This window comes from Aegilops tauschii, chromosome 5, assembly GCF_002575655.3.
Source record: "Aegilops tauschii subsp. strangulata cultivar AL8/78 chromosome 5, Aet v6.0, whole genome shotgun sequence".
NCBI lineage: Eukaryota > Viridiplantae > Streptophyta > Magnoliopsida > Poales > Poaceae > Aegilops > Aegilops tauschii.
The window spans coordinates 353,419,730-353,563,908 of NC_053039.3; the positions used below are offsets into that span (position 1 = coordinate 353,419,730).

The following is a 144,179-nucleotide window of genomic DNA, read 5'->3' on the forward strand; positions in this document are numbered from 1 at the left end:
GTTGACACGTGGACCGGCCCACAAGTTTAAATGGGCCGGCCCAACTGAAGGCCCACAAGATTTTGCGGACCATACTGGGCCGGCCCAGCTAAAGGCCCACGAGATTTTGCGGACCATAATGGGCTGGCCCAGCTAAAGGCCCACAAGATTTTGCGGGCCATATTGGGTCGGCCCAGGTAAAGGCCCACAAGATTTTTGTGTGCCATAATGGGCCGGTCCAGGTAGAGGCCCACAAGATTCTTGCGGATCATAATGGGCCGGCCCAGCTAAAGGCCCATGAGATTTCGCCCACATTAATGGGCCGGCCCAGCTGTAGGCCCACAAGATTTTGAGGACCCTAGTAGGCTAGCCCATTAATTGGCTGCCATGTTTTGGGCCAAATGGCGGCTCATATTTGATCCGGTCCATTAATGGCATGCCACGCTTCGGGCCTAATAGTGGCCCATATGAGATCCGGCCCGTTAAAAGCCTGCCACGTTCTGGGCCAAATTACGGCCCAGATCAGGTCCGGCCCTTTAAGAGGCTTTGGGCTCAATTATGGCCCATATCAGATTCGGCCCGTCAACTAGACACTATGCTTTTGGGACCACTTGCTAAAGGCCCACTTAGAAATTCGGCCTGATATTAGTTTTGGCCTGTTAAGGGCCCGTTTAACATTTCGGCCCTATATTAATTTCGGCCTGTTAAAAGCCCGTCATATAGTTGGGCCAAACTACGGCCCGGTTTGCATCCGGCCTGCTCGCAGCCGATATCTGATTGGGCCAAACAAGGACCGGGACAATTTTGGCCTGTTAAAAGCCCGTGATTTGATTCGCACAATCATGGGCCGGGGTTCATTTCGGGCTGCTGCCGGCCCGTGAGCTGTTCGGCACGTTTCAGGCCCAACCTACATCGTGATTGCATGATGGCCCGATTATGTACTGTAATTTTACGGTTTGGCCGGTTTACTGCGAAGACAGGATATATATATAGTAAAATAACTGCAGCATTGTGAATAAGAAAAAACCTAGACTATACAATAAAGAAATTACGGCATATTACATCCACTGGGCATCAAAGTTCGCCACTATGATAATAAAGCACAAGCAGACAGCAGATTACATACACTGGGCATCAAAGATCGCCACCAGTGCAAATAAACACGCCGACAAAATAATATACAAAACCGACAGCATTTCAATAGAGTTCATGAAAGGTTAGCCCTGCTGGGGAGCTGCAGCGCAAGCAGCTGAGCAAGATGATGAGACTGCGCTTGTTCAACACTTATATCTTCCTCACTTTGAAAGATAAAAAAGCAGACAGATGACAGGTTTTGCACATAAAAGTATCAGTGCTGACAATTCATCACATTTCTTACTGACGAATAAAGTGACACAGTTTAAAATTGCATTAACACAATATGGTATTGTTCAGGTGAAGACATGGTAGGAAATGACATTGTGAAGGAGTTGGCAGCTTCCCGACACCACTGGATTACAGATCAAGAACTCATAAGTATCAATGGTTAGTGTGCTGTCAATTTATACCATTTCAGAATGGCAAATAAAGAGACGGTTTAAATAATAGTAGAATGATATGACATTGTTCATAATTAAGACATTGCAGAATATGACATTGTGCTGTAGTGGGTAGGTTCACCACACCACTGGATTACGGATGAAGAACAGAAGCATACATGCAGTGCGAAAGAAGATCACTTGCTCTGTATAGTTTAATTTACATGGTGTGAAGAAGGAACTTGGTTGTACAACTGAAAAACTTAAATTGAGAAAGGACAAACTTTTGTTTATGAACTACATAATAAACTTTAAACAAGCAATTTGATGCATACACCAAAAATAAACAGCTGTTGCAGTCATGCCTAACCAAATATATACAACAAAGTTTGAAGGCTTGAGATGGACAAACTTACATTATTGGTGAAGACAGGCTCTATAAAGGCCTTGTCCATGCTGATGGGGGGGCAATTCAAGAAGTTTACTACAGAATCTTCTTCAAAAGCATTGCCTTTATTCTACATTTTGTTAAGAGTAAATATAGATGTGATAATATACGAAAAAATGGAGAGTATTTAAGATAAGATGAAGAGTGATGCTACATAACCAAGTAGCTATAAATGTAAGTGCAGTGATACAGGCAAAAGGTACAGCCAAGAGCAATGCACAGCTAAACTTCTTCAGTACCAACCTTATGGTAAGAGTAAATATAGATCTGATGTGTAGAAAATGGAGGGCAAAGGAAAATAAGCTGCAGAGTGATGGTACATGAACAACTACCTGTCATTATAAGTACACTGATAAAGGACAACATGTACTTACAAGAACAATGCAGAGCTAAAAAAACATTGGCTTTGGATATATTATACACTAATTTAACCATTCATACAGATCAGATAATTTGGAGCAAACAATTGATAAGCAAGCTATCATGCATACTGCTGTCACATAATGAACCAGGTATGTATGCAAGTACAGTGATACAGGACATCAGGTACTAATAAGAGCAAAGCAGCGGGCAGCATATTTGCGATATCCTGTCGTTCTTGTCAAACCGGAATTCTTCTTCGAGCAGATTTCCTGCAAAAAAGATCCGTAAGGCACATGCGGAAAAGTAGAAGTTCAAATTGTCATGTGATTTCATAGACAGTACCTCATCCTGGGAACGAGACCAGTGCATAACAAGGTTTTTCCATTCAATGTCTTCTAAATTTAGCACATGAGACTTCACCAGAAATTCGTTTATAGACTTGCCATCAAAGTGTGATTTCCTCAGGTAACACCGATACTGCTGCAATGCTTCCTTGAAAAGCACAAGCAAGCTTTACTCGTCATGACTATCCAGATTGACCCTCGCCTAGTGACAAAAATATAATGTAAATCATTGATGTGTTCAATCAGTAGAAAAGAGGAAAATAATAACCATGAATAATAGCACTTACACGTAAGTTGGACAGGAAGATGTGAAAATGGTGTTTGTCTTCACAATAATCTTCCCATGATGGGAATATATGCATGTAGTCCCTAACAACATTGAAAGCATTGTCTTTTAAACTGGGAATAAATGGAATGGGTTTCCAATCTGCAGGAATTGGCCGTCTCTGCAGTTGGGATAGGTCTTCGGCCGGTGGACTTGCTGTACTTTTTGCTGGAGTGGCATTTTTTTGTGGTACAGCTAGTGCTATGGCAAATGAAATCGGTATACCTTTTGCTGGAGTGCAGGTACTGTGTGGTGGGGCTAGTGGTGTGGCCAGTGAAGTATGGGTACAGTCTGCTGGAGTCGGTCCTACGTTTTGTGTCACTGGTTGTACAGCCAATATAAGTGGGGTGCTGTCTGATTTCTTCTGCACCACCATGTTTTTCAAGGACTTTTCTGGTGCTCCTTCAGGTTCGGCAATCACCCTGTTCCTTTTTGATGTCTGATGCACAAGAACAGCATTTGAGTGGAAAAACATGGTATGATGACAGATGGAATATGTATTGATAATGGATGGGCATGGCATCTCGACATATATGATGAGTAAACTAAGCAGGTGGCGGTGCAACAAAGTAGAAGAAATGCAAGACAACATATGCAAGATACCCGCAATCAATAAAACATTGCCAAATTAGAATAGGCACCTTGATGGGTGAACAGGACAGGCCATCTGCCTTTGACTCCTCGAGGTTAGAATAGTCATTAGGATCATATTCTAAACAAGAATCAACAGGTGGGGAGCGTATGAGTTTCATTGCATCCAGAATGGCACTCAATGCCTTGGTGCCAATTTTGTAAGTCATTGCAGAGTTTACCTTCAAGAGTGGACTGCTGCTAGTGCGACACAAAGCAGCTACACAGATCATAGTGTAGATATAACAAGGAAAACCGTAAGCATTAGAGTAAAATCAGCAAAGTGGAACTTGCTGGAATATATGTGCTAGTATTGCCGGTACGGCTAGAAAGGCTTCGGATACCAGCTCTCTTCAAGTGAAGGTGCGGTACTGTTAATATCAGTGTTACTCTCAAAGGTGACACAGCTCCCCGCATTTCCTTGCTATTCTTATAGGATTCAAGTGGGCAGGCCACTACAAATCCTATTTGTATGTTTACAAGATCCTACGAATCAAAGAGGCTCAAAGTGTCCATCACAACCGACCGTATAGACTTCTACACTGCAAAAGTCCCTGCTCATCTTCAGTACAAGGAACATACTGTACCACTATCATACTCCCTCCATTCCAAAATATAAGTCTTGGTAGAGATTTCCACTATGGATCACATACAGATGTATCCAGATACATTTTAGAGTGTAGATTCACTCATTTTTCTCCATATGTAGTCCATGGTGGAATCCATACAAAGACTTGTATTTAGGAACGGAGAGAGTACATATTAAAGAAGAACGGAAGAGGAACATGGTAAAGAAGAGCAAGCAGATTTTGGATAATAAAATGTTGGTTGCGCAGTGCCCACACAAGATGAACCAGAGCGCATTAAGAATGCAACTCCCAGCTGTCTCTCGACCATTTCAGGCGGTTGGATGAAGATCCTACGTCTCCTAACCCTTCTTCTTCCTCGTCTCTGATTCTTCCCATACAGAACACCGCATGGGCCGCCGGCCGGACCACCGGCCCCCACCGCCTGTGTTCCTCCGCCACCCCCACCCCCCACCCCCGCCCTAACCCCCACCCACGTCGAGTTTTCTTCGTTCGGCGAGGCCCCACAACCACCCGAGCCCCTTCGATCGCACCGGCGAACTCCGGCGAGCTCTGAAAAATCGACTGACCCAATTTTGAAATTTAGTCTACTGTGATTTAACTAGCGTGGAATATAAAAGGGGAAAACCATAAGCATTGGGAGTATAGTGTTGAGCGTGCCATGGCGGATCTGAAGGTGCAAACCGGACAAAGGCAACTTTGCAACCAAGACAAGAAATCAGAGTAAAGCAGTGGCGATCTATTTTCTTGCTGCGATAAATAAGTTGAGCAGATACGAAAGAGTACCGCCTCTGGTGCGGCGCCGTGTACGCATCTGCTGAGAATTTGACGGTGCTGCGGTAGCGATGGCTGTCGGCGGCGTGGAAGAAAATATAGGAGGGTAGACGGTGGCGGTGGGGCGCGGTGGACGAGACGGTCCTAGGAGCAGCGCCGGCAAGGTGGACGACGGCAGGGATGAAGCGAGAGGACGGGATGCATGGATCCCGGTCCGAAGCCGTGGATGAGAGAGGTCGATCTCTTGTAATGGACGGCGGCGTCGGGGTATCAGCTCCGGCATGGTGGAGGAGGACGGCGGTGGATGGGGTGGCGGAGGACGGCGGACGGAGGAGGGAGGGGTGGAGAGGGTGTTTTGGCGCCCACGGAGTACGAATGGGGAAAAGGGAGGTAGAGAGGAAGGGGGAACCATGTATTCAGTGCGCGATTGTCTCAAATGCGAGGAAATTTACAAACTTAGCCCCCGTTTTAAATTTCTACTACATCACATCAACATTAGTCGGTTGGGGATAGGACGGTAATCTCGCATACACCGAATATTTGCCGACGAGAGTTTGTTTTTGGCGCCCACCGTGTATGAATATGAATCGGGGAGGAGTCAATTTCGGCCGAGGACACACTGTGTTTTGGCGCCCACCGTGTATGAATCCGGGTGAGAGGCGGTTACGTCACGTTTGGATGAAATTACAAACCTACCCCTATCGAAACCTATAGAAATCCAGCAGATAGGCTTTGCATGGCAGGGATAGGCAGTAGTGATTTCCATCTCACAGATTTTGGTTTCGGGCGGTTACTGCGACTTTCCCCGCTTCGTTCAAATTTTGCAGAGTGCACGTTTACCATGCCAACTCAATCCGAATCCTGTTTGTATTATATTTTTTTGGGCGGGATCCATTTTCAATTGGAATTACATTCTATATACATCATTTTTTATATATACTTTCAAAAGCACAACAAAGAATTCTGCTCCTTTATATGTATAATATGATTTACAAATAAAACGATCTCGAAATCTTAAGGTTGAATTCGAAAAAAATTAACCAAAAATGTATGGATGAGTAATATCTACATGTTAAATAACATGGATGTGCGTGAATTCATATGAGTATGCATGTTTGATAGATCAATTTTGGTTCGAGTATGGATTACATGTATCATCATCTCGAATTCAAATATTTGAATCCCTTTTTTGTTCACTCCTTTCACGCCCATCTCTCACTACTAGGAAAAGGCCTACTAGTGGCGCACCAGTTTTGCCTACTAATGGCGCACTACTGGTGCGCCACTAGCATCACACCACTAGTATTTTTTACTAATGGCGCACCAGTGGTGCGCCATTAGTATCTGGTATACTAATGGCGCACCACTGGTGCGCCATTAGTATAGGCCACGGTGCGCCATTAGTATAGGCCACTGGTGCGCCATTAGTATAGGCCACGGTGCGCCATTAGTATTTTTGAATTTTGAAGGCGGGAAAATAGTAGTGGCGCACCGTCTAACCCCCACCGTGCGCCATTGCTATTTTTGAATTTTGAATTTGGATCTGGATCGCGATTTTTTTTGCCCATTTTTCCTCTTTTTTTGCTCTTTTTTTGCACGATATTATTTCAAATTTTGTTCCTGTTTTTGGATCTTGTACGTTCTTTTGCCGTGTTCTTTTGCCGGAGAGGAGTTCGCCGGAGAGGAGGAGGAGGAGGTCACCGGAGAGGCGCTCGCCTACATCGCCGGAGAGGAGGAGGAGGTCGCCGGAGAGGAGTTCACCGGAGCATCGGAGAGGAGGAAGGAGAAACCATGAGGGGATGGGAGGAGAGGAGGGAGGAGGAGCTCACCGGAGAGGAGGGAGGAGGAGCTCACCGGAGATGAGGGAGGAGAAGCTCACCAGAGAGGAGGGAGGAGAAACCGTGAGGGGAGGGGAGAGGAGGAGAGGAGGGAGGAGGAGGTCGCCGGAGAGGAGGAGGGTAGTATGGTGGAGGAGAGAAGGGAAGATGGAGTGGAGGAGAGGAGGAGATGGAGTGGAGGAGAGGTGGAGTGGAGGAGAAGAATGAAGAGGTAAGGAGGAGAGGACACGCCCAGCCATATATACGGCATAGTAATGGCGCACCGTGGGCAGGTGCGCCATTACTATTTTTTTTAATTTTTTTGATTTATTTTGAATTTTGAAGGCGGGAAGATACTAATGGCGCACCATGGGAAGGTGCGCCATTAGTAACTTTTTTTATTTATTTTATTTATTTTGAATTTTGAAGGCGGGAAGATAGTAATGGCGCACCATGGGCAGGTGCGCCATTAGTAAGTTTGATTTTTTTTGAATTTTTTTGCCTCTCCAGATCTTAAAAGCGCCGTATATTTTTTTCTGTTAGGTTTTTGAGGATTTTGAAAATGTTTAACGGGGTTCCCCCAATTAAATTGGGATGTAACTTTTCGAGTAGATGATTTTTCATATAAAAAACTTTTTCATCCGAGTTCGTATGCAAAAGTTATGCCCATTTTTACAAATTCTCGAGAGATTTTGCAAAAAAGTCGAAAATTCATGTTTGTAAATTTTGCTAACAACTAGACCACATATCACATGGGAATCTTATTTTTTTTTGACATTTCTATCATTTTCTTTTTTTTGAAACTGAAAAGGCGGTCAGGGCGGGGGGGGGGGGGGGGGGTGGTGGTGCATTCGGGGGAATGTTTGGGCCAAATTACTAATGGCGCACAGTGGGATGGTGCGCCATTAGTAGTTTAAAAATAAAAATAAAAAAAATTGAATTTTTTTGAAACATAATTACTAATGGCGCACCGTGGGAGTGGTGCGTCATTACTAGTTGAAATAGTAATGGCGCACCATCCCACGGTGCGCCATTAGTAGTTTTGAAAAAAATAAAAGATTTTTTTTTACTAATGGTGCACCGTGGATGTGGTGCGCCATTAGTATTTGCACACTAATGGCGCACCAACACATGGTGCGCCATTAGTGTTTAGTAATGGCGCACCACATGTACAGTGCGCCATTAGTGTCCATATTGGCTATAGCTGTTTTTGTAGTAGTGTCTCTCGCATGCATGCTCCTTCAGGTAGCTATCACTCTCTTTTCTCCAGCTCACCCGCACGCTCACTTCATGTTTCTCCTATCCTCGCAAACATGGTCTCTCGACGTCTCCCTTGAGAAGTGTCACACTCTCCCTATCATTATACATTACACGGTTTTCATTATCTCTCACGTCTCTACTGTTCTCTGGTATCACTCGGTACCTAAGCTTTCTTTTTCACCGCCACACACACAGTCTCCACTCGTCTTTCACTTTGTCTTTCTCTCTATGGGATTCTCTCACACACCCTATATGTCTCTACATATGACTCATACCACTAAAATTACTCTCTCTCTCTCCTGTAGACACAACATTTGTTGCGGTCTCCTTTTCGTCTCCATCCCAGACTGACATTATTCATTTGTTTACCGATCAGACAACCCCAACTACCGTCTCCTCTCTCTCTCACAGACACACACACACAACTCATGCTTCCACTCCCCTTCCCGACTACCGTCTCTCTCTCACACACACACAAAACTCTCGCTTTCGCACCCCGACTCGTATTTCTCTCACAAACATTTATCGACTAGCTAGCCTCTAGATAGGTTTATACACCCGCACACTCGTGCTTCCACCATCGCATACATGTCTCTCTCCCGCTCCTTGTATCTATGTAGATTTTTCTTCCCTTCTTGAGACACGCCCTCTCAATCGTGCACACACACACTATCGCCTCATTTTAAGCTGATACCTATCGCACACACACTCCTTGTGTCTTTGTCACACATGCACTCCGTCCTCCTCCACTCTCCCTCTCTCTCACACACACATGGGCTTTTTGCAACAACTAGCAAGATGCCCATGCGTTGCACGGAACATCAAGATGCATTTGTATGAGTAGTTTATCTTGTGGGGGAAAAGGATGAATGAGGGAAGGCCTTATTTGCAAATGTGGAGAGGGGTGTGGGTATCTTTTTGCAAAATTGCCATAGTTTCCTTCCTATCCGTCAGATATAGATCGGAGAGCCTATATTGCAGGATGGCAGGCACACGATCATCACCGACAATGCTTTTTATAAGAGTAGGGATAAAAAATAGAGTTGGTGATGATGGTGGGCCTGCCATCCTGCAATGTAGGTCGTTCGATTTATATCTGACACATAGGAAGGAAAATATGGCAATTTACCCGCACTCTTCACCACATTTGCAGATAAGGCCTTCCCTCGTTCATCCTTTTCTCCCACAAGATCTTGATGTTCCGTGCAACGCACGGGCATCTTGCTAGTAAGAGTAGAAATTAGACATATACCACTTCTCGAATCTTGAAACCAACAACATTCCTCCCTTATCTCATCAAAACCGCCAAAGGAATATATTTTGAGTGAAACATAACATATTTTTAGTGATATACGTATTTCAAAACTAGACTTTTTTCTATCAAGTCGGTGAATATGTATTAATCTACTTTGATCGTGTGGCAACGCATTCGCACATTGCTAGTAGTTATTATAATTTTTTGGACACCAGACAAACGGTGGAGTACATATACGAAGAGAAGAGGCGCACGCGCGCAGTCGGCCTCTCGCTGTCTCGCACACATGAGTGTTACGTAAAGGTGACGTTAACAAATAAACCCTAAAACCCTAGGTGCACGATTGCTGCATTCGCGGGTACCGGGTACGTGGTGGAGCACCTTTGTAGGAATAGTCAGCTCGCGTGATAATTTGATCCGTAGGAGTTGATGGTCGGGGCCACAGGTGAACGACTTGGAGCGCGGTGGCTCGCCAGTTGCCACAGATCGAGTAGCCACGTTTAAAATATCGTTTTTAGCGGGGTTAAGAGTTCCAATTTTCAATGGCGCGTTATAAGTAGTAAGTAGTTTTTAGAACGATTGGTATGGAGCGAAAATGGAATTCATAGTACTACGTACCTCCTTGGCGTATGGTTGTATGGTTTTTTTTTGCGATGGAGGTTGTATGGGTTTATGTTGCGAGATGTTGAACCTGGTAGTTCTAGGGCAAATACTATGGTTTAGATTTAGATGCTGGTTTTCAGTAATAAAAATCGGAAGGGGAAACCCTTCTTTGATTAAAAAAACTACTACCTCCATTCTGGTTTAGTAGTCCCCATCGTACTTTGGGTCAAAGTTTGTCCACGAATTTTACTTGTAAAATGTGAATGGAAAACGAGATTTTGTTATACCCAAACAAAAAAGGACTGGAGGGAGTGATTGCTCTAACACGGACGCGACCTCTCATAGCGCAGGCATTGAACCGGCACGCCGGCCAAGAGGGCCGCACTCGCTGTTGGCCCAGCTGAGCACGCCTCCTCGCCGCGTGCAACCAGCTTAAGACTGCCCCGCCTGCCTTCATTGAATCCGCGCGTGTGCCGGCAACACGTCCTTCCGCGAGCCGGCGGGCATTTAGAACACAAAAAATGACTAAAATATAATTAATTTACGCATGGTCTTGACTTGTTGTGCTCGCACTGGTAGCAAGAACTAGTAGAGGATTTTCTTTATTTATAACTCTCCTCACATTTTTTGGCTTTGAAGTGAATCATGGTTGTGGACATTATGTATGAATGTGCAGATATCTGTGAACATGAGTTTGATGTGGAAGTTGAACTTGAAATGTCGGGCTTGCGCGTGAACTATACCATGTCCAATGCTTCGTCTGCTATTGTTTGGAAAGTAATTGCTGTTATTACATGACCCGAAAAAAATCATTTTGTGCCACATCAGTAGATGCACGGACATCACAACAGGCATGCTGACTGGATAAACATTTGAACCTAGCTATTATGAAGGAAGTTTTGTATTGAAAACAGTTTTAGATAGCAGGAGACGCCTAGCCTGCTCTGCCTCTGCTAGCTTATTTCTGGCTTCTTCCATCTCTTCTTTGGCTTGGGTGAAGAGAGCATCTGATTGCTCTTTTCGCTTCTTCAGGAACTCAGCTACATTCTCAAGGGCTGTTGCACGCTTTCTTTTAGCCTTTACTAATGCCACGAGGACACGAACAGCTGACAACTCCACTTAGCTTGTGTGTAATCCACCATCATCTGGGAATTTGCACCTTGTGTCTAATCCAGCATCATTAGGGAACTGGCACCTTGTGTGTAATCCAGCCTCATTTTGGAAACATGATCTCGAGGTTGACCATACTTCCCTCCTCGCAGGAACTGCATCCTGACATGAAGTTACTTCTTTTTTAGATCAATACTCAGAGCAACCTAGATCCATTTAGTAGAAGCCAGATAAACAGAACTCGGAGAAGTGAATTCAAAAGGAAAATAAAATAAAAACATACTACAAGGTGAGAACACCCACTTCCTACATATGGCTAAAAATGAAAGCATTAGGACGATTAAGACTCTTCTTATTACACATCGAAGAACACCACGCTTAAGAGAAACAGAAACTACAACATATACACATTGAAGAACATGAGGCTACACGAAAGTAATTGAAAGGGTGTTACTTACCAAAGCTCATTTTACAGGTTTGGTGCAGCTCCTCTTTAACTTGCCACGCTCATTGAAGATGTCCCGAATATCCCGTGCTTGGTCTTCATTGCTCCTCTACATGTTCACACTCGTGGTTTTAAAATCTCAACATGGCAAGAAAAATATACTACTAGTAATACTCGCGCATCTTGTGGGCAACATTAAAGCACTCGTCTGCCATCTTAGAGCATCTCCAACAAAATCGCAACGTGCAGCGCTTTAAAAAAGCGTTTACAGTGCTGAGATCGAGAAGTAGATACTAGAGAGTAGAAGATAGTTCTCAGCATAGATAGATAAAAAAAAGATAATTCAACTACTCCTCGTCGTCCGACTCCTCCTTGGTGATGTCCTCCTCCGACGTCTAACTGTAGGCGTGAAGATACCGATCGTCGTCGGATTCCCAGGGCGACACTGCTCCTAGCCTCATGTTGAATTGAGCGTCCGCTTTTCGCCTACGCTTGTCCTCGCGATAGGCGGCTCGCTCCGCCCTCCTCTTATCCCTCTCCGCCCTCCTTTGCGCGTAGAACTCGCGCTCTTTGATGATGTCCTGCGGGAAGTGTTGGCGCCACAGTGCCATGGCTTCCTTGTCCATCTCGGCGATGCCGAGACGGTGCTCCCGCCTCCGGTTGTCGCGACGATCCTCGTCGGTGCTAAGTCGCGGCAGAGGCGCGAGCTCCTGCGCCCGCTCCCGCGTCGGCACGTTGGGGAAGTTCAATGTTCTATTAGGCCACCGAAGGCGCCACACCGCCGCGTCGTATGCGCGGGCGGCCTCGTTGGCGGTGTCGAAATTGCTGAGGCCGAGGCGCATCCCGCGGAACTGGATCTCGGTGGAGAAGCCGCCGGAGGGGCGCGCGCGGACGCCGCGGTATCCCCAAGTTTCCCGGCGGCATGGTGGCGCGGAGGCGGCAAGGCGAAAAAGAGCGGGGAGAGAGCGGTGGCGAGGCACAGAGTGGGGAGAGAGCGGTGGCAGGGCACAGAGCGGTGGGAGGGCGTTGGATTTTATAAAGCGCGCCGCACGCCGCGCGCCAAAACTAGCGCACGCCCGGCCGCTTTTTCCCGCGCGCGCGCGGTCCTTTCCCGACGTCTCTGCTATCTCTACTCTGTTCTCTACTATTATATTTATTTAATATTTAATATTTAATATTTATCTCTACTTCCTTTACTGTCTACTTTTTTCTCTATACTTTTTTTTCTTGCAATATAGGTCGTCCGATTTATATCTGACAGATAGGAAGGAAACAAATGGGAATTTTGCAAAAAGATACCCATACCCCTCTCCAGATTTGCAAATAAGGCCTTCCCTCGTTCATGCTTTTCTCCCACAAGATAAACTACTCATACAAATGCATCTTGATGCGTGCAACGCATGGGCATCTTGCTAGTTCTAAAAACCTTTCCATCATTTGCCACACTACTGGTTGCAGATGAAAAACCTACCCAAGCACAGCACGATACAGGAGCGACGCACAATTACAAGTTGATATTCTATTGGACAATGGAGGCTATAACCAATTACTTTTACAAGAACAATAGCACCCAGGAAATTTGAAGGGTTGGTCTGAAAAAAATTGGAACTGCACATGTACTGCTAAGTGATTCAATACACACATTACCAATCGAGGAGGAGAACGATGGTCGCGGCGGCCTCTGTGAGTCATGGTCGGCAACGGGAGTCAGTTCATTGTCCACGACGGTGGTACTTCTGTGCTTGGCGTCGGCTTCCGGGAAGCAGATCCGAGACCGTGGAAGACGATGCCGGGGAAGAGGCTCCGTGTACGACGACGACGGTGGACCGGCTCCAGTGCGGCATACGAGGTCGTCGATGAGGCAGATGCGCTGCGGTGGACGAGTGCGCCGATGTAAAGGGGAGGAGCACGAAGGCTGCGGTGCCGTGGAGAAGTCTATTTTGCGGTGGGTATAGAAAATGGGGAGTATTCAGGTGTACTACTCTGGGTGTCGGGGTGGGGTTGGCTCGGTAGGGTGAACCTGACGTTACGAAAACAGCCCCCTACCAAGCGTCATCCGTAGGCCTGTTCCGAAGGCTATGATGGTAACTTCCCACTACTCGAATCAGGGTCGCGGGAGATTTTCCCGCCGACCTCAAAATTTTGTGACACTGGACTCCCCGTGTGGCGTGTTGAGTGATTCGGCTAAGCAACTAGCAAGTAGTAATAGTAAACTCTGCATATTAGGTTTGACCGAAGTCAAACTTCCTAAAGTTTGACCAAGTTTATAGAAAAATATAAACATTTACCATAACAAATATGTATGATGTGAAAGTACATTCAATATGAATCTAATGGTATTTATTTGTTATTGTATATGTTAATATTTTTTGTTATAAGCTTTCTGAGAGTTTACAAAACTTGACTTTGACCAATGCTAATACGCGGACTTAAATAAAAACGGAGGGAGTACACATTTGTTTTCTTAGTTTGTAGTGAACTAATCATTTGTTGAAATTGTAAAATAAATATATTAGGCTATTGACTTCGAATGTAATGGTCTATACAATTCAATAGTTACAATCATTGTCAAATCCCAAGATGTATACAAGGTCTATAGTACTTCACGACATGCTCAAACTCACATACACACACACACAAAGTAAACTAGAAGACCGTTTTCTCATGTATACACAACGTATCGGCATCTGTCTATGTCTCACTCATGCATGATCATTTGCACATTCACACCTCTCTATGTCTGTATCACACGCACACCGTCTCCACATTGCCCTTCCGCCACAACACACATATGGACACATACACACGTTCTCTCTCAGTCACACACACAAAATCAGTATTAAAAAAAACTAGGGCGCACGTAAAACGTCCAAATCCAAATAAACACGAACTGGAGCTAAATTCAAATATATGGAAATATTGCAGCGTCAAGAACTTTCACAGGAAAAAAAAGTTGAGTAATATTCGAGGATTGTTTTCACACACACAAAAAGGTTCGGTGGATGTCCTTCGAGCGCGACACGGTGACGCACCGTTCGATCGACTGCGCGGCCGCGGTTCACGCGCTTACACAGGATTCTGTATCGTGGCTGTGATACTAACTAATAAAAGCGCTGCCTAAGTCTAATATTTGCGTGTACTAGTACTGTTTTCTTTTAAGTTTGACCAACCTTATATATAAAACTAAAGTAAGCTCCCACACGCGCACTCATCAATATGCCGCCGCCGCCGTTGCGCATGCCGGCGCCCGCCTGCTCCGGCCAACAATTTCTCGCCCATCACCGCCGTGTTGCCGCCATCCCTGTGCCATGAAGCCGAAGGCTCGCCCGCTCACGTCGTCTGCAGTCCCTCCTCGTGATTCCGCCGCGCTGCCAAGCACGCGAGCAGCTGGTGGAGCCGTGTCTATGCACGCAGCGTACAAAGAGGAGGACGAGCGCGTGCTCCAGCACGTCGACGAGGAGGAACTAGCATGTCATTGTCGTCTCCGCCCGCGCGGAGGAGGCGCACATGGTGGCTGTCGCGGTGGAAGCCGGTCGAGCCCGCAAACCGGGTGCGGACGCGGAATCTACCTTCGAGACCTTGAATGCCACGTGGATCCTGCAATCTGAAGGAGCAATTTGGGTCAGTCGACTCATGTGAGCCATTTGATGCAACATGGATGGCTAGAAGGGCTTCTTCCACCTCTTCTGCCATCTTCTTCCTTCGCTCCGTCGAACTTCTTTCACAAATCGACTGACCCAAATTATACTACTAGTACGAACGTATTAAGTATAGTAGGAACACGAAGATATGAGCAGTAGTACCAACGGCAAGAAGAACAGTAGTAAGACATAGTACTAGTACTACTTTACGTAGTAAAGAGTTCAAATAACGAGAAAGAACATAAACATAGTTCTGCTGGGGCCTCAGCACAACACACCCTTGAAAATAAACTAAGCAACTAGTCCGCTTGACACTGCAGTAGAACCAGCATGAGCGACGGCACTGCCACCTACTCGGAGTCCGAGTCCACGTCCTCGACTTCGTCCTCGTCCCTCTTCTTCTTCCTCTTCGCCGACGCTTCTTTGCTTGAACCGAACACTGGGCTCTGCTTCTTTATCCAACCCTTGTAGATATTTTTAAACAAAGGTAGGCATCCATTGCTACGTACAGGATGTGATCTTCATCTAATGTCTTCGACTCCCATGCATGATGAAACTCCTGATGAGGTTTCTTCAGTTTAGCGTACGAAGGATCAATCATGGCTGCTGCCAGGGTCAGCATTGAAGGTTGAGAGGTGGACAGCAGGCTTGCCTTCTGGTGATCGAAGAGCTGGCCTACAACGAGACCTATCCGGCGCAGGACATCCCTGTCGTTCTTAAAGCCCACGGTAACGAATTTCACTCTTTTATCCTTGAGGAAGTTCTTAAAATCCTGGCACTCAACGTCGGCATGGCATATGTGGTAGACCAAGCAAACGTTATGTACGCAAACCTGGATCACGGCGGGCTTCTTCCTCTCTTCGTCCTTTAGATCCTTCTCTCGTCCCAGGACTGTGGTGTACTCAACATCTAGCCCAGCGACCCACTCATCCGTTGAACTGTTGAACATGCATAGGAAGCGAGCAAGCCATGATTTCACCGTCTCGGATCCATGTGTGTAGATGACGATGAACTTATCGCCGGTGATGGCTCTAACCTGGTACTCAACGGCGACCATGGAGATTTGGGAGGCCATGGATTTTGGAGGAGGGTTAGGAGAAGTTGAACTGTTGTACCCCGCAAAAAAAACTGGGAGCGAACTAATGTGGAAGGACGAGACGACTGGGAGCGAACTGTTGTAAGGTAGAAGACGGGGACGAGTAGGGCGTGCGAACGACGTGGGGTTGCTGGCTTGCCCGGTAGATAAACGGCTGCAAGCCCCCAAAGAGTTCTCGAGAACTATGCGGGACCCACTAGATGTCATGTCTACTAGACCCATATCGTAGGCCTGACGGTATAGCTTCTGCCTGTTCGCACGCCATGTCGGCGCGTGGATGTAACTTCACTCAATTCCGTCAAACGTCGCGCCTCCCACGACCTTTGCCTCCCTCGCGAGGTCGCGCCCTTTGAGACTTCGACCGGCTATAAATGAGCAATTTTTTTGCCTTTTTTTTAGACAAGCAGTTTTTTTGCCTACTACGCATGCATGATACTCCCTCTGGTCCTTTTTACTCCCGTCAACCGTTTGCAAAGTATTTGACCAAATTTATACTTTTTTTGAACACCACCTTATATTAATTAACCAGCCACACCAGTACACTCATTCGATACAATATTCACCACACAGGGCGGTACGTTATTTACAAGAATACCATCTAATCTATTGTCAAAGCTATACTTAGCGATTAAGTGTGCCACCTTATTGGCCGAATGGCTAATCTTTGACAATTGAAGATTGTTGATCAACTTCGAGATGTTCAACGCTTTCATCTTCAGGTCACGCATAGCAGACCTGTCATAGTCCCCCGATACAATAGACGCTACCACAAAAGCGCAATCAGTCTCTAAAATTACAGGATTATGAAGAGAAATACCTATGTAGAGACCAGCAATGCAAGCCCTAAGCTCCGCTTCCTCCACGCTTTGACAGGCATTAATGAAATCCCACGACCAAATTTATACTAAAAATATCAATATCTACAATACTGATTATAATGAGTATAAGAGAGAGATGATTATAGTAACATAGGTAGATACCGTAACATAATAAGTGTGATGCTACTATGTGTCATGCATGGCAATAAATGAGACCACCTATGATACTAATCTATGATACTATGCGCTATAGAGGTAGTAACATAGACTAGTAACATATGCATGTTACTAGTCTAAGTTACTCCCCACTATGACCAGCCTTAGAGTAACACTACCTCCCATCTAGTTTAAAGGGCTCGATTCAAAAATTTCACCTACTCTTAGCAAGATAGTAGAGGCGGTGGAATAGTTTTTGAAGTCTGCAAAAGTACTCAACTAGTGTTGTCGTTCTTCACAAAAAAATGTGTTTACCAATCCATGCATGAACACTAGTTACTCTAACCCCCCTCTCTTCTTTAATTCTTTGCCACATCAGCATGTTTGCTATTCCCGTGTGCATGATACCAGCTAAGATACCACCATTATGGCCAGCCTTAATCATCGCATGCAATAATTTAGTGCACCTTGAAATATGAACATGTGTGGGGCGTGTATGTTTTTAATGACTTGAGACTATACCTAGCCCGGCATGCAAGATGACTTATTATGCACCATTCCCCATACCTGCAGGAAACCCGTTCGTCTCCAAATCTTTTCCTCTCCATGTGTGGAAACAATATGCCTGCCAAACTCTCCTTCTCCCTCCGGCGGTCCCACCACTCCACCCCGTGTGAAAAAATCTGCATGCATGACTCTCCTCCCCCCACGCTCGTCCAAACCGTTGTGACCAGCAATATTTCCACCCCTTCGCTCCCCCGTAATTTACTCCAACAAATATGCCCATGTAGATGTTACTTAACTGCAGGTGCATTGGGTCACTGACATATGGGCCCAACAGGGGTCTGGCCCACATGTCAGTGACGCAACTGGACCTGCAGTTAAGTCAGTGCAGCTCAGTCCATATCTTATGTAGGTGTGCCATTGCTCGCTATAAATATTGCGCCTCCCACGACATCACTATCTCCTCCCCCTCACGTTCACGTTCATCGCTATATCCTCCCCTTCCTCTCACGTCGACCACCATGGCATCGCCCCTCCCAAGCCCTAGGAGCCCCTCGCTGCACCGCGCGGACGAACACGCGTCGCCATTCCGTTCCTCGCCGCCACTAGTCGAGGAGGATACGTCGGTGTTCCGCTCCTCACCGCTACGCGACGCGTCGCCATTCCGTTCCTCGCCGCCAATAGTCGAGGAGGACGCGTCGGCGTTCCGCTCCTCTCCGCGATGCGACGCGTCGCCGTTCCATTCCTCGCCGCCACTAGTCGAGGAGGACGCGTCGGAGTTCCCCATCTCGCCAGCACGCGCGCCGGAGGACGCGTCGGCTCCCCGCTACGAGGAGAACACCGCGCCGCCCGCCGAGCCCCCCAGCCTTGAGGAGCTTTTGAAAGAAATGGATGTCGCCTTGTGGGAGGCTTTGCCTCCAGCAGAGCGCGCCAAAATAGAGCCGAGAAGAAGGCCGAGGAAGAGAAGCGCACCGCAGAACAAGCTGCCTGGAGGCCTATGTCGCGTCCGAGAGAGTCAGTCAATTGGCTCTTTGGCAGAAGGCTCGTGCGAGGGCCGTGATGGTGGCAGAGGATGCCCGTGCCGACGCCCTGAGTGCAGTCGGGCCCAAGCGCCTCATCTACGCTTGGCGGTACATGGACCGGGTGCACGCTTCCAGTGAGGAGGAGTACCTGTTGGCGTCGGATCACCACACCGGTGAGATCGCGCTCACCCGCCGGCAAGCCGCCAATCAGCACCTCGCGAGTTGCGAGGCCGAGGAAGAGACGTTGTGTCGGCGCGCTGGGAAACGGCCGCGCACCAGGGGCACTCGTGGCGCGCCGCAAACGCTCCTGCGAGCGCTGTGGCTTTTAGGAGGAGTATAATTTTTGTTTCGTAAGGCGATCTCATTAGTTTTGGGACGCAAATGATAAATCCCGAACGTTCAGGAATTTTTAGCGTCCTTAATTAAGTATGTAAAAGGGAAAGTTTGGAAACCTTGTGTATTCGTACGCATTTTGCAAGTACGTGCATATAGCACAAACTTTACTATATACTACCGCACTAAACGTCTCTCTCGATATATGCTTGCAGACTGTGCTACTCCCTCCGTCCAGGTCAATAAGTCATCTTTGGTTGTGCACCGTGACCAAGAAGGAGGGAAGACTTATACACCTAGACGGAGGGAGTACTACTATTACTTATGTACGTGCAAATGCACGTTTTAACATTACGATGCGGTTTTTGTAAAAGTAGAAAAAAAGCACTAGTCAAGCTTGTGAAACGATTCAATGCAAAACAAATGCAAAAATGTTCGTTTGATTGTTTACTTTTAGCTTCCTTCTCTGTGGTTATTTCTTTGTCGTACTTTGTACAGAGCATCTCACTGGTTGGAAAGGCAAGCAAATTCCCAAACCACTTCCTACACCCTGTATCGAATTATTTGCCTAACAAGTTGTGCCGTGCAATTGGAATTCCAACTTGAGTACTACTACTAGTAGGAGTACCAGGGGCCAGTTCTTTTAGGCTTCTAGATTAGTAATCCCATAAGAGCAAGTACAATAGAGCTGAGTCAGCGGGCTATAAGAAATAAACTAGTATATTTCTGCTTAGTTGGAGGAAAGAGAAGAGGAGAGAGAAGGTAAGCGGGCTCTTCGTGAAGAGCCAACTCTAGCACGTGCTCCTAGGCACTTTGTGAGAATGAGAAGTGGGCCACATAATAAAAAAGTAGTACACTCTTTTGATCTATTATTGTACATGTTGGCTATAAGATGGGCTGTAGATGACATGGCACTGGCTTATAGCCAGCAGCTGGCTATACTATTAACCATGCTCTAACTACTACCTCCGTCCTGGTTTATTGGTCCCCATTGTAATCTGTGTCAAATTTTGGTCATAAATTTAACTAATGAAATGTTAGAGCATGTCACATGCACTACTCCATCCGTGTAGGTGAGTAAGTCATCTTAGGCTGTGCACCGTGACCAAGGAGGAGGAGAAAACGAGAAACGTTAATGTTCATTTGCTAATTAATAGTATTGCATGCAATGAACTAACCACTGCATGTCGTGTTTGATATCTCAAGTCATTAAAAGCATGCACACTCTTTATCTCTTATTGGTTGATATGTCAAGAAACAAGAAACGAGGTAGAAGTTAATGCACCGCGCCTAAGTGTTTTGGTATTATTTGGGTTTCGTAAGATGACTTACACACCTAGACGGAGGGATTACAATGGTGAGGAATAAACCAGTTAAATCTTTGGTCAAAATTTACCACAAATTACAATGGTGAGGAATAAACCAGGAGGGAGTAGTAGTTTAGAAGCCCAAATAAATGAGTGAGGCGCCTTATTGTTACTCTCCACTATGACTAGTCTTGTGGGAAAAGCCGGGGAAGCCGCCAAAATAACTGGCCCTAGGAGTAGTAGCTAGGGATCGAGTGTGCGAGATGAACCGGAGAAAGCAAATGCAGAGAGATGAAATGCAAAAAAGACGGAGGGATGTGATGGTTGCTTGTCCGTTTATTTTACCAGGCCACTTATTACTGGGAGTGGTTGGGTTTTGTGATATGACGGCTTTACTGCCGCGCCACGAGCGGGGTGAGAGGTGAGACTCCCGTGCAGCGCCGCCCTCTACACTTGTACTACATCGGTCGTGGTTTATTAGTCCCCCATTGAATTTGACTGAAGATTTAACTGACAAAATGTTAGTGCATGTCAACAAAAACTATATCATTGGATTCGTATTTGAACATAGTTTTGAATGATATAATTTTAGGTGACATGCATCAGCATTTATCGTACTATATATAATGTTAGTTCAATTTTTGGTCGTACTAATCTATAGTAGTAAGGTGCCCGTGCGCTGCACCGAAGAGTGAAAATGCATTGATCGGGGAGTTGTTTATTTTGACAAAGGATGTGGGGGTCATCTCATGTGTAAAGGGTATCGATAGGTTTCTTTGGATATAATTTCATCTCTAGAGCTCACAAACATCCGGGTGAAATAGATAAAAAGGTATCTTTTGCAAACAAAAGCGTTCAACTGTTCAACCTGCATCCAAAACTTGTGAAGAAATAACACTTATTGTGCTTTGCAAGAAATGATCTTTAAGAATTAGTTTTTGAGTATCGATTGTTATACATGTTGGCTACAAATGACATGGCACTTTCTTATAGTCAACAGTTGGCTATACTATTAAGTAATATTAACCATGCCCTTATACACCTAGACGGAGGGATTAAATCAGGATGACTTGCAAGCGGGCAGAGGAGATGTAAGAAATGGTTCATCGTAAGTCTTTCACCAGTACTGTAGTAAAAATTCATACATGTAAGATTCTAGACTAAACCATAAACGGATACACTTTTATTCATGCGCGATACTCCAATAGAGCAAGATCCTGCATGGAAGTCTCCACATGCTTAGACAGCGGATTACATTGAGCGAAGACTAATGATCAACATTTAACTTGATAATGCGTACTTCCAGGTGAACCTCCTTGGAGTCCCCGTGCACCGCGTCAGCTGGTAAAGGAGGCCATGGGTTTTCCAAGTCCACATTGGCGGGATAGTCCCAGCTCCACAGAGTCCAAGTCCGTTCGATGAGGCCGGTGTCGCCGCCCACGCGACCCGGAGGGGTAGTAACACTGACCACGCACTCGTACATCGGCCTCGTGTCAGCGTCAGCGTCAGCGGCGTCGCCCCTGACGCACATTACAGAGACGGGGCAGCGGCCTGCGCGGGCCTCGCCGGTGCCCACGATCAAGAGGAAGATGCTGCCGTCCTCCTCCGAGACTAGCAGGCGGCGGTGATGCTCCAGCGACTTCGGCACGGTGAACGGGTAGCACGGCTCGTACTTGATGTTCTCCGCCAAGGGCCAGCAGTGACCACTGCACGCATCCGTGAGGTGATGCACCATGTCCGCCGGCGAGCCACAAAATGGCATCAGGCACTCATAGCAGTGGACGAAGGGCTCCTTGGAGGCATCGACCAGGCCGTCCATGAAATGGGAGTGGCTGTAGGGGACGTTGCGCTAGTTGAATATATGAGCAAGTTACTACGAGATTTAATCCGAATAAGCACAAAATAAATCATGACGGCTATAACAGAGATGAGACTAATCATGTGGACTAGCATAGTAGTAGGATATAGAGTAGAAACATGAATTCTACCACGATTTCGAACAGGAAGGACAGAAACGCATACGGTGCAACGGGAGCAGCACCGTTGGCGTTGAGGTTGTCGCCCATGTCCAAACACCACGTAGACACGGTCTTTGAGCACGGTTCGTAGTCGTTCCACGCTCGGGCATTGAAGTTTGTAACTATTTTAGATTGGAATATACTACTCCTCCGGTGCTAGTAGTAGAGCAGAGTCCTACTCTACTACTCTACTCAAGCAAGTTAGGGCATAGCACTGTAGGGAGTACCGGTACTGTGATCACTCAAGCAAGTTGTCTGGCATCGACATGACCCTACGCTGCTGGTATGTGTCTCGTAAGTCAAGCGGCGTGCTATAGTCATCATCACCTGTCCACTTCCCGCAGCACATATTCGCTTCTCCATCTTTGTCCGCACATAATCTCATCCAATCTTCCATCCCCGCTAACAATGGCAGAACCGAGCAGCGTCCGCCACAAGAGTGGCTGGAATTCGCTCCCCACAGAGGTAATCAAGCTTATTGTTTCGCGTGTGGACAATCTCAGTACCATGCCGCTCGCCGTGTGCTCGTCGGGGCTGTACCGTTTACTCAAAGCCCTTAGGCCAGAGCTTTTTAAGCCAGCTCCTTGCTTGCTGATGCCGCCTGATCTTCCGAAATGGCGTGTCACGCAGCATACCGATCGTAGGGTGGCGAGCATCAACCCCCTTGACTGCGATCCGATCCCCGTCAGCCTCAACTACATTAACGGTATGTACTGGGTCGGCATGAACACGTCTTGGATGGTGCTCGTCGACGGTCGCGGCAGCTGGATGCTCGTGGAGGTCTACACCCGGCGATTGATCCCCCTTCCTTCAATTAACACTGCACTCTTTTGGCACCGCGGCCCAAAATACTCGGAATCTTACAGTAGCCAACATGATACCAAGTTTGATTTGCTCAAGGTTGTAATTTGCCAAGTGCCCACAAGATCTGCGAATTATAAAGACTTCAGGCTAATTGCGTTCTTCAACCGCGGTCTCGCCTATCTGACAGGTCACTGCGGTAAGTGGATAAATATGCACGTCCATCGCAGGATCATACATCCTCCATGGTTCTCCGATGCCATTGAACACAAGGGCTTCATTTACGCTGTCGACTCCTTCTATGGCTGGACGTATTGCTGGCCTACTCCAGTCATCGCTACAAACGGCTGTTACAGCAGTATGTTACTTTCCTATGATATCATGATGACTTGCTTATATTACTGTCAACATTTGCTGAAAAAATATTCATGCGCATAACATGCTGTTCTTAAGATTGACTAAATCAAGAGCCCTTTTTTATTTGACTCCAACTTGATATGATGTTGTAGGCCGCCTGGTGTCCCTACCCTTCCTAATCCCAGAACCTTTCAAAGAAAAGCGGCATGGCAGTTGTAGGTGGTTCCTGGCTCGATCAGACGACGGCGAAAGATTGATGATCGTTCGCGCGTACCGGACGTGTTGTTTCGCGGAATACAATCACAGTCACTGCAAGGTCTTTGAGCAGGATCCCAGCTTCTCTGGGCCTTCAGGAATTTTTATTTGGAGGCTGGTAAGTAGCCTTGGTACACACTCTCTGTTTGTCGGACTGAATTATCCGATTAACCAGGAGATAACCGACGGCAAGGATCATGATGGCAGCGCGGTTTCGTTCATCAGGCAAAACTGTGTGTACACAACATACCATGCGTCTCTGCATGCACCATACCCTGATATGTGACGCCACGCTCTGCAGCCCAAAGTAGGAGAGAGGGTCGCAAGTATCAGACTTCGACCTGCTGGCTAGAGTTTCCCCCGTCAGGCACCCATCTGGTTCAAGCCGTCAGCCAATCTCCACAGCTTAATAAATAGTAACGTCTAACTGAGCCAGTTAGTTAGATGCGTACACTTGGTGTAGTAGGATCTTTATTTAGTTTGATGCATACACTTATTCTTTTTTGGTAGCCCTTTTGTAATGATGGCTGATGTTTGGTTTGGATGAGAGAGCTGCGTCTTCACTCTTCTGGCATGCTTACTGCTTCTGTTGCACCCCCAGCCCTGGTTGCTGCTGTTGCTGTTTTCAATGTACAATCAGTAGTATATTTCATCTGTTTGTTGCATAAATGTGTTGTTAGAACGACAAACACAATGTTTTGGAAGTTGTTGCACGGCTCGATCCTTTAGTGCCCCGTACCGTACGTAGCGCATACTATTTTTCGTACGGAACACATTTTCCACTTGTTGATAACATGCAGCCCACTGATGAAGGCCCAATAGAGAAGCCCATAATTAACTAGAAGGGAGGCTCTCACATGAATCCGGCCCAGGTACATGCTCATGGTCCCCTAAACATAAATAAGTAAATAAATAAAGCTAAATGCTCATGCACCAGTTCTTTGGGAAAATAGGTAGCCCAGTATTTCTTTTTGAAGAATACCCAAGCTAGGCCTATTTTTTTCTCTGAATTACTGGGCTGCAAATCTTTCAAGATGAGGAGGGATGCATTCCGGCCTGGCTTAAGAGTATGGTCAATGTATGTTAAAAGTAATATCAAAAGGGGTTGAATATTCCAAAAAATTTATAGCAAATGGGATATAAGTTTCTTTTTTTGTTTTTGTTCTTCACTGATATCTTATACGTATTTCATTGGATTTAACATGACATAGTACTCATTTATTTTTAAATTTGTTTTAGTATGGCTAGTAATTTTTGGATTAAGAATATTTCGTTCCCCAGCAAAAATTTGTGAAATTTCAAAATTTCCCACATATTTAGTTAATTTTTTGACCCTGGTACTGACCAGAAAATGGCCAGCAATTCTAAAAATGGAAAACGGGCTCCAATAAATTCCATATGAATTAGAAAGTTTCCCACATATTTAGTTAATTTTTCGTCCCCTTCCTAGGCCTCGTCGTCGTCCACCGCCTTGGTGCTCTCGGCGCGGCGTGGTCAACGTGGTCAACGACATTCCATCGGAAGAGTACTGTACGTGGAGAGGCTGACAGCTGGGTCCACGGCCACAGCCTAGTTTTTTTGTAATTTTCCAAGTAAGTCGCTTTGTCAGGCCTGTTGGGCTGCAAATCTTTCAAGACGAGGAGAGCTTTCATTCGGCTGGCCGAGAAAATGGCCCATCAGTAATGAGAATTGGTTTGTACATTTTTAAAACACATCAAACCGGCAATTAGTTTCAAATATCTTTTTTTATTTCGAGATTTTAAATTACATTAATTTTTATGCATGGAGAATTTGTTGGATTTTATATTGATATACATTTATTTTTAAATCAGTTTGAATGTGAGTTGAAATTTCGGGATTAAAAACAGTTCGGACCGCACCGAAATATGCAAAATTTTGTATAATTTTTTAACCGTGGCCACAATATGGTCTGTAATGCTAACAAAAAGAATATGGGCTCCAAAAAAACCTTAATAATTAGCAAATGGGCTGTAAATTATTAGAAATAATGGCAGATGGGTTGTATGCTATTTTCCACAGATTTGAGGCTTTCCTAAAAAAAGGTTGACGCACAAGCACTGACTGTTGGATGTCCATTCAACGGCCGTCGTACTTCTTCAATCTCTGCTCTTCCTGCTCCAGCCGCTCAAACAAGCGCCGCCGGGACTGCCTGCTCCCTCCTCCCCGCGGCCGGCTCTGCTGCCGCGCAGGCCTCACCGCCCCACCGTACTCCCATCGCTGGCCTAGCCATCCCTCTACTCACCCACACCTGCTGTTATTCTCCGGCGACGGCAGACGAACCAGTAAACCCTCGTACAGTCGTACTCCCCTCCGCGTGGGAAACAACTGCCGAGTCTTCCCTGCCTCCGTGTCGTTCCCTCCCTAGGCCTCGCCGTCGTCCACCGCCCTGGTGCTCTCGGCGCGCCTGGTCAACGTGGTCAACGACCGACATGCATCTGAACTGGACTGTACGTGGAGAGGCCGACAGCTGGGTCCACGGCCGCACGCAAGGAAATGCCTCCTTATTACGCGCAAAATAATGATTCCTCCACCTGACATCAGGGACCCACTGAAAGGGCCTCTGTATTTCACGAAAAAAACGTTACCGCCGCTGACAGCTCGGACCCACCAGCTATATCTTCGCACGCAAGGAAGTGCCTCCTTATTACGCACAAAAAAATGAATACTTCCCCTGTTAGCTGGGACCCAGTATAGTTGCAGGCTGACTTGTGGGCCTACTAAGTTGACGGGGACGGAGAGCTTTGTCAACTTAGTCAATATGCACGATTCTAGCTCGAGTGACCGTACGATGTCCATCCAACGGCCGTAGTGCTTCTTCAACCTCTGGTCTTCTTGCTCCAGCCGCCCAAAGCAGCGCCGGTCGTGTCGCATGCTCCTTCCTCCCGTGGCCAGCTGTGCTGCCGCGGAGGCCTCACCGCACCCTACTATTCCCACCGCTGGCCAGGCCCTGCGGCGACGGCAGTCTCACACCGCAGCCAAACCAGTGAAACCTCGTACTCCTCTCCGCGCGGGCTTCCACTGCCGCATCTTCCCCGGCTCCCCGTCGTCCCCTTCCTAGGCCTCGCCGTCGTCCACCGCCCTAGTGCTCTCGGCGCGGCGTGGTCAACGTGGTCAAGGAACGACTTCCATCGGATGTGGACTGTACGTGGAGAGGCTGACAGCTGGGTCCACGGCCGCAGCAAGGAAGTGCCTCCTTATTACGCGGAAATTATTATTCCTCCACCTGACAACTGGGACCCACCGGACGGGCCACTGTATTTCACGAAAAAACGTTTCCCCCTGACTGCTGGGACCCACCAGCTACATCTTCGCACGCAAGGAAGTGCGTCTGGGAAAAAAACGATTCGCCCCCCTAACTGCTGGGACCCACCAGCTACATCTTCGCAGGCAAGGAAGTGCCTGACAGTCGGGACCCACCTGGTCGAAGCGTACGTAGCGTTGTCATTCTAGTCGCGAACGTGTACGTACATATATACTGGTGGATGTAGAGGCGCGCACGTGTCGTAGTAGAGGCGCGTACGTGTCGTAGTAGGGGCGCGCACGTAGCATGTACATGTACGTACAGCGGCCAGGGTGCAAGAAAGCAAATACGGCCACGTATGTGTACATACGGGCGGGGTCTCGAACGCCTACTCACGCATACGTAAGGCCAGGGCTCGTGTACATGGCTGGGTCAGAACAGAGGAACAGCATGGTCGTCGTTTTCATTGGGAGCCAACCGGCTGGGTCGGAACAGAATGCGTCGTCGTTTTCATCGGGAGGGCTTGGACGGAACAGCCGATGGAAACAAGGCCTGGCGTACCGCAGAACGGAGGAAACGGCCTTGTGTTTGACCGGCCACGTTTGAAACGGGATCCTGTTCATCGGGAGGGGTCTGGCGTACCACAAAACGGAGGAAACGGACCTCCTACGGTCGAAACGGGGGTCATGTTGATCGGGAGGGGTATGGCGTACTGCAAAACGGAGGAAACGGACTTGTGTTGGAGCACTACGGTCGAAACGGGGGTCATGTTCATCGGGAGGGGTGTGGCGTATCGCAAAATGGGACTCCACGGGATACTGTTCATCTCCACCGTCGACCCCCTCCAGCCTCCACGGGTTACTGTTCATCCACCGTCGACCTCCTCCAGCCTCCACCTGCGACTGTTCATCCACGGGCTCCTGTTCATCCAGCCTCCACCACGCGCTACTCCACCGGCTACTGTTCAACCAGCCCTCTCCACAGGCTCCTGTTCAACCACCCCTCCACGGGCTACTGTTCATCCAGCCCTCCACCGTCTACTATTCATTCTGCCCTCCACGGGTGGTCCTGTTCATCCTGCCCTCCACGGGGTCCTGTTCATCCAGCCCCAACCGGCTTGATCGATCGGGGTCCTGTTCATCCAGAGGCAACACCACGGGGTCCTGTTCATCCACCCCCACCGGGAACTGTTCACCAAACCCCCCACCAGCGCTCACTGTTCATCCAGAGGCAGCATCGATCGGCTTCAGTTAGCATTAGTAGCGAAGGAATCGCTCGATCGGGTTCAGTTAACAGCCATCGATCGATCGCTCGGGTTCAGTAACGCGTAGCCTGCAGTGCAATCGCTCGGGTTCAGTTAGAGCCCAACGCTTCGCTCGGGTTCAGTTAGAGCCAACGCCTCGCACACACGCGCGTACGTGTACGAGAGAAATGCGCATCGCTCGGCCCCCGACCTCCCACCGTAACCGGGAACTCCCCGAAATTTTTGTCGCCCTCGCTTCTACCACGGTTTTTTCCGTCATGGACGGCCCAAAGAATGTCATGCAGCTACGTCTCCGGCCCGCCCAGGACGAAAAGCCCATTTTCTGTCATGATTTTTTGTCATAGAAGTAGGAGCCCACCACATCTATGATGATACCGGGTTTTTTCACAATTATCGTCATAGAAGTGTCATATGTATGACAGAATTTTTTTTCGTTCGGCCCAAAATGTCACAGATGTGTCTTTTTTTGTAGTGGTAGACTAGTCGTGCACAAATTTATCACATGAATTGGAGATGAACTTGTGTGGCATACTGGCATTTGTCCTTTAGAACTTATTACCAGTGAATGTGTTATGTGTATGTGCAACTTGTGTGATTGTTGCACGGGCTCCAACACGCTCTTTGAGAAAAAAAGGTGGCACAGCTTTGGATATACGTGACGTGGCGGCATCATACAGTAGCATCGTTCGCTATAGTTGTAGTACGCTCCTACTAGGACGACAACTCCTATAAAACCTTGCGCTTGGCTCTTTGCCTCTTCGGGAGGTTCAACAGTTCGTACTCGTGTGAACCTTGCACTTGGCTCTTCGCCTCTTCGGAAGGTCCAACAATGATGATACTATAGTACACATTATGCTTCTGGCAATCTGACATCGAGTGAACTGCTGCACGTCCACCGCGAGGGCGAGGGAGAGGGAGAGGGAGAGGGAGAGGGAGAGGGCGTTGTAGTCAAAACCCTCTCCTCGTCCTGCGAACCACCGCGCGCGTGGGCGAGGGAGAGGCGTAGTAAGCAAGCTTCTCCTCGTTCGGCGAGTTGACGGGACACATCAAAGCAGTACTAGTACTAGGCCATACTTTGTCCTTTCTGGTTAATATGGCTTAATTTGAAACGAGAAAAATACACTGGCGGTCAACGTATGTAACAATACGCTCTTTACGGTCACTATATATAGTTTTGCGGTGATTATACGATAACTAGCTCATCGTAGAGCACCGTATTGCACCCTACTGACCGACCACATAGTCGACGAGGCACTTTGTTAACTGGTTAAATTATCACCTGGTTTCTGGGTCCCACCTGTCAGTTGGCAGAGCAAAGAAATAAGCTAAAAAACAAAGGGTGTAGTACATCTACACTTCCAATGCATTTAGCCTTTAATCTAAATCGATATTGATTGATTAATGCACCAACTTGTGCTCTAGATATAGGCTACATGTCTATCCTTAATTACAGCATGCAACGACCTTCATTTAATCTTCTTCTCTCAATGGTCGCATGCACACATAAGTCTGCTACTTTTGGGCGTTAATTATGCCCTGGTCAATGTGTAAATCTCTAAATGTACAGTCTTTCACGGACGTAGGGATTAGGTTGAGCACTTGAGCGTGAGCGTGTGTGTTGCGTCGTGTGTTGTGTGCCACATGGGTGCGTGAGTGTTGCGTGCGTCCATGTGTACGTGTGAGTGTTGCATGTTGCATGCATGCATGCATGGGGCTTACTCCCTCCCATTGACATGTTCATATTTCAAGCTTCCTCTGTTCCCTCCATATGGTGATACTCCCTCTATTCCCAAATATGGAGTAAAATCCTCCCTCTGTTCCCAAATACGGAGTATTTGTCTTTCTAGAGATTTCAACAAGTGACTACGTACGGAGCAAAATGAGTGAAGTGAGCGTAGAGGCATAGGGATAATGTAGAAAGGATGTCTTCGCGATCCATTATTCCCCATCTCGGTCAGAGAGAACTATTCAACTAGTCTTCACAATGAAGTAACAATACACGCTGCAGCAGATGGGACACTTAATTAATAAGCTGAACCAGCGTGTTGGTGTTACTAAATCAGCCTTACCCAGTACTGCCATCATGTTTGCCAGTAGAGCACACTTCTGTCCTCCATTAACTGACATATTGGCCCTCTTGTGGTAGACCCACATGTCATCGGTGTAACTATTTACACTCCGAAGGACGGTATATCCTGGTAGTAGTAGTAGAATTGATATTTAATGCACTTTCTTCCCCGTCTTCCACTCTTCTTCCTCCTCTCTTCTTCTTCCTCCTCTCTTCCCCATCGTCGGCCGCACATCATTTCCCCCCGCTCACTGCTCGCCCGCCCGCGCTATCTTCCTTGGTAGCTCGCGCGTACCATATCCCCCGCGCTCACTGCTCGGCCACGCGAGGAGAAGCTTCTTCACTTGCCCGCCCGAATCCACTTCACCGCTGGCTCGCAGGAACCAAAAAAATCAATGGCAGAACCGACTGACATGCAGAGCCGCGATTGGAATTCCCTCCCCGATGTTCTCTTGGAGCAGATCTGTAATCGTATGGACCTACTCAGCACCGTCTGTCTGGCCGCATGCTCGGTGTCTTTGTACCGTCTACTCGTCTACAACCGGCCGGCTCTTTTCAAGACACCCTGCTTGCTGATGCCCAATCCTCGCAGGTGGCCCACACACCGACTTGATGATCCTACGGAGGTTGCCGTGGTGCCCCTCGACATGCTACCACTACCCGTCCACCTGTCCTTCATGCGCGGCCACTACTGGGCGGGAATGAAGGCCAACTGGATCGTCCTCATCCACCAATCCGGTAGTCCGTGGCGTCTCGTGGATATCTACACCCAGTGAGAGATCACCCTTCCATCTTTGGATACCACTGCAATCGAGCCTCACGGCCCGCCGGACACTCCTGCCTACTACGCACGAGACACGTCGAGCTTTTGGCTCGACCTCTGTTTGCTGAAGGTTGTAATCTGCGAAGTGCCCACACCATCAGAAGACTACATGGATTACAAGCTCATTGTCGTGTTCAACATGGGATTAGTCTATCTGGAATCCGGTCGCCATACATGGTTATGGCTCATCGTCGATCCTCTTTACCCAACACTTCTGTCTGATGCTATAGTGCACGATGGCATCGTTTATGCGGTCGACGCACAGATTGGCTGCCTATACTAGTGGAATCTATCGTCGTGTAATTGTTCTATCTCATCTCATCTTTACCTTAAGAATACGACTGCCTGTTCATTGTTACAAATTTAGAATATATAGTATGTCTATAACCACACCATTGCTATATGTTCCTCTCATTTCCGAGATTTTTATGACCACACATGTTATTATTAGAGTTGATATGAGAACAATTGGTATCTAACGATTGTTAGAATAGATATTATGAGTATAACCTCATGATTGCTATATCTTACTCTCATTTCCAGGATTTTCATAACAACGCATGTTATTGCTTAGAGTTGATATGATAACTGTAGTAAGTGCTATGGTAGAATATGAGTAGGCCCTGTCATATCTATTTTCCTCTCATTGTTACATGACGTTTGAACCATGATATATTGCTAGAATATGAAAGCCATTGGCTTCTTTTTTTAACTTGGGGTATGATTATGACCACGGCATTGCAATTCTCTGTCTATGATATGTGTCACTGTTATAATAATCTTAATTCCACACATACTCTGAACATGATTGTTTATTTTTGTCCTTTTGGTCTCCAGTTTGAATTGTTGCAGCAGATGCAAATGCGCTGGCCTTCATGATTCCAGGACCTAGAATCATACCAGTCGATGGGTGGTGGTTTATCTCTCGTTCAGCTGACGGTGGTCATTTGATGATCATTTGCACGTACCAAATTGACCAAACCATTTCATCAAACCACATGCAGTACAATGCCTGGGGCGTTCGTGACATTGATGGCTATGGCTGCTTCGTGTTCGAGAAAGATCCCAGCTCTGTTGGGCCAGGCGTATTCAACTGGAGGCGGGTTTACAGCCTCGGCAACCACTCCATGTTCCTCGGGCTCAATTATCCGATCATCCAACCAATCATCGATCATATCACCGGCGATGATTACCGTGTTATGCAACTTCCATTCGCTAGGGGGGACTGTGTTTACACATCATACCATGGGTTTCATGAATCACCATATCCAGAGATTCGTCGACACAGCTTGTTGCCAGATAATCTTCAGTGTGTGAAACGCATCAAGCTTCCATGCGATGGATGGCTTTTGCAAACCCGACATGCGGCGATGTGGTTCATGCCAACAGCAAATATGCACAACTTGATTCATACTGATATGTAGACTGAGCCATGTATTCTGCTATTGTAGCACGACCCTCTTTTGTTGGATATTATGTATTGTTGTTAGTTTGAAGCACTCCTCTGGTTTGAAGGATAGATACCTTTCTGGGATCAAGTGCATCCTAACTCACCTGCGCAGGATGTACTGATAATGATGATGGAGATGTTGTGCAGTATATATATATCACTTAGGCTTCAAGTGCGTACTTGTTAGTTAAACCTATGGTTAAAATGTGACACTAAATACGACTAGTAAGTAGTACAGTAGCAGTACTAGTATACGTCGGTCAAATTATTCATCATGTCCACACATTGAATTGACGTGACAACATGCTGCGCGTGAGGTGACACAAGAATCCCGGCGGCGTGTTCGGGTATTCTGGACTTCAGATTTGGAGTACCACTTATCTGTCAAAGTCTTTCATCATTCACTTAAAACAGTCGATTGAACATACTTTGAGTACCATATAACTGGAATTAACCCATGCAAGTCGAAGAAGGATTGGCCGGTGCTGCCGGCTGGCGTCAAGTTCGATCGTACGGATCAGGAGCTGATCGAGCACCTTGAGGCCTAAGCAAGCATTTCTTCCAGTGCAATTCCAGGGCATTCAAAAGGGGCACGTGGATGCGTCGCAAGATATAGTCGGAGTGTGGCATGCACGCGATATGGCACAACACCGGCAATACCTTGCCGGTGATGGTCAACGGCCGGCAGACGGGCAGCAAAAAGGTTCTGGTGCTGCACACCAACAAGAACTTCGACCAGCAGAGGACCAACTGGGTGATGCACTAGTACCACCTCGGGGACCTGGAGCAAGAGAAGGAGCAGGAGCTGGTCCTCTGCAATATTTTCTACCAGACGAACACTAGGGCCAGGACTAAAAAGATTATAAGTTAGTTTGGTATTGGTACTTGTACTACCTTGTCGTCCGCAAGTTGGTATTGTTGTTAACGATCTTTTGGTATGAACTTGGCATTTGCTTCCAACCATCATGCCGAGGGTCGACGTGGATATAAAGCTGAACCATTTGTTTCGAAACTAATTTTCACGCACCTGATTTTTATTTGATGGGTAGCATAAGCACCTGCCGTTCGAATTCCCAGTTCTCCAAATTTTTCGAAAGAAGTTCATGCTCTTATTATCACGATGAAAAAACAATATCCCTGCTGCATCCCAGTTATCAGTCTGTACTTGCAGAATCCTCTCGTTTATTGAGCACGTATATTCTTTTTTCAGGTCGAGCAAGTTTCAACTGGGCTGTAGACTGCCTAGGCTTGGTTTTGTTTTTAACAAGCCCATCCCATGACGACAACGGGGCACAAAGATCCAGCAGGTATCTACTGGCCTCTGGCCCGCCATCGTTAGTTATATTTTGTCTTACAACATCCGCAAGCACTTTTTTACTGAATCAAACACACAGCCCAGTTCTATTTTCCTCTTGAAATGCATGTCCTACATCCGTTTTCTAATCTCTACCTATAGTTTTACTAGTTCATATACACGTATCATTATATTGAAAATACATAAAATTCACTTTTCATATTTACATCCTTATTTTTGTAGTTGTTTTCCCTCCCAGCGCTGTTTTTTTTACCACTGGTTTTCCCTTAAACCAACTCTCAATTGTCCCACGTCTTATTTGCTTACAAAACCAAAACTATTTTTTGGCAAATCAATAAGTTCTTAAAAAAATGTTTATCATTTCGGGATTACAAAAGTTCGGACTCCACCAAAATATGCAAAATAAGGTTGAACTTTTTGACTGTGGTCTTGGGCAGAAAATGGGCTGTAATAAATTACTTAAGAATTAGCAAATGGCTGCAAATTATTAAAAAATAGCAAATGGGCTCTATGTTGTCTGCCACATATTTCGAGGCTGACTTGTGGGCCTACTAAGTTCATGCGTACACAAGGTTTATCAAAAAAGAAACTTAGTCAACAATCGACTCTACCAGCGTCACACCGTTAGATGTCAATCTAACGGCAATCGTGCTTCTTCAGTCTCTGATCTTCCTGCCCCAGCCGCCCAAACCAGCGCCGTCGGAACCGCCTACTCCTGCCTCCCGTGGCCGGCTGTGCTGCCAAGCAGGCCTCACGGCCCCATCATATACTCGCATCCCTGGCCTGTCTATCCCTCTACTCACCCACACCTCCTGTTATTTTCTGGCGACGGCAGCCGAACCAGTCAACCCTCGTACTCTCCACCGCGTGGGTAGCCACTGATGTGTCTTCCCTGGCTCTGTGTCGTTCCCTTCCTAGGCCTCGCCGTCGTCCACCGCCCTGGTGCTCTCGGCGCGGCGTGGTCAACGAACAACATCCATCGGAAGTGGACTGTACGTGGAGAGGCTGACAGCTGGGTCCACGGCCGCACACAAGGAAATGCCTCCTTATTACGCGCAAAATAATGATTCCTGCACCTGACATCTGGGACCCGCCGGAAGGGCCTCTGTATTTCATGAAAAAAACGTTCCCTCCGCTGACAGGTCGAACTCACCAACTATATCTTCGCACACAAGGAAGTGCCTCCTTATTGCGCACAAAAAAATGAATAACCCCCTGCCAGCTGGGACCCACCATAGTGGGAGGCTGACTTGTGGGCCTACTAAGTTGACGGGGATGGAGGGCTTTGTCAACTTAGTCAATATGAACGATTCTAGCTCCAGTGACACTACGATGTCCATCCAACGACCTTAATGCTTCTTCAACCTCTGGTCTTCTTGCTCCAGCCGCCCAAAGCAGCGCCGGTCGTGACGCCTGCTCCTCCCTCCCGTGGCCGGCTGTGCTGCCGCGGAGGCCTCACCGCCCCCATACTACTCCCACCACTGGCCAGGCCATCCCTCCACTCACCCACACCCCCAGTAATTCTGTGGCGACGACAGCCTCACACCGCAGCCGAACCAGTGAACCCTCGTACTCCTCTCCGCATGGGCATCCACTGCCGCGTCTTCCCCGGCTCCGCATCGTCCCCTTCCTAGGCTTCGCCATCGTCCGCCGCCTTGGTGCTCTCGGCGCGACGTGGTCAATGTGGTCAACGACCGACTCCCATCGGAAGAGTACTGTACGTGGAGAGGCTGACAGCTGGGTCCACGCCACAGCCCAGTTTTTTCTGATTTGCCAAGTAAGTCGCTTTGTCAGGCCTGCTGGGCTGCAAATCTTTCAAGACGAGGAGAGCTTCATTCGGCTGGCCGAGAAAATGACCTATCAGTAATGAGAAATGGGTTGTACATTTTTAAAACACATCAAACCGGCAATTAGTTTCAAATTTCTTTTTTTAATTTCGAGATTTTAAATTGCATTGATTTTTATGCATGGACAATTTGTTGTATTTTATATTGATATACATTTATTTTTAAAATCAGTTTGAATGTGACTCGAAATTTCGGGATTAAAAACAGTTCGGACCGCACCGAAATATGCAAAATTTCGTATAATTTTTTAACCGTGGCCACAATATGGGCTGTAATGCTAACAAAAAGAATATGGGCTCCAAAAAAACCTTAAGAATTAGCAAATGGCCTATAAATTATTAGAAATAATGGCAGATGGGTTGTATGATGTTTTCCACAGATTTGAGGCTTTCCTAAAAAAAGGTTGACGCACAAGCAGTGACTGTTGGATGTCCATCCAACGGCCGTCGTGCTTCTTCAATCTCTGCTCTTCCTGCTCCAGCCACTCAAACAAGTGCCGGCGGGACTGCCTGCTCCCTCCTCCCCACGGCCGGTTGTGCTCCCGCGCAGGCCTCACGGCCCCACCATACTCCCATCGCTGGCCTAGCCATCCCTCTACTCACCCACACCTGCTGTTATTCTCTGGCGACGGCAAACGAACCAGTAAACCCTCGTACAGTCGTACTCCCCTCCGCGTGGGAAACAACTGCCGAGTCTTCCCTGCCTCCGTGTCGTTCCCTTCCTAGGCCTCGCCGTCGTCCACCGCCATGGTGCTCTCAGCGCGGCCTGGTCAACATGGTCAACGACCGACATGCATCTGAAGTGGACTGTACGTGGAGAGGCTGACAGCTGGGTCCACGGCCGCACGCAAGGAAATGCCTCCTTATTACGCGCAAAATAATGATTCCTCCACCTGACATCTGGGACCCACCGAAAGGGCCTCTGTATTTCGTGAAAAAACGTTACCGCCGCTGACAGCTTGGACCCACCAGCTATATCTTCGCACGCAAGGAAGTGCCTCCTTATTACGCACAAAAAAATGAATACTCCCCCTGCTAGCTAGGACCCAGTATAGTGGGATGCTGACTTCTGTGCCTACTAAGTTGACGGGGACGGAGGGCTTTGTCAACTTAGTCAATATGCACGATTCTAGCTCCACTGACCGTACGATGTCCATCCAACGGCCGTAGTGCTTCTTCAACCTCTGGTCTACTTGCTCCAGCCGCCCAAACCAGCGTCGGTCGTGCCTCGTGCTCCTGCCTCCCGTGGCCGGCTGCGATGCAGCGGAGGCCTCACCGCTGGCCAGGCCATCCCTCTACTCACCCACACCCCCGGTTATTCTGCGGCGACGACAGCTGTCGGTGTCAAAACCGGCGGATCTCGGGTAGGGGGTCCCGAACTGTGCGTCTAGCTAGGGTCGATGGTAACAGGAGACGGGGGACACGATGTTTACCCAGGTTCGGGCCCTCTCTATGGAGGTAATACCCTACTTCCTGCTTGATTGATCTTGATGAATATTAGTATTACAAGAGTTGATCTACCACGAGATCGTAACGGCTAAACCCTAGAAGTCTAGCCTATGTGAATGTGGTAATGAGTCTCCGCCTATCCGGACTACGCTCTCCGGTTTATATAGACACCGGAGAGATCTAGGGTTTACATAGAGTCGATTACATAAGAAGGAATCTTCATAATTGGTCTCCTAGCTTGCCTTCCATGCCAAGTAGAGTCCAATCCGGACATGGGTACAGTCTTCGGCCTTCATGTCTTCACAGCCCATCAGTCCGGCCCAATAGATAACAGGCCGGACGCCGGAGGACCCCTTAGTCTAGGACTCCCTCAGTAGCCCATGAACCTGGCTTCAATGACGAGGAGTCCGGCGCGCAGATTGTCTTCGGCATTGCAAGGCGGGTTCCCTTTTTCCGAACTCCAAGATAATCTTCCGACGAAACGATTATCCAGACCTGTGTGTACAATTGCAGAGAATACAGTATTCCACGAGTCCAATCTACTGACAACTGTTTGTGACATCGTATTACGCCTGCCCGGCTATTATTTCTAACCGTTGGCTAGCCCGTCGCCCCACGTCTCGGGACGCGGTTTTACTGGCACGTCTTGTCGAGGCAGAGAACGTGTCCATTTATTCACGGGATTTTCATTAATGCAGGCGTGGGTAACCCAACCATCCCCTGGGTACAACTCTTTAAGGATAGGTAAGTTTCGAGACCCAGGGGAGACGCCTAGTATTCGGGGTCTTTATATAGGGACCCAGACTCGTCTTTTTCTTTTGCGCCCGCTCCTTCCTCAACCCCAGCCACCTCGAGTTCCAGCCCTTGGGTTCCAATCACCACCAGCCCCAATCATGTCCGGATCCAGCCGTCCAGGCCGGTGGGTGACTTCTTCTGTTACGGAGGAGGATATTGCAAAGCTTCGCACGGCGAGGTATCTGGCCCCTGAAATCCTTCACGGGCTTCCCGCAAAGGGGCGGGTTATTCCTACCCCCAAATCCGGCGAGAGGGTGGTATTTGTGTCCCACTTCCTCCACGGGTTAGGGTTCATGCTTAACCCCTTCGTCCGGGGGCTCATGTTCTACTATGGGATAGATTTTCACGATCTAGCCCCGGACTCTATTCTTCTCATCTCGACATTTATCGTCACGTGTGAAGCCTTCCTCCGGACTCCTCCGCAGTTTGGTTTGTGGCTCAAGACCTTTGACGTGAGGCCGCAGGTGACAGAGGAGGAGCAGGCAGAATGTGGCAGCGTCACAATAGGCAAGCTTGCCAGCGCGGTTTGGTTTGGAGGATCTTTCGCCAAGTATTCCGACCTATGGCGGCAGGGGTGGTTTTATATCAACGAGCCGCGTGGCTCCAGGTGGGCGACTATGCCTGCGTTCCAACCCGGCCCTCCAATTCAGCTTGCTTCATGGATCAATAAGGGATTGGACTGGGGATTCGTCAATGAAGTGCAGACCCTGCAAGGTCGCATCTGAAGCCTTACCGAGAAGGGCATCGATCTTGTGAACGTCGTTCGAGCAATGCTAGTCCGCCGGACCCTGCCATGTCAGCGGCGGCCTCTCCGTATGTGGGAGTTTAATCCAGAAGGGCGGCGGACTCTTCAGCACTTCTTCGGCACCACGCACGAAGGAATGTGGAAATTATATTTCGGGGAACGAGAGCAATGGCCGGACACCACCGAAGATGTTGGCCTTTGCTACCTCTTGAGCACTGCGTTGGTTTTCCCTTGAAGAGGAAAGGGTGATGCAACAAAGTAGCGTTAGTATTTCCCTCAGTTTTTAAGAACCAAGGTATCAATCCAGTAGGAGGCCACGCACGAGTCCCTCGCACCTACACAAACAATTAAATCCTCGCAACCAACACAATAAAGGGGTTGTCAATCCCTTCACGGTCACTTACGAGAGTGAGATCTGATAGATATGATAAGATAATATTTTTGGTATTTTTGTGATAAAGATGCAAAGTAAAGAAAAGCAAAATAAAAGGCAACGGAAATAGCTAAGTGTTGGAAGATTAATATGATGGAAAATAGACCCGGGGGCCATAGGTTTCACTAGTGGCTTCTCTCAAGAGCATAAGTATTTACGGTGGGTGAACAAATTACTATTGAGCAATTGACATAATTGAGCATAGTTATGAGAATATCTAGGTATGATCATGTATATAGGCATCACGTCCGAGACAAGTAGACCGACTCCTGCCTGCATCTACTACTATTACTCCACACATCGACCGCTATCCAGCATGCATCTAGAGTATTAAGTTCATAAGAACAGAGTAACGCTTTAAGTAAGATGACATGATGTAGAGGGATAAACTCATGCAATATGATATAAACCCCATCTTGTTATCCTCGATGGCAACAATACAATACGTGCCTTGCTGCCCCTACTGTCACTGGGAAAGGACACCGCAAGATTGAAACCAAAGCTAAGCACTTCTCCCATTACAAGAAAGATCAATCTAGTAGGCCAAACCAAACTGATAATTCGAAGAGACTTGCAAAGATAACCAATCATACATAAAAGAATTCAAAAAATTCAAATATTGTTCATAGATAAACTTGATCATAAACCCACAATTCATCGGTCTCAACAAACACACCGCAAAAGAAGATTACATCGAATAGATCTCCACAAGAGAGGGGGAGAACATTGTATTGAGATCCAAAAAGAGAGAGGAAGCCATCTAGCTAATAACTATGGACCCGAAGGTCTGAGGTAAACTACTCACACATCATCGGAGAGGCTATGGTGTTGATGTAGAAGCCCTCCGTGATCGATGCCCCCTCCGGCGGAGCTCCGGAACAGGCCCCAAGATGGGATCTCACGGGTACAGAAGGTTGCGGGGGTGGAATTAGGTTTTTGGCTCCGTATCTGGTAGTTTGGGGGTACGTAGGTATATATAGGAGGAAGGAGTACGTCAGTGGAGCAACATTGGGCCCACGAGGGTGGAGGGCGCGCCCAGGGGGTAGGCGCGCCCCCTACCTCATGGCTTCCTGGTAGCTTTCTTGACGTAGGGTCCAAGTCCTCTGGATCATGTTCGTTCCGAAAATCACGTTCCCGAAGGTTTCATTCCGTTTGGACTCCGGATGATATTTTGTTTCTGCGAAACTCTGAAATAGGCAAAAAACAGCAATTCTGGGATGGGCCTCCGGTTAATAGGTTAGCCCCAAAAATAATATAAAAGTGTATAATAAAGCCCAATAATGTCGAAAACAGAAGATAATATAGCATGGAGCAATCAAAAATTATATATACGTTGGAGACGTATCAAGCATCCCCAAGCTTAATTCCTGCTCGTCCTCGAGTAGGTAAATGATAAAAACAGAATTTTTGATGTGGAATGCTACTTGGCATAATTTCAATGTAATTCTTCTTAATTGTGGTATGAATATTCAGATCCGAAAGATTCAAGATAAAAGTTCAATATTGACATAAAAATAATAATACTTCAAGCATACTAACTAAGCAATTATGTCCTCTCAAAATAACATGGCCAAAGAAAGTTCATCCCTACAAAATCATATAGTTTAGTCATGCTCCATTTTCGTCACACAAGAATGCTCTCATCGTGCACAACCCCGATGACAAGCCAAGCAATTGTTTCATACTTTAGTAATCTCAAACTTTTTCAACCTTCACACAATACATGAGCGTGAGCCATGGATATAGCACTATGGGTGACATAGAATATGATGATGGGGGTTATGTGGAGAAGACAAAAAAGGAGAAAGTCTCACATCAACGAGGCTAATCAATGAGCTATGGAGATGCCCTTCGATTGATGTTAATGCAAGGAGTAGGGATTGCCATGCAACGGATGCACTAGAGCTATAAATATATGAAAGCTCAACAAAAGAAACTAAGTGGGTGTGCATCCAACTTGCTTGCTCACGAAGACCTAGGGCACTTGAAGAGGCCCATTGTTGGAATATACAAGCCAAGTTCTATGAAAAATTCCCACTAGTATATGAAAGTGACAAAACAAGAGACTCTCTATCATGAAGATTATGGTGCTACTTTGAAGCACAAGTGTGGTAAAAGGATAGTAACATTGTCCCTTCTCTCTTTTTCTCTTATTTTTTTTGGGCCTTCTCTTTTTTTATGGCCTTTCTCTCTTTTTTTTATTCCTCACTTGGGACAATGCTCTAGAAAATGATGATCATCACACTTTTATTTATTTACAACTCAATGATTACAACTCGATACTAGAACAGAGTATGACTCTATATGAATGCCTCCGGAGGTGTACCGGGATATGCAATGAACCAAGAGTGACACGTATGAAAGAATTATGAACGGTGGCTTTGCCACAAATACTATGTCAACTACATGATCATGCAAAGCAATATGACAATGATGAACGTGTCATGATAAACGGAACGGTGGAAAGTTGCATGGCAATATATCTCGGAATGGCTATGGAAATGCCATAATAGGTAGGTATGGTAGCTGTTTTGAGGAAGATATAAGGAGGTTTATGTGTGAAAGAGCGTATCATATCACGGGGTTTGGATGCACCGGTGAAGTTTGCACCAACTCTCAATGTGAGAAAGGGCAATGCACGGTACCTAAGAGGCTAGCAATGATGGAAAGGTGAGAGTGCGTATAATCCATGGACTCAACATTAGTCATAAAGAACTCACATACTTATTGCAAAAATCTACAAGTCATCAAAAACCAAGCACTACGCGCATGCTCCTAGGGGGATAGATTGGTAGGAAAAGACCATCGCTCGTCCCCGACCGCCACTCATAAGGAGGACAATCAAAGAACACCTCATGTTTCAAATTTGTTACATAACCTTTACCATACGTGCATGCTACGGGACTTGCAAACTTCAACACAAGTATTTCTCAAATTCACAACTACTCAACTAGCACAACTTTGATATCACTACCTCCATATCTCAAAACAATCATCAAGCATCAAACTTCTCTTAGTATTCAACACACTCATAAGAAAGTTTTTACTAATCTTGAATACCTAGCATATTAGGATTATTTAAGAAAATTACCATGCTATTCAAGACTCACAAAATAATCTAAGTGAAACATGAGAGATCAACAGTTTCTATAAAACAAATCCACCACCGTGCTCTAAAAGATATAAGTGAAGTACTAGAGCAAAAACTATATAACTCAAAAGATATAAGTGAAGCACATAGAGTATTCTAATAATTTCCGAATCATGTGTGTCTCTCTCAAAAGGTGTGTACAAAAAAGATGATTGTGGTAAACAAAAAAAATAAAGACTCAAATAATACAAGACGCTCCAAGAAAAACACATATCATGTGGTGAATAAAAATATAGCTCCAAGTAAAGTTACCGATGGAAGTAGACGAAAGAGGGGATGCCTTCCGGGGCATCCCCAAGCTTTGGCTTTTAGGTGTCCTTATATTATCTTAGGGGTGCCATGGGCATCCCCAAGCTTAGGCTCTTGCCACTCCTTGTTCCATAATCCATCAAATCTTTCACCCAAAACTTGAAAACTTCACAACACAAAACTCAGCAGAAAATCTCGTGAGCTCTGTTAGCGAAAGACAAGAAAAGACCACTTCAAGGTACTGTAATGAACTCATTATTTATTTATATTGGTTTTAAACCTACTGTATTAAAACTTCTCTATGGTTTATAAACTATTTTACTAGCCATAGATTCATCAAAATAAGCAAACAACACACGAAAAACAGAATCTGTCAAAAACAGAACAGTCTGTAGTAATCTGTAACTAACGCAAACTTCTGGAACTCCAAAAAATTAGCCAAACTAGGAAGACCTAGAAAATTTGTTTATTGATCAGCAGCAATTGGAATAAATATTTTATCACGTTCTGGTGATTTTTAACAATTATTTTCGTGAACAGAAAGTTTCTGGAATTTTCTGCAAGATCAAATAACTATCATCCAAGAAGATCCTATAGGTTTAGCTTGGCACGAACACTAATTAAAACATAAAAACACATCTAACCAGAGGCTAGAACAAATATTTATTCCTAAGCAAAAGCAAAAAGCAAAAAACTAAAAATAAAATTGGGTTGCCTCCCAACAAGCGCTATCGTTTAACGCCCCTAGCTAGGCATAGAAGCAAGGATAGATCTAGGTATTGCCATCTTTGGTAGGCAATTCTTCAATGAGGCATCTATCATCCTTGGGAGTTTCTTTATTTTTATTAATTATCAAACTTTTAGGCACAAGATCGAAAAATTCATTTGTAGCAAATGGTTCCTTAATGATAGCAAAAATATCGGGATGAATACTTATAGATTTGAGATCCGCAGTTTCCTTACTAGAGGGTTCACCCTTATTTTTAGGAACATACATAAGCTTGGCAATTTTCGTTGGAGGACTAGGAGTATTTTTTACGGAATAAAAAGCGGTTCCCAAGTTGGTAATGATACCCTCAAGTTTATCGATTCTAGTAGAATCCTGATTTATTCTTTCATTAACTATGGGTTCCTTCTCCTTAATATTTTTCAAAGTGACTCCTACTTTAGATCCGTATTGGGTAATTTGGTTGTGGATCTTTTTATCCAAATTTTCAATTAGCTCTACAGTAGAAACTTTATTTTCAATAATTTCAAGTCTTTGCATTACATGCTCCAAAGTTAAAATAGTTCCATTAACCAAAAGAGGTGGTGAGCCAAACAAATCTATCATAGCATTATAAGAGTCAAAAGTATGGCTACCCAAGAAATTCCCTCCGCTAATGGTGTCAAGTATATATCTATACCAAGGATTAGCACCTACATAAAAATTGCGGAGAAGAACGGAAGTAGATTGCTTCCTGGTAGATCTATTTTGAGCATTGCAAATTCTATACCAAGCGTCTTTTAGATTTTCTCCCTCCCTTTGTTTAAAATTGAGAACTTCATTTTCGGAAGACAACGGAGAAGATAAAGGACTAGCCATGACGACAAGGCAAGCAAATGAAAAAGAGGCGAACGGAAAAGAGAGGGCGAATAAAACGGAAAGGGTGAAGTGGGGGAGAGGAAAACGAGAGGCAAATGGCAAATAATGTAATGCGGAAGATAAGGGTTTGTGATGGGTACTTGGTATGTTGACTTTCGCGTAGACCTCCCCGGCAACGGTGCCAGAAATCCTTCTTGCTACCTCTTGAGCACTGCGTTGGTTTTCCCTTGAAGAGGAAAGGGTGATGCAGCAAAGTAGCGTAAGTATTTCCCTCAATTTTTGAGAACCAAGGTATCAATCCAGTAGGAAGCCACGCACGAGTCCCTCGCACCTACACAAACAATTAAATCCTCGCAACCAACGCAATAAAGGGGTTGTCAATCCCTTCACGGTCACTTACGAAAGTGAGATCTGATAGATATGATAAGATAATATTTTTGGTATTTTTGTGATAAAGATGCAAAGTAAAGAAAAGCAAAATAAAAGGCAACGGAAATAGCTAAGTGTTGGAAGATTAATATGATGGAAAATAGACCCGGGGGCCATAGGTTTCACTAGTGGCTTCTCTCAAGAGCATAAGTATTTACGGTGGGTGAAAAAATTACTGTTGAGCAATTGACATAATTGAGCATAGTTATGAGAATATCTAGGTATGATCATGTATATAGGCATCACGTCCGAGACAAGTAGACCGACTCCTGCCTACATCTACTACTATTACTCCACACATCGACCGCTATCCAGCATGCATCTAGAGTATTAAGTTCATAAGAACAGAGTAACGCTTTAAGTAAGATGACATGATGTAGAGGGATAAACTCATGCAATATGATATAAACCCCATCTTGTTATCCTCGATGGCAACAATACAATACGTGCCTTGCTGCCCCTACTGTCACTGGGAAAGGACACCGCAAGATTGAACCCAAAGCTAAGCACTTCTCCCATTACAAGAAAGATCAATCTAGTAGGCCAAACCAAACTGATAATTCGAAGAGACTTGCAAAGATAACCAATCATACATAAAAGAATTCAGAAGATTCAAATATTGTTCATAGATAAACTTGATCATAAACCAACAATTCATCGGTCTCAACAAACACACCGCAAAAGAAGATTACATCGAATAGATCTCCACAAGAGAGGGGGAGAACATTGTATTGAGATACAAAAAGAGAGAGGAAGCCATCTAGCTAATAACTATGGACCCGAAGGTCTGAGGTAAACTACTCACACATCATCGGAGAGGCTATGGTGTTGATGTAGAAGCCCTCCGTCATCGATGCCCCCTCCGGCGGAGCTCCGGAACAGGCCCCAAGATGGGATCTCACGGGTACAGAAGGTTGCGGTGGTGGAATTAGGTTTTTGGCTCCGTATCTGGTAGTTTGGGGGTACGTAGGTATATATAGGAGGAAGGAGTACGTTGGTGGAGCAACGTGGGGCCCACGAGGGTGGAGGGCGCGCCCAGGGGGTAGCCGCGCCCCCCTACCTCGTGGCTTCCTGGTAGCTTTCTTGACGTAGGGTCCAAGTCCTCTGGATTATGTTCGTTACGAAAATCACGTTCCCGAAGGTTTCATTCCGTTTAGACCCCATTTGATATGCTTTTTCTGCCAAACTCTGAAATAGGCAAAAAACAACAATTCTGGGCTAGGCCTCCGGTTAATAGGTTAGTCCCAAAAATAATATAAAAGTGTATAATAAAGCCCAATAATGTCCAAAACAGAAGATAATATAGCATGGAGCAATCAAAAATTATAGATACGTTGGAGACGTATCAGCCTTGACTGCAATCATCCGGACACTTCGGTAAGTATTCGATCTCCGAACACCTTCTATTCAAGCATCTCTTGACAAGATACTGAACAATTCGTCCCTATACAGGACTGGATAAAGAAAGCGGTATTAATCTGGTGTCCGGCGCCCCTTCCCGAAGATTCTGCGACCACCCTGCGGACGAGAATGTTGACTCCGACACCGTACCAGGTGTCTGCAGAGGGGGGCGAGAACAGGGAGACCAAAGGTGATCCCCACCCTGAGGATAAACTAGACGATGTGTTCGGGGAAACTGAGACCCTTTTGCCCGAGGGCGAAGGTGCAGAGGAAGCGCTCCATGGCAAGAAGAGGGCCGCTTCCAGAGATCAGGAGGGGAAACCTTCCAAGAGAGGAAAAGCGCCATTGTCGGGTGGCTTGGGCCGGGCAAGCAATGTTGCCGCAGAGCTTTATGATGAGGACAAACCTCTGGCCAATCCGTAAGTGAAGCTGAGGCACTTCAAACTCGCCTCATTCTTTTCCTATTAATGAAGTAATCATCCGGCATATGTGCATCCTCGCAGGTTAACGCCTGGTGTTTCTCAATCGTCCTCCTCCTCGGGAGACCTTCTTCCAGAGATGATGGAGAGTGACACGCCTTCTCCAGCCTTCTCGCCAAACTGGGCGGATGATTCTGAGGTATCGTCTCAGAGGGCTCCTCTCGATCAACGAGTAGTGTCGGAAACGAAGAAGGCGTTTCCCGAAGGTGGTGCCTCTGTCACTCAGGGTTCGGGAATCAAGAAAGATGGCCCCAAACTGCCCGGTTTACAGCCAGAGACGATTCTGGAGGCGAGTAAGCAGATTCCTTCAAAGGAATGCCGTACTCCGGCGGCGGTTTCCGAGCACCCAGGAGCGCCGGAAATGCTGACGGACATGCTGCAACAAGCGTACATTTCGGAGGAGCACCGTGCCTTGATGGTTATGGTGGTCAAAAAGGTTCTATCCGCAAAGAGCGGATTGAACGAGGCCTTCACGAGCCTTCTAAGAGGTTTTGAGGTTTGTGATGTAATTTTGCCAATCGAACTTTATTGACAGAATGCCCCTGTTGTATATGCAGTAGCCCCTGAGACTCGGATTGCCTTCCAAATGAAGCGATCGGAGGATCAAAAAGATATGCTCAGGTACTAACCTTGGTTTAACTTGGAATTCAGGCTGCCTCCCCTCCTGCGGCTACCCGAAATACGGAAGTGGCCGAACTGCAGTGAAAGCTGGATATTGCTGAGGATGACATTGCATTGATCAACAGGCGTCTTGACGACTCGCAAGGTATATGTTTCGAGCATTCCTTATACCAATGTGCTTGTAATTTAAGCCAGACGCTGAAAAGATTTTTGTATGAAATGTGCATGAATGCAGAGCTGCCGCCGTCGAAGTTCTTCGGGCGGAACTAGCCCGGGCCAAGGAGCAGGCCCGGGGTAGTAATGCGGCTGCCGAAAAGGCATCGGCTGATCTAAGAGCCGAACGAACAGCTCGGCGCCAAAATGAGGAGAAAGTATCCGCACTGGCGCTTGAATTGAAGAATACTGCCAGCCGCTGTGAATATCTTGAGAAGGAGAATAAAGCCAAAAAGGCTGAACTTGATAAGGCCTTACGAGAGGCGAGTGAAGCTCGGTCTGAATCCATGGCAGCTCATGAAGAGATTCGGCAGGCTAAGGAGATAGCGGCCGGTAAGCCCTTTTTGCTTCAGACTAAGTTTGGCGATCCGGACTATGCCCAGCTGAACCAGGTCTGGAGTTCTCCGGCTAAATTTTTGGACTTGCCGAAGAGTTCTTCCGATGCGGCGCAATTTTACCAAGCGCAAGAGGGGTATGCAACGAAGAAGCTTTTCTGGTCACAATTTGGCGCATCAAAGCGCACTCTGTTGCTGAATGAACAGATGTCCCCATGGTACGAGCTTCATAGGATATCCGGTGACGCCATGAAGAACACCATAATCCGGTTGTGGCCAAGTGAGCCTATTCCGAGTAGTTATTTTTGCCTAGTGCAGCGGCTTGTTGACGCGGTGCCACATATCGACACTGTGAAGCGGTCGGCATGCATTGAGGGTGCACGGATGGCCTTTGCCCGAGTCAAAACATTCTGGGGAAAGATGAAGGCCATCGATATTGCAGCGAGGAGTCCACCCAAGGGCAAGGACCGTTATGAGCCGGAGCACTATTTTGAGGACGTCCTAGAGGCCGCCCGCTTGATAGAGGGTCAATGCTCGAAATACATAATGTTCGAGTGATGTGTGTAATGGTTGTACAACTTTATAGTTAATCTATTTTTATGTTTTGCTCGAGAGCTTGTGTTCCTCCTATGCGGCCGTTTTAATGTAATCTGAAAGTTTTCTAGTCGTCGGCTTCAGCCCCCTCGTAGGAAGTACGGGGGTGTTCGGAAAAGCATTTAATCACTCTTTATCCAACGTCTTGGTCCTTGAAGGAGGTGATAATGCGGCGAAGCAGGCAATTGGACTATAGGGCGTTAACACTTTCACTTAGCCATAGGAGTTTTATGGTGGGCCTACGACATAGCCCCTGGTATGTATATGGCGGATTATAATATGGTGCCTTACATATGTTGATCTGAAAAAGATCCCTCGTGTGACACGGAGAATCAAGAAAGATTCGAATAAGTCGTCAAGTGGTTGACCAGCTCTCGCCGCATCATGACAGTCACTTTTCGGCTTTCTCTACTGAGGTGCTCATCCGGTCTAGGCCAGGGCACAATCGCAGTAGTTCTCCCTTTACTACCCTAGCTGATAGAGCGGAACGTAGGGTAGCAATCACAGGAGCCGGGCAACCCAACTATTGACCCAAGACAATGATTCGGAGTTGATGCATATAAGGCCAAACTTGCGACGCCGAAGTGCGCTTTAGATTTGTTCGGACTTTTACTGGCAACTCATTTGTTCCCATACCGAGCCCCTGGCAGATGATGCCGAGGTGCATCTGTGAAGCAGCCGTTAAGGCCATACTCATTGTTGAAAGAGTATGGAAGATTAGTTCGGATAAAGTTTTACTAGGAGCGGAGTGATATGCCAAGGATAAATTCATAAATAACAAGAAAAACCACAAACCCGGCTATTTGACATGCTCGGGGTCAGGAACGGAGGAAAAAAAGAATAGTACAGGCTCAAAATAAAGAGTGCGGTCTACAAAAAGTTATTTTGGACCTCCTGTCGCACGTCTGCGTCGCCCGTCCTCGGGGAGGGGAATCCTTAACGGAAGTAGTCCCTCAGGTGAGTGTGCGGATCCGAACTCCGATAGAGTCCGTTGTAAATGTTGTCCTTGTCGTCACCTGTTTTTAAGAGATAATAAATAAAGAAAGGAAAAAAGAAAACAGATAAAAACGTTACGGGAATGTTTGCGGGGTTGTCCGTATTGTGCTTCCGCCGATGCCCATGGTATCTTGAGTGCGTAGTGATGTACACGCGGGGTAAATCTTGCCAGTATAGGAGGTGGGTGGCGGAAGCCGAACTGCTATTTCCGTTCCGGGAGTGGTCGAACTTCGGAGGGAAACTGTTTCTAGCTCCTGGTGTTCGGCTGGTGAGCCGCTCCGTCGTCTTTATCGCCTGGCGGCCTCCTCCCCTTGTGTTCGGCGTTGAGCTTGCCTGCCTGCTTGAAGACCCAACAGTTTCTATTGGTATGATAGCTGGCTTATCAGGGTGGCCGTGAATCTAGCAAGGTCGGTCCAATATCTTGTCAAGGGTGGATGGTCCGTCATGGTTTGCCTTTGGTGGCCTCTTCCGTTGACCGGGTTTCGGATTGTTAAATCTGGCGTTGACCGCTGTGTCGCGTGATATTTCATTATTATTGCGACTGTTGTGTTCGGCTCGTCGTGGCTTGCCGTTGCCGTCTCGGATTTCGAAAGTGCCCGGGCCGCTGGCGTTGTTGCTTTTACGAGCGAGCCAGTTATCTTCCCCCGCACAAAAGCGAGTCATTAGAGCAGTAAGGGCTGTCATGGATTTGGGTCCTTCCTGGCCGAGGTGACGTGCTAGCCATTCATCTCGGACACTATGTTTGAAGGCCGCGAGGGCTTCCGCGTCCGGACAGTCGACGATTTGGTTCTTTTTGACTAAGAACCTGGTCCGGAGCTCCCTGGCTGACTCGCCGGGCTGCTGGACAATATGACTTAAGTCGTCGGCATCTGGCGGTCGGACATATGTTCCTTGAAAATTGTCTCGAAAGGCATCTTCCAAATCTTCCCAGCTGCCAATAGAATTTTCTGGCAAACTGTTTAGCCAGTACCGTGCTGGCCTTTTGAGCTTGAGAGGCAGGTATTTGATGGCATGAAGGTCGTCTCCGCGAGCCAGGTGGATATGGAGGAGGAAATCCTCAATCCATACCGCGGGATCTGTTGTTCCATCATATGATTCGATGTTAATGGGTTTGAACCCATCTGGAAATTCGTGCTCCATTACCTCGTCCGTGAAGCAGAGAGGGTGTGCGGCTCCTCTATGTTGGGCCACACTGTGAAGCACCTCCGGTGGATTCCGTTTGCGGCTTTTGGATCGGGCGTGGTTGTTGTGTCCGAATAGGTAACCATTACCGCCGGTCGGGGCATGTCTCCGCGATCTGTACATCGATCTTGTGTGTCCTGCTCTGCCCTCCTAGTCTTGTTGGATGTCGCAAGTGTTCCTCTGAGATGTTTTGTTCTTGCTTTCACGACTGGATGGGGTGGTATGGTGCCCTGCTTGGGGTGCTGCATTATCCGGACCGAACTGTGATCGGCCTACCACATTATTCGACGGTGGTGCGGGCTCCAATGCCTTGCCATCATACTGAGGTAGCCACCTTCTTCTGTCTGGGCCGCTAAGGCCGTATTCTTCGGCGGCTAGGACCTCGGTCCATCTATCATTGAGCAAATCTTGGCTCGATTGAAGCTGCAACTGCTTCCTCCTTAGGCTCCTTGCAGTGGCTATTAGCTGGCATTTAAAGCGCTCCTGCTCGAGAGGTTCCTCAGGCACGATAAAATCCTTGTTGCCGAGGCTCTCCTCTTCCTCGGAGAGTGGAAGATAATTACTATCCTCTGAGTCTCCATATGTGGCCTATTCATCAGGGCTGTCTTGCCCGCTTTCCTGTTCGGATCCTACCTCAACAGGGTCTTCGTTGTCCGGAGTGTCATCTTCTCCGGTGCTAGTATTTTTTTCTCTTGAGCGACGTGACTTAGAGTGGTGCCGGGGGCGCCGGTGTTCGGACTGTGTACCGCGGGGGTTGTCCTCAACTGGATCCTCCTTGTCTTTGTCGCGAGCGTCATTGGGTGTGTCTACCATGCACACGTCATACCAGGAAGTGGCCATCCCGTGTCTAGCGGGTAGTGAGCTCTGGCCTTCCCCCTCATCGTCGTCCATACCGTCGATGAATTCGGAGCCGGGGTCAAGCGTGTTGGTTGGGTCTTCTACAGTGGCTATGAAGTGGGTGGCGGGTGGGAAGAAAAATTCCCCATCATCCGCCGCAAGTTCGAACCGAACGTAGTTCGGCGGCGAGCCATCCGCCAGGGATAGGTTTTTTAGTGAGTTTACTACGTCGCCCATGGGCGAGTGTTGGAAGACGTCTGCTGCGCTGAACTTGAAGATCGATAACCGATCGAGTTCGGTATCCGTGGGCTCGAAGGGTTCAAAACTTCTCACCGGAGATGAGTCCGGGGTTCCATTGACGCGGATATCGTATGAAGTAGAATCTGTGTGCGGCTCCAACGCCGCGGAATCGGTAGCCTCCGTGACGGGGTTGAGCTTCCCATCTTCGAATGACTTGATCTGCTCTGGATCTAAGGCCAAAGTTGTCATAGGAGCTATCTCCTGGATGCGGACAGATGGCAGGTTTAAGCCATGCTTATCGGGGCGAGGGGGAGCGGTCGCCGTAGTCTCAAATCCGTTGAAGATCAAGTCTCCATGGATGTCCTCGACATAGTTCAAGCTTCCAAATCTGACCTGATGGCCAGGGGCGTAGCTATCGATCTGCTCCAGATGGCCAAGCGAGTTGGCCTGCAGTGCGAAGCCGCCGAACATGAAGATCTGTCCGAGGAGGAAGGTTCCTCCTTGGACAGCGCCATTGTCGACGATTGAAGGGGCCATCGAACCTTTTGTCGATGGTACAGTGGAACTCTCAATGAAAGCACCAATGTCGGTGTCAAAACCGGCGGATCTCGGGTAGGGGGTCCCGAACTGTGCGTCTAGGATCGATGGTAATACGAGACGGGGGACACGATGTTTACCCAGGTTCGGGCCCTCTCTATGGAGGTAATACCCTACTTCCTGCTTGATTGATCTTGATGAATATGAGTAGTACAAGAGTTGATCTACCACGAGATCGTAATGGCTAAACCCTAGAAGTCTAGCCTATGTGAATGTGGTAATGAGTCTCCGCCTATCCGGACTACGCTCTCCGGTTTATATAGACACCAGAGAGATCTAGGGTTTACATAGAGTCGGTTACATAAGAAGGAATCTTCATAATTGGTCGCCTAGCTTGCCTTCCACGCCAAGTAGAGTCCAATCCGGACACGGGTACAGTCTTCGGCCTTCATGTCTTCACAGCCCGTCAGTCCGGCCCAATGGATAACAGGCCGGACGCCCGAGGACCCCTTAGTCCAGGACTCTCTCAGCAGCCTCACACCGCAGCGAACCAGTGAACCCTCATACTCCTCTACGCGTGGGCATCCACTGTCGCGTCTTCCCTGGCTCCGCGTCGTCCCCTTCCTAGGCCTCGCCGTCGTCCACCGCCCTGGTGCTCTCGGCGCGGCGTGGTCAAGGAACGCCTTCCATCGGACGTGGACTGTACGTGGAGAGGCTGACAGCTGGGTCCACGGCCGCATCAAGGAAGTGCCTCCTTATTACGTGCAAAATAAATATTCCTCTACCTGACAGCGGGGACCCACCGGACGGGCCACCGTATTTCGCAAAAAAACGTTTCCCCCTGACTGCTGGGACCCACCAGCTACATCTTCGCATGCAAGGAAGTGCGTCTGGGTAAAAAATGATTCGCCCCCTAACTGCTGGGACCCACCAGCTACATCTTCGCACACAAGGAAGTGCCTGACAGTCAGGACCCACCTGGTCGAAGCGTACGTAGCGTTTTCATTCTGGTCGCGAACGTCTACGTACATACTGGTCGATGTAGAGGCGCGCACGTGTCGTAGCAGAGACGCGCACATAGCATGTACACGTACATACAGCGGCCAGGGTGCAAGAAAGTAAACACGGCCACGTACGTACATACGGGCGGGGTCTCGAACGCCTACTCGTGCGTACGTATGGCCAGGGCTCGTGTACATGGCTGGGTCAGAACGGAGAAACAACGTCGTCGTCGTGTTCATGGGGAGCCAACCGGCTGGGTCAGAACGGAATGCGTCGTCGTGTTCATCGGGAGGGCTTGGACGGAACAGCCGATGGAAACGAGGCCTGGCGTACCGCAGAACGGAGGAAACGGCCTTGTGTTCGACCGGCCACGTTCGAAACAGGATCCGGTTCATCGGGAGGGGTCTGGCGTACTGCAAAACGGAGGAAACGGACCTCCTACGGTCGAAACGGGGGTCCTGTTGATCGGGAGGGGTGTGGCGTACCGCAAAACAAAGGAAACAGACTTGTGTTGGAGCGCTACGGTCGAAACGGGGGTCCTGTTCATTGGGAGGGGTGTGGCGTACCGCAAAACAGGACTCCACAGGATACTGTTCATCTCCACCGTTGACCCCCTCCAGCCTCCACGGGTACTGTTCATCCACCGTTGACCTCCTCCAGCCTCCACGTGCGACTGTTCATCCATGGGCTCCTGTTCATCCGGCCTCCACCGCACGCTACTCCACCGGCTACTGTTCAACCAGCCCTCTCCACGGGCTCCTGTTCAACCACCCCTCCACGGGCTACTGTTCATCCAGCCCTCTACCGTCTACTGTTCATCCTGCCCTCCACGGGGTGGTCCTGTTCATCCAGCCCTCCAAGGGGTCCTGTTCATCCAGCCCTAACCGGCTCGATCGATCGGGGTCCTGTTCATCCAGAGGCAACACCACGGGGTCCTTTTCATCCACCCCCACCGGGAACTGTTCATCCAAACCCCCCAGCAACGCTCACTATTCATTCAGAGGCAGCATCGATCTGCTTTAGTTAGCAGCAGTAGCGAAGGAATCGCTCGATCGGGTTCAGTTAACAGCCATCGATCGATCGCTCGGGTTCAGTAACGCGTAGCCTGCAGTGCAATCGCTCGGGTTCAGTTAGAGCCCAACGCCTCGCACCCACGCGTGTGCGTGTACGAGAGAAACGCGCATCGCTCGGCCCCGACCACCCACCGTAACCGGGAACACCCCGATATTTTCCTCGCCCTCGCTTCTAACACGGTTTTTTCCGTCATGGACGGCCCAAAGAATGTCATGCAGCTGCGTCTCCGGCCCGCCCAGGACGAAAATCCCATTTTCTGTCATGATTTTTTTCTTAGAACTAGGACCCCACCACATCTATGATGATACCGGGTTTTGTCACAATTATCGTCATAGAAGTGTCATAAGTATGACAGAAAAAAAATTCGTTCGGCCCAAAATGTCACGGATGTGTCTTTTTTTGTAGTGCATAAAGGTGCTCTACTAGTATTTCCAAAGGTGTGTGTTGGGTTGCATGGATCGCGACTGGGATTTGTCACTCCGTGTGACGGAGAGATATCTCTGGGCCCCTCGGTTATACAACATCACAAGAAGCTTCATGTGACTAATGAGTTTAGTCACGGGATCTTGTATTATGGAACGACTAAAGAGACTTGCCGGTAATGAGATTGAACTAGGTATGGAGATTATCTGAACAAGTAACATATCGCCGGACAAAGAGAATTGCATATGGGATTATCTGAATCCTCGACATCGTGGTTCAACCAATAAAGATCTTCGTGGAATATGTAAGAATCAATATGGGCATCCAGGTCCTGCTATTGGTTATTGACCGGAGAGGTGTCTTGGTCATGTCTACACGATTCCCGAACCCGTAAGGTCCCACACTTAACATTCGGTAGCGCTAGGGTAATGTTGAGATATCAATAGTGGAAAGGCCGAAAGTAGTTCAGAGTATCGGATGGGATCTAGGACATAATAAGGAGCTCCGGAATGGTCCTGAGGTAAAGATTTATATATGGGAAGTCATATTCAGGATTCCGGAAAGGTTCGGAAATTTTCGATAGAGTACGGGGAAGGTTCTAGATGGTTCCGAGGGTTCCACTGTGGGGCCCAATGACCCTGGAAAGGCCCACATGGACCAACGAGTGGGGATACAACCCACATGGACTGGCCGCACCATCCCCCAAGGCACATGTCGTTTAAATCTATAGATAAGGTCTTATCTCTATATTTAAAGGGTTGAATATGGAGATAAGTTGTTATCTCCAAGTTTAAAAGGATTTTCCCTATGTGTCTGGCCCTAGGAGGGTTTTGGATGCCCTCCCCTGCCCCTAGCCTATATATAGAGGGGTGAGGCGCATGGGGAAGCCACCCCTTCATCCTTTCCCATTGCCTCTCCCAACTCTTCCCACGTTTCTCCAATACGCGCTCGGCGAAGCCCTGCCGGAATTCTGCTACCACCACCATCATATCGCCGCGCTGGTTCCGATCTCATATACCTCCTCTCCCTCGCTTGCTGGATCAAGAAGGAGAGGACACAATCGAGCTGAACGTGTGCTAATCTCGGAGGTGTCCTCCGTTCGGCACTAGATTTGATTGGATCATGAAGAGTACGACTACATCAACCTTGTTACATACGCTAACGCTTTAGGTGTACAAGGGTATGTAAACACACTCCCCTCTCATTGCCTTGCATCTCCTAGATTAGATCTTGCGTGTTCATAGAAATTTTTGTTGATTTTCATGCTTCGTTCGCCATCATATGCAATGTACCATTTTACGCGAAAAACAATATATATGTAAAATGAAATACATGAACTCAAATTGAATTTTTAATATAACTCAATTTCGAGTATCCAGTAATTATTATTATTTTGCAAAAATGATTCAGATCCATTATCAAATTCATGAGAAGTACAAAGCATCTCAAACATAACAAAAATTACATTGAGATTCTGAGACCACCGAACGACCACTACCACCAGCAGAACGAGTCCCGGTCCCCTACCAGAACCGGTTTGACCTTGCCGATGATAGCCAGAAAGTCTTCGTGCACGTGCCCTGGAGCCGCAGTTGTCGCCATTGAACCCTCGGTAGATCTAAGCACCTGACACCAAATCTTGCAACATGACAAGAAATCCTAAACTCGCCGCCCAAGGAGACTATAGGAATCTATGCCGTAACTCCCCGACTACATCCTGATGGACGGGTATCCAATAATTATTAAGGAAATATATGAAAAATAATAAGGAGGCATGTATGCATTTAACATTTTTCAAAAGAATTGCTAACATAAATTTAAATGACGGAAACACATATATTGGGGAAAATAGAAAGTATTCATGTACTTAATAAAAAATCTGCATATATATGTGGAATAAAATATTCATCTCATATATATTATAAAAATATGTCCTTATATTTTTCTCAAAATAGTTTGCATATCTATATCTACTAATAAAGGAGTGTATGCCCGTCCGTCGTGCCATTTTAGAAATAACTCATGTATTTTTCTGTAAATTGAGCCCGCAGTACACGTTTAAGTCACAACCGAACTGTTTTTGTGCTTTTTCTCACCCCCACCCACCCGACTTTTCAGGTAATTAACACGCCGTCCATATTTAAGTCACACGAATCCTTTTTTTGCGTTTTAACAGATAACGGGCCAATGGATGGTTTGCCCCACCTTTTCCCTGCCTCTAAACAAAATACTCCACATTAGAAATAAGTACATATGTTTACTTAAGTAATGTAATTACTAAATGGAAAGTACAAAACTGCCCCTGACCAAATCAGTCAAACGCACGCACGCTGGGCGAACTCCTTCACGTTCGTTCGTACTGGTCAACCCGTACGAGACCACAGCACACACGAAGCGCACGCAGCAGCTAGGGTTCTTGCCGCCGCCGGCCAAGACCAGCCGCCGCCTCCACCTCCGGCCACCATGGGAAGCCTCCGCCTCCGGTCACCGCGGGCAACCGCCACCTCCGGCAGCATCCGACTCCGGCCGCCGCGGGTAGCCGCCGCCACCAGCAACTCCACCCGTCCGTTCCTCCTTGTATCCGGACCAGAGGCCTCCTCCCCCGGCCTTCTGCCCGTCCACCTCCTCGACAGACATGACCCCATCAGTGTCATCACCGCTCCTTGGCTCTGCCCCGTTCGTGAAGCAACTAGCATGAAGGATTTACTATCAAAGGAGATCGACGGTGCCATTTCTGCTAGCGAATGTGCTCTTAGTGGGCGAGTTTCTCCCAATATTTCAACTCATTTTAGTGAACTTGGATTGAATGACAATTAGGTGTGACTAGCTAAATTTAAATGTGTTACTTGTCTACATTCCGAGTAGGATTGAAGGAGAGCACATATCTAATGTGACATCTGATAATGTGAATGATTCAACTTCACATATTTCATGCCATGCTAGCCAGTCTTCTATAGGGATTGTGAATTCTTGTTAGGTTACTCCAATGGATGATGGGACCTCTAAAAGTATTGAAACAAGCATCCCAATAATTGATTAGAGTACTATACATATTTCTCCTTTAACTGATGATGACATTGTTCCAATGAGTGATGATATCATGTGCAAGGTACTTGGAACAAATCCAGATGACGATAAACGTAGACGGGTGCCTCTCAAACCTCCTATTTGTTGATCCGAGGTTCAGCTCATGATGGCTGATGCGGCCATACCAGTAAAGGATATTCCCCTTGAGGTCCATTGTTTATGATCGAGACAACCCTAAGATGAAAGTAGGTAGTCTATATCCATCGATGAAAGAGTTTAGGCTGGCCATTAGGCAGTATGCTATCAATGAGGAAATTGACCTACATAAACCAAAATTTGACCCTACAAGGTTTATGGGTAAGTGCAAAGAAGAAGGATGTAGTTGGAGCATAACAGCACGCATTACTGTAGATAAGAAAACCATCAGGGTACTAACCTAGTTTTATTTTGTAGCTTAGTGGTATTGTCATATATTTTGATCATATATATAACTTCTTTTTCTATAGGTTAACAAAGTAAGCCCTTCTCACCAATGTATATCCAGTAGCAGGTTTAGAAGTAGCATGGCAGGTCAATCTTGGGTGGAAGACATGTCAATTGACATATTGAAGACTGAGCCAACCATTACCGCTAAGAACTTGCAGAAAAGGCTAGCAGAGCAGTACGATGTGGATGTATGGTATGACACGGTGTTAGTTGTATGGTAGTTGGGAGATTGTTCCACTTCAAAGCAGAGACAAATTTGAGGTCTCCTGTCAGCATTGTAGAGGTTGATTCTCTGACAAAGGATGGTAAAGTTTATTTTAGCAGCTTTTTATGTGTCTTAAACCTTGCATTGACGGATTTCATGCTAGTTTTATACCATATCTTAGCATAGATTCGACTGCACTTAATGGGAAGTGGAATGGGCAGCTAGCTTCTTGTACATCCTTTGATGGCCACAATTGGATGTTTCCTATAGCAATTGCTTTTTTCCAATCTGAAACTGAAGAAAATTTGGCTTGGTTCATGTCTAATTTGCATAGAGCGATAGGTCATGTGCCAACCTTAGCTATTAGCACTGATGCTTGTAAAGGATTAGAGAATGCTGTGAAGAAAGTTTTCCCTCATGCAGAGAGAAGAGAGTGTTTTAGGCACTTGATGCAAAACTTTATCAAAAAGCTTTAGGGTGATGTGTTGGGTTGCATGTGGCCAGCGGCTAAGGCTTACAAGGAAACTTCTTTTCAGTACCACATGAATAAGGTCCTGGAAGCTGATCCAAGTGTTGATGATTATCTAAACACATATCACTCATTGTTGTGGATGAGGTGCAAATTTAATATTGACATCAAGTGTGATTACATTCATAACAACCTGTCCGGGTCATTCCATAACTGGGTTAAGGACTACAAGGACCTGCCTGTTGATGAGTTAGCTGACACACTAAGAGAGAAAATCATGATACTTATGAACAAGAGGAGAACAATTGGAGAGTTGCTTCAAGGGGAGATGCTACCTGCTGTCATTCAAAAAATAAACAATAGAAGTAGAGGCTTGGTCATTTGAAGACAGGTAAGTCCTCTAATAGAATGGCTGAGATGAGGGATACTAGTAAAAGGAATCTTAGACATGTTGTGAAACTTGAGGAACATAGTTGCACTTGTCTTGAGTGGCAACACACAGGACAACCTTGTGAGCATGCACTTGTTTTTCTCATGGAAAGGAGAACTTGAAGGTGACAAGTATGTGCATGAGTATTACTCTCTGGCCAGATTTAGGGCTGCTTACAAGCCTGCTATAGAGCCCATCACAAATCGGTCTCAATGGCCAAAAGTTGACCTTGACTTCAAATTGTTCGCACCTACATTCAAGAGAGGTTCAGGGAGGCATAGAGTTAATAGGATGATAAGTTGCTTGGAAGGTGGTACTAGATCAAAAAGCAAGAAAAAAGAGAAAGAAAAGAAACAACTAGGTAGCAAAAATAGATGCAAAAGGTGTAATGAGTTGGGACATAGGCAAGCAAAGTGCCCACTAAATGGCACCAAAAAAGGTAACATGTCTTCTTCTTTTTAAATTGAGTATCATATGAACTAACTTACATTTGACAATGTATGGATGTGATGCACGCCAAGAAAGAGTAGGAAGAAGGTGAAGGCTACCTTGATGGATGTATGTGATGATCAAACAAATGATGCTCCTGCTGCAACCATCACCCCGACAACTCCCAATAGAATGTTCATTACTATTCCACCAAGCTTGGAAAACAGCCCTAGACCAGTCACAAGAAGGTGAATTGACACCTCCCAATAATATATCACACTTTGCTCACTATTTGCATTCTCACGTAAAGAAGAACTGAAAAATTGCAGCTTGCTTGCTTTGGCAATGGTTGATGGAGGCGGTCAATCTATGATGAAAACAACCTCTCCAGGGCAAAGCGCTCCCAAGAGAACAACTACATCAGCTCTCAAAAAGATAACCCCAAGGAAGAACAAGAGGGAACCTTTGCATGTGAACTTGGGATTTGTTCTATTTTATGATATGTTTGTGATGTGTTGGGACTTGAAACCTTCATCTATATGTTGGAACTTGAGATTTGCTTTGTGATGTATTGCTCTATTTTGTGATGTAGAATGAAAAGTGGAACTCATGTAATGGGAAACTTCATCTACTTGTACGACTAATGTGCCAAACTTTTTTTTCTTGACTGGAAACTGTGGGGCAACACCCCACAACATATCAAAAGCTTTATTAATAAAAGGAAATACAATTACAAGGATTACAAGGTGTAACCAGGGGGCTAATCTAAAGAACTAAGAAGGAAAAACAACAAAGAACCTCAAGGGGGCAGAAAAGAGATCCATCCCAAGAGATCATCCTTAAAAGCAGACTTAATTATGTACTGCATAAGGGAGATATCATGAATGAAGGCACTTCTCTATTTGTTAATCATGGCACTTTCATGCCCAAACACTTTGCCATTTCTGATAATCCAAATATTCCAGCAAGCAATGAAGACCACTTCAGTGAAGAATGGCTTATCAAAATTCTTCCTAGCCTGAAGAACCACCTCATTCATTGAACCACCATTCGACCAATCTATCTGAAGATAGGTCGACACCCTCACACTGAAATTGCAATTGAAGAATAGGTGGTCCCTTGTCTCTCTTGTCTGCAGAGGGCATAGCACACAATGCACTCCATCCTTAATATGCCAATGCCTCCTTTCCACCATATCACTTGTGTTTAATCAATCCATAATGAGCATCCAAGCAAACACTTCTATTTTCATAGTACATGTAGATTTTCTCTTCCATATTTGCTTGGAATTGGCTCAAATTTGAACAACATGCTACTATGAATATACTTGATTTTCTGTAAAAAAAAATTAGATTTTTCTGGGCGATTTAAATTTTTGCCCAAAATTTGAACGGAAATTTGAATTCTTGTTTTCTCTATGATCCATGTCCAGAATTAGCTGAAATTTGAACAGTAAGCTACTGTGAATATACTTGATTTCCGGTAAAATTTTCAGATTTTCCTGGGCAGTTCAAATTTTCTCCCAAAATTTGAACAGAAATTTGATTTTTCTCTCTCTATGATCCATGTCTAGAATTGACTGAAATTTGAACAGTAGGCTACTGTGAATATACTTAATTTTCTGTAATTTTTTCAGATTTTTCTGGGCAGTTTAAAGTTTCACCCAATGTTTGAACAGAAATTTGAATTCTTGTTTTCTCTATGATCCATGCCCAGAATTGGCTGAAATTTGAATAGTAAGCTACTATGAATATACTTGATTTTCTGTTATTTTTCAGATTCTTCTGGAAAGATTATTTTTTGACAAAATTTGAATTTTTCAACATACGTACAAGATTTCATGGGCTGCTAACATTTTGTTTTTTGTTCAGGGGTAGTTTGGTTATTTCCACCGTCTAATTTCTGTAAATATACATCATCAAGTTAAGTGTGTGGCATTTTATCTAGAGGAGCAAAGATGGGGCATTTCATCAATTGCAACGTAAGATGGGGCTTTTTTGCCAGGCAGGGCAAAGATGGGGCAAATCATCCATTGGCCCAACAGAAAACCCCTAGATTTTTCGGCTAATCAATCCACAGTCCATCTAAAACAAGTGTTTTTCTAAACTATCCATATCTTTTAAACCATAACTCCGATTTTATCATGTTATATATGAAATTTGATTAGAAAAATATGTAGAAGCTGACTATGACATTACTTTACCTGTTAAATATTATTTTGGATATAAACTTAATCTATAGCGTACAGTTTGTTTTTTCCGGAGCGGTGGCGATCCGGATTGCAATACACACCCTCTAAAATCAGATTGAGACGAAAACATTGATAACCATGCATGCACACTCCTAAAAAACCTCGCATGAAAACAAAACAACATATTTCTCATCTTATTCCGAGCGAGAGCGCGCGCAAGAGAGAGAGGTCTTAGGATTAGCCACATTCAAACATGTTGTGGTTGTGTGAACACTGAAGCCCTTGCCGACGAGGGTGAGAAGGAGGATAAACGGCAACACAAATATGATGCCCGGTTATAATAAAGGACGTGGATCTATTGAGATCTTGAGTCATGGTTATTGGGTTAGAAGTGTGTGCTATTTTGTCTCATGTTGCAACGCACCGGCTCTTCTGTTACTATCTATAAAAAGGTTATGTATTTCAAAAGGTTGTCCGTTCAAGTCCAGTTACAAGTAACATAAACTTCCCCTAAAAAACAAGTAACATAAACTGAATTCAAAGATAAAAACCAAATAGTAAAAACTAAAATACGGGAAAATGTGAGAAAGAAAAGGCAACAGAAAGAAAAGGCAAACCCATCGATGCGTGCTTCTGGCGAAATGGGGTCTATTCTCAACGGTAGAATGGGAGGATTTACCATAGCATCTACTTTCCCTTTTCTTTTTGAAATCTCTAAGGTTCTCTGCACATGGGCTCTAGTTTTAGTTCCCAAATCTTCTCCACCGTCGTCAAGTCTTCGCTGCTCTAACGGTACCAGTCTTCTTTGTCCGCTTGATCAGCAAGCAATAATGCTCCACTTGCAAGAAAAGGAACAGCACCTCGTGTGGTGTCTACGGACATAATTATGTTGAGATGGACAGCGACTGCATCAGCAGTCAAATAAAAAACAAAATGATGAATTTGTCTGAATCTTCTCTCGCGTGCTGCACAACAGCAGTTCAGTAAGCAACCTACTCCATAAGAAACCTCGAGGTCAAGGGCGCGGCCAAACGGAATGACCACTTGACACAAGCTAGTAAATTGAATATGACGTGGTCACCCGCAGCATGCGTGTGTGTGCAGTTCTTACATATTGCTTTCGGTCATCCTCTTCCTGACGTAGAAGATATGCGTCACAGAGGACGTGAGGGGATGACACACTAGTGATGAGCAAATTGGTCGATGCGTCCGTCGGTCAAGTCAATGGGAAAGGCGAACACGAGGGCGAGCGATCACGGACCTGCATCAATCAATCTCCTTGCAGAGTCATCGGCATCCCCACACAAAATTCTCGGTTCCTCCCGTTTTGCGAGGTGCCTATACAAGGCCGTAGCGACGCCTGATGCAGTGTTGCTGAGGCCATGGACGACGGCTCGTCATGCCCGACCGACAGCGCCGGGCTTCTGCCGCCCTTCGCTGGCTCCCCGACGGTCCGGTCGATGATCCTCCCTCATTGATGATCTCCATGAATATTTTTGTAACTGCGCTTGCTGATCACTGCGTTCTTGAACGCTGAGCAGGCTGAGGGTCTCGAAGAGAAGCTGAGGCGAGTGCGCGAGGAGAACCGTCGGCTGGCCGGCACGCTCGGCGCCATACTCGCCGATCGCCCCGACCTGCGTGCTCTCGCGAGGGCGCCAGCGTCAGCCGTAGCCACCACTAGGGCGCCGAGCGGCTCTGCCTCCAATGCAGCGAGGGAGGAGGCCGCCGGCGTGACGGTGGAGCCGCAGCCCAAGGTCAGGACGGTCTGCGCGCGCGCGGAGCCGGCCGACACCGACGCCAACCTCGTGAGTCGAACATCCTGAGACAATGCATTGCCATCACGCTCACGCACGCCGTGTAGCTTACCTCGAGCCATGCGTGACATGAACGGTGCTTCCTTTGCTGCTTGCTACTCGCGCAGGGCGTCAAGGACGGGTACCAGTGGAGGAAGTACGGGAAGAAGGTGACGCGTGACAACCCGCACCCCAGGTCCTACTTCCGCTGCGCATTTGCACCATCTTGCCCCGTGAAGAAGAAGGTACCTATGTGTTCTAAATAGTCATCTCCAGTTCTACCCCATGCTACCTATGTTCGCACCCATGATCACGTACTCTGAGATTTTGCTGAATTTCGATCTGCATAGGTGCAGAGAGATGCGGAGGACAGGTCAAAGCTAGTGGCGACCTACGAGGGCGAGCACAACCACGCTAAATCCCCGGAGCGAGAATTCGTCGGCAACGAGTCCACAGGCCACGCGGGGTCGCGGCCGTGCTCGGTCTCCATTAACCCGTCCGGCTGCACGATCAGGCTAGAAGATATGACGAACCATGGGTCAGGATCGAGGCTGGACCTGGAGACTATCCGGAGGGAGGTTGTTACGCCTGAATTTCAGAAGCTTCTAGTGGAGAAGATGGTGAATTCGCTCAAGAATGATGCAGATTTCATGCATGCTCTAACATATGCGGTGGCTGAGAGAATACTGGAAAATATTCCAGCCCGGCTAAGTTAATGTGCCCAAGTATTTAGGTGTGGATAGAAATGTCGACACAATGGTGGTTTCTTATGGTATAATTTGCACGTTTGCTATTTCTAGTCAGCTGAAACTTTGTAAGCATCAGTCAATTTGAGCACAGTGGAGTCAGGAGCAGATCTGACGCCGAGCTGGCCACAGTGTCGCCGGTGCAGGCAAGGACTTGCCATAACCTCGCCGGAGGTAGAGACGACGCGGTTTTGCCGACGTAGGAGAGACGGGGAGGAAATCAAGTGTGCGCTTGACGAAGAAAGTGAACAGTGGTTGGCCGGCGAGGAAAGAGGAAAGATAGCCATATTGGATTGAAATCTAACGCACGCAAATCGACTGAAAGATGACTCAGCAACTGACTTATAGGTGCTCTCATAATTTTGAGCTGAGGACCGCTAGCCGCCATGTGCTTTTCTTGGTGAGAAGAGGTGTATCTCCGTTAATGCAGACAAGTTCCCATCAGCGAGACAAAATTTCATATATCAAAAATCTATCTTCTCGTATGCTAGGTGATTGAATTTGTGAGTACTGTTTGAGGTCTCAGAAGCATAAGATTTTCAGCCCTGAACCAACATATCCTATAATCTGGGGTCAAGGGCTCAAGGCCTTAAGCATGTTGCATGTTCTTAAGGAATAATTTGCGCCAAACCTTCTCACATGTGGTCTTCATGGAAAACCACTTGCAATACAAAAATATCTAGGTAGCTCTTATTATAAACTGACTGCAAAAACCATTTCGCATGCTTCATCTATTGCATGTTTCGTCCAGTTTACTCGTGCAAAAATTTGGAAGAGAGCATAACGTTTTAGCATATTTGGGAGACCCCCTATTATTATCAGAACTCATGCATTGAGACCACATAACTAATTCATATTTACTTTTATAAATTCATTTGTGTGTGTATTAGGTGTTGAAAACTGAATTAATGATTAGGTGGTAGTCCAAACTAGACCTCATTGTTCTTTGTTTTAGACACGTGAAAATGTAGAGTGTGTCTTGTTTAAGTTGTAAGATGATATCTGCTACCATGAAGATAATGAAAGTGCAAGCCTCAAAGCATGCATAAACCAACGGTAGATCTATGAGTGGTATTAGTCACATAATATATCTTTTTGAAAGTTGTCAAACTTGCACGTCCATATATAATAACTATATGATTCCCCGCACGATTGCTGCTAAAACACTAAGAGACATGTAGCAACGAAATATTATTACTGCACCCTAACATTTACTTTGTTAAGTTAGCAACTTAACGGTTTAAGAAATTTTTGAAATAAATAAATTATTTTTCTAATAAAAACATCTTAAGTCATACTGTCAGATTAATATCTGGATTTCTCCCTTTTTCATTTCAATAAATGTATCTCCAAAAGATCTTGTAGCATTGTAGAGTTTATCAAGAGATGATGTTTTAGCATTTACGAATAGAGCCAATACTTGTATGCATGTAATGCCTTCTTTCATATTTTCACTCTTTAATTCATCCTAACGATCAATGTGTGCAACAAATTATAGTTAAATTTTCATACCACATGAATGAGATGGCATGCTAAAGACATGAGTTTGTGTAAGATGTCGATGTGGATAATTACGTGACTAATTATGACATGGTAGACACGTATGACATGCATGACTTGGTGAGGTGGGAGAGTGCATGTTGTAATAACTAGATGATGCCCCGTGTGTTGCCGCGGGAACATGTTAAAACAAATACATCAATAAGTGCTTAAAAACAAACAAAACTAATGAAAATAAAAAACATAAGAGTGTTCTTAGTGTATGTTTTAAAAACAATAAACATATAAAGTATGTGAAAACATGATGCATAAAAGAGAAACCTTTTGGAGTCCACATAATGTGACACCATCTTTTAACAAATATGTTAAGCATATGCTATATATTTTTGCTCCAAGGGTCCAACACATATACTGTTCATGACTACACAAAAATTAGCGTAGAAGTATAAATTGTGACAAACATTCATGAACTAATTCCTCGAGAAAAAAAAGACACGCATGACTTAATGAAGTGGCAAGGATTTCATGAATAGATTAATGGAAGAAGTGTAACTTATGAGTACATGCATGACTTCTAAGTTCACACCATTTTGATCGAATAGCTACAAATAATTAAGGCGATGCGGAAGCACGCAGGTTTAGAGAAATCTAGTAGTGGGGGCTAACTTTTTAGTTATAGTAGATTAAAGGTAGTGGGTGTGGTGCATGACTGAAAAATAGTGCTAGTGGATGCTGACATGGCACGCTTGGTAAGGTGGAAAGCTATTGAGAGAATCACTTGTAGCGGGGGTGAACTATTTAAGAAGAGTAGATGTGAAAAAGATTTGAAAAGGAGATTGAAACCATTCTTATTACTTATTAAGCAGAGTACAAAACAAATCAGAACAGAGCAATATAATGTGCAAATGATTACAACAGACAAACAGTCATGTAGCCTACTTGTCCATATATAATTCTTTGCATCTTGCAATTTAATAGTGTCGTACATTTAGTTAAAAAAATGAAGTAGAGAGTTGCACTTTGAAACATAAATGTACGTGAGAGGATGAGCTTTCTCAAGACGCACTAGAGGTAGCACTAGTATTTAATCATGACAATCAAGCAAACCTACCTACTGGATTTTGCAAGCAGTTTGATAACTAAAATGAAAACCAGCGTCATCGAGGTGACGTCATCATTAGGGTTGTTTGGAGTAATTGTATACAGTCGTAATACATAGCACGTGGTGCTAATTTAAAGCAAAGCGAGACAACTAGTTGACGCTGAGCAGACAACGCCAGATCTCGTTGTTAATTTGGAGCTGCAAGACTTAGTGACCGACTTGTCCATGACTTCCTGTGACAGCGTATCGGGTACTAGTACTACACACACGGTGCGTCATCGTGGTGACGCGACCGGCGCGCGGACGACAAAAGATCGATTTGCTTTTGCCCGAGCGTCGCATTGATGTCTCAAGTGGACGCACATGTTCTCCTTCTCGTATTCTTCTGCGACTCGTCTCCTGCTTGACCGGCCGTCTACTTCACAGCCGGGCCGGGCATTGCCATCATTGCACACTTGCCAAGATCGGATCGGAGGCATATTTTTGTACGTGCCAAAGTTACACCTGAATTTCCTGTGGGAACGGTGAAAAGAACAAAACATGGGTCAGATCAGCTATCTGATCCGTTTCAACTCTAACAAATTCTCTTCAATCAGTCGCAAAAAAAAAACAAATTCTCTTCAATGATTTGGGTGCAGTCTCTTTAAATTGCTAAAGGTTTTTTTTTTGGGTATCTTTTTCCAGAGCTTCGGCGACGGCAAACACCAGGCACAAAGGTAGCTCATGGCGGGTGACAGAGCAACACAACAAGGAGCGGGTGGCGGCCACGAAGGACCTTGAGCCACCACTTCGGAGCTCTCGGCGGCGAGCACAGTCGACATGACGTCTGCCAGCTGCTGGGAAGGGAGGCATGGGGGGGAGAAGGGCGGTGATTGGGGGTGAGTTTCAGGAAGCACGATGGAGCTCAGGCATCAATGCACGAATAGCTGCTGGCTGGCGGCGAGCTACAAGCGACGACCATGTCCAAGGGCGGGAGGAAGGTGCGTGTAGGGCTGAGGCATCACGGAGTGACGGAGAGCGATGGAGGAGGCACACCGACGATGGCGACGCAAGTGGATGGCCTGTAGTGGTGGTACATTCCGAATGGTGTGGTGATAGATTCAGATTGGAACGTGAAACTTCCTTTCTGCCAAGGGATGAAATTTCCGAGGCATGTGGGTGTGATTTTAGAGTCGACTATAGAAATGTTATCGGGATGAGTTGTGCTATTAGAATCTCGTAGTGATGTTTTTCTCTATACTAGCAATTTCTAGGGGTTGCAACCCTTTTAAAGGATTAGTTAGAGCAGCTCTTATAATGTGATCCTTGTAGGAGATGAGAATAGTCTAGCTAAAGTGCATATTCGATAGTATTATTATTTGAGGTTGTGGTAAACATATATGTTTGGAAGTATATTTGTGATGTACTTCTCTGATCCATGTTAATTGTCACTGATTTAGTACAAAGTATATTAGTGTGTGGGTTATCGCCCACTAAGGGGAGTGTTGAAAATAAAGCAGTGCATACCTGCAAATATTCTAGAAGGTACTTGAGCTCTCAAGAAAACAAGATATATTTTTCATGGAAGATACTTGATAAAGTGTTCATGGCAAAGTGAGAAGCTTCAAGCGGATTATGAAGTATATCTTGAGAAAGGAGGATATTTGACAATAAGATTCAACAACCTCCATGAATAATCATGGTGAACATATTTAAAGAGAACTCTAGAATTATGAAAAGCTATAGAGTAAAATATTTAGGTGTAGTAAGAAAATATCTAGTACTAACATAATAGTGTAGAGAAATCTACAATGAAGATGTTTCTAGTGGGTGGGCATCGTGGACTACCCGTAACAAACTCGTCATCAAAGGAGCTATTCCGTCCCACCTGGCTAACTATATCTTCAAATGGTCTATTTATTTTCAGCTCTCGCGACCTCTAGGGAAGAGGAAGGAGAATGAAGCCTGGTCATCCATTCTCCAAAAGATCAAGCTTATTCACGCCGTCCACAGAGGCGCTTCTGATAGTTAGGATGCGTATTATAGCAGTTTTGCGCTCATCTTTGAGTTGGCCTTGTACCTTCTATTTATTTTGAACCTTGTTGTACCATGATGTAAGCTATTACTATTGCCGTTGTCGTCTTTATTGATTTAAAGTCGGGCGCTCCTTGTGCTTGTTATCTAAAAAGATGTTTCTAGTTGTAGGCTTGGATGGTTGCCACTTGGTAAAGGTCCAACGGTATTGTAATCCTATAATAATGGTGCCACCCCTCCCATGTATGTGACAAAGCAAGAAAGCTATGGAGTAAGAGCTACCAAGCGAGAGAGACAGAGATGTCATAGTAGTAACAGGTAGCCATAGATAAAGAGTTGTATCAAGTTTATAGTTGTGAATAATAAAGGGTTGAGTTACCCATTGTGAGAGTGTCATATCCCAAAGTGAAGGTCCTTAAGAGTGTGAGTATTGGAGTCACCATGCGGCGGGTTTCTACGGTTCATCTCGAAGCTTAGGGAGCCCTCGGATTTTCAACAAGGAGTATCTCCTTGCTACTATGAATCTTCGCATATGCTATGCGGAATAATTTGCTAACTATGAACTTAGCTGATTTCAGTGACTTCTCAATTTCGACATATATCTTGTCAATTTAGTCCATTCTTTAAAAGAATCAGAATGTTTGGGGTTGCTACCTAGCAATGGTAAGATGGTGATAGGCGGACTGTTTGTAGCACTAAAACATTTCTCATGATAATCGGCTTATTTTGTGAACCTAGAAGGCTCTCAGTCTTATATTTGCGAATAGTGTTGTCGGAGGATATGTGGAGGTGTGTCTTCGTCGAATCTCATGGGATTCGATCGGTACTGGTCTTTGGTGGATCTATTTGTATCCAGTTTTTGTTCATCTCCATTCGTGTGGTTACAGGTTTAATCTTTCTGATCTACAACTCTTTTCATCCGCGATTGTTGTTGCTCTAGTGCGTTGGTTTTTTGGGGCCTTAGCACGATGACTTCCCAACTGTCTACTACAACAAGGCTTGCCCGGCTCCGATGAGGGAGGGGCGATGACGGCGGCATGTCTTTGGCTTGCTCTAGGGTCTGTAGTCGTTCTTGGGTGGTCCATGGACATGGTTGTAATTTTTATTACCTCTAGTGTTCTCTGTACTACCATGATTATGAATAGATTGGAAATTTCTCTTGCAAAAAAAAAAAAAAACCTTCACAAGATATAGAACCGCGAAGGAACCTAAACTTTAAGGGATGATCAATCCAACTCCATAAAGGCGTTGAAGTTCTTACGTCATTAACAAATAATATCAGATATCATAATCGTGCGACGCATGTCTCACTCAACAACAGACAACCGCACACTCACATGAACAGAGAATATGCCAAGAAAAAGTTCATGCTTCATAATCCTAGTGATTTGTCTATTCAATTTAAGTTGGTGCGTTGAGTCTTTGTAATGATCCGATCATATCTTCTTCTTTTCTGAGAAACGATCCAATCATATCTTATCCTATCACTGTGAGGACTTATTGAATTATCTTCCATACACACCTTCAAAGAATCTTCATCATAAAAGGAACTTTCCCCTCCCTGCGAGAGAGGCGAAACCGAAGGTGACCCGACCCGGCTGCCACCGTCCTCCGCCAGCGAGTCGAGGGATTCATCCTTTCTCTGCCAGCCACTCCGGCGGTGGGAGAGGGGGGGGGGGGGGACCTCGCCGTCTCGTTGATTGCGCTTAGTTAGGTTAGGGCTAGGTTTTGTTTCTGTCTTCACGGTTATGGTGGTGGCGGCGTGGAAATTAATCTGCTTGGGCTTCGATTCTGGTCGGTTGCTGCGAGGCGTTCGTCGACGAACCTGGTAGTAGGATAACCAATCAAGGCTGTTGCAGCGGCGGTGCTGACCTCGAGGTGGATTTTATGCCCTGGCCCTGCCGTTGTGGTGAGACACGCTCTGGCGTCAACATGGGGCGTGGAGCTTTTGTACGAGCGTGGTGACTCCGGATTTACAGGTTCTCATCAGTGGCGGCGCTTCATCATCGTCGTTCAACCACGGGTGTTGATCCTCCTGGACCGAGGATGGTGACTTCCCAGCATTTTTAATCCGTGCGCACAATCAAGGGTTTCGTTGGCCCCAGCAGGGAGCCACGATAGCGACGGCGGCGCACCCTCATCCCGCGTTGGTGGTGGGGCTAGTTTGATTCCCCAGGGCGCTATTTGTAATTTTCTACTCCCTCTCAACTTTCTACTAACTTTTGTACAAAGTTAGTACAATGTTGAGTCACTTATTTAGGGACGGAGGAAATATCTTTCTAGAATTGCATTGTACCACTGCTTATTTTCTGATGTCCTGCTCTCAAAAAAATAATAAATCTTCAACGTAGGAGAAGGGTAGGAATACGAATGGAGGTTAAGGAGAACAAAGCTGTAGACCCACTTGAGAGGTCGCGCACGGATAATAAAACAGTAGAACTCCGAATCTAAACGACCGTAAAACTCGGATCGGGAAGAACCACCGGGGCACAGTTGCCGTATTCTGGTGAGGTCATGCTGATTACGTATGCAAGGTTATACAGTAATCCAATCCAACTAGAAAGTGGGGACAAGTCGCCGATTCATCGTAAACAAGTTAGTGTCACGCCTGGGTCATGATTTAGTCTAGCTTAATTAAGCGATTGTCCTGTTGTCTTCTCGGACCACGTGGTGCTACTTTTAGAGGAAGAAGAGTATGATCTGATTGACCGAGTGAGGCGTGGCAGAGACCGGGCTCCAGGGAGCCCGTTTTACCAAAAGAAAAAATTAAAATATATTTAAAAGTTTCAAAAAATGACAAATCTTTTTCTATAAATACATATGCATGTTCCTCAAATATCTATAAAATTTCATCAACTAATTTGACTATTTGTATCCTACACAAAAAAGACAAATATCAGTCCCAAAAACAAAAAAGAAAAGGCATATTTTACTTCATGTATTTGTCTTTTTTGTATACATCACATATTAACATATATGTTTATGAAAATTTACACATGTATACTACAAACATATGTCTATGTGTATACTTTTTTTTCAGATTTTTTTGAAGTGTGAAAAAGTATTTTCGTTGAAAGAAAAATAAAGAGCTCTGTGGAGTTCGGTTGCTGCTTCCACTTTTCGCTGATTGACCAGCATATATGCAGAAACCCTCACAAGCAAAGCGCAAAGCTTTACTACTCTGAGCTGACACGCCCAACCTCGTTAGACATCATACCGACAGCGTCATCTTGCGTACGTCACCGGCTATGGCTTACGTGCTAAGTGAAGCACAGCTCGGAATGGAAAAATGGATTTGGTTTTTGTTGGACGGTGAACGTCGAGGTGTCAAGTGGACGTATACCATCCTCGTTTTATTCTTCTCTCAGAACGACTACGTTCCTAGAAAAAACTCAATAAAAGATTTTATTTATTAAGTTATGGTGTTGCATAACAATAAGTAAACTGGTCTGTATTAGTAGGATGCACACCACTAAAAAGGAAAAAAAAGTAGACCAACAACATGGATTTGGGCGAGGTGAAGGACCCACTTTAGCAAAACATCAACTATTACTATTACCGTTGACAAGACCTAGACGAGAGGGTTTCCAACAACAACGCCTTCAACCAAGAGACAGTGCATGAACGCCGTAGTTGCCAGATCCAACCACGTAAACTTCTTCATGAATTTTCACTCAGGAAATAAATGTCAAGTAAGCTCCACACAATGCCTTCTACAAAGGAGCGTAAACCGTCACTGTCAGGTACAACTAGACTAGGTTGGACCTAGGGTTTCACTCTGGATCTCGAGACCTGATACTCAAAGTGCCCCACTATTTCACGAAGTGTAATGTGTTGTCGACACCAACTCACTAGAGAAGTCATGCTGTAATGTCCCAAACAACACCGAAAACACAATTAAAGTGGACTCCGCACATCATGCAATTGTTGACATGCCGGATCTGCGAATGCAGACACATCGAGCATGCTAGCACCTGTGGAGCGGAAAATCTCCGCCATCACCTAACCGCGGTGAATATTGTCACGCCCCGAGACCGGGCCTAGGCGAGACAGCCGCCGCAAGCCTATAGACCAGAGGCCTATAGTCACGCAAGGCGTGATTAAGCAGGCATAAATCAGTAGTGGATCACAAAAGCTCATATATTAACCTTACAAAATACTTTACATTTACAAATGGCTCAATATTTTATTCTCTAGTCGTTTCCCACCCTCTGGTCAAGCCTAGTCTTGAATGACGACATCTTCTGGATGTTCTTACATTAGTCGACGACTGCATCTAAAAAGCAGAGGAAGCAAGGGTGAATACGACATGTCATACTCAGCAAGCAGATACTTCACCATTCAACAAGGAGAATAGTATGATGGTGTAGATTAATAGATGAACTGAACAAGGTAATATTCATTGAAACATATTTTGGTGTAAATGGACAAAAGAACATATAACTGGATTTAATTGGAACAATCGGGAATTTATTGGCGTCACACATGACCGCAAGCTTCCCAACCCGGGAGTCACAGGGGTGAAATTTCACACTTATACGCTCTTAAGAGGGGTACTCCGACGTCAACAGCCTCGACTAGAACCACACAGGTTCCAGAAGAGCAGAGCCCTTTGATCCCCCAAGAACCGGCCACCCGACTTACTAGTGTCGATCGCTCCTACGGATCCATCATCGACACGCTTCCGAACGAGTGCCGTTCTTAGCGGAGAACTCAGACAGTCCCATACCTGAACTGTGACCGGTACAATGACATAATATGATATGTGGCCGGATCAGCTATAGAATCACCGAAATATCAGTCCGTTTTCTTTGGCCTTCTCGGTATACTAGAGACTAGGGTTTGTAGTCATTCTGATTTCTAGAGTTCCGGGATTACTTCACTGATATCGATTTTCGATGTGTGTACCTACTAAAGGGAATAGAAAGATCTTGGCTTAAAGTGGTGAACAAATCCTTTCTCTTCACTTTTTGTGCTCCGCATGGCTCCGGTCATAAGACAATAAACTCATGCCTTTAGATGAATTCCTCTCATATCAAACTGATTCCATCAACAAATGGATTATTAAGGACAACATGTCCTTCAACAAATGGATTATCGAGGACAACATGTCCTTCTCAAATAGAACAGGGATCAACAGAGGATAAATAAGATTCGGGTGCAGCAGTATATAATCAAGAAAGACAACGAACTAGGGAGTTAGCAAAGTAGCTACTTGCCTTAGATAATATGATTTATCCTTTAGAATAATATTCTGCCAGAAGATGAAACTCCATCATCTTTATGTAATCTGGCAAACGCAGATATACTAATATTCTCCTGATGTATGGCACGCCTCTTCCCTTCAGCAGCACCTACACGATCTATATATCTTCAAACATGGACGCATGCATACATGTATTCTTCATCTCTCTTCTCTTCGCTCTCTCCGCTGGTATGCTCTATTTCTCTCATGCTCTTTCTCCTATGGTATCTTCTCTTCGCTCTATTTCTCTCATGCTCTCACTCTTGGTGATGAGGATGTGCAAAACGAGTAGCAGCAGCTATTTATAGATGGTGAGCCCAGAGTGAACTCAGCTGAGCTGTTCTTGAAGCACACGATCATCTGGACTCTACCTATTACGTGGCATGCATGCATTGGTCTACGTGGAGAACCTGGTAAAAGATCAAGCCGCAATGGCCTTTGACCCTTGCCCCTTTCCCCTTCGAACTTCTGCCCCTTTTGCTTGTGCAAAAGCCAAACAAACCTGACCACTATACAAAACCTCCACGTAGCAATTTCTTTGTCCTAAATATCTAAGTGTGCTGCCAGCACAACCTAGCTTCATCTAGTATCAGGCCACGTTGGCCCTCTCATGAATACATACATGTAGTGGTAGTTAAAATTATTCTCCTTGATAATCTACGTGCACGTATGCATGCAAAGCTCTACTCCCTCATAACTACCTAGCTTGTAGTACCAACACACGTGAGTGCATGGATGCTTGTACGTTCATACATCCATACTCTTACTTATTGTGTAATTATTTCATCTAATATTTTATGCATGCAAAAATTACAGTTCTATTTTAATTCTTTGAAACAAGAATCTAGCATAACTTAACAGATAATAGAAAATTAATTACTCATCTTAATTTAAATCAATAACCCAAAAATATGGGTATTACAAATATACTCCGGCCAGAAGATCCGTCATTTGGGCTGGAGGCATGAGGTAGCCTGGCAGACGAAGACCAATGACCAAGTCGTGCGCAACACCCCCAGCACCATCGGACACTCCACCACTTGTACCCATGCCTATGGATTGTAGACCAGAAGGGGGCCAATGTGTAAAGCTAAACATGGCAAAAACAAGCACTCCTTCTCCGTGGTCGCACCAGTTAGGTACCAAGACATGGATGCCGAAGCTGAGCCGACCATAATCCGATCATATCAGCCGAGATCCGCCTCACCAGTGCTAGAACGGGATATTCGAGAGTCTGTCCAAACGGGATATGTCGCAAGTCACTGCCCAAATGCCCACCAAGCACCAATAGTGGTATGCCTTCCGAAGGCCACCATGTGGATCAGAGTTGCACTCAGCCATCGGTCGCCCGAGCTAGAGAGTAATTTTCGGGTCTCGATCGACCATCCACTTCACAGGCTCACAAGCAGGGGCGTCATTGTGCACTTGCCTTCCTCAACCAGGCAACAAAAACTAGCACAGGGGATCGAGACATACATTTGTCGCGTCCATGTTGCGTGTATCGGCTCTATATCATAAACACACATCATTTCAAATATGTTTTAATCAAAATTTTAAAGCTTTGACTGAAATACTTTTTAATTATTTAAGTGAGAACTCGTAAATCATATGTTAGATTTGTCTCAAAAAGTATATTTATAATATAATGATTTCTTCTGTTACGTATGTATACTATTGTTGAAACCATTTCAATGTCCAAACATGACATGTATATTTATTTGATACAGAGAAAGTAGAAGTATAGAGTACACGATTCCGAGAGTTACATCTGAATTTTCTGTGGGAACACGAAGAGAAAATGACATGGTGGACTGGCTCTCATTTCGTTTTATTGTCCTCCTTAAGCCTGGTCAGGAGCAAAACAATAGTATCCCTTGAAAACACATTATCGGGATAATGTACTAGACCCCCAGAAGAACACTTGAGTGTCAGGGTGTTTATTCTGGTATGTAAATCGATGTTTGGAAGTGAGGTATTCAAATTATTGAAATATGCTATCACAATGAGGAGCAACACAACACAAAATAAGAACAAGAAAAATTGTGCTTGACTACTTAGTGCCAACATCTGATGAAATGATTTGATTTTACTTACCAAAATAGAGGCAAGGAAAAATTAACGAAAGATCTAAGAAGAGGTGCATGCTTGCTTACTTTGATGACGTAATCTGCAATGAGCAAGCCGGGAAGGAATATCCATAGAGTTAAGATGAGGCGAGGGGGAATCCGAGCCGACATGACACAACATGATTTCGGAGGAAGGAGATAGAGTGGTCGACGGCATGGACTTCGTCATGTGTGATCAGCTTGGTCTTCCTTGCTTGTTGTGGCTGTTGGCGGCAGATATTCTGTAGAGGCATGGCAATTGGAGCGTCCCTCATCATGTGTGGTGGTTGCTCGCAGATAGAAAGTCGGGATGGCGGTGACACCTACTTTGTCGCCACCAACCTAAATATCTGTGGGATTCAAAACCTAACTCTCACATGTTTTCCTTTCTTTATAAATGTCGTTGCAAAACCAACGAATTTGGATTGGGGTGAAATTAGGTTGCCAAATAGTGATTTTGTAACAGAGCTTATTTTTGTAGGTTTATAACTGCACCCATATTTCAACCAATGCCTCCAAACACCCCCTTATGCCTAATGCGAGTAGAAAATGCGGATAGGTAACTAATGTACATACTCTAAAAATCACTTTTTTGGCCCTTAGGTCGTTACGCAAATCGAAAATTCGGATAAGCTAGCTAGTGTACATACTGTACAACCACTCTCTATAAATTTTATATTTTTTCTAATATGAAAATAGCAATGGTTCAATAGATTATTTGGCATTAGAAATGTAAGTCTTGTTTTATTAACAACTAATGATTTGTGTAGTAACATTTGTTCAATGTACGTATGTTCTTGGTTATAAAATTCTAACTAGAGAAACTTTTTGTTTGTTTGTGGGGGAGGGGGGAGTCAAACCCCTAGTAATATGTCCTTTGTGAAAGTCAAACTGTGTATTGAGTGAAAGCCTGGGAGGGAAGCACCTATACATATGCGTAAAACCCTCTAGAGCCAAGTACTTGTACTGTTGAGATAAGCTAAACAAACACACTACAAGTAGAAAAATAATGTTTTCTCTAATGCTTATTTGGCGTTTTTATATTAGTATGTATAGGTGGAATTCTTTGTAGCTACACACTTGTACTGTTGAGACATGTTAAACCCAAGATTGGAGGGATATGATGAAAGTAAGTGTAATATCACGTAGAATATAGATATCAATAGATTCTATGATAAGTCAAGTAACAAATATTTTTGTTTTTATTTTGCAGGTAAGTCAAGTAACAAATTAAGAGTAAGACTGTAAAGAATTCAAAAAAGAGTAAGAGTGTAAAGTTGCACGGAGATAAACCAAGAACTTGTGTTCAAAGAGAGCAACTTTCATATCCTCATAGTATATTTTATCTATATACCTAAGAGAGTGATCCTCGCTAACATTTTTAGCTCAAAATGCAGGCATGCCACATCACCATAAAATTATAATGGGATAAGACCCATCTCAACAGGCAACCATGCATGACAAAAGACCCACCATCATATGCAACCATGGATGAGGAAATATTTTATTCTATTATTCTACTAACATTCAATAAATATTTTAGAACTATACATAATTAAATATAATAAGTCATATGTATTTTTAATTTTTGTTCACGTGTTATTAATTTAAATATATATATTCCACACAATCAAACTTCATTGAAATATATTGCAGTTGATTGTTGTAGCAGCGCGCAGGGTATCATCTAGTTTATCAAGTTGAGCTTGCATGCATTGAAGTACTTATATGGCACGTTGTGTTTTTAACACAGCACAGACACGGACGCTCATACATATGTGCATACACACACCCCTATGAATGCACACACGCACACCCTATCCTTATGAGCATCTTAGAGGTCGACGGAAACGTCTCCTCCCACTGAACGTACATCGCCGGAAGGCCTGGAATAATCCAAGAAAATTTTGAGCACCAATGTCAGGTCTGGGACTTGAACTCTCATGGGTACGGAATATCACTGTACTCCTAACCATTCAACTACAGGTTGGTTCGCATATGACACATTGTTAGTTGGTGTGAACGTGTGATATACTTGTTTACCGACATGGTAGCCATCAAGTTTTGGAGATGCTCAATTGCGTTGAAGTTTCTGGTGACGCTAATCAATAATGGAAGATGTCATGCTCCTATGAAGGATGATTTCATGCACAAGTGACGCCCACATGCTGAAAGATTATTCCAAGAAGAAGCTTACTCCCTCCATCTAGGTGTGTAAGTCATCTTACGAAAATCAAATAATCCCAGAACACTTAGGCGCGGTGCATTAACTTCTACCTCGTTTCTTGTTTCCTGACATATTAACCAATAAGAGATGTGGGTGCGCATGCTTTTGATGACTTGAGACTACCAAACACGACATGCAGTGATTAGTTCATTGCATGCAATGCTATTAATTAGCAAATAAACATTAAGTTCTCTCGTTTTCCCCTCCTCCTTGGTCACGGTGCACAATCTAAGACGACTTATTCATCTAGACGGAGGGAGTACGATTAATTATTAATCCTAATTGCTTGCAGCGTTAAGGTCGCATTTAATATTTCTAACCATCCAATCATTTCATATCATATCGCCGGTGTAAACCATTATATAGAGCTTATCCTTAGACTACCCATAATGGAAGTGACATAGGTGGTAACATCACACATATCTAGAAAAAATAGATGATGTGGCAAGTAATTAATGAAGAAAGAGAGGCATGTGGTAACATAGCTAGTTACTACTAGTATGAGTAACATCACACATTCCCAAGACAAGATGAGTCTACAACCTAATAAATGAAGTGTTACATGATATCACACATATGTTAACTACCCACAATGGGAGTAACATAGGTAGTAACATCACACATATCTAGATAAAATAGATGATGTGGCAAGCAATAAATAAAGAAAAAGAGGCATGTGGTAACATAGCTACTTACTACTAGTATGAGTAACATCACACATATCAACGCAAAATGAGTCTATAGCCTAATAAATAAAGTGTTACATGTTACCACACATATGTTACTCCCCACTATAGAGGTAGTAACATAGAGTAGTAACATGGGCATGTTACTACTCTATGTTACTACCCATTGTGGCTAGTCTCCCCACTATGGAGGTAGTAACATAGACTAGTAACATATGCATATTACTAGTCGAAATTACTCCCCAGTGTGAGTAGTCTTATGTACGAGCCCTGCTATACACACGACGATTCCAGACGATTTGAAGACGATGCACAAGATCACACCATGCAGTGCCCAGCAGCAGGACAGGTCCACTGTTGGAGGCTGGATGTCGTGTATGAAGTGTCGTCTACATAGCAGTTTCGCTTATGTACTCGCAAAGAAGCTTGAAAATTGGACTAACCTCAAAGCAAGTACAATAAGGTGACATAAGCAGGCTATAATGATTAAAAATATTATATCTTTGCTTAATTGGTGAAGAGAGAAGAGGAGAGAGAACAGAAGCGGACTCTTCACTAGTAGCTAGCTGCAGCACGAGCCCCGAGACTCTTTGTGAGGTTGTAAGGTGGGCCAACTATCAATGAAGTAGTACACATTTAAAATTTACTATTGTACATGACGGCTATTAGCACTGGTAGAAAAAAGCCCTTTAGTCCCGGTTCGCAACAGCCTTTAGTCCCGGCTGTGCAACCGGGACTAAATATGCGCGACTAAAGACCCCCCCCCCTTTAGTCGCGCCTCTTACGGACCGCGACTAAAGGCTTTAGTCCCGGTTCTTGTGGCTGATCGGGACTAAAGGCCCGTCCACGTGGGCGCCCGTGGTCCGTCGGGGCGGAGGACCTTTAGTCCCGGTTCTCGTGGCCAACCGGGACTAAAGGGCTCCTCCGCAGGTTTAGGGTTTTAGCCCCCATAAACCTGGTTTCTTTTTAGTTTGGAGTGTTTTATTTCTTTTATATTATATTTTATGTTTTATTTTAATTTTGATAAAGTTTCAGTACACATATTTTACGCTACTATATACATGCATATGAAATTTCAAACAAGAAGAATTCAAGAGGAATATATAATATATAATCAATCTCGGGTGACCATATACAACTTCGAACAAGTTTCCATACACAATTAGGATGGATGACCATATACAACTTCGTACAAGTTTCAATCTCGGGTATGCATATAAATTTCTTCGTCCTCGGTATAGTGTTCTCCTTTAGGATTGATGACTTCCCTCATGAAAAATCCTGCTAATTCTTCTTGAATTGGTCGGAAGCGAGCTTCTGGACTAAGCCTCCTCCGCAAGTTATCCGTCGCGTTCCGCACGCTATCTGATGCCTTCCGCTCAGTGGTGTGTCTCCGGATGTTCTCACAAACATAGTATCCACATAGATTGGTCTCCGGTGGCTGCTTATCCACATTAACTAACCTTCTGAAATCTAGCTCATGTTTGAATTCACCGACAATTTCTTTTGAGAACCGTCTCCAAACCCTACAGGGCAAAGAAAATTAAATGAATAAGGGAGTTATCAGTTACTTGATATTAGGAAATGAACGAAAGAGACCGATCGATATAGAGCTCAAATGATTGAAAATAATTACTTTTGCAGCATTTTTCTCATGTCGGCCCAACGCTTTGGATCCGAATCCATAGAGTCCATGATTAGAACTCTGGAGGTGTGAAGTTCAATATTTAGCAGAATCCAGTGGAACCTGCGGACACGTTACATGCACAGTCATGCATAACTCATCGATTAGACATACCATGCATGGAGTAAACAAAAGAGAATGGGCACAAGAGAGAAACACTCACCCAAAATGGTAAGGAAATAGAATATGACTTTTGAGTTGATGCTTTCTAAGAAACTTGTACAGGTCTTTCTCCACGTCTTCGGGGTGATGTTGTAACACATGTCCATTAACGATATGTGGGTCAATGAACCCAAAATCATGGATGTTTCTTATTTTGCATTCCCAAATCTTCAATCTGCATAATAGCGTACGCAACAATATAGTTAGGACAATATATATATAGTGCAGGCAATGAAGAACGAGATGAGGTAGAAATAAATCACTTACAGAACATAGCAACTCAGCATAGATTTGTCGAGGTCGCGCAGATTGAACAGCTGGAACAATTCACTCATATGAACTTCTACAGAGTACCGTTTGGTGTGATGCTCATCTGTAACATACGCATAAGCATATTCTTTGTCGGCCCATGTTATGAATTGCTTGTACCAACGTAGCAGATTTCGCATTTGTGGTGGTAGACTCTTTTCCCGCGCAGGCTCGACGAGAGGCCCATTCCGCACATATTGTAATGCTATCTCACATACTGGCGCATCCTCAAGGCCTAAGAAGGCACGAAGAGTCAAACCCATCTCGGACGCTTGTTTCATGGCACCCGCTACAGTCAATCCAAGTGCTGCCGCAGCTGCTATGATCTCGGGGTCCTCTTCCGGACCGGCTTTCACTATGAGCGGGGGGATCGATTGTTTCTTCTGCATCCCGAGCTGGTCAACTTGTTTCCCGCTTTTTTTACTTTCTTCTTTCTCCTCCTTCAATATTTTTGCTTGCCTACGAAGTTCATGTCCATAGTCGTCAGGCATATTCAGCTCGGCTTGGGACGGTGTCGTCAAAAAATCCTTAGCCCACTTCTTTTGCTTCTCAGTGAATACTTGCTTGGGCTCAGGCTCTTTTTTCGCCTTCATATCCGCCTTCCATTTCTCATAATCAGCAGACGCGGCCAATTTGGTTTCAGCTTCACTAAGTTCCCCGGGCCTTGGGAGGAGAGGCTTCAGTGATGGCTCCGGTACCCTTGTGGTCTTAGGTACATAAGGGTCCGGGTTAATAGTCCAGGAGCGGGTTTCCTTGCTGTCCGCCTGCTTCTGCTTCTTCGCCGGAGGTGGATTGGGGGGCGTCGTACCCGCCGGAGGAGGATTGGGGGGCGTCGTACCCGCCGGAGGTTGTGGATCGGGGGACGGCGTCGAATGGCGTGAAGGAGTTGTAGGTGAACCACCACGACCACCACCACCGCCACCACCACCACCACCATCGGAGGGGGGTGGACTTGCTAGCCTTGGCGCCTCGCCTGGAAACACTATGTACTTCTTTTTCCATAGAATGAACTGGCGCTTGACATCTCCAAGTCTTCTCTCCCCTTCGGGTGTAGGTTTGTCAATCTCCAGGTCCTCAAACCCTTGGACTATGTCTTCCACCGTGACACGAGCATAGCCATATGCAATGGGGTTGTTGTGGTGGACTGCTCCAGGTGTACAGGGTAAAGCACTACCGCTAGCTACCTTCGTGGAAACGTTCCCCACGGGATAATGCAGATCACATTCTTTCATCTCCTTTACATCATCCACGGGGTAGTGAGGCTCCGGTGCACGAATCTCGATCATCGGTGCACTAGCACCAGGCGGGGCATCCGTGGAAGCCACGCTGCTTCTCCGCTGCTGGCTTCCGCGATCCGCTTCATGATCTTCATGCGGCCCTGCAGCCGATTTTTCTTTCACTAGTTCATGCACGGTCTGCTTCAACTCATGGAGTTCCGATGCAAACTTCGTCATAAGATCTGCATCCCGGTCCGTCTTTCTCTTACGGCTTCTGTAACAGTACGGGTCATTGTCCTGGGAAAACCCTACTTTCCACGGAACTTTGCCTTTGCCTCGTACACGTCCTCCGTGTTCATCATTCCCGAGGGCTGTTGTCAGTGCGTCTTTCTCTCTGTTGAACTTGATCAAGCCCTCTTGAGCTTGGGTCATTGCGTCAGTAAGGGCTTGGGTGGGAGCAAACTGTCTCTGCCGGTGAACACACACCCCTGTCTCCGGGTCTAGCGATCCCCCATGCCCGTACCACCAGCTTTTGGCCCTTGGGTCCCATCCCTCTGTACCTAGAGGGATTCCTCGCACCCTCAGGTCCTCCTCCATCTTCTGCCACCTAGGCTCCGAAAGGCGGTATCCTCCTGGCCCCATAATATGATGGAACTTTTTCTTACTCGCATTATCCTTATTTTTTTCGATATTTCCTTGAAATGCTCCGATTGCTTTTGCCTCACAAATTCTGGCCAATCATCTTTCAGTTTCTCATGTTGTCCATTGAAATCCGGAGTCTTGCCCTTGTTGACATAGTCACGGGTTAAATTTTTCTTGAAGTTCCGGAATGCTTCGCCCATCTTCTGAAGAGCGAACTCTTTAACTAGCCTCCTCCTCTGACGTCCACCCGGAACCTCGTTACCAAATTCATCGACTTTGTTGTATTCCGGAGGTAGAATGAAATGTTCCATAAGCTTTCTCCAGCAATCCTTTTTCGTTCTCTTGTCGACAAAACTGAAACCAAGACGTGCCTTCTTTGGCTCCTTCCATTCCTGGACGGTGATCGGGACGTTGTCTCTAACAACGACTCCGCATTGGTTGATAAACTTTGAGGTGTGCTGTAGGGGCTTGCCGGTTTCACTGACAAACTCAATGGCATATGTTTCTCCTGTTTTCATCGCCTTGGATTTGCCACGCTTTGTCGTACTCGATCCGGAGGGCTAAAAAAAGAAAGAGAGTCGCGCGCGTTAATACATATGTATTCACATTTCAGTAAGTTTGTATCACGAGAGGCTCTCAATGTATATATATACCTCGCCGGAGGTGGTTGCTACTTGCAATTCGAGATCGTCGGTTGTTGACGGTTGACCTCCGTCGACAATGTCCGTTCCTTCACCTTCTTGATCATCGACAATCTCTGTTCCACCGTCAAGGTTCAGATAAGAAGAGACTACATCCTCTTGTTGCTCATATTCTGAGCCCGGCACATAAGGAATCTCGTTGTTGATGATGCCCATTAAATAACGTTCAGCCTCCGGATCCCTAAGCGGCTCGGTTCTATCGTCCGCCATATGTCACTCCTGCATGTAGTAAAAATTCTTTAAGTATAAAGGAATTAAAAAATAAGATTAAGGGGACATAGAGGAGGAGGAATTAAAAAATAAGATTCTTTAAGTAAAAATTCTTTTTTTCTTCTTCTTCCTCTTTCTTCTTCTTCCTTTCTTCTTCTTCCTTTTTCCTTTCTTCTTCTTCCTTTCTTCTTCTTCCTTTCTTCTTTCTTTCTTCTTCTTCCTTCTTCTTTTTTCTTTCTTTCTTCTTCTTCCTTTCTTCTTCCTTTCTTCTTCTTTTTTTCTTCTTCCTTTTTCTTTCTTCTTTCTTTTGGTTTTCATTTTTTTCTTCTTCCTTTTTCTTTCTTGTTTTTTCTTCTTCCTTTTTCTTTCTTCTTTCTTTCTTCTTTCTTTTTTTCTTCTTCCTTTTTCTTCTTTCTTTTTTTCTTCTTCCTTTCTTTTTCTTCTTCCTTTTTCTTTCTTGTTTTTTCTTCTTCCTTTTCTTTCTTCTTTCTTTCTTCTTTCTTTTTTTCTTCTTCCTTTTTTTTCTTCTTTCTTTTTTTCTTCTTCCTTTGTTTTTCTTCCTCCTTTTTTTGTTTTTTAGTTTTCTTTTGTTTTTTTCTTCTTCCTTTGTTTTTCTTCTGTTTTTTTTGTTTTCTTTTGTTTTTTTCTTCTGTTTGTTTTTCTTGTGTTTTCCTTTTTTTTTCTTCCTTTGTTTTTCTTCTGTTGTTTTCTTCCTTTTTCTTTTTTTCTTCCTTTTTCCTTTTTTCTTCCTTTTTCTTGTTTTTCTTTTGTTTTCTTCTTCCTTCTTTCTTCTTCTTCCTTTTTCCTTTTTCTTTCTTCTTCTTCTTCCTTTTTCTTCTTCCTTCTTCTTCTTCTGCCGGCGCGCGGAGGACGGCAGGCAGGGCCAGCGGGCGGCGGGCGGCGGGCCGGCAAGGGCGCAGGGCACGGGCGGCGGGCAAGGGCAGCGCACGGGCGGAGGCGGCGCTCACTGGGGACGGGGACGGCGGCGCGCAGGGCTTCGGCGTCGGGGCAGGGCTTCAGCGTCGGCGTCGGCGTCGGGGCAGGGCTTCGGCGTCGATCGGCGTCGGGGCAGTGCTTCGGCGTCGAGAGAGAGGAGAATGGGAAGTGGCGAAACTGCTAAGTGCAGTATTTATAGACGCACCTTTAGTCGCGGTTGGGGAGGCGAACCGCGACTAAAGGTACCCTTTAGTCGCGGCTGGCCACACCAACCGCGACTAAAGGGTACCCTTTAGTCGCGGTCCGCCTCCCCAACCGAGACTAAAGGGTTTTGGCGCCGCTTTCGCTCCCGCGCAGAAAGACCCTTTAGTCGCGGTCCGCCTCCCCAACCGGGACTAAAGGGTCTGTGCTGGAACTGGCGCGGTGCGGTGGGATGTTTAGTCCCACCTCGCTAGCCGAGAGGCTTCGACAGTGGTTTATAAGCGCGGCTGCGCTCCACTTCGAGCTCCTCTCAAATGCAGGCTTACGGGCCTATTCTGTCACTGTGTGCCTGTGGGCCTACTGGGCCTACTGCGGGCCTGAATCCTGGCCCATTAATGGGTTTCTAGTCGTATTCAGGCCGTGGTGGCCCAGTAAGTGGCATATTTTTTATTTTTTGCCTGTTTTTTGTTTTATTTATTTTGTTTTGTTTTTCTTCTTTTTTTCTTCCTTTTTCCTTTTTTCTTCTGTTTTTTTCTTCTGTTTGTTTTTTTCTTCTGTTTTTTTCTTATGTTTTTCTTCTGTTTGTTTTTTCTTCTGTTTTTTTCTTCTGTTTTTTTCTTCCTTTTTCCTTCTTTCTTTTTTGCTTTATTTATTTTGTTTTGTTTTTCTTCTTTTTTTCTTCCTTTTCTTCCTTTTTCCTTTTTTCTTCTGTTTTTTTCTTCTGTTTGTTTTTTTCTTCTGTTTTTTTCTTATGTTTTTCTTCTGTTTGTTTTTTTCTTCCTTTTTCCTTCTTTCTTTTTTGCTTTATTTATTTTGTTTTGTTTTTCTTCCTTTTTTCCTTTTTCCTTTTTTCTTCTTTTTTCTTCTTCTGTTTTTTTCTTCTGTTTTTCTTCTGTTTGTTTTTTTCTTCTGTTTTTTTCTTCTGTTTTTTCTTCCTTTTTCCTTCTTTCTTCTTCTTCCTTTTTCCTTTTAAAATCAGAAAAATAAAACTAATTCATTTTAAAATCTTAAAAATACAATTATATATCAAAAAAATCAGAAAAATAAAACTAATTCATTTTAAAATCCCTTGAAGGTTTGACAAAAGGTTTGATACATCATTCAGTTCATCGACCAAATACAAAGTTTGGTACAATAAATTATTACACATCAATTCTTCCCTTGTGTCCCTGCTTGCTTACGATTGTGCCGTATCCATGGAGCATCCTCATCATTTAACTTAATGCTTGGGTCAGTGTTCACTTTGAAGGGCGGAATTTCACCAAACATATTATAATCTTCTGACATGTCCGTCTTGTCCTCCACTCCCACGATGTTTCTTTTCCCTGAAAGAACAATGTGGCGCTTTGGATCATCGCATGATGTACTGATCGTTTTCTTATCTTTCCGTTTCCTCGGTTTGCTACTCATGTCCTTCAAATAAAAAACCTGAGCGACATCTTTGGCAAGGACGAATGGTTCGTCAAGGTAACCAAGATTGTTGAAATCCACCATTGTCATTCCGTATTGCTCGTCCACCTTTACCCCACCTCCTGTTAGCTTGAACCATTTGCACCGGAACAAAGGGACCTTAAAGGAGGGTCCATAGTCAAGTTCCCATATCTCCTCTATGTAACCATAATATGTGACCTTTTGCCCATTCTCGGTTGCTGCATCAAAGTGGACACCACTGTTTTGGTTGGTGCTCTTTTTATCTTGGGCGATGGTGTAAAATGTATTTCCATTTATCTCGTACCCTTGGAAAGTCGTTATAGTCGAAGATGGTTTCTTGGCCAACATGTACAGCTGATCTCCAACATCATTATCATTCATTAAATGTTTTCGCAACCAACTGCCGAAAGTCTCCATGTGGGCCTTTCTAATCCAGGATTCAGGCTTCCCCGGGTTGTCCGAGCGTAAAATATTCTTGTGTTGCTCGAAGTACGGAGCCACCAAGCTGGAATTTTGCAGAACTGTGTGGTGTGCTTCAGTCATAGAATGACCGTCCATACATATCGTGGATTCCCTTCCGATCTTGCCTTTTCCACTTAGTCTCCCCTCGTGCCGCGATTGAGGAATACCAATCGGCTTAAGGTCAGGAACATAGTCAATACAGAACTCAATTACCTCCTCATTTCCATAGCCCTTGACGATGCTTCCTTCTGGCCTAGCACGGTTACGAACATATTTCTTTAATACTCCCATGAACCTCTCAAAGGGGAACATATTGTGTAGAAATACAGGACCGAGAATGGAAATCTCTTCGACTAGGTGGACCAGGAGGTGCGTCATAATATCGAAGAAGGATGGTGGGAACACCAACTCGAAACTGACAAGGCATTGGACCACATCGTTCTGTAACCGTGGTAGATCTTCTGGATTGATTACCTTCTGAGAGATTGCATTGAGGAATGCACATAGCTTCACAATGGCTACTCGAACATTTTCCGGTAGGAGCCCCCTCAAAGCAATCGGAAGCAATTGCGTCATAATCACGTGGCAGTCGTGAGACTTCAGGTTTTGGAACTTTTTCTCCGCCATGTTTATTATTCCCTTTATATTCGACGAGAAGCCAGACGGGACCTTCATACTGCTCAGGCATTCAAAAAAAAGACCTTCTCTTCTTTGGTAAGAGCGTAGCTGGCACGACCTTGAAACCATTCCGGATGCCGGTCATCTGGGTCTTTCAAAAGTTGCTGGTCCTGCCGTGCTTCCTTTGTATCATTTGTCTTCCCATACACGCCCAAGAAGCTTAGCAGGTTCACGCAAATATTCTTCGTAACATGCATCACGTTGATTGCAGAGCGGACATCTAGGACTTTCCAATATTCTAGCTCCCAAAATATAGATTTCTTCTTCCACATGGGTGCGTGCCCGTCAACTCCCCGCGGAACTGATTGTCCGCCAGGACCCTTTCCAAAGATGACTTTCAAATCCTTGACCATATCAAATATCTCAGCACCAGTACGTTCCGCAGGCTTCGGCCGGTGATCTGCCTTGCCGTTGAAATGCTTGCCTTTCTTTCTTACGTCATGATTTCGGGGAAGAAATCGACGATGACCCAGGTACACGTTCTTCTTACAATTAACCAAACGTACACTTTCAGTCTCATGTAAGCAGTGCGTGCATGCATTGTATCCCTTATTTGTCTGTCCCGAAAGGTTACTGAGAGCAGGCCAATCGTTGATGGTTACAAAAAGCAACGCTCGTAGGTCAAATTCCTCTCCTTTGTGCTCATCCCAGACACGTACACCAGGTCTGGCCCATAACTGTAAAAGTTCTTCAACTAATGGCCTTAGGTACACATCGATGTCGTTGCCGGGTTGCTTAGGGCCTTGGATGAGAATTGGCATCATAATGAACTTCCGCTTCATGCACAACCAAGGAGGAAGGTTGTAGATGCATAGAGTCACGGGCCAGGTGCTATGGCTGGAGCTCTGCTCGCCAAAAGAATTAATGCCATCAGTATTTAGACCAAATCTTATGTTCCTTGCGTCAGCTGCAAAATCTTTGAACACTCTGTCGATCTTTCTCCATTGCGTTCCATCAGCGGTGTGTCTCAACTCCCCGTCGGACTTACGGTCCTCTTTGTGCCATCGCAACGACTTGGCATGCTTTTTGTTCATGAACAGACGTTTCAACCGTGGTATTATAGGAGCATACCACATCACCTTGGCGGGAACCCTCTTCCTGGGTTTCTCGCCCTCAACATCGTCACCAGGGTCATCGCCTCTGATCTTATAACGCAATGCAGTGCATACAGGGCATTCATTCAAATTCTCGTATTCACCGCGGTAGAGGATGCAGTCGTTAATGCATGCATGTATCTTTAGAACCTCTAAACCTAGAGGGCAGACAGCCTTCTTTGCTTCGTACGTACTGGCGGGCAACTCGTTATTCTTCGGGAACATATTCTTCAACATTTTCAGCAAATTTTCAAATGATGAGTCACCTACACCTTCCTGTGCCTTCCATTTTAGCAAATCCAGTGTGCAGCCCAGCTTTTTCAGACTATTATCGCATCCTGGATACAACGACTTTTTGTGATCCTCTAACATGCGATCCAAATTCTCCCTATCCTTGTCAGTTTCGCAGCGTCTCCGTGCATCAGCAATGGTCCGACCAAGATCATCAGCGGGCTCATCATGTGCCTCTTCTTCACCTTCACCTAACCCTTCCCCACCTTCAGCATCATCCTCCATGAAAGTATCACCGAAATGATCATGATAGTTGTCATCGATATCATCCCCTTCTTCATCTTCTTCCATTCTAACCCCTCTTTCTCCATGCTTGGTCCAACAATTATAGCTTCGCATGAAACCGTGCCGAAGCAGGTGCATGTGAACGTCTCTTGAGGAGGAGTAACCCTTCTGATTCTTACAGACAGCACATGGACAGATAATAAAACCTTGCTGCTTGTTCGCATTTGCCACTACGAGGAAATCTTTCAAACCCGTAGTGAACTCGCCGGAGAGTCGGGGACCGTACATCCATTGTCGATTCATCTGCATTATTATTATATTAAGTATATAATTAACCATCATGCATTTGTTAAACTAACTAGCTAGAAATAATACAAATTAAACAATGAACTACACACATGCATATTTTATCAATGACACATGAAAGGTTCAAGTTGCTAACCGCGATCGCGGAGGAAAAATAAATGAGAAAGCTCAAGTGTGGCTCGGACACTTCATATCATGTTTGTTTCAGGCTCTCGGGCATTTCATCAAACACCTTGTGTGCATAGGAGAAACCAAAAGCAAACCCACCACCCCCTTTTGAAAATTGTGAAGTGAGCTGAGTGAAGTGAAGTGAGCTGAGTCCTATATATAGGGATGGGCCTTTAGTCGCGGTTGGCCAGGCCAACCGGGACTAAAGCCCCTCCCGTCCGCCAGCTGGATGGGCCTTTAGTCCCGGTTGGCCTGGCCAACCGCGACTAAAGGCCTTCGGGGACCTTTAGTCCCGGTTGGCCAGGCCAACCGGGACTAAAGCCCCTCCCGTCCGCCAGCTGTCGACCGAGCGCGCTGGGCCCAGATAGTTGGTCGCGGGTCTTCTCCCAAACCGTGACTAAAGACCCCTTTGGTCGCGGTTCGATTGTTTTGGGGACTAATGGGGGCGTATGGAAGCCTCTTTTTCTACCAGTGTAGATTGGTTATAGATGACATGCCAACCTCTTATAGCCGATTATTGGTTGTATTATTAACCATGCTCTCAGTGCTCAACTTCACATATACTCCAAACACGCAACACAATAAATCTAGAAAAAAGGAAAGTGGAACTTGGATTAGGCGAAACCACCGGGACAAGGATGACAAAACTGGGCCGCGTCATATTGCTTGCGTACACGCATGGGCATAATAAAATCTAACGAGAAAGCAAAGACACGCGCAGATTGATTATAAACAAGTGTTGGTCATGTCAAGGTCAAGTAGTCAAGATTAATTAAGCAGTTCCCGCAAATGATAATTACAAATGGCACTTGAGTACCAAATTAATGACTTGAGTTTAAAATGAAAAGGTGTCCTTTTCCTCAATAAAAAAAGGAAAAACATAGAAAAATGGGAGGAAAAGTACATCCCTTGGTGTTGGCTAAGGGTGATGACACCGACACTTACTAGTCTAATTACCTCGTCTTCACGCATGGAATATGTGAAGTATTTTTCTTGAAATGCTGACAATATAAACATACACATATGCATTGACACACCCACACAATGCATACGAAGAACAAATTTCTAGAGTTTCAAGACCGTCGATATAACACATGCACCTCATTATCAAGGGAAACATCACCTCGCACTGAAAAAATAATCTGCAATAATGATACACCAAAGCATCGACCGAACCATTTTTGATTGATGTTATTATATTTAAGATTTTTCTTTCGTAGTTAATATGTATTACTTCGGTTCAATCAATCCGACGTCGTCGGGTTTCTCAGGATTCCGAGCAAACGCCCTCATGCATGTCGGATCCCGCGCACGAATCCTAAAGCGTTTGCTCCAAACGCGCCCTATGAACGAACTACGAGATGACGACAATAATTGGTTTGTTCAGGATGACAATCTGAGTGAGCACATTTGAGAATGGCAAATTTTGATTTAGCGAGTGGTAATTTGCATATATTTTTTTCTGTTGATGCAGCATGGCAATTCCCTTCAGCCAACATGGCAAAATTTGGGCTTGACAACCTTTTTTTTAGGATGGCAATTATGCATGTTGCAATCATGGCAAATCTCCCAAAACACATGACAATTACTCTCTTGCAGCATGCAAATTTTTTTACTTTAAAACATAGCAAATCCTTGTCTAACATCATGGCAAATTTATCCGTTTTCGCATGATAATTCTGTGGCATTTGCTGGGGGTGATTTTTTTAGCGACAGATGCTCGTTCCTACTTGAGTGGGGAGATGATAGTTCGCTCGGGGAACGCCAACATGTTATGGGGTATTTTTACAATTTATTTACATGGTTTCTCCACTGTCTCGAACAGGTCAACACCGTACAGAAAGACTTCTTTGAGAATTAACGAGCTATCATGCGCGTCCCTATATTTTTTTCTACGTAAAGTAACCAATAACAAAATTAATCAACAAAAGATTCCCTTTTGAAAAAGGTTTCAATGTACAGAAAAATCACGAACGGTGACGCGAGGCGCATGTAGCCTGCGAGCGACCACCGATGATAGCTCTCTTCACGTTCTGTTAGTAGTCGCGTGTTCAAGGAAAACCCAAGAGAGAAACATGTGTGAACTGCTTGCAAGGCATAGGCCAGGTGTAACAAAGAAATCAACTCTCCCGCAAATAAAAAAGAGCCAAGGAAATCAACTGAAATGAAATTAAAGGAAGGCAGCAGTGGAGTTTCCCACAACTTTCTTCCGATTTCTCAGCACAAAAACAGTATGAACAAGTCTCCTAGAAATCTGGAGATAGCATCGCGCCTTTTAATAGTTGAAAAGGCATGGTGATCACATGGTAGAGTGCCCGAGCTTGGCATCCGTCCCGTGGAAAACATGCCGATCGGAACGAAATTCGTATCCACACAAGCAAAGCACCGAGTGTGATCGCATATGCGCGTATCTCCACCGTTTCATCCGGTGCATGGTACTGTACTTTCCATGGCCCTGCACTGCACGAGACTCTTTGGTGGACCGCAAGGTCTGACTCAACTTCATTAATTGCAGTACTACTGTTCTGCAGCGATGCACAGAAAGGGTCAGGATCCAGAGTACACCAGTACTTGTGCAGTGAGCCATGACGCCCTGTCCGTGACGTCGCCCTGAATGATGTAACCGGAGGCAGATACCAGCCAGACCTCAGACCTCAATCCCCAAGACCCAAGCCCACTCATCTAAAAGAAAAGACCCCAGCCCACAAAGGTTCAAGTCATAGACTATGGCGACTTCATCAATCTTAAGATGATGTGCCGGTTCAGTATTTCGGAGATGCTCATAGTAGCAGGATGGATGTGCGTGCGTTCACAAGGTTGAGTGTATGTAAACGTCTGTGCATGTGTTGTGTTAAAAAAAGATGCAATTCACACGCGCAAAGGCCCTTCACAAGTCTCACGAACCGGCAGGACCAGACAACCACTCTCAGCCGCGTCACCAATTTCCCATGAACCGATCCGACCTGTCTACCAAACTATCTGCTATTCATAATGTGTCATGGCACTACAAAGAACATCATAAATAATTGGTATGTAAGATTTTTTTTATGATATGTCGACTAACAAATAAAGAGTAAAAGTATAATGTTGCACAGGCATAAACCAACAACCTGTGAAAAAAGAGTAAAGCTTCCATATTCTTTCATCTCTTATTTATCAAGTTTAAGCTCACATACATTGAGTTACTGATATGGTACAACGTTCAATTATTGTTTAGCTTGATCCCAAACATTACAGTGTGAATTAAATAAAATTTGTTACCCATAATCCAGGTACTCTTTCCGGTCCTTTTTAGTCTGCATATAAGTTTTGTCCGAAGTCAAAGTATCTTTACTTTGACTAAACTTATAGAAAAAAGTATCAACATTCATAATGTCAAATCAATATTATTAGATTCATCATGAAATGTAGTTTCATAGTATATATATTCGGTATTGTAAACGTTGATATTTTTTAAGATAAATTTGGTCAAACTGTGCAAAGTTTAACTTGACACAAATCTAATACGAGAAGTAAAAAAGACTGAAGGGAGTGTCTTTATTCATTTTTTGTGCATTTATTTAATTTTTGATCGTGCTCAATAATTTACCCAAGTCCAATCACACCTAGTAGTTTGGTGTTGTTCCCTAGGCCAGACTTAGGGGTTGTTAAAGCCTTTGCTTTAACTTGTGCCGCTAGTCGGCTTTTATGTTTTCTTCTTTAGTCGTTTTGATGATTTTTCCCTTGCTGTGATTTTTGGCTTGTGTCTTTGGCTAATAGCCCGGTTGCCCGGCTTCTCTGTTTGCCCCTAAGTTTTCATTAGTTTGCCCCTAAGTTTGCCTTATAACCAAGGAGGTTGAAGTCGAAAGCTGTCCAACACAAGTATTTGAGCTCGGATGCAGGCAAAGTTAAATCACGATGGAAGCACATATTTTTGAGACCAAACTAGTTTTTGGCACCCAAAATATGATGCAGTAGTTAAAGGGCTTAAATGTTTTTACAACACTTCCTAGGCATTCCGAGGTCAAACTATTACTAATGACTACTCTCGTATTTTGCTTAGGAGGCAGTCTTGCTCAGTCAGACAAGCTCACCCCATCACAACGTCGAAGTAATTGTCCGACGCCACCTCGTTACCATCTACACCCAAGGGGATGGCCTGCGCAATGGAACATATGTTGAGTATCGGGTGGTGGGCCTGGAGTATTGCCTAGGCCTGACATGCTCCTTCCCGGGCGGCAGATGCCTTCTAGGCGCCAAGCCGCAGTGGCGCTCCTTGAAGACGGATGACGAGTTCGAAGAGGTTGCACGGGGTGCCCTCTTCGGGCCCGAGCATCTAGAAGATTCCCTCCATCGCCAGCTTGGAAAGTGTGTGCAGCTCCCGGAGCTGCTTGAGCTCGTCTCCAAGGATAGCTAGGTGGGAGACATAATGGAATTGAAGCCAAAAGGCCCGGTCCTGCCCGTGCTCTAGACCGTGGCTTTCATAGTAAAATTGGCACGCATGGGCAACACTTTGTGGCAGTACGATGAAGCTCTCTAAAGAACGCCAAGCTTAGGTCAGCTTGGCATACACCCGACGTCTGAAAATGCACTGCAGAAGATATGGCTTAGAGGATATGCTCTTCGTCGCCTGCTTCACCTCCTCCTTAGAGTTGGCCCGGTGCACCTTGGCCTCTAGTAGATCCGAGGCCTGGCTCTTGACGTCTCCGGCCATGGTGTCACGCTCAAGCTTGACCTAATTATGCAACTTGACATGCTTCTTGATGACTTCCTGGAGGAAGGTGGTGGCGGCTCGGGTAGCTTGGCCGAATTCTTGCTCCTCTTGAAGGAGTGTGGCGGTCTCTTGGGCCTCTTCCTGGGAAAGTCGAGTTTCTTTCCAGACGGACTCAACTTGTTGTTGATGTTGGGGAACGTAGTAATTTTAAAAAATCCTACGCACACGCAAGATCATGGTGATGCATAGCAACGAGTGGGGAGAGTGTCGTCCACGTACCCTCGTAGACCGTAAGCGGAAGCGTTATGACAATGCGGTTGATGTAGTCATACGTCTTCACGATCGACCAATCCTAGTACCGAACGTACGGCACCTCCGCGATCTGCACACGTTCAGCTCGGTGACGTCCCACGAACTCACGATCCAGTAGAGCTTCGAGGGAGAGTTCCGTCAGCACGACGGCGTGATGACGGTGATGATGATGCTACCGACGCAGGGCTTCGCCTAAGCACCTCTACGATATGACCGAGGTGGATTATAGTGGAGGGGGGCACCGCACACGGCTAAAAGATCAATGATCAACTTGTGTGTCTATGGGGTGCCCCCCTCCCCCGTATATAAAGGAGTGGAGGAGGGGGGAGGGCCGGCCCTCTATGGCACGCCCTGGAGGAGTCCTACTCACACCGGGAGTAGGATCCCCCCTTCCCTAGTTGGACTAGGAGAGAAGGAAGGGGGAGAGAGGGAGGAAGGAAAGGGGGGCGCGCGGCCTGCCCTGGTCTCCTCTCTCTCTCTCCACTATGGCCCAATAAGGCACCTACACTTACCGGGGGGTTCCGGTAACCTCCCGGTACTCCGGGAAAATCCCGATTTCACCCGGAACTATTTTGATGTCCAAATATATGCTTCCAATATATCGATCTTTATGTCTCGACCATTTCGAGACTTCTCGTCATGTCCGTGATCATATCCGGGACTCCGAACTACCTTCGGTACATCAAAACACATAAACTCATAATACCGATCGTCACCGAACGTTAAGCGTGTGGACCCTACGGGTTCAAGAACTATGTAGACATGACCGAGACTCATCTCCGATCAATAACCAATAGCGGAACCTGGATGCTCATATTGGTTCCTACATATTCTACGAAGATCTTTATCGGTCAAACCGCATAACAACATACGTTGTTCCTTTTGTCATCGGTATGTTACTTGCCCGAGATTCGATCGTCGGTATCTCAATACCTAGTTTAATCTCGTTACCAGCAAGTCTCTTTACTAGTTCCGTAATGCATAATCCCCCAACTAACTCATTAGTTACATTGCTTGCAAGGCTTATAGTGATGTGCATTTCCGAGAGGGCCCAGAGATACCTCTCCGATAATCGGAGTGACAAATCCTAATCTTGATCTATGCCAACTCAACAAGTACCATCGGAGACACCTGTAGAGAACCTTTATAATCACCCAGATACGTTGTGACGTTTGGTAGCACACAAAGTGTTCCTCCGGTTTTCGGGAGTTGCATAATCTCATAGTCTGAGGAACATGTATAAGTCATGAAGAAAGCAGTAGCAATGAAACTGTAACGATCATAATGCTAAGCTAATGAATGGGTCTTGTCTATCACATCATTCTCCTAATGATGCGATCCCGTTCATCAAATGACAACACATGTCTATGGTTAGGAAACATAACCATCTTTGATAAACGAGCTAGTCAAGTAGAGGCATACTAGGGACACTTTGTTTTGTCTATGTATTTACACATGTACTAAGTTTCTGGTTTAATACAATTCTAGCATGAATAATAAACATTTATCATGAAATAAGGAAATAAATAATAACTTTTTTATTGCCTCTAGGGCATATTTCCTTCAGTCTCCCACTTGCACTAGAGTCAATAATCTAGTTCACATCGCCATGTGATTTAACACCAATAGTTCACATCACCATGTGATTAACACCCATAGTTCACATCGCCATGTGACCAACACTCAAAGGGTTTACTAGAGTCAGTAATCTTAGTTCACATCGCCATGTGATTAACACCCAAAGAGTACTAAGGTGTGATCATGTTTTGCTTGTGAGAGAAGTTTAGTCAACGGGTCTGCCACATTCAGATCCGTATGTATTTTGCAAATTTCTATGTCTACAATGCTCTGCACGGAGCTACTTTACCTAATTGCTCCCACTTTCAATATGTATCTGGATTGTGACTTAGAGTCATCTAGATCGGTGTCAAAGCTTGCATCGACGTAACTCTTTACAACAAACTCCTTATCAGCTCCATAACCGAGAAATATTTCCTTAGTCCTCTAAGGATAATTTTGACCGCTGTCCAGTGATCTAGTCCTAGATCACTATTGTACTCCCTTGCCAAACTCAGGGCAGGGTATACAATAGGTCTGGTACATAGCATGGCATACTTTATAGGACGTATGGCTAAGGCATAGGGAATGACTTTCATTCTCTCTCTATCTTCTGCCGTAGTCGGGCTTTGAGTCTTACTCAAGTTCACACCTTGCAATAAAGGCAAGAACTTCTTCTTTGACTGTTCCATTTTGAACTACTTCAAAAACTTGTCAAGGTATTTACTCATTGAAAAAACTTATCAAGCGTCTTGATCTATCTCTATAGATCTTGATGCTCAATATGTAAGCAGCTTCACCGAGGTCTTTGTTTGAAAAACTCCTTTCAAAAACTCCTTTATGCTTTCCAGAAAATTCTACATTATTTCCGATCAACAATATGTCATTCACATATACTTATCAAAAATGATGTAGTGCTCCCAATCACTTTCTTGTAAATACAGGCTTCACCGCAAGTCTGTACAAAACCATATGCTTTGATCAAACTATCAAAACGTTTATTCCAACTCTGAGATGCTTGCACCAGTCCATAAATGGATTGCTGGAGCTTGCACACTTTGTTAGCACCTTTTGGATCGACAAAACCTTCTTGTTGTATCATATACAATTCTTCTTTAAGATATCCGTTAAGGAATGTAATTTTGACATCCATTTGCCAGATTTCATAAAATGTGGTAATTGCTAACATGATTCAGACAGACTTAAGCATCGCTACGAGTGAGAAAATTTCATCGTAGTCAACACCTTGAACTTTGTCAAAACCTTTTTCGACAAGTCTAGCTTTATAGATAGTAACACTACTATCAGCGTCTGTCTTCCTCTTGAAGATTCATTTATTTTCTATGTCTTGCCGATCATCGGGCAAGTCAACCAAAGTCCACACTTTGTTCTCATACATGGATCCCATCTCAGATTTCATGGCCTCAAGCCATTTCGTGTAATCTGGACTCATCATCGCTTCCTCATAGATCGTAGGTTCGTCATGGTCAAGTAACATGACCTCCAAAATAGGATTACCGTACCACTCTGGTGCGGATCTCACTCTGGTTGACCTACGAGGTTCGGTAGTAACTTGATCTGAAGTTACATGATCATCATCATTAGCTTCCTCACTAATTGGTGTAGGAGTCACAGGAACAGATTTCTGTGATGAACTACTTTCCAATAAGGGGGCAGGTACAGTTACCTCATCAAGTTCTACTTTCCTCCCACTCACTTCTTTCAAGAGAAACTCCTTCTCTAGAAAGGATCCATTCTTAGCAACAAAGATCTTGCCTTTCGGATCTGTGATAGAAGGTGTACCCAACAGTTTCTTTTTGGGTATCCTATGAAGACGCACTTCTCCGCTTTGGGTTTGAGCTTATCAGGCTGAAACTTTTTCACATAAGCATCGCAACCCCAAACTTTAAGAAATGACAGCTTAGGTTTCTAGTCAAACCATAGTTCATACGGTGTCATCTCAACGGATTAGATGGTGCCCTATTTAACGTGAATGTAGCTGTCTCTAATGCATAACCCCAAAACGATAGTGGTAAATCGGTAAGAGACATCATAGATTGCACTATATCCAATAAAGTATGGTTATGACGTTCGGACACATCATTATGTTGTGGTGTTCCAGGTGGCATGAATTTGTGAAACTATTCCACATTGTTTTAAATGAAGACCAAACTCGTAACTCAAATATTCTCCTCCACGATCAGATCGTAGAAACTTTATTTTCTTGTTACGATGATTTTCCACTTCACTCTGAAATTATTTAAACTTTTCAAATGTTTCAGATTTATGTTTCATCAAGTAGATATACCCATATCTGCTCAAATCATTTGTGAAGGTCAGAAAATAACGATACCCGCCGCGAGCCTCAACACTCATCGGATCGCATACATCAGTATGTATTATTTCCAATAAGTCAGTTGCTCGCTCCATTGTTCCGGAGAACGGAGTCTTAGTCATCTTGCCCATAAGGCATGGTTCGCAAGCATCAAGTGATTCCAAAATCCCATCAGCATGGACTTTCTTCATGCGCTTTACACCAATATGACCTAAACGGCAGTGCCACAAATAAGTTGCACTATCATTAGTAACTTTGCATATTTTGGCTTCAATATTATGAATATGTGTATCACTACGATCGAGATCCACCAAACCACTTGATTCAAGTGATTGTAGTACTCAGACATTCTAAGCACATGCTCACTAGCTGAGCTATTCTCCTCCATCTTGTAGGCAGAGTACTTGTCAAAGGTCTCATACCTTTCGACATGGGCATGAGACTGAAATACTAATTTCAACTCTTGGACCATCTCATATGCTCCGTGGCGTTTCAAAAACATCTTTGAAGTCCCGATTCTAAGCCGTAAAGCATGGTGCACTAAACTATCAAGTAGTCATCATATCGAGCTTGCCAAACGTTCATAACGTCTGCATTTGCTCCTGCAATCGGTCTATGACCTAGCGGTGCATCAAGGACATAATTCTTCTGTGCAGCAATGAGGATAATCCTCAGATCACGATCCAATCCGCATCATTGCTACTAACATCTTTCAACTTAGTTTTCTCTAGGAACATAACAAAAATAAAACAGGGGAGCTAAACGCGAGCTATTGATCTACAACATAGATATGCTAATACTACCAAGTTCATGATAAATTAAAGTTCAATTAATCATATTACTTAAGAACTCCCACATAGATAGACATCCCTCTAATCATCTAAGTGATCACGTGATCCATATCAACTAAACCATGTCCGATCATCATGTGAAATGGAGTAGTTTTCAATGGTGAACATCATTATGTTGATCATATCTTCTATATGATTCACGCTCGACCTTTGGGTCTCCAGTGTTCCGAGGCCATATCTGCATATGCTAGGCTCGTCAAGTTTAACCCGAGTATTCTGCTTGTGCAGAACTGGCTTGCACCCGTTGTATGTGAACGTAGAGCTTATCACACCCGATCATCACGTGGTGTCTCGGCACGACGAACTTTCACAACGGTGCATACTCAGGGAGAACACTTGTACCTTGAAATTTAGTGAGAGATCATCTTATAATGCTACCGCCGAACTAAGCAAAATAAGATGCATAAAGGATAAACATCACATGCAATCAATATAAGTGATATGATATGGCCATCATCATCTTGTGCCTTTGATCTCCATCTCCAAAGCCCGTCATGATCACCATCGTCACTGACGCGATACCTTGATCTCCATTGTCGCATCGTTGTCGTCTCGCCAACTATTGCTTCTACGACTATCGCTACCGCTTAGTGATAAAGTAAAACAATTACATGGCGATAGCATTTCATACAATAAAGCGACAACCATATGGCTCCTGCCAGTTGCCGATAACTTTGTTACAAAACATGATCATCTCATACAATAAAATTTAGCATCATGTCTTGATCATATCACATCACAACATGCCCTGCAAAAACAAGTTAGACGTTCTCTACTTTGTTGTTGCAAGTTTTTACGTGGCTGCTACGGGCTAAGCAAGAACCGTTCTTACCTACGCATCAAAACCACAACGATATTTCGTCAAGTATGTGCTGTTTTAACCTTCACAAGGACCGGGCGTAGCCACACTCGGTTCAACTAAAGTTGGAGGAACTGACACCCGCCAGGCACCTATGTGCGAAGCACGTCGGTAGAACCAGTCTCGCGTAAGCATACGCGTAATGTTGGCCCGGGCCGCTTAATCCAACAATACCGCCGATTCAAAGTATGACATGCTGATAAGCAGTATGACTACTATCGCCCACAACTCACTTGTGTTCTACTCGTGCATATAACATCTACGCATAAACCTGGCTCGGATGCCACTGTTGGGGAACGTAGTAATTTCAAAAAAAAATCATACGCACACGCAAGATCATGGTGATGCATAGCAACGAGAGGGGAGAGTGTCATCCACGTACCCTCGTAGACCGTAAGCGGAAGCGTTATGACAATGCGGTTGATGTAGTCATACGTCTTCACGGTCGACCGATCCTAGTACCGAATGTACGACACCTCCGCGATCTGCACACGTTCAGCTCGGTGACGTCCCACGAACTCACGATCAAGTAGAGCTTCGAGGGAGAGTTCCGTCAGCACGACGGCGTGATGACGGTGATGATGATCCTACCTTCGCAGGGCTTCCCCTAAGCACTGCTACGATATGACCGAGGTGGATTATAGTGGAGGGGGGCACCGCACACGGCTAAAAGATCAATGATCAACTTGTGTGTCTATGGGGTGCCCCCCTCCCCCGTATATAAAGGAGTGGAGGAGGGGGGAGGGCCAGCCCTCTATGGCGCGCCCTGGAGGAGTCCTACTCACACCGGGAGTAGGATCCCCCCTTCCCTAGTTGGACTAGGAGAGAAGGAAGGGGGAGAGAGGGAGGAAGGAAAGGGGGGGCGCCGCCCCATCCTAGTCCCATTCGGACCAGAGGGAGAGGGGACGCGCGGCCTGCCCTGGTCTCATCTCTCTCTCCACTATGGCCCAATAAGGCCCATACACTTACCGGAGGGTTCCGGTAACCTCCCGGTACTCCGGTAAAATCCCGATTTCACCCGGAACTATTCCGATGTCCAAATATAGGCTTCCAATATATCGATATTTATCTCTCGAGCATTTCGAGACTCCTCGTCATGTCCGTGATCATATCCGGGACTCCGAACTACCTTCGGTACATCAAAACACATAAACTCATAATACCGATCATCACCGAACGTTAAGCGTGTGGACCCTTCGGGTTCAAGAACTATGTAGACATGACCGAGACTCATCTTCGATCAATAACCAATAGCGGAACCTGGATGCTCATATTGGTTCCTACATATTCTACGAAGATCTTTATCGGTCAAACCGCATAACAACATACGTTGTTCCTTTTGTCATCGGTATGTAACTTGCCGGAGATTCGATCGTCGGTATCTCAATACCTAGTTCAATCTCATTACCGGCAAGTCTCTTTACTCGTTCCGTAATGCATCATCCTGCAACTAAATCATTAGTTACATTGCTTGCAAGGCTTATAGTGATGTGCATTACCGAGAGGGCCCAGAGATACCTCTCCCACAATCAGAGTGACAAATCCTAATCTTGATCTATGCCAACTCAAAAAGTACCATCGGAGACACCTGTAGAGCACCTTTATAATCACCCAGATACGTTGTGACGTTTGGTAGCACACAAAGTGTTCCTCCGGTATTCGGGAGTTGCATAATCTCATAGTCTGAGGAACATGTATAAGTCATGAAGAAAGCAGTAGCAATGAAACTGCAACGATCATAATGCTAAGCTAACGAATGGGTCTTGTCCATCACATCATTCTCCTAATGATGCGATCCCGTTTATCAAATGACAACACATGTCTATGGTTAGGAAACATAACCATCTTTGATAAACGAGCTAGTCAAGTAGAGGCATACTAGCGACACTTTGTTTTGTCTATGTATTCACACATGTACTAAGTTTCCTGTTTAATACAATTCTAGCATGAATAATAAAAATTTATCATGAAATAAGGAAATAAACATTTATCATGAAATAATAACTTTTTTATAGCCTCTAGGTCATATTTCCTTCAGTCTCCCACTTGCACTACAGTCAATAATCTAGTTCACATCGCCGTGTGATTTAACACCAATAGTTCACATCACCATGTGATTAACACCCATAGTTCACATCGCCATCTGACCAACACTCAAAGGGTTTACTAGAGTCAGAAATCTTAGTTCACATCACCATGTGATTAACACCCAAAGAATACTAAGTTGTGATCATGTTTTGCTTGTGAGAGAAGTTTAGTCAACGGGTCTGCCACATTCAGATCTGTATGTATTTTGCAAATTTCTATGTCTACAATGCCTACACGGAGCTACTTTAGCTAATTGCTCCCACTTTCAATATGTATCTGGATTGTGACTTAGAGTCATCTAGATCGGTGTCAAAGCTTGCATCGACGTAACTCTTTACAACAAACTCCTTATCACCTCCATAACCGAGAAATATTTCCTTAGTCCTCTAAGGATAATTTTGACCGGCGTCCAGTGATCTACTCCTAGATCACTATTGTACTCCCTTGCCAAACTCAGGGCAGGGTATACAATAGGACTGGTACATAGCATGGCGTACTTTATAGAACATATGGCTGAGGCATAGGAAATGACTTTCATTCTCTTTCTATCTTCTGCCATAGTCGGGCTTTGAGTCTTACTCAACTTCACACCTTGCAACACAGGCAAGAACTTCTTCTTTGACTGTTCCATTTTGAACTACTTCAAATACTTGTCAAGGTATGTACTCATTGAAAAAACTTATCAACTGTCTTGATCTATCTCTATAGATCTTGATTCTCAATATGTAAGCAGCTTCACCGAGGTCTTTCTTTGAAAACTCCTTTCAAATACTCCTTTATGCTTTCCAGAAAATTCTACATTATTTCCGATCAACAATATGTCATTCACATATACTTATCAGAAATGTTGTAGTGCTCCCACTCACTTTCTTGTAAATACAGGCTTCACGGAAAGTCTATACAAAACCATATGCTTTGATCACACTATCAAAGCGTTTATTCCAACTCTGAGATGCCTGCACCAGTCCATAAATGGATTGCTGGAGCTTGCACACTTTGTTAGCACCTTTTGGATCGACAAAACCTTCTTGTTGTATCATATACAATTCTTCTTTAAGATATCCATTAAGGAATGTAGTTTTGACATCCATTTGCCAGATTTCATAAAATGTGGCAATTGCTAACATGATTCAGATAGACTTAAGCATCGCTACGAGTGAGAAAATTTCATCGTAGTCAACACCTTGAACTTCGTCAAAACCTTTTTCGACAAGTCTAGCTTTGTAGGTAGTAACACTACTATCAGCGTCTGTCTTCCTCTTGAAGATCCATTTATTTTCTCTGGCTTGCCGATCATCGGGCAAGTCAACCAAAGTCCACACTTTGTTCTCATACATGGATCCCATCTCAGATTTCATGGCCTCAAGCCATTTCGTGTAATCTGGGCTCATCATCGCTTCCTCATGGTTTGTAGGTTCGTCATGGTCAAGTAACATGACCTCCAGAACAGGATTACCGTACCACTCTGGTGCGGATCTCACTCTAGTTGACCTACGAGGTTCGGTAGTAACTTGATCTGAAGTTACATGATCATCATTATTACCTTCCTCACTAATTGGTGTAGGAGTCACAGGAACAGATTTCTGTGATGAACTACTTTCCGATAAGGGAGCAGGTACAGTTACCTCATCAAGTTCTACTTTCCTCCCACTTACTTCTTTCGAGAGAAACTCCTTCTCTAGAAAGGATCCATTCTTAGCAACAAAGATCTTGCCTTTCGGATCTGTGATAGAAGGTGTACCCAACAATTTCTTTTTCGGTATCCTATGAAGACACACTTCTCCGATTTGGGTTTGAGCTTATCAGGCTGAAACTTTTTCACATAAGCATCGCAACCCCAAACTTTAAGAAACGACAGCTTAGGTTTCTAGTCAAACCATAGTCCATACGGTGTCGTCTCAACGGATTAGATGGTGCCCTATTTAACGTGAATGTAGCTGTCTCTAATGCATAACCCCAAAACAATAGTGGTAAATCGGTAAGAGACATCATAGATTGCACTATATCCAATAAAGTACGGTTATGACGTTCGGACGGACCATTATGTTGTGGTGTTCTAGGTGGCATGAATTTGTGAAACTATTCCACATTGTTTTAAGTGAAGACCAAACTCGGAACTCAAATATTCTCGTCCACGATCAGATCGTAGAAACTTTATTTTCTTGTTACAATGATTTTCCACTTCACTCTGAAATTATTTAAACTTTTCAAATGTTTCATATTTATGTTTCATCAAGTAGATATACCCATATCTGCTCAAATCATCTCTGAAGGTCAGAAAATAACGATACCCGCCACGAGCCTCAACACTCATCGGATCGCATACATCAGTATGTATTATTTCCAATAAGTCAGTTGCTCGCTCCATTGTTCCGGAGAACGGAGTCTTAGTCATCTTGCCAATAAGGCATGGTTCGCAAGCATCAAGTGATTCCAAAATCCCATCAGCATGGAGTTTCTTCATGCGCTTTACACCAATATGACCTAAACGGCAGTGCCACAAATAAGTTGCGCTATCATTATTAACTTTGCATCTTTTGGCTTCAATATTATGAATATGTGTATCACTACGATCGAGATCCACCAAACCATTTTCATTGGGTGTATGACCATAGAAGGTTTTATTCATGTAAACAGAACAACAATTATTCTCTAACTTAAATGAATAACTATATTGCAATAAACATGATCAAATCATATTCATGCTCAGCGCAAACACCAAATAACACTTATTTAGGTTCAACACTAATCCCGAAAGTATAGGGAGTGTGTGATGATGATCATATCAATCTTGGAACTACTTCCAACACACATCGTCACCTCGCCCTTAACTAGTTTTTGTTCATTCTGCAACTCCCGTTTCGAGTTACTACTCTTAGCAACTGAACCAGTATCAAATGCCGAGGGGTTGCTATAAACACTAGTAAAGTACACATCGATAACATGTATATCCAATATACCTTTGTTCACTTTGCCATCCTTCTTATCCGCCAAGTATCTAGGGCAGTTCCACTCCGAGTGACCATTTCCTTTGTAGTAGAAGCACTCAGTTTCAGGCTTGGGTTTTGGGCTTCTTCACGGGAGCAGCAACTTGCTTGCCGTTCTTTTTGAAGTTCCCCTTCTTCTCTTTGCCCTTTTCTTGAAACTAGTGGTCTTGTCAACCATCAACACTTGATGCTTTTCTTGATTTCTACCTTTGTCGATTTCAGCATCACGAAGAGCTTGGGAATCGTTTCCGTTATCCCTTGCATATTATAGTTCATCATGAAGTTCTAGTAACATGGTGATAGTAACTAGAGAACTCTGTCAATCACTATCTCATCTAGAAGATTAACTCCCACTTGATTCAAGTGATTGTAGTACTCAGACATTCTGAGCACATGCTCACTAGCTGAGCTATTTTCCTCCATCTTGTAGGCAGAGTACTTGTCAAAGGTCTCATACCTTTCGACATGGGCATGAGTCTGAAATACTAATTTCAACTCTTGGAACATCTCATATGCTCCGTGGCGTTTCAAAAACATCTTTGAAGCCCCGATTCTAAGCCGTAAAGCATGGTGCACTAAACTATCAAGTAGTCATCATATCGAGCTTGCCAAATGTTCATAACGTCTGCATTTGCTCCTACAATCGGTCCATCACCTAGCGGTGCATCAAGGACATAATTCTTCTGTGCAGCAATGAGGATAATCCTCAGATCATGATCCAATCCGCATCATTGCTACTAACATCTTTCAACTTAGTTTTCTCTAGGAACATAACAAAAATAAAACAGGGGAGCTAAATACGAGCTATTGATCTACAACATAGATATGCTAATACTACCAAGTTCATGATAAATTAAAGTTCAATTAATCATATTACTTAAGAACTCCCACTTAGATAGACATCCCTCTAATCATCTAAGTGATCACGTGATCCATATCAACTAAACCTTGTCCGATCATCACGTGAAATGGAGTAGTTTTCAATGGTGAACATCATTATGTTGATCATATCTTCTATATGATTCACGCTCGACCTTTGGTTCTCCAGTGTTCCGAGGCCATATCTGCATAGCTAGGCTCGTCAAGTTTAACCCGAGTATTCTGCTTGTGCAAAACTGGCTTGCACCCGTTGTATGTGAACGTAGAGCTTATCACACCCGATCATCACGTGGTGTCTCGGCACGACGAACTTTCACAACGGTGCATACTCAGGGAGAACACTTGTACCTTGAAATTTAGTGAGAGATCATCTTATAATGCTACCGCCGAACTAAGCAAAATAAGATGCATAAAGGATAAACATCACATACAATCAATATAAGTGATATGATATGGCCATCATCATCTTGTGCCTTTGATCTCCATCTCCAAAGCCCGTCATGATCACCATCGTCACTGACGCGATACCTTGATCTCCATTGTAGCATCGTTGTCGTCTCGCCAACTATTGCTTCTACGGCTATCACTACCGCTTAGTGATAAAGTAAAGCAATTACATGGCGATTGCATTTCATACAATAAAGCGACAACCATATGGCTCCTGTCAGTTGCCGATAACTTTGTTACAAAACATGATCATCTCATACAATAAAATTTAGCATCATGTCTTGACCATATCACATCACAACATGCCCTACAAAAACAAGTTAGACGTTCTCTACTTTGTTGTTGCAAGTTTTACGTGGCTGCTACGGGCTAAGCAAGAACCGTTCTTAACTACGCATCAAAACCACAACGATATTTCGTCAAGTATGTGCTGTTTTAACCTTCACAAGGACCGGGCGTAGCCACACTCGGTTCAACTAAAGTTGGAGGAACTGACACCCGCCAGCCACCTATGTGCGAAGCACGTCGGTAGAACCAGTCTCGCGTAAGCATACGCGTAATGTCGGTCCGGGCCGCTTAATCCAACAATACCGCCGATTCAAAGTATGACATGCTGGTAAGCAGTATGACTAGTATCGCCCACAACTCACTTGTGTTCTACTTGTGCATATAACATCTACGCATAAACCTGGCTCGGATGCCACTGTTGGGGAACGTAGTAATTTAAAAAAAAATCCTACGCACACGCAAGATCATGGTGATGCATAGCAACGAGATGGGAGAGTGTCATCCACGTACCCTCGTAGAACGTAAGCGGAAGCGTTATGACAATGCGGTTGATGTAGTCGTACGTCTTCACGGTCGACCGATCCTAGTACCGAACGTACAACACCTCCGCGATCAGCACATGTTCAGCTCGGTGACGTCCCACGAACTCACGATCCAGTAGAGCTTTGAGGGAGAGTTCCGTCAGCACGACGGCGTGATGACGGTAATGATGATGCTACTGACGCAGGGCTTCGCCTAAGCACCGCTACGATATGACCGAGGTGGATTATAGTGGAAGGGGGCACCGCACACAGCTAAAAGATCAATGATCAACTTGTGTGTCTATGGGGTGCCCCCCTCCCCTGTATATAAAGGAGTGGAGGAGGGGGAGGGCCGGCCCTCTATGGCGCGCCCTGGAGGAGTCCTACTCCCACCGGGAGAAGGATCCCCCTTCCCTAGTTGGACTAGGAGAGAAGGAAGGGGGAGAGAGGGAGGAAGGAAAGGGTGGGCGCCGCCCCACCTCCTAGTCCAATTCGGACCAGAGGGAGAGGGGGCGCGCGGCCTGCCCTGGTCTCCTCTCTCTCTCTCTCCACTATGGCCCAATAAGACTCATACACTTACCGGGGGGTTCCGGTAACCCGGTACTTCGGTAAAATCCTGATTTCACCCGGAACTATTCCGATGTCCAAATATAGGCTTCCAATATATCGACCTTTATGTCTCGACCATTTCGAGACTCCTTGTCATGTCCATGATCATATCCGGGACTCCGAAATACCTTCGTTACATCAAAACACATAAACTCATAATACCGATCGTCACCGAACGTTAAGCGTGCGGACCCTACGGGTTCGAGAACTATGTAGGCATGACCGAGACTCATCTCCGGTCAATAACTAATAGCGAAACCTGGATGCTCATATTGGTTCCTACATATTCTACGAAGATCTTTATCGGTCAAACCGCATGACAACATACATTGTTCCTTTTGTCATCGGTATGTTACTTGCCCGAGATTCGATCATCGGTATCTCAATACTAGTTCAATCTCATTACCGGCAAGTCTCTTTTCTCGTTCCATAATGCATCATCCCGCAACTAACTCATTAGTTACATTGCTTGCAAGGCTTATAGTGATGTGCATTACCGAGAGTGCCCAGAGATACCTCTCCGACAATCGGAGTGACAAATCCTAATCTTGATCTATGCCAACTCAACAAGTACCATCGGAGACACCTATAGAGCACCTTTATAATCACCCAGATATGTTGTGACGCTTGGTAGCACACAAAGTGTTCCTCCGGTATTCGGGAGTTGCATAATCTCATAGTCTGAGGAACATGTATAAGTCATGAAGAAAGCAGTAGCAATGAAACTGTAATGATCATAATGCTAAGCTAATGAATGGGTCTTGTCCATCACATCATTCTCCTAATGATGTGATCCCGTTCATCAAATGACAACACATGTGTATGGTTAGGAAACATAACCATCTTTGATAAATGAGCTAGTCAAGTAGAGGCATACTAGGGACACGTTGTTTTGTCTATGTATTCACACATGTACTAAGTTTCCGGTTTAATACAATTCTAGCATGAATAATAAACATTTATCATGAATAAGAAAATAAATAATAACTTTATTATTGCCTCTAGGGCATATTTCCTTCAGTTGAGCCATCGGGAGTTGCATCTCCAGCTTGGCAATGCGCTTCTCGAGTGTTGTGAGAACAGAAGGCAAGACGAAGGACAAATGATTACCTTCGTAAAAAATGACATAACCGATGTGCCATACCTATGGCGATTCTGATGCTGTGCTCAAGGTGTTGTGTTTTGAGCTCCAACTGCCTTAGGCCTCACCAAGTCTGCGGTGAGGAGCTGGAACTCCTGCGCAACTTTCTGCATATGTCGAAAATGGAAACAATTGAGCAGTGCTATGTGATCCGACATGATTCGATCTTGCGATCACCTCTTTGAGCTGACATCTATCTCGGGGGCTGATGTGTTCATATTTCTAACAAGTACTGAGTGCTATAGGGTTTTTGAGTAATATTTAATCCACAAGCCACCCGCTTGCGCCTGACCTACGTCTCGGGGCTACTGCACATATGTTGTTTTTCTAAGTATGTACGTGAGGTCAGATTCCATCCTCGGGCCGATTTATGCATATCGACCTGAGTATTAGGGGCTACTAGACCTGCAGTTTTTCACTTAGCAAATAAAGATCCTACCGAGAATGATTTCAATCCTTGGGTCGGCTGCTTGCGCGCAACCTGAGTCCCGGAGGCTACTGCACACTGCGTTTTTTGTAAGGCAGTGATTCACCAACCTGCAACTCGACATTTTCCCTGACCGAGCCGCACCTTGGTGAAAGGCAAAATGCAAAACTATGAATTACTTTTTCTAAGTGTCTAGCTGTCTACCGGAATTTGTATCGACACACGCCTTAAGGGCTACTGGCTATACTACCATGCATGATGGACGCTTATCTCTATGTAGGCCGCGAAGACATCCATCATGTCCTTCACGACCTTGTTCAGAGTCAGCCTGCTCCGCACCAGTTTGAGACTGCCCCGTTGTGCCGAGGTCATTACCCGATTTGTCCAGGACCAATTCTCCTCCCGGCGTTGTAGGGTAAGCTACATATGTCTCCTGCTCCGGTGTCGCGTCCCACATGGCAATAAAAGACGATGGTGGGGGAGGAGTAGACGCGCAAAGGAGCTGGCGTGATGGACGACCCGCCCGTCGAGGTCGGATCAACATGTGTGGAGGATGTCGCTCCTCCACATGGCGTATCATGGAGTTAACCTCCTCCTCGGCATCTTTGTTGGTCCCGGCCATAGGTGGAGTCACCTCGGTGGAGCGGGGCTGGGTCCCGTCTCCCGCGTTGGATACAGGCGGAGGACTGATATGTCTCCAACGTATGTATAATTTTTTATTGTTCCATGCTATTATACTATCAATCTTAGATGTTTTATATGCAATTATATGTTGTTTTATATCATATTTGGGATTAACCTATTAACCCAGTACGCAGTACCAGTTCCTGTTTTTTTGCTTGTTTTTGGCTTTCTAGAAAAAATGTACCAAACGAAGTCCAAACGTGACGAAACTTTAGAATGATTTTTTCTAGACCAGAAGGGACCCTAGATGGTCCGGGAGGAGGCCATCAGAGCTATGGGAGAGCCACGAGCTCACACGGCGCACCCTAGGTGGGAATGCAACCTGATGACCCACAAGTATAGGGGATCTATCGTAGTCCTTTCGATAAGTAAGAGTGTCGAACCCAACGAGGAGCAGAAGGAAATGACAAGCGGTTTTCAGTATGGTATTCTCTGCAAGTACTAAAATTATCGGTAACAGATAGTTTTGTGATAAGGTAATTTGTAACGGGTAACAAGTAATGAAAGTAAACAAGGTGCAGCAAGATGGCCCAATCCTTTTTGTAGCAAAGGACAAGCCTGGACAAACTCTTATATAGAGAAAAGCGCTCCCGAGGACACATGGGAATTATCGTCAAGCTAGTTTTCATCACGCTCATATGATTCGCGTTCGTTACTTTGATAATTTGGTATGTGGGTGGACCGGTGCTTGGGTGCTGCCCTTTCTTGGACAAGCATCCCACTTATGATTAAACCCTATTGCAAGCATCCGCAACTACAAAAGAAGTATTAAGGTAAACATAACCATAGCATGAAACATATGGATCCAAATCAGCCCCTCACGAAGCAACTCATAAACTAGGGTTTAAGCTTCTATCACTCTAGCAACCCATCATCTACTTATTACTTCCCAATGCCTTCCTCTAGGCCCAAATAATGGTGAAGTGTCATGTAGTCGACGTTCACATAACACCACTAGAGGAGAGACAACATACATCTCATCAAAATATCGAACGAATACCAAATTCACATGACTACTTATAGCAAGACTTCTCCCATGTCCTCAGGAACAAATGTAACTACTCACAAATCATATTCATGTTCATAACAAAATAAACCAACTAGCATCAACTACAAGGAGTAATCAACACTACTAGCAACTAGTCATGGCCATCTCTGGCCCGGCCCTGTCTGCCCACCCAGGCCCGGCCTAAAATCTAGGGCCTAGGCCCGATGGGCTTGCCCGTGGGCCGGGCTTGGGCCTGAGTTTTGAGCCCACCAGCAGGGCCTGGACGGGTTTGGGCTTCGCATATTGGCATTTAAAGGAAGAGGCCCGGCCCATGGCCCTAAGCCCAAAGGGCTTTTCAGGGCATTTTACCAGTTGGGCCGGGCTTGGGCTTGAAAAGTAGGCCCGATGGTAGGGCCTGGGAGGGCCTAGGCCTCAGTTTTATGCCATGGGATTTTTTAGGACCGGCCCAAGCCCGGCCCGGCCCGGCCCATGGCCAGATATACTAGCAACCCACAGGTACCAATCTGAGGCTTTGGGACAAAGATTGGATACAAGAGATGAACTAGGGTTTGAGAGGAGATGGTGCTGGTGAAGATGTTGATGGAGATTGACCCCCTCCCGATGAGAGGATCGTTGGTGATGATGATGGCGATGATTTCCCCCTCCCAGAGGGAAGTTTCCCCGGTAGAACAGCTCCGCCGGAGCCCTAGATTGGTTCCGCCAAGGTTCCGCCTCGTGGCGGCGGAGTTTCTTCCCGAAAGCTTGCTTATGATTTTTTCCAGGGTAAAAGACTTCATATAGCAGAAGATGGGCATCGGAGGCCTACCAGGGGGCCCACGAGGCAGGGGGCGCGCCCAGGGGGTAGGGCGCGCCCCCCACCCTTGTGGCCAGGGTGTGGGCCCCCTCTGGTTAATTATTTCTCCAGTATTTTTTATTAATTCAAAAAACTGCCTCCGTGAAGTTTCAGGACTTTTGGAGCTGTGCAGAATAGGTCTCTACTATTTGCTCCTTTTCCGGCCGAGAACTCCAGCTGCCGGCATTCTCCCTCTTCATATAAACCTTGTAAAATAAGAGAGAATAATAGGCATAAGTAATGTGACATAACGTGTAATAACAACCCATAATGCAATAAATATTGATATAAAAGCATGATGCAAAATGGACGTATCACGCCCCCTGAGCTCATGGGCCCCACTTAACTCCGTCAAACCTAATTCCACCTCTATAAATTCATAAATATTCCCAAACCAACAGAGAGCCACCCGAAACACTTTTTTCGCCGCCACAAGCTTCTGTTCTTCCACAATCCCATCTGAAGAGCTTTTCTGGTACTCTGCCAGAGGAGGAATCGATCATGGAGGGCTTCTACATCATCCTTGTTACCTTCCGATGATGCGTGAGTACTTCACCACAGACCTACGAGTCCATAGCTAGTCGCTAGATGTTGGGGATATAAATACTGGGTATGACCCGCCTAGGAGGGGTTGGGTTATACCAATGGTGATTCATCATCATAAAGCCCATGAAGACGTCGAAGATGACGGTCCAGGATGAAGACATACTAAAAGGCCTAAAGCCCAGAGGCGGCTTAAAGCCCATAAGTGTAAACTGCCATATATGTGTGACTTGTATTCTAAGGCAAGTGTAGTTAGTCACTGAGCCGGACACGTTGTTTACGAACCAGTCGGGACTCTGTAAGCAGCAGGGAGTCAACCTGTGTATATAAAGGGACGACCAGGCGGCGGCTTAGGGCAAGAAACAACAGCTCGAGAGCTAGGTCAAGCGTATTCGCTCCCTGGTAATCAAGACATAAGCAATACCACCTCAAACTGGATTAGGCCTTTACCTTCACCGCAAGGGGCCGAACCAGTATAAACTCCTTGTGTCCTTTGTCCCGTTTAACCCCTTTAAGCTAACCCTGTTGCGATGGCTCCATGACTAAGTCCTTCTGCTAGGACATTTGCCGTGACAATCCCACGATAGTTGGCACCCACCGTGGGGCCAGCGCACGGTGGTTTCGAGTTCTTACAGGGCAACTTTGAAGGGATCAAAGGGTACGCTGTGGGCCGGATGACCAAGAGTCGTTGCGGCAAGCACTACATTGACGACGTGGGCTTGGGCCCCGAGGCCAGCTCAATCGAGTACGGGTACCGGGTCCCCTTCGGCAGAATTCACGTCTTCATCAGCAAGATCGGCGAACCGGGTGACGGAGTCCTGGATTAAGGGGTCCTCGGACGTCTGGCATGTGTGACGTGGGCCGGACAGATGGGCCATGAAGATACAAGATAGAAGACTTCTTCCCGTGTCCGGATGGGACTCTCCCTTGCATGGATGGCAAGCTTGGTGTTCGGATATGAAGATTCCTTCCTCTGTAAACCGACTCTATACAACCCTAGGCCTCTCCGGTCTCTATATAAACCGGAGGGTTTAGTCCGTAGAGGCAATCACAATCATACATGCTAGACATCTAGGGTTTAGCCATTACGATCTCATGGTAGATCAACTCTTGTAATCCTCATATTCATCAAGATCAATCAAGCAGGAAGTAGGGTATTACCTCCATCAAGAGGGCCCGAACCTGGGTAAACATCATGTCCCCCGTCTCCTGTTACCATCGACCTTAGATGCACATTTCGGGACCCCCTACCCGAGATCCGTCGGTTTTGACACCGACATTGGTGCTTTCATTGAGAGTTCCGCTGTGTCATCATCAGAAGGTTCGATGGCTCCATCAGTCATCTACAACAATGCCGCCCTGGGGGAAGTTTTTCTCCCTGGCCAGATCTTCGTATTCGGCGGCTTCGCACTGCGGGCCAACTCGCTTGGCCATCTAGAGCAGATCGACAGCTACGCCCTAGGTCACCAGTTTAGTTTTGGAAATCTGGACTATGTCGCTGATATCCAAGGAGACTTGATCTTCCAAGGGTTCACGACCCCAACCTCCGCTCTGGCCTTAGATCCGGAGCACATCGCCAGGTCCGAAGACGGGATTCCTGAGCCTGCCGAACTATATGCGGCCACTAAGCCTAGTACGGGAGAGCCGGAGGAAGTACTGCCGCTGGCAGCCATCATGAAGCCGGACTCTGCTCCGGACATTGGCTCCGAACCCTCGGAGTCAGCATCGTGTGAGCTCGTCCAAGGACTCTCCTTCCCGCCTTACTCCACGAACTCTCTTCTCCCAACCTCGCCTTTAAGCGAGGCTCTAGACTTGATGCGATCCCTCGTCATTACAGAGGAGCAACGTCCGAACTACGCCCAGCCCAGACTAGGGGCTGAGAGCGGGGAATTTTACGTCCCACCCACCACCCACTTCATAGCCACTGTCGAGGACTTAACTGACATGCTTGATTACGGCTCCGAAGACATCGACGGTATGGACGACGATGCCGGAGAGGAGCAGGCCCAAAACCCGCCGTTTACCGGCCGCCTCTTCGTATGACGTGTACATGGTGGATACACCCAAAGAGGTTAACGGCGATAACAAGAAGAATGGAGTCGAGGACAAACCTCCTGACATACAACCAAAGCGCCGACGTCACCGGTGCCGCTCTAAACCACGCCGTGGAAAAGACAGCAGTACCGGCACGAGAGACAGCAATACTCCAGACAACGCCGAAGACCAAGAAGACTGCGTCGAGCCAACCTCCGAACAGGACGATCGGGAAGATGGGCAAGTTAGCCCTGATGAGCAGGCCATAAACAAAGACTCGGAGGACAGTAATTATCTTCCACTCTCAGAGGATGAGGTGAGCCTTGGCGACGAAGACTTTATCGTGCCTGAGGAACCCCTCGAGCAGGAGCGCTTCAAGCGCCGGCTAATAGCCAGTGCAAGGAGCTTGAGAAAGAAGCATCAACAGCTACAAGCTGATCAAGATCTACTCAACGACAGGTGCACTAATGTCCTGGCAGCCGAGGAATACGACCTCGAGCGCCCAACCAAAAGTTACCCGAAGCGTAAACTGCTACCTCAATTCGACGACGAGGCACTTGAGCCCGTACCATGAGCACGTAAGGCGGTTGACCGACCACCACGTGGCCGGGACAAAATGGCAACTCAAGCCGAACACCAGCCCATACTACCTCGCTGCGAAGGTAGAGACACAACAGCTCGGGGATATACATATGACCTGCGGCAGGACCTAGAAAATAGAGCAGGTCAGACCAGGTCTATCTACGGATCGCCGGGGCGTGCCCGGACGCGCGACGACGACTATCTAGCCGGACATGACAAGCATAACCACGTCCGGGCCGAAAACTGCAGACGGACTCCATCCGAGCTACGTCCGACTTGGCCCAATATAGAGGCGCCACACACTCCCTCTGCTTCACTGATGAAGTAATGGAGCACGAATTCCCATAAGGGTTTAAACCCGTGAATATCAAATCATATGATGGAACAACAGATCCCGCGGTATGGATTGAGGACTTTCTTCTCCATATTCATATGGCCCGCGGTGATGATCTTCATGCCATCAAGTACCTCCCGCTAAAACTCAAGGGACCAACTCAGCACTGGTTAAACAGCCTGCCAGAAAACTCCATTGGCAGCTGGGAGGACTTGGAAGACGCCTTCCGCGACAACTTCCAAGGTACATACGTCCGACCTCCGGATGCCGATGACTTAAGTCACATAGTTCAATAGCCCAGAGAGTTAGCCAAGAAATTCTGGACTAGGTTCCTAACTAAAAAGAACCAGATCATCGACTGTCCGGATGCCGAAGCCCTAGCGGCCTTTAAGCATAGCATCTGCGACGAATGGCTCGCCCGACACCTCGGCCAAGAAAAGCCTAAATCCATGGCAGCCTTCACGGCACTTATGGCCCGCTTTTGCACGGGTGAAGATAGCTGGCTAGCCCGTAGCAATAGTAATGCAAGCAAACCTGGCACCTCTGAAGCCAAAAATAGCAACGGCAAGCCCCGACACAACAGGCACAAGCGTCGAAGCAACGGTGACAATACCGATGACACGGTGGTCAACATCTTATTCAGTGGCTCCAAGTCCGGCCAGCGGAAGAAGCCATTTAAAAGAAACAATCCGGGCTCATCCAGCTTGGACCGCATACTCGATCGTCCATGTTAGATCCACGGAACCCCCGATACACCAGCCAATCATACCAATAGAAGCTGTTGGATCTTTAAACAAGCCAGCAAGTTAAATACCGAGAACAAGGAGAAGGGGTCGCAAAGTGAGGACGACGACGAGGAGCCCCGTCCGCCGAACACAGGGGGACAGAAGAAGTTTCCCCCTAGGTTAAAATGGTGAGCATGATATACGTTACCCATATCCCCAAGAGGGAGCGCAAATGCACGCTCAGGGACGTCTATACGATAGAGCCAGTCGCCCAAAAAATTCAACCCATGGTCGTCCTGCCCGATCACCTTCGATTGCACGGACCATCCGACCAGTATCTGTCATGGCGGTTCAGCCGCACTGGTCCTCGACCCAATCATTGATGGATTCCACCTCACGCGAGTCCTCATGGACGGTGGCAGCAGCCTCAACCTGCTCTATCAGGATACAGTCCGCAAGATGGGCATCGATCCATCAAGGATTAAGCCCACCAAAACTACGTTTAAAGGAGTAATACCAGGTGTAGAGGTCCGTTGCACGGTCTCAATCACATTGGAAGTCGTCTTCGGATCCCCGTACAACTTCTGAAGCAAAGACTTGATCTTTGATATCGTCCCCTTCCACAGTGGCTATCACGCACTGCTCGGACGAACTGCATCTGCTCGATTCAATGCGGTGCCACACTATGCTTATCTCAAACTCAAGATGCCCGGACCACGTGGTGTCATAACAGTCAATGGAAACACGGAACGCTACCTCCGTACCGAGGAGCACACTGCGGCCCTGGCAGCGGAAGTACAGAGCGGCCTTATCAAGCAGAATTTTAATTTAGCGGCCAAGCTCCCGGACACTGTCAGACGAGTCTGGACTACTCCGCAGCTTGACAGTCCAGTTCATCAGGAGTTCGACTAGCAATTCGGCCTCCGTCTCAGTCCCGACCAAATGGCGGCGTACGTACCGCGCGTACATAACTACGCACTCAAAATACCATGGGCAAAGACGGAGGCATAACTTGATTGTGGTCCATAATACGGCTCGACCTTCCCCGGGCACACATACTTTCCCTTTTATTTTTATCCTTTTTAGGTTTCTTTTCCACAGGCCCCTCATGACGGCCTGATCATGGATCCTTTCGAATGATAGATATACCAAGGCGGCAAGCAACATAGAAGTGTGGGGGAATCTCACGGTGGTCTTCTTGACGATCACTCTACCTGTTTTCAGGACCCACATGCAGCTCCCCCTTTTTCTCGGCATGTTAAATAGCCCTTTTGCTTATCGCACTATTTGTACAAATATGCTTTGATGTATTAATCAAACTATAATGGAAACAGTTTGCGGCCCAACTTATGTGGCACTGGCTTACTACTTCATTTTATTTCGCTATTCTTATCGATTGCACCTGTACACTTTGGTACGCTTTAATTCGCCAGGGGCTTCATTGCGCTCCATACTACGGCAACCATGTCCGAACACTTTTTACAATATAGTTCGGCAGCCCGAATTTAGCATTATATGCATCGGCTCCGAATCATGTCTTTGGTCAATAGTTGGGTTGCCCGGCTCCTGTGCTTACTACCTTACGTTACGTCCTATCGGCTAGGGTAGTAAAGGGAGAACTACTGCGATTGTGTTTCTGGTTTACCCGGATAAACACCTCAGTAGAGAAAGCTGAAAAATGACTGTCATGATGCGGCGAGAGCTGGTCAGCTATTCGGAGGTTAAAATCTCTTGCGATTTTTTCCCGCATTATGCGACGGATCGGCCTCCACCCGATCAGGTGTCTACAGCACCCTAGTCCGGATTAACAAATACTAAACTCCTATGGATAAGTGAGGGTGATAGAGCCACATAGTCCGATTGCCTGGTTCATCGCGCTAAACACCTCCTTCAAGGACCAAACTCTTGGATCAAGAGTGTTTCGGTTTCAACCCGAACACCCCCGTACTACCTACGTGGGGGCTGAAGACGACGACTGGCCAACTCTCAGATTTCATAAAACGACCGCACAGCAGGCAAAATTTTAAATAAACAACATGCATTATATTACATATCGGCTTCGTTTCATAATACAGGACGGGATAACATGAATGTCTTCATTCAAAGATAATGTCTTTTGCACACTGGCCCTCTATAATGCGGGATCCCTCCACGACATCATCAAAATACAGCTAGGGCATGCGGTGCTCCTTGCCAGCGGCCGGTCCCTCGGTCGCGAGCTTGACTGCATTCATCTTCGCCCACTGCACCTTGACACGGGCGAAGGCCATCCGCGCACTTTCGATGCAGACCGACCGCTCGATGGCGTCAAGCCGAGGGCAGGCATCGACCAGCCGCTTCACGAGCCCGAAGTAGCTGCTGGGTATGGCTTCGGCAGGCCATAGACGGATTATCAAATCCTTCATGTCCAATTCGGCCACCCTATGCAGTTCGGTCAGCTATTTCAGCTGATCGCTAAAGGGCACCGGATGCTCTGGCGCAAGGTATTGCGACCAGAATAGCTAATTCGTTGAGCTCCCCTCTTCGGCTCGGAAGAACTCCGCAACATCAGCAACACTGCACCGCAGATCCGTAAATGCCCCTGGAGAACTCCAAATCCGGGTCAGTAAGAGGTACCTTTTCTTCACATATTTGCTCTGCATAATAAATGCCTTACCCGCGGCGATTTTCTGGCCTCCTGGATTTCCTGGAGGGTGCCCTGGGCTTCAACCCGTGCCTCTTGTGCGCTTTGGTGGGCCTTAGCAAGTTCAGACTCTTGGTTCGCACTCTTGCGCTCCAAGGACTCGCATTTCTTTACGGCGTCCTGGAGCTCCTGCTGGACCTCCCCGACCCTTGCCTCGTGTTTTTCGCGGGCGGCTTGTTCCTTTGCCGCTCTCTTCTGGGCCTCGGCCATCGTGTTTTTGAAGGTCTCCACCTCGGTCGCAGCTCCTACGAAATATCATGATAACATGATCAACACAAACAATTCATATCTTTCTAGATCTGAATAGGCCATTGCATACCTTGCTTGTCCTCTAGCTGTTTTTTCACACGGCCGATCTCTTCCTCGACCCGCTCCAGACTCTGCTTCAGTTTGGAGACTTCGGCAGAATGGGAGGTCGCAGCCAGCATCGACGCCTGCTTATTCGCATAGACATGTATGGTTAGTCTCATGCGAAAATTATTTGATCATCTGTCCGGCTTTTCTTTTCGAACATCGGACAGAGTCTCAGGGGCTACTATCTATACTATGACATTCTCTTTGCATAATTAAGTCACATACCTCAAAGCCTGTTAGAAGGCTGGTGCAGGCTTCGGACAGTCCGCTCTTAGCGGACCGAACCCTGTCAACCACCGTACCCATGAGGATACGGTGTTCCTCAACAATGGAAGCACTTTGCAGTGCTTCCAATAGAGTATCCGGTGCCTCTGGATGGACAGAGGTCACCGGCGGAATAGGTGCACCTCCTTCTTTCGAAGGAGGCTGCTTGCCTGATTCCGGAGCCGTACAGGCCTCCGGAATAGTATTCGGCTGGGGGCCGAATTGGATATGGCCCCATCGCCAGTCTCCACGGGGATTTTCTCCCCCATGTGTCCGGTGGCCGAGGTATCACCCTCCGGCGCCACCTCGGCGTCGTCCGTGGCCTTGGGAGAGGAGGCCGTCGGAAGTGACCCACTGTCCATCACATTTGGATCCAGCGAATTCCCCGAAGACGAGGATTGGCTGGGGCGGGCATGGGCCGGACTGCAGCGCATGATTCGACATATTAAAACCACGAAGTAAAGAAGTTGGATATATGTAAGTGCCTTTGAGTACTTACGATTCGGCTAGGGGCTTCTCCCTGGGGCGCCACTCAGAGCTCCTATCAGTGTCCAACGCGGAGTTGTCCGCGAGGGAGACCTTCCCCTTCTTGGACGCCTCTGCCTCCAGATCCGTGGAGGTCGCCCTTTTCTTCCTTCCCCCTCAGGGGAGAGTTGCTTTCCTCCTCCTCCTCATCGTCCTCGGTCGCGGGTGAGGAGTGGGTTTCAGCGTCTTTGGATGTCACGTCCGAAGTGCCTTTCGACGAAGGCCGCCTCTTCCAGTCGGGCCCTTCTTCTTGGCCTTCTTCTCCGGCGCCTGGTAGGGCGACGGGACCAGCATCTTTGTCAGAAGTGGAATAGCTGGGTTTTCAGGCAGCAGAGCCGGACACTGGATCTGCTCCGCCTTCTTTGTCCAGCCCTGAAAAGACAGATAGGGAATCTTAGACATCTTCCTCAAATGTACAGGTGAAGGATACACCTTGAAATACGAAAAACTTACCGAACTGGCGGGATGGGTTAGGTTGTACCCATGGTCCTCGGTCGTCTTTGGCCACGTCTCATTAGCCTTAAAAAGCACCTTCCAGATGCCTTCGCTTGTAGCGCCGAAGAACTGTTGCAAGGTCTGGTGCTTGGTCGGATCGAACTCCCACAAATGGCAAGTCCGGATTTGGCAAGGAAGGATCCGGCGAAAAAGCATCACCTGGATCACATTGGCAAGCTTGATGTTCTTGTCCACCATGCTCTTGATGCGCGTCTGCAGCGCTATCAGCTCGTCCGACGAAGCCCAGTCGAGGCCCTTCTCTAGCCAGGAGGTGAGCCGCATTGGGGCCCCGGACGTGAATTCGGGAGCCGCGGCCCAGGTGGTGTCGCGGGGTTCTGTGACGTAGAACCACTGCTGCTGCCACCCTTTGACAGTCTCCACAAAGGTGCCTTTAGGCCACGTGACGTTGGATAGCTTGCTCACCATAGTGCCTCTGCACTCTGCGTTTTGACCACCCACCACCTTCGGCTTCACATTGAAGATCTTTAGCCACAATCTGAAGTGGGGTGGGATGCGGAGGAAGGCCTCGCAGGCGACAATGAATGCCGAAATGTTGAGGAAAGAATTTGGGCTACATCATGGAAATCTAGCCCATAGTAGAACATGAGTCCGCGGACGAAGGGGTGGAGAGGAAACCCTAACCCGCGGACGGAGTGGGGAATGAACACCACCCTCTCATGGGGCTCCGGGGTAGGTATGATCTGCCCCTTGGCCAGAAGCCGGTGGGCGATTTCCTGGGCCAAGTACCCCGCCTCCCGGAGCTTCGTGATGTCCTTCTCCGTGACGGAGGAGGCCATCCACTTGCCCTGCGCTCCAGATCCGGACATGGTCGGAGTGCTTTTTTTAGGCAGAAAGGATGGAAGCTTGGGCGCTGGAGCTCGAGAATGGGTGGGCAGGGAGAAAAAAGGCATGGGTGAAAGGGTGAATCCTTATCTCTTTATAAAGGCAGCGAATATCAAGCGCCTCCCCATTCGCCTTAAAACTCGCCTATTCCCCAAGGGCCGGGCAGACGGCGCGGTTGGATTACCCACGCCCGTATTGATGAGAATCCCGCAATAAGGGGACACGATCTCTGTTGTGACAAGATGTGCCAATGAAAACCGCATCTCGAAACATGGAGCGGGAGGCCAAAAAAGGTTCAAAATAATGACCGGGCAGGGAAGTAATGTCTCGCTACAAAAATTGTCAGTAGATGGGACTCATGATATATTATACTTTTTGTGGTTATGTGTGGTACTTGTTTTGCAGAGCCGGACACGTTTTCTGTGTTCGAGGGCTGCTTTGGAGTATTTGTAGGAGGAACCCGCCTTGCAATGCCGAAAACGATCTGCGCGCCGGACACATCGTCATTGAAGCCTGGTTCAGGGGCTACTGAGGGAGTCCTGGATTAAGGGGTCCTCGGAGGTCCGGCCTGTGTGACGTGGGCCGGACTGATGGGCCATGAAGATACAAGATAGAAGACTTCCTCCCGTGTCCGAATGGGACTCTCCTTGCATGGATGGCAAGCTTGGCATTTGGATATGAAGATTCCTTCCTCTGTAAACCGACTCTATACAACCCTAGGCCTCTCCTGTGTCTATATAAACTGGAGGGTGTAGTCCGTAAAGGCAATCACAATCATACAGGCTAGACATCTAGGGTTTAGCCATTATGATCTCGTGGTAGATAAACTCTTGTAATCCTCATATTCATCAAGATCAATCAAGCAGGAAGTAGAGTATTACCTCCATCAAGAGGGCCCGAACCCGGGTAAACATTGTGTCCCCCATTTCCTGTTACCATCGATCTTAGACGCACAGTTCGGGACCCCCTACCCGAGATCCGATGACTCAGATCTGGTAGCTTAGCAAGTTTCCGGCACTTGGGATTCTAAGGATACACTCATGGCGGCTTACCGTCGAGAGGTTGATGCTATTGCGGGTCACTTCAAGGGTTATCAAGTTGAACATGTTGATCGCAGAAAAAATGAGGTGGCTGATGCTTTAAGCTGGTTAGGGTCTCAGCGTAAGCCGGTGCCACCAAACACTTTCCTGGATATTCTGCATAACCCTTCTGTCAAATTGCCTATAGAGGAGGATCTTGCTATTCCTGACCCGGAAGCACAACTGGTGGCGGCTCTTCATGCTATTCCTGATTGGACAGGTCCATATTTGGCTTATATGACCCGGGGCGAGTTACCTGAGGATGAAACTTTGGCCAGGCAGATAACCTGGCGGTTGTCAGTGTCAAAACCGGCGGATCTCGGGTAGGGGGTCCCGAACTGTGCGTCTAAGGTCGATGGTAACAGGAGACAGGGGACAGAATGTTTACCCAGGTTCGGGCCCTCTCTATGGAGGTAATACCCTACTTCCTACTTGATTGATCTTGATGAATATGAGTATTACAGGAGTTGATCTACCACGAGATCGTAATGGCTAGACCCTAAAAGCCTAGCCTATATGACTATGATAATGAATCTCCCTCCTCTCCGGACTAAGTCGTCCGGTTTATATAGACACCGGGAGGATCTAGGGTTACACAAGGTCGGTTACAAAGAAGGGAATCTACATATTTGGTCGCCAAGCTTGCCTTCCACGTCAAGGAGAGTCCCATACGGACACGGGGGAGAGTCTTCGGCCTTCGTATCTTCACAGCCCATCAGTCCGGCCCGTGGCTAACAGGTCGGACGCCCGAGGACCCCTTAGTCCAGGACTCCCTAAGTAGCCCCTGAACCTGGCTTCAATGACAAGGTATCCAGCGCGTAGATCTGTCTTCGGCATTGCAAGGCGGGTTCCTCCTTCCGAACTCCAAGATAGTCTTCGGACGTATTGAACGTGTCCGGACCTGTAACACGCGTACCACACACCACCGTAGAGGGAATATAATATTCCACGAGTCCCATCTGCTGACAACCTTTTGCAAGATGACATCACATCTGTTCGGTCACTATATTGAACCAATTTTGTCCGCTGTTCGGCGCTTCGAGATGCGGTTTCCATTGGCACGTCTTGTCAAAGCAGAGATCGTGTCCCCTTATTGCGATATTTTCATCAATGCGGGTGTGGGTAACCCAACCGTGCCGTTTACACAGCCCTTGGGAATAGGCGAGTTTTAGGGCGAGTGGGGGGGACGTTCGATATTCACTGCCTTTATATGGGGATAAGGATTCCCCTTGTTCTCCCACGCCTTCTCTCTTCCTCTGCCCTTCCGCTCTCGAGCTCCAGCGCCCAAGTTCTCACCTTCTTCCCACTCAAGCTAGCACTCAACCATGTCCGGATCCGGAGGCCAAGGCAAGTGGATGGTCTCCTCCGTCAAGGAGAAGGACATTACTGAGCTTCGGGCGGCCGGGTACTTGGCGAAGGAAATCGCCCACCGTCTCCCAGCCCAGGGGCAAGTCGTCCCCACGCCGAAGCCCAACGAGAGGGTGGTATTCATCCCTCATTTCCTCCGCGGGCTAGGGTTTCCACTCCACCCTTTCGTCCGCGAGCTGATGTACTATTACGGGATAGACTTCCATGATCTATCCCCGAACTCTTTCCTCAACATCTCGACGTTCATCGTCGTGTGTGAGGCCTTCCTCCGCATCCAACCCCACTTCGGGCTGTGGCTCGAGGTCTTCAATGTGAAGCCGAAGGTGGTGGATGGCCAGCACGCGGAGTGCGGAGGAGCCATGGTGAGTAAGCTGACCAATGTCTCCTGGCCAAAAGGCACTTTCGTGGAGACTGTCAAGGAATGGCGGAAACAATGGTTCTACATCACAGAACCCCGTGGCACAAACTAGACCGCGGCTGCCGAATTTAACTCCGGCGCTCCCATGTGACTCACCTCCTGGGTTGAGAAGGGCCCGAACTGGTGTTCGCCAAATGAGCTGATAGCACTGCACACGCGCGTTCAAAGCATGGTGGACAAGGACGTTAAGCTCGTCGACGTAATCCAAGTGATGCTAGTTCGCCGGATCCTCCCCTGCCAAAGCCGAAAATGCTCCCTTTGGGAGTTCAGTCCGAAGAGGCACCAAACCTTGGAGAGGCTCTTCGAGACAACTCACGAAGATGCCTGGAAGTTGCTCTTTAAGGGCAACAAGATACCGCCAGCCACAGATTCGGACCGTGGGCACGACATTAACCACCCCGCCAGCGAGGTAAGTTTCTAACGCGTCCTCTACTTGTTTGCTTCAAGGAGGATATCTGAACTTTTATTGTCATTGCTTCTTCAGGAATGGATGGAGAGGGCGAAGCGGATCCAATGTCCGGCTCTGCTACCTGAAGAACCAGTCATTCCGCGTTTAGCAAAGATGCTGGTGTCGGCGCCCTATACAACGCCGACGAAGATGGCCACGAGGAAGGCCAAGGGGGTCCGAAGTGGCCCCCGCCGCAAGGGTGCTTCGGACGCGATGTCCGAAGACAAGACCTGTTCCTCCGTCACCCAAGACGACGACGATGAGGAGGAGGAGGAGGAGAGCGACTCTCCCCCTGCTGGGGGGAGAAAGAAGAGGGTGACCTCCACAATTCTGGAGGCGGAGGTGCCCAAGAAGGGGAAAGGCCCGCTCGCAGGCAGCTCCGCATGGGACGTCGACAGCAGCCCGGAGCGACGCCCCCGCACTAAGCCTCGGGCTGCATCATAAGTGCTAAGACTCGTACATGCCCATAAATCTAACATCTCCTCTTTGTCGTATTGACATGATTAATTATGCTTTTGCAGTCCGGCCCATGACAGCTCCCAGTGATCCTCATCAAGAGGCTCGTTGGAAAGGGAGATGACGAGGTGCTCTCCCAACAGACCTTCCCTGGCCAGGGGGAGGTTCAGGAGGCCGTCAAGGTGGCACCAAAGGGCGATACCTCGGCCGCCGGACACATGGGGGAGCAAGCCCCCATGGAGACTGACTATGGGGGCCGAGCTCAATTCGGCCCCCATATGAGCACGGATCCGGAGACCCGTACGGCCCCAGAATCCGACAAGCAGCTTCCTTCAAGAGAAGGAGGTGTGCCTGTCCCGCCGGTGACCTCTGTCCAACCAGAGGCACCGGACAATCTATTGGAAGCGCTGCGAGGCGCTTCCATCATGGAAGAACACCGTATCCTTATGGGTACGGTGATTGAGACGGTTCCGTCCGTTAAAAGCGGATTGACCGAAGCCTGCAATGCCCTGCTGACAGGTTTATAGGTAAGCGGCGTTTTAATCGAGAAAATCCCCACACAGGCAGTAGCCCCTGAGACACTGTCCGGTGTTTGGAAAGAAAAGCCGTACAGAGGATCAATTAAATTTCGCAGGAAACTAACCAAACTGTGTCTGATGTGAATAAGCAGGCGTCGCTGCTGGCCGCAACTTCTCACACTGCCGACGTCGCCGGACTAAAGCAGAAACTGGAGCGGGCCGAAAAAAGAGCTCGGCCAGGCGAGGAAGCAGCTGGAAGACCAGCGAGGTATGCAATGGCTCGCTATATATTTTGAAAGAGTAAATGTTGTATACTGACCGAAGTGTCATGATATGTATAGGAGCAACGACCGAGGTCGAGGCCCTGAAGAAGGCCCTGGCCGAAGCCGAGTGGAAAGCTGTCAAGGAGCAGGCCGCCCGTAAGAAGCTCAAGGCCCGGGTCAACGAGGTCCAACAAGAGCTCCAGGATGCGGTGAGGAAGTGCGAGACCTTGGAGCGTGATGTGTCGGTTCGAGAGATCGAACTCGCCAAGGCTTGTCAGAGCGCAGAGACGGCCCGGAATGAGGCCTAGGGCGCCCTCCAAGAGATCCAGGAGGCCAGGAAGATCGCGGCGGGTAAGGCATTTAGTATGCAAAGCAAGTATAAGAAGAAGAAGAAGTATTTCTTACTAATCCGGATTCGGAGTTCTCCAGTAGCCTTCGCAGATCTGCCGCGCAGTGTGTCCGACGCCGCGGAGTTCTCGAGCCGAAGAAGGGAGCTCCACTGAGAAATTGTTCTGGTCGCAGTATCTTGCGCCAGAGCATCCCGTGCCCTTCACCGATCAGCTGAAACAGCTAGTGGAGCTGCGTAGGGTGGCCGAACTAGCCATGAAGGATTTGATAATTCGGCTATGGCCAGCCGAAGCTATGCCCGGCAGCTACTTCGGGCTCGTGAAGCGGCTGGTGAACGCCTGTCCTCGGCTGGACGTCGTCAAGCGATCGGCCTATATTGAAGGTGCACGCATGGCCTTCGCCCGTTGCAAGATGTGGTGGGCGAAGATGGACGCCGTCGAGCTGCCCAGGGGGGCACCAGAGGGCAAGGAGCACCGCACACCCGAGCGCTATTTTGTGGATGTCCTAGAGGGGTCTCGCATTGTAGCAACGCAGTGTGGGCAAGACATTATTTTCGAATGAATACATTCGTGTTGTCTTTGCCCTGTATAATGAAACAAAGTCGGTTTGTAATATAATGCTTGTTATGTTTTAATTTTTTCCTCCTGTGCGGCCGTGTTGTATGAAATCTGAGGGTTGGCCAGTCGTCGGCTTCTGCCCCCACGTAGGTAGTACGGGGGTGTTCGGGATGGAATCTAAACAATCTTGATCCAATTATATGGTCCTTGAAGGAGTTGTTTAGTGCAACGAACCAGGCAATCGGACTATGTGGCTTGAACGCCCTCACTTAGCCATAGGAGTTTTACAATAAAACATGGGCGCAGCCCCTAGTATCCAAACTAGAGTGCTATGAGCATCTGATCGGGAAGTACCGATCCTTCGCGTAATGCGGGAGAAATCTCCAACGATTTGCAACCTCCGAACAACTGACCGGCTCTCGCCGTATCATGACAGTCAGTTTTCAGCTTTCTCTACTGAGGTGCTCCTTTGGATAAACTAGGGCACAATCGCAGTAGTTCTCCCTTTACTACCTTAGCCGATATACCGGAACGTAAGGTAGCAAGCACAGGAGCCGGGCAACCCAACTATTGACCAAAGATATGATTCGGAGCTGATGCATATAATGCTAAATTCGGGGCGCCGAACTATATTGTAAAAGTGTTCGGACTTTTGTTGCCATGTTGCGGGCGCTATGAAGCCCCTGGCAAGTTGGAACGCACCGAGTGTACGGGTGTTATCTGATAAAATTACCAGAAAGGAAAAAGCAAAAAGAAAGAAAGAGGAAGAAGCAGTGGTAAGCTAAAGCCGTGGAAATTTGGGCCGCAAACTGTTTCTATTATAATTTCATTGGTGCGTTAAAGCGCATTTATACAAGTAGTGCAATAAGCAGAAAGGCTATTTACCATGCCTTCACCAAGAGAGGGTTGTGTATGGGTTCTGAAGATAGGTAAAGGGATCGTTAAAGAGACCACCTAAGAGTTTTCCAGTACGTCCATGCTTCTTGTTGTCTTGGTGTGTTTGTCCTTCAAGAGGACCGATAATCAGGCCGCCAGGAAAGGCCTGTAAAAAGAAAAATAAAAGAATAAAGGGAAATAGTGAAAGTATGAGTGTCCGGGGCGGTCGAGCTACCTTGTGGATCACAAGTTAGCTATGCCTCCGTCGATGCCCATGGAATTTTGCGTGCATAGTTATGTACGCGCAGCACGACTGCCACCACTTGATAGGGACTGTGATGGAGGCCGGATTGCTAGTCGAGCTCCTGACGAGCCGAGCTGTCCTGCTGCAGGGTAGTTCGGACCCTCTTAACGGTGTCCGTGGGCTCGGCAGCCGAATTAGGGTTCTGCTTGAGAAGGTCGCTCTGTACTTCGCTGCTAAGGCAGCTGTGTGCTCTTCTGTACGGAGGGAGCGTTTCGTATTTCCGTTGACCGTGATGACGCCGCGTGGACCGGGCATCTTGAGCTTGAGATAAGCATAGTGTGGCATTGCATTGAATCGCGTGAATGCGGTTCGTCTGAGCAGTACGTGATAGCCGCTGCGAAAGGGGACGATGTCGAAGATTAACTCCTCACTTCGGAAATTGTCCGGAGACCCGAAGACAACCTCTAGCGTGATTGAGCCCGTGCAACGGGCCTCCACACCTGGTATGACTCCTTTAAAGGTAGTCTTTGTGGGCTTGATCCGTGATGGATTAATGCCCATTTTCGCACTATATCCTGATAGAGCAGATTGAGGCTGCTACCTCCGTCCATAAGGACGCGCGTCAGGTGAAATCCATCAATGATTGGGTCGAGGACTAGTGCGGCCGAACCGCCATGACGGATACTGGTCGGATGATCCCGACGATCAAAGGTGATTGGGAATGACGACCATGGATTGAATTTTGGGGCGACTGGCTCTATCGCGTAGACGTCCCTTAGTGCGCGCTTGCGTTCCCTTTTAGGGATGTGTGTAGCATATATCATGTTCACTGTTTTGACTTGGGGGAAACTTCTTCTGTCCCCCTGTGTTCGGTTGCTGGGGCTCCTCCTCGTCGTCCTCGCTTTGTGATCCCTTTTCCCTATTCTCAGCGTTTAATTTGTCGGCCTATTTAAAAACCCAACAATCTCTGTTGGTATGATTAGTTGGTTTGTCTGGGGTGCCATGTATCTGGCATGGGCGATCGAGTATGCGGTCAAGGCTGGATGGTCCCTGATTGTTTCTCTTGTACGGTCTCTTCCGCTGGCTGGACTTGGAGCCGCTGAATCCGGCATTGACTGTATGTCGTTGGTATTATCACCATTGCTTTGGCGTTTGTGTCCGTTACGTCACAGCTTGCCGTTGTTGTTCTTAACCTCAGAGGGGCCTGCCTTGCTGGCTGTGTTTTTGCTACGAGCCAACCAACTATCCTCACCCGTGCAAAAGCGGGTCATGAGTGTCGTGAGGGCTGCCATAGATTTTGGCTTTTCTTGGCCGAGGTGGCGGGCGAGCCATTCGTCACAGATGCTATGTTTAAAGGCCGCTAGGGCTTCGGCATCCGGACAGTCGACGATCTGGTTCTTTTTGGTTAGGAACCTAGTCCAAAATTTCCTGGCTGACTCTCCAGGTTGTTGGACTATTTGGCTTAAGTCATCGGCGTCTGGTGGCCGGACATATGTACCTTGGAAGTTGTCGAGGAAGGCCTCTTCCAAGTCCTCCCAGCTGCCAATAGAATTTTCAGGCAGGCTGTTTAACCAGTGCCGAGTTGGTCCTTTAAGCTTTAGCGGGAGGTATTTGATAGTGTGGAGGTCATCTCCCCGGGCCATGTGGATGTGGAGGATAAAGTCCTCGATCCATACCGTGGGATCAGTTGTCCCGTCGTATGATTCAATATTCACGGGTTTGAACCCTTCGGGGAATTCATGATCCATTACTTCATCAGTGAAGCAAAGAGGGTGTGCGGCGCCTCTATACCTGGCCGCATCGCGTCGTAGCTCCGATGGAGTTCGTCTGCGGTTATCGGCTCGGGTGTGACTAGGTTTGTCACGTCCGAAGAGGTAGCCATCATCATGTGTCGAGGGACGTCCTCGCGATCCATAAATCGATCGGGTATATCCTGCTCTACTATCCAGGGTCTATCGGAGGTCGTATGTATGACCCCGAACTATTTCGTCTCTATTTTTACGAGGCGATGGGGCAGGCTGCTGTTCGGCCTGAGTTGCCGCTTTATCCCGACCACGTGGTGGTCGGTCCGCCGCACTGTCCTGGCCGCGTAGTGGTCGATCGGACGCATTACGCGAGTGGGAAGCAAGATTCTCCATCATCAGTCCCTAGTTCGAACCGAACATAGTTCGGCTGTGAGTCCCCCGCCAAGGACAGGCTCTTTAATGAGTTTAGCACATCGCTCAAGGGCAAGTGCTGGAAGATGTCTGCGGCGCTAAACTCGAAGATCGATAAACAATCAAGTTCGGCATCCGCGGACTCACATGGTTTGGAACTTACACCCAGAGAAGAGTCCGGAGTTCCGGTGACACAAATATTGTGTGAGGTTAGGTCCATGTGCGGCTCCAACACCGGGGAATCTGTGGCCTCCGTGGTGGGGTTGAGCCTCCAATCCTTGGATGTCGTAGTATGCTCCGGATCTAAGGCCAGAGCGGTTACTAGAGCTATCTCCTGGATGCGGTCTGACGACACATTTAGGTCATGTTCATCAAGGTGACCAGGAGCGGTCGCCGCGGTCCCGAATCCGGCGAAGATCAAATCTCCACGGATGTCCGCGACGTAATTCAAGCCCCCAAATCTGACCTGATGGCCAGAGGCGTAGCTATCGATCTGCTCCAGGTGGCCAAACGAGTTGGCCCGCAGCACGAAGCCACCGAACACGAAGATCTGTGTGGGGAGGAAGGTTTCTCCTTGGACAGCGTCATTGTTGACGATTGAAGGGGCCATCGAACCTTTTGAGGATGGCACAGTGTAACTCTCAATGAAATCACCAATGTCGGTGTCAAAACCAGCGGATCTTGGGTAGGGGGTCCCGAACTGTGCGTCTAAGGTCGATGGTAACAGGAGACAGGGGACATAATGTTTACCCAGGTTCGGGCCCTCTCTATGGAGGTAATACCCTACTTCCTGCTTGATTGATCTTGATGAATATGAGTATTAAAAGAGTTGGTCTACCACGAGATCATAATGGCTAGACCCTAAAAGCCTAGCCTGTATGACTATGATAATGAATCTCCCTCCTCTCCGGACTAAGTCCTCCGGTTTATATAGACACCGGGAGGATCTAGGGTTACACAAGGTCGGTTACAAAGAAGGGAATCTATATATTTGGTCGCCAAGCTTGCCTTCCACGTCAAGGAGAGTCCCATCCGGACATGGGGGAGAGTCTTCGGTCTTCGTATCTTCACAGCCCATCAGTCTGGCCCATGGCTAACAGGCCGGACGCCCGAGGACCCCTTAGTCCAGGACTCCCTCAGCGGTCTAAGTCAATGACTATTGTCAATGGAGAGTTGCATCATCGCAGTGTTACTAGTGCGTTTTAGCGTTGTGTTTCTCCTGAAGAAGGCTGTGAAATTCTGCGAGAGATTCATGAAGGAGATTGTGGTCATCATGCCGGCTCTAAATCTCTGGTAGCCAAGGCTTTCCGTCACGGGTTTTATTGGCTGACGGCTCACGTTGACGCTGAAGATCTAGTTAGTAAATGTGATGGGTGTTAGAAGTGTTCACGCCGGGCCCATGTGCCGGCTCAAGAATTGAGGATGATTCCAATTACTTGGGCGTTTGCAGTATGGGGGCTTGATATGGTTGGACCTTTCAAAAGGTCCAAAGATAAAAAGAGACACCTCCTGGTGGTGGTTGACAAGTTCACAAAGTGGGTTGAGGCAGAGCCGGTCAGTAAATATGACGCGGCGACGGCGGTTCAATTCATCAAAAAGGTGATTTTCCATTTTGGTTTTCCCCACAGCATTATGACTGATAATGGCACTAATCTATCCAAGGGTGCTATGGAGGAATTTTGTCAACATGAGCATATCCGGCTTGATGTATCATCAGTAGCTCACCCCCAGTCTAATGGTCAAGCTGAGAGAGCCAATCAAGAGATCCTGAGAGGCATCAAGCCCCGGCTTATGGTTCCTTTGCAAAGGACGCCGGGTTGTTGGGTGGAGGAGTTACCCTTAGTGTTATGGAGTATCAATACTACCCCCAACAGATCTACGGGTTACATGCCTTTCTTCATGGTTTACGGAGCGGAGGTGGTTCTCCCTAGTGACATCCGTCACGACTCGCCCTGCGTGGCGGCTTATGTTGAGGCTGATAATGAAAAAGCATGTCCGGATGCACTTGACCTGTTAGATGAGGAGCGTGACCTTGCGGCGGCTCGTTCGGTGATTTATCAACAAGACCTGCGCCGTTATCACAGTCGCTGGGTTAAAACCAGAACCTTTCAATAATGTGACTTGGTGCTCCGGCTTATCCAGGATCAATCTGATATGCACAAGCTATCCCCACCTTGAGAAGGGCCCTTTGTGGTCAGCAAGAACCTGCATAATGGGTCATATTATCTTATTGACGTTCGAGACCACAAGGACTCACGCAAATCAGAGGAGGAGACCCGGTGGCCGTGGAATGTTGCTCACCTTCGGCCTTACTACACTAGAGTCACTGGCTCTTGTGATGTACATATTTATATCAGTGTATATATTATGAGAAGTATAATAAAATGAGCACCCCTGATAATTCAGGGCCTCTCTTGTCTTCAAATCTCAGAATCTGATTTGTCATTGTCATGACATATGATTAACTTCCGCGGCTTGACGCCCGGTTTACGGGGACCAAAAAGAGTCTTGTTGCATAGCACAACTCAAACATAGGCACCCGGCGAGCACATCTCACGAATATGTCACTTGGGGGCTTCCTGTTCAAACATAGGTGTATTCACCAAAGAGAACATAGCGTTACTACCCTTTTGACTGGGTTATCTTGTTCAAACATAGGTGTATTCACCAAAGAGGACATAACCCTTCCGGGTCATCCTGCCTGTATGCCAGCTGCTTCTCCATCAGGTAATCCTGATTGGCCCGGCGAACTCTGAACAGTCAATCTTTAAACAAGACCCTGAACTCGTTAAGGTTAAAACGCCGGATTGTCATGTGAGGGCACGGCTTACGGATAGCGAGGATGAATCCAGGCTATTAAGCCACCTTCATTGAAACTTGGTTAAACCTGCCTGTTTGCATGATGCTACTCCGACCTCGTGTACTCTCGATAAGTCAAATATGAACTTATCCAGGTTAAAACATCGATTGGGTCATGTGAGAGCCGGCTTATGGAAAGCGAGGATACTCCAGTGGCTATCATGCTAGTTTCATTGAAGTTTTATGTTGAGATTTGGCTTTCGAGATTTATAACAGCCTCGTTTTTTATCTTGGATTTATGTCACTCTTCTTTCTCACCTTATGTTTTTCCACAACTCGGGCCAAGCAGCCCTGTCTGTCTCATATTTGAGCATCTTTGGGTTTTTATAACCGCCATGATGGCAGCCTACAAATCGCCAGTATATGATACTTGGAAGCATCGTATTCTAAGTCTTGGGATATTACCCCTTGCTGTATAAGGCGTCGCAAGCCGACAGTATATGACAATTAAACAAAGGCATTATGTGTTCAATCTTTGGGTTGTCACCCTTACTGCACTGGTATGTTAAACCGGCAGGGTGATCAGCTACCACAAGTATGATCTTTTATTAATAATTATATAAAGATTGCGGTTCTACCGGCCCTGGTTATGGACTATTGGTCCCCAGTGGTTTAATACGGGGTATTGTGACCCGACCCGCGGTAAACCGCCAGGGCACTTGTGATCTGTTTGTGTGCAGGGTATTGCTAAATCTGATCTGCATAAATCGACGCTATCATAAGCATAAAGTGGTAGCTTTTCAACTGGCGGATCAATAGTTTGCGCAAAACAAAACGTGCACGATGGCACAACAGATTAAAGTTTCACTAGCCTATTACATGATTAGTGAGCCAAAAAGATCAAGTGTTTTTCAGAAGATCAAATACTCGAACTGCCCAGCGGATCAATTTTCTTGGCCTTGGCGACTTGAAGCTTCTGGATCATCCTTCTCCGGTTCTTCGCCCTCCTCCGCTGTCTGGAAGTTTGGTGATGACCAATCAATGTCACACAAGGCTTGGAATTCAGCTTCATCATCTATAAGGTCGGACGGATCAACATCAGGGGCGAAAGTATGCTTACGGATTGGGGGAATCAGATCCATCACTTTATAAGCCGGCGTGGGCATCTTCTGATTTTCTACATCATAAGCCGGCTGGTATTTTGATAGATTTGTCTCATCAGCAATCAGAGTCGCCAGAGGACGTATTTCCTTCACACAGGTAGCAAAGTCCTTTTGGTCAAATGAAGTGCCATGTTCTTTCAAGCTCGGATATCCAGTAGCTACCTCGGCCGGTTCTAGCTCTGGTAACCATGCCTTAGCCCAGCTCAAGGCCGTCACGGCACCGGCTCTCGCAGCTAACCGCTTTATTTCTTCAATCCTAGCAGGCAGAACAGAAAGCTTCTTCAAGACGTCACTCGACAGAGTGGGGGCCTGATTAGTTAGAGAAATCGTGGCCAGCGTGCGCTGAGTTCCGGTATATAGCTGTTCAACAAGCGTATATACGGCTTTAAGCTTCACCAGCATGTCTTGACCAAGATTGCTGCTCCTCGGACCTGAGTAATAATTGCGGACTGATTAGCGGCGGTTTATGACATGAAAGATAAAACTCACTGTTGAGGCTGGCAAAGTTACTCACCAAAGATAGCAGAAACAATCTGGGATATATGGTGTTTTAAACCGGTAAGCTCAGTCGTCACCTCTTGAAGAGCAGCTCCTGCTTTTTTAGCTTACTGCGTCAGACCATTTTTCTCTTCAGCCCAGGCGGTTCTTTCAGAATCAAAGCTGGTCTTTAGTTTTTCCGTTTCAGCCACGCTAAATTGGAATTTTCAGTCAGCCTTACGGGTCTCGGATTCTTGATTCTCCAGCCGGGTCTTTGCATCAGCCAGTTGCGATTGAAGTTGAGCAGTGGCGTTCTGTACAAACACAGATTTGCAATCACATTCATATCCGAGTTACAGGAATATAAGTCCCAAGCCTTTTGCAAGCAACAACACTTGGCACTTGGGGGATAATGCCTATCGAAAAATTCTTCATACAACGGCTTATATGACTAAGTCCCAAGCACTTTGCAAGCAAGAGTACTTGGCACTTGGGGGCTAATGCATATTTGCTCGTGTTTCATTACTACTTTATGATGACCCGGTTGTGCCACAAACAACCACAGCCGGCTCATGGGGGCTACATAAGTAAGTTTTGATCTTTAAACAATGATAAGTATCTATTCATTCATGCTGGTTAAACCGGCCCTTGGGGTCTACGGATGCAATGTTGCTCATTAAAATCTGGTTTAACTCTGAAAGTGAAAGACGGTTTTTTGAAGGATTTTCTATCAAAGAAGTTTTATACTCATCGCTATTCTAAGTCTACAGCATATTCTATTCTATTATACACAGTAGACTTGGGGGCTGACAGGATATGCATAATTTATTTAAGCCGGAATTCATACCTCATATTTCTGGTGCATCTGTTTCACCATGTCAATCTCAAGATCGCGGCTAGTATGAACTTGGTTGAGATAACCAGAGAATACTTCACTGACGCTTAGTTGAGAATAATCAGCAATGTCAAATCTCACTTTCCGCCTTTCAACGAACTCTTCTTTGGCGGAGTGCTTGGCCGAGACGGTAGGCTGTCCTGGTTCTTTGAAGCCGGTGCCAGTGATCATAACATCTTCCCTATGCTCTTCTGACGTTTTAAGTGGGCTTGATGATTCGGTGTTCAAAGGATTGATGTTTGTGTGGTCATGGGAGAGATCAGGAATTTCTGGCGGGGCATCATGGGCAGGTTCTTCTAGTTGTTTTTCAGAAGCTTCTGATGCTGGGACTTGATGCTCCGGCTCATGGACATTGGGATCTTCAGCCGTCTTGATCACCTTTGCCTTCTTGCTAGGCTTTGCTTGTCCACTGCACGGGTTATGACAAGTTAGTACAAGTATAAGAGCATAAGGAGGTAGAGAATAAAAAGTAATTGTTGTTACCCAGGGGCAGTTTTGAAAGCCGGTAGCTGGGTCTGTGATGAGTCGCCGGAGGAAGAGCGAGAAGCTTCCTGATAATTTGAATCGGAAGAATTAAGTGGTTGGCGAATGTGACCCGCCAGTGGATAAAAAGAGTTTAAATCTGGAAGGACCTCGTTTCGACGTTTCCATGGAGCTAGAGTATTTGGTAAGCCGGAGGATAACTCTTCGCCTCCACTGTTACGAGTTTGTCTCCGGTTCTCGTGCTGCTATTGCTTCAAAAGAAAGTAAGGATCCAAATGAGCTAAGGGGTGTGAAAAGCTTACTTTCCGGGTTACCCGTCGAATTTTCTGTCTTGGCAAAGGCTCTGAGTCGGAGGAAATAATCATTACCTCTTCTTCGATCGCTTGACTGACCCCCGTGTCATCCTGATGATAATCAGTGTCAATATGATTGTTGAAAAAGGAGCCAAGGGAATCAAGGGCTACCTCCGACTCAGAACTATCGTCCAGTTTAAGCAGCTCAAAAGCAGTTAATTTCTTCTTGTTCTTCTTGGCGGCTTTCTTGACGGCTTTTGTTTGGGCTCTAGCTTTCTTGACAGCTTCATGGTCATACTCTTTCTTCCAAAACTCGGATTCAGCCTATGAAAATAGTCAACATTGAGTTAATGGAACATTCGAGTAATAAGGTGAAGTAAGTGAATTGGAGACTCACATCTGGTGGCGGGTAAAGTTTGCAGAAAGGGTTCAGCCCCACTTTGCTGCAGCTTCTTAGGCTCTCGTTCAGAAGGGTCTTTGTCATTTCATTGACAGCATCATCAGTGAGGCACACAGAGCTGTGGCGCAGTGGATCTTTTGCACCGCCCGTATAATTACACATTAAGCTGGATCGGCGGCTCGGGGGTATGATTCACCAAGAAACCCAGCACCGAACCAAATCAACGCTGGTTAACCCATTTCCCAACAGGGCCTTGACCTTTGCAATAGTGGGTGCAAGCTTTGCACGTTCAGCAGTGGTGAGTGAGGGAGTCCTGGACCAAGGGGTCCTCGGGCGTCCGACCTGTTATCTACTGGGCCCGACTGATGGGCCGTGAAGACATGAAGGCCGAAGACTATACCCGTGTCCGGATTGGACTCTACTTGGCGTGGAAGGCAAGCTAGGCGATCGATTATGAAGATTTCCTCCTATGTAACCGACCCCATGTAACCCTAGATCTCTCCGGTGCCTATATAAACCGGAGAGCATAGTCCAGATAAGACAGATTCATTACCATATACTCATAGGCTAGACTTCTAGGGTTTAGCCATTACGATCTCGTGGTAGATCAACTCATGTAACACTCATATTCATCAAGATCAATCAAGCAGGAAGTAGGGTATTACCTCCAAAGAGAGGGCCCGAACCTGGGTAAACATTGTGTCCCCCGTCTAGTGTTACCATCGATCCTAGACGCACAGTTCGGGACCCCCTACCTGAGATCCGCCGGTTTTGACACCGACATTGGTGCTTTCACTGAGAGTTCCACTGTGCCGTCGACGAAAGGTTTGATGGCCCCTTCAATCGTCAGTAATGACGTGGTCCAGGGAGAAACCTTCCTCCCCGGACAGATCTTCGTATTCGATGGCTTCGTACTGTGGGCCAACTCGCTCGGCCATCTGGAGCAGATCGATAGCTACGCCCATGGCCATCAGGTCAGATTCGGAAGCCTAAACTATGTCGCGGACATCCGTGGAGACTTGATCTTCGACGGATTCGAGACCGCGGCAACCGCTCCCCTTCGCCCCGATGAACATGGCTTAAACTTGTCATCGGGCCACATCCAGGAGATAGCTCCTGTAACAACTCTAGCCTTAGATCCGGAGCAGATCAAGTCATCAGAAGATGGGAAACTTAACCCCACCACGGGGGCTACCGATTCAGTGGCGTTGGAGCCGCATGCATATTCCACTTCGTACGATACTTGCATTGACGGAACCCCGGACTCGTCTCCGGTATCGAGTTCCGAACCCTGTGAGCCCGTGGATACCGAACTCGATCGGCTATCGATCTTCAAGTTCAGCGTCGCGGATATCTTCCAACACTCCCCATAGGCGACCTACTAAACTCACTAAAAAACCTATCCCTGGCAGACGGCTCGTCGCCGAACTATGTTCGGTTCGACCTTACGGCGGATGATGGAGAATTTTGCTTCCCACCCGCCACCCACTTCATAGCGACCGTCGAAGACCCAACCAACACGCCTGACTCCTGCTCCGAAGACATCGACGGTCTGGACGACGATGAGGGGCAAGGCCAGAGCTTGCTCTCCGCTAGACGCGGGACGCCCACTTCCTGGTATGACGTGTGCATGGTAGACACACCCAACGACGATCTCGATGATGACAAGGAGGACCTAGTTGAGGATAAACCTCCTGGTACACAGTCCGAACACCAGCGCCCCTTGTGCCGCTCTCAGTCACGTCACTTAAGAGAAAACAATACTAGCACCGGAGGTGATAGTACTCTGGACAACAAAGACCCTGTCGAGATAGGATCCGAACAGGAGGACCAGGAAAGCGGGCAAGATAGCCCTGATGAACAAGTCATATACGGAGACTCGGAGGATAGTAATTATCTCCCACTCTCCGAGGAAGAAGAGAGCCTCGGCAACGAGGAATTCATCGTGCCTGAGGAACCTCTCGAGCAGGAGCGCTTTAAATGCCGGCTAATAGCCACGGCAAGGAATCTAGGAATAAAGCAGCTGCAGCTTCAAGCAAGCCAAGATCTGCTCAATGATAAATGGACCCAGGTCCTAGCCACCGGAGAATACGGCCCTAATGGCCCGGACAAACGCCACCCCAAGTGCAGGTGGCTCCCTCCACATGGTGGCGAGACGCTGGAGCCCATACCACCATCGAACAATGCGGTAGGTCGACCACAGTTCGGCCCGAATAAAGCAGCAGCCCAAGCAGAACACCATACCAACCAATCCGGCCGTAAAAACAAGAACAAGATGGTTCGGGAAAACAATCGCGATATCCACCAAAGCTTAGTGGGCAGAGCAGGACAGACAAGATCGACATACAGATCGCGGGGAAATGCCCCGACCGGCGATGATGGCCAATTAGCCGGACATAACAGAGCCAACCACGCCCGAAGCCGCCAAAGGCATCCAACGGAGGCGCTTCACAATATGGCCCAACATAAAGGAGCCACGCACCCTCTTTGCTTCACCGACAAGGTAATGGAGCACGAATTTCCAGACGAGTTTAAACCCATCAACATCGAATCATACGATGGAACAACAGATCCCGCAGTATGGATTGAGGATTACCTCCTCCATATCCACCTGGCTCGCGGAGACGACCTTCATGCCATTAAATACCTGCCTCTCAAGCTTAAGGGGCCAGCACGGTACTGGCTAAACAGTTTGCCAGAAAATTCTATTGGCAGCTGGGAGGATTTGGAAGACGCCTTTCGTGACAACTTCCAAGGAACATATGTCCGGCCGCCAGATGCCGATGACTTAAGTCATATTGTCCAACAGCCCGGCGAGTCAGCCAGGGAGCTCTGGACTAGGTTCTTAGTCAAAAAGAACCAAATTATCGACTGTTCGGACGTGGAAGCCCTTGCGGCCTTCAAACATAGCGTCCGGGATGAATGGCTAGCACGTCACCTCGGCCAGGAAGGACCTAAATCCATGACAACCCTTACCGCTCTAATGACTCGCTTTTGTGCGGGAGAAGACAACTGGCTCGCTCGTAAAAGCAACAATGCCAGCGACCCAGGCACTTCTGAAATCCCAGACGGCAACGGCAAGCCCCGACTAAACAAACACAACAGTCGCAGCAATAATGAAAGATTAGGCGACACAGCGGTCAACACCTGATTTCACAATCCAAAACCCGGTCAACGGAAGAAGCCATTTAAGGCCAACCAGGATGGACTATCCGCCCTCGACAGGATATTAGACCGACCTTGTCAGATTCATGGTCACCCTGATAAGCCAGCTAATCACACCAACAGAAACTGTTGGGTCTTCAAGCAGGCACGCAAGCTTAACACCGAGCACAAGGGGAGGAGGCCATCAAGTGATAAAGACGACGGAGCAGCTCGCCAGCCGAACACCAGGGGCCAGAAACAGTTTCCCTCCGAAGTTCGATCACTCCCGGAATGGAAATAGCAGTTCCGCTTCCGCCACCCACCCACTATGCCGGCAAGATTTACGCCACGCGTACATCACTACGCGCTCAAGATACCATGGGAATCGGCAGAAGCACAATACGGACAACCCTGCAAGCATTCCCATAACATTTTTTATCTGTCTCCCTTACCTTTCTTTATTATCTCTTAAAAACAGGTGACCATCAGGACAACATCTACAACGGACTCTATCGGAGTTCGGATCCGTACATTCACCTAAGGGGCTACTTCCGTTACGGACTCCCCTCCGTGAGGACGGGCGGCGCAGATGTGCGACAGGAGGTCCAAAACAGCTTTTTGTATACCGCAGTCTTTATTTTGAGCCTATACTATGCCTTTTTCCTCCGTTCCTGACCCCGAGCATGTCAAATAGCCGGGTTGTGGTTTTTCCTTTTTATATATGAATTTATCATTGGCTTATTACTCCACTCCCAGTAAACTATATCCGAACCAATCTTTCATACTCTTCCTACAATGAGTACGGCCGTAACGGCTGTGTTACAAGACGCACCTCGGCATAACCTGCCAGGGGCTCGGTATGGGAACAAATGAGTCGCCAATAAAAGTCCGAACAGCTCTATAGCGTACTTCGGTGTCGCAAGTTTGGCCTTATATGCATCAGCTCCGAATCATTGTCCTTGGTCAATAGTTGGGTTGCCCGGCTCCTGTGCTTGCTACCCTACGTTCCGCTCTATCGGCTAGGGTAGTAAAGGGAGAACTACTGCGATTGTGCCCTGCCTTTGACCGGATGAGCACCTCAGTAGAGAAAGCCGAAAACTGACTGTCATGATGCGGCGAGAGCTGGTCAACCACTTGACGAATTATTCGAATCTTTAGTGATTCTCCGTGTAACACAAGGGATCTTTGTTAGATCAACATATGTAAGGCACTATGCGTCGTATACATACCAGGGGCTATGTCATAGCCCCACCATAAAATTCCTATGGCTAAGTGAAAGTGTTGACGCCCTATAGTCCGATTGCGTGGTTCGCCGCATTATCACCTCCTTTATGGACCAAGACGTTGGATAAAGAGTGATTTAATGCTTTTCCGAACACCCCCGTATTTCCTACGAGGGGGCTGAAGCCGACGACTGGAAAACTTTCAGTTCACAGTAAAACGGCCGCACAGGAGGAATACAAGCTTTCGAGCAAAACATGGAAACTGATTAACCATAAAATTGTCTGTTACAACACTTATACACATCACTCAAACACTGTGTCTTTCGAGCACTGGCCCTCTATCAAGCGGGCGGCCTCTAGGACGTCTTCAAAATAATGCTCCGGTTCCGGACGGTCCTTGCCCTTGGGTGGACTCTTCGCCGCAACATCGATGGCCTTCATCTTCCCCCAGAATGTCTTGACTCGGGCGAAGGCCATCCGTGCACCTTCAATGCACGCCGACCGCTTCACAGCGTCGATACGCGCCACCGCATCAACAAGCCGCTGCACCGAAGTAACTACTCGGAACAGGTTCAGTCGGCCACAACCGGACTATGACGCTCTTCATGGCAGCGCCGGATATCCTATGCAGCTCGGCCCACTGGGACATCTGTTCATTCAGCAACAGAGGGCGCTTCGACGCGCCACATTGTGACCAGAAAAGCTTCTCCGTTGCATACCCCTCTTGCGCATGGTAAAACTGCGCCGCATCGGAAGAACTCTTCGGCAAGTCTAAAAAATTGTCCGGAGAACTCCACACTTTGTTAAGCTGAGCATAGTTTGGATCGCCGAACTTAGCCTGTAGCAAAAAGGGCTTGCCAGCCACAATCTCCCCAGCTTGCCGGATCTCCTCACAGGCTACTCTGGATTCAGACCGCGCTTCTCTTGCCTCTCGTAAGGCCTTGTCAAGTTCAGCCGTTTTGGCTTCATTTTCCTTCTCAAGAAGTTTACAGCGGCTAGCCGCATCCTCTAACTCATGCGCCATGGTGGACATCTTCTCCTTGTCTTGGCGCCGCGCAGCTTGTTTGGCTTTCAACTCAGTCGATGCCTTTTCAGCAGCCGCATTACTAAACCGGGCCTGCTCCTTGACCCGGGCTAGCTTCGCCCGAAGTGCTTCCACGGCGGCAGCACCATCTGCATCGTGCACATTTCATATAAAACTCTTTTCAGAGTCAGGCTTAAAATTACAAGCACATTCGTGTAAGGAATGCTAGAAATATATACCTTGCGAGTCGTCAAGACGCCTATTGATCAATGCAATGTCATCCTCCACAGTATCCAGCTTTCGCTGCAGTTCGGCCACTTCCGTATTCCGGGAAGCCGCAGGAGGGGAGACAGCCTGCATTCCAAGTTAAACCAAGGTTAGTACCTGAGAATATCTTTTTGATCCTCCGATCGCTTCCCTTGGAAGGCAATCCGAGTCTCAGGGGCTATTGCATATACAACAGGTGCATTCTGTCAATAAAATTCCATTGACAAAATTACATCACAAACCTTGAAACCCCTTAGGAGTCTCGTCAAGGCCTCATTCAACCCGCTCTTCGCGGAGAGAACCTTTTCGACCACTGTAACCATCAAGGCACGGTGCTCCTCTGAAACGGACGCATGTTGCAGCATGTCCGTCAGCGTCTCCGGCACTCCTGGGTCTTCGGACACCGCCGCCGGAGCACGACACTCCTTTGAAGGAATCCGCTTACCCGCCTCCAGAATCGTCTCCGGCTGTAAACCGGATAGTTCGGGGCCGTCATTCTTGATCCCCGAACCCTGAGTGGCAGAGGCACCACCTTCGGGTAACTCCTTCCTCGTTTCCTACGCTGCTGGCCGGTCGGGAGGAGCCCTCTGGGATGACACCTCAAGATCATCCGCCCTATTGGGCGAGGAGGCCGGAGAAGGCGTGTCACTCTCCATCATCTCCGGAAGAAGGTCTCCCGAGGAGGAGGGCGATTGAGAAACACCGGGCGTTAACCTGCAAGGACGTACATATGTTGGAGGATTACTTCAGTAATAAGAAAAGGATGAGGTATGGTTAAAGTACCCTGCTCCACTTACGGTCTGGCCGGAGGTTCGTCCTCATCGTCAAGCTCTACGTCGACATCGCTTGCCCGGCCCAAGCCGCCTGACAATGGCATTTTACCTTTCTTGGAAGGTTTCCCCTCCTGACCTCCAGAAGCGACCCTCTTCTTGGCATGAAGTGCCCCCTCTACACCTTTTCCCCTGGGCAAAAGGGTTTCGGTTTCCCCGAACACAGCGTCTAAATCGCCCCCAGGATGGGCATCTCCTCTGGGCTCCCCGTTCTCGCCCCCCTCTGCAGACACCTGGTACGGTGTCGGAGTCAACATCTGCGTCAGTAGGGCGGACGCAGGGTCTTCGGGAAGGGGTGCCGGACACCAGATTAACACCGCTTTCTTTATCCAGTCCTGTATAGGGACGGGTTGATCAGTGTCTCGTCAAGAGGTGCTTGAATGAAAGGTGTTCGGAGATTGAATACTTACCGGAGTGTCCGGATGATTGCAGTCGAGGCCAACATCTTCGGTGGTGTCCGGCCATTGCTCTCGCTCCCTGAAATATAATTTCCACATTCCTTCGTGCGTAGGGCCGAAGAAGTGCTGAAGAGTCCGCCGCCCTGGATTAAACTCCCACATACGGAGAGGCCGCCGTTGACACGGCAGGGTCCGGCGGACCAACATTACTTGAACG

At 46.5% G+C, this 144,179-nt stretch overlaps 1 protein-coding gene across 1 annotated transcript; it reads left to right on the forward strand.

Annotated features, from left to right (window-relative positions):
* The first annotated feature begins 63,101 nt into the window (after window positions 1–63,101).
* On the forward strand, window positions 63,102–64,390 carry LOC109732679 (WRKY transcription factor WRKY62-like). The gene is made up of 4 exons (XM_040388437.3): window positions 63,102–63,251; window positions 63,342–63,605; window positions 63,722–63,838; window positions 63,944–64,390. Exons 1-4 carry the CDS (start codon window positions 63,183–63,185, stop codon window positions 64,307–64,309), a joined length of 816 nt encoding a protein of 271 aa, XP_040244371.1. The 5' UTR covers window positions 63,102–63,182; the 3' UTR covers window positions 64,310–64,390.
* Window positions 64,391–144,179: the final 79,789 nt, after the last annotated feature.

Coding starts and splice junctions, on each gene's coding strand:
- LOC109732679 (XM_040388437.3), top strand. CDS start 63,183: ATGGACGACGGCTCGTCATGCCCGACCGACAGCGCCGGGCTTCTGCCG. Junction 63,252..63,341: donor CCTTCGCTGGCTCCCCGACG/GTCCGGTCGATG, acceptor AACGCTGAGCAG/GCTGAGGGTCTCGAAGAGAA. Junction 63,839..63,943: donor CTTGCCCCGTGAAGAAGAAG/GTACCTATGTGT, acceptor CGATCTGCATAG/GTGCAGAGAGATGCGGAGGA.